We start from the raw sequence: 144,179 nt of genomic DNA on the forward strand, positions 1-144,179 counted from the left end.
ACAGCACCAGAACCAAGATCACTACATAAATACAGCACCAGAACCAAGATCACTACATAAATACAGCACCAGAATCATGTTCACTACATAAATACAGTACCAGAACCATGTTCACTACATAAATACAGTACCAGAACCAAGATCACTACATAAATACAGCACCAGAACCATGTTCAGTACATAAATACAGCACCAGAACCAAGATCACTACATAAATACAGTACCAGAACCATGTCCACTACATAAATACAGTACCAGAACCATGTCCACTACATAAATACAGCACCAGAATCATGTTCACTACATAAATACAGCACCATAACCAAGAGCACTACACAAATACAGCACCAGAACAAAAATCACGACATAAATACAACACTGGAATGAGGATGGGCAAGGGAAAAATGAGAGAGAGGGATAAGTGGAAAAGGGAGACGGGGTTAAAAAAGAAAGAGGGGTACAAAAAGAGAGGGACAGATGAGAGAGGCAACTGAGGGAGGAGAGAGAAAGGTAGACACAGGAGTAGACAGGAAGAGAGGGAAAGAATGAGGGAAGGAGAGAGTCTAAAGGTGGAAAGAGGTAGAGTGAAGGGGAAAGATAAAGGGCTAGCTGGTGTCAAGGGGAGAGCAAATGGACGAGAGGGAAATAGTGAGATAGGGAAGACGAGGGGGAAGGGGTTGAAAGGGAAAAGGGAGAAAAAGATAGACATAGGGAGAAGGGAATACATGGTAGAGGAGAGGGGGCATGGGGAGCAGTCTGTGAGAGAGGGCTATGGAGAACAATCTGTGTGAGCCATGGATGCTTCTGCAGCACTGTGTGAGAGAAGGGTGGCCATGGAGAACAGTCTGTGGAATAGAGGGGGCCATGGGAAGCAGTTTTCATTCAAGATAAATTTACGGTAGTAGTTGGTGAACCCCAAAAATCGCATAAGCACTTTCAGATTTTCAGGTGGATCCCAGTCCAACACAGCACAGACTTTTTCCGGATCCATACGAAAACCCGAAGATGAGAGTAGGTAACCCAGGAACCGCAAATACACACTTCTCCATCTTAGCATACAATTTATTCTCCCTTAGGATCTGTAAGACCTTGCTCATGTGATCCTGATGCTTCTCTATGTCGGGGGAATAAATTAAAATATCATCCAGCCTACCAGATGATGAAAGATGTCATTGATGAAATGTTGAAAAACAGCAGGAGCATTGGTCAACCCAAAAGGCATGACCAAGTTCTCAAAATGACCTTCAGGGGTATTAAAGGCCATCTTCCATTCGTCCCCCTCCTTGACCCTTACCAGATTATATGCCCCCCTCAAATTAGAGAACACCTTGGCACCTACAATCTGATTGAGCAAATCTGGGATCAAAGGAAGGGGATAGGGATCACGGACAGTAATGCGATTAAGCTCACGAAAATCCAGACATGGCCTAAGAGTTCCGTCCTTTCTCTTAACAAAGAAAAACCCTGCAGCAACTGGGGATTTGGATTATCTAATATGTCCCTTAGCCAAACTCTCGGTGATAAACTCTCGCATGGCTGCTCTTTCGTGTTCAGAAAGATTATAGAAACGAGATTTGGGCAATCTAGCTCCGGGAATAAGGTTGACGGGGCAATCATACTCTCGATGTGGGAGTAACTCCTGGTCTCCACTTTCAGAGAATACATCAGCAAAATCAAAAATAAAGGAAGGTGCAGCTTTAGTGGTTACAACAGAAAGCGATGTGCTAATAAGACAGTTGTCTATGCAATAATCACTCTAATCAAGAATCTGTCTCGCTTGCCAATCAATGGTAGGATTATGTTTACTTAACCATGGTAAACCTAGCACCACCGGAGCAGACAGACCCTCCAGCACAAAACACAAGATGGATTCTTGATGAAAATCACCCACCTTTAAACGGATGTCCTGCACAATTTGTGATAAACATTTTTGAGCGAGTGGAGCAGAATCAATTGCAAACACCGAAATATTTTTGTCTAATACATTTGTTGTCAAACCTTGCATACGAACAAACTGATCATCAACTAGGTTAACCCCTGCCCCACTGTCAATAAACCCCTCAATTCCCACAGTTTTGGAGTCTAGCGCCACCTCAGCCGACAGGAGAAATCGGGTACTGCCAGTAAATGAAAAAAGTAAGTTTTCTGGCTCCCCACCAAAAACATATTTTTTTTTTGTTTTCACCTTGACGCTGAACGTACGGACATACAGTGCCTTGCAAAAGTATTAACCCCCTTGACTTTTTCGTATTTTGTTACATTACAGCCTTAAGTTCAATGTTTTGTTAATCTGAATCTTATGTGATGGATCAGAACCCAATAGTCTAAGCTGGTGAAGTGAAATGAGAAAAATATATAAATAAAACTATTGTTTAGAAATACAAAACAGAAAATTGGCATGTGCGTATCTATTCACCCCCTTTGTTAGGAAGCCCATAAAAAGCTATGGGTGCAACCAATTACCTTCAGAAGTCACATAATTAGTGAAATGATGTCCACCTGTGTGCAATCTAAGTGTCACATGATCTGTTATTACATATACATGCCTTTTTTGAAAGGCCCCAGAGGCTGTAACACCTAAGCAAGAGGCATCACTAACCAAACACTGCCATGAAGACCAAGGAGCTCTCCAAACAAGTAAGGGGCAATGCTGTTGAGAAGTACAAGTGAGGGTTAGGTTATAAAAAAATATCCAAATCTTTGATGATCCCCAGGAGCACCATCAAATCTATCATAACCAAATGAAAAGAACATGGCACAACAGCAAACCTGCCAAGAGATGGCCACCCACCAAAAATCACGGACCGGGCAAGGAGGGCATTAATCAGAGAGGCAGCACAGAGACCTAAGGTAACCCTGGAGGAGCTGCAGAGTTCCACAGCAGAGACTGGAGTATCTGTACATAGGACGACAATAAGCCATACGCTCCATAGAGTTGGGCTTCATGGCAGAGTGGCCAGAAGAAAGCCATTACTTTCAGCAAAAAACAAAAAGGCACGTTGTGAGTTTGTGGAAAGGCATGTGGGAGACTCCCAAAATGTATGGAGGAAGGTGCTCTGGTCTGATGAGACTAAAATTGAACTTTTTGGCCATCAAAGAAAACGCTATGTCTGGTGCAATCCCAACACATCACATCACCCAAAGAACACCATCCCCACAGTAAAACATGGTGGTGGCAGCATCATGCTGTGGGGATATTTTTCAGCAGCCGGGACTGGGAAACTGGTCAGAGTTGAGGGACAGATGGATGGTGCTAAATACAGGGATATTCTTGAGCAAAACCTGTACCATTCTGTGCGTGATTTGAGGCTAGGACAGAGGTCCACCTTCCAGCAGGACAATGACCCCAAACACACTGCTAAAGCAACACTTGAGTGGTTTAAGGGGAAACATGTAAATGTGTTGGAATGGCCTAGTCAAAGCCCAGATTTCAATCCAATAGAAAATCTGTGGTCAGTCTTAAAGATTGCTGTTCACAAGCGCAAATCATCTAATTTGAAGGAGCTGGAGCAGTTTTGCAAGGAGGAATGGGCAAAAATCCCAGTGGTAAGATGTGGCAAGCTCATAGAGACTTATCCAAAGCGACTTGGAGCTGTAATTGCCGCAAAACGTGGCTCTACAAAATATTGACTTTAGGGGGGTGAATAGTTATGCACATTTCTGTCTTTTTCTGTCCTATTTGTTGTTTGCTTCACAATAATAAAAAAAAAAACATCTTCAAAGTTGTGGGCATGTTCTGTAAATTAAATGATGCAAATCCTCAAACAATCCATGTTAATTCCAGTTTGTGAGGCACCAAAATACGATAAAAGTCAAGGGGCTTGACTACTTTTGCAAGGCACTCTATATTCACAAAATATCCCTTCTTTCCACAACAAAAACAGACTCCCTTCATATGTCCAAAGCTCTTGCCAGCAGTTCCAGGAGTAGCTCCTCCTAACTGCATAGACTCGTCACAAGGCGTAACCACAGGTGTCTCTCCACCATAAGTGTCAAAGGAAGCCGCCACATTATTCGACAGTACTTCCTCAGGGTGAGGAACCCTAGATCTCTCTCTAGGCGTCTATCAAGACGTACAGCAAGAGACATAGCTGCTTCCAATGACTCAGGATTTTCATGAAAGGCCAACGCGTCCTTCAGCCTCTCAGATAGCCCCTGACAGAATTGGCTACGGAGAGCAGGATCATTCCACTCCGTATCCGTAGACCATCTCCTTAATTCAGAGCAATAGGTCTCCGCGGAGCGCTCTCCCTGCCATAAACCATGTAATTTGGTCTCGGCTCTAAAAAATTCATCTACCGACTGGAGGGACTGTGATCCGGTCGGCAGAGAAAAAGCCCAAGACTGGGCGTCACCTTTAAGCAATGAAATGATCATACCCACACGTTGACTCTCATCCCCAGAAGAGTACGGATGCAGCTTATGGTACAATTTACATGACTCCCTGAACTGAAGGAAATTGTCGCTACACCCAGAAAATCTGTCCGGGAGGGCAACCTTAGGTTCAAGGCAGGCCTGGTACCCACCACCGGAACCAGCTGCCTGTGGTCTCTGAATCTGTAAGACGGTCGCGCGAAGGTCAGCTACCTCCAAAGACAGACCCTGCAGCTGTCCGACCAGAGCAGACATAGGATCCATAGCTGCACTGATCCAAACAAAATTGTGTTTTTTTGGCGGTTGGTATTGTCACGAATACAGGGGAGGGGAGGGACACAGAACCAGGCCTCAAGGCTAGGGAGAGGGAAAAGGTCACCTCCTAGGAAGCCTCTAAACCTGGCCCTGACTCCTGTCAGTATGTATAGAACCTGAAGGTGGGAAAATACATAAGCCGTAACCTAGACCCTAGGAGCCCTGAAATGCCCTAGGTAGTGGCAGGGAAGGAGACTACTGGTTCCTTCCCAGGTGAACGAACCAGCGTCTCCCTGAGGCCTAGTAAAAACAAGCACAGGGGAACAACCAAATACAAAGATCAGTACAACTTATCTTATAGAAAATGGATTAGCAGGAACACAGGTAAGGTCCACACATCAACTCTTCCAAAACCAAGCAGAGAATATCAACCGCATGGTATGAAGTGTGAGACCAAACTAAGTAGGGAATGCAGTAATGACCACGGGCTGCACCTGACAAGAGGTGTGGTCATTACCAAACCACAACACTGAGAATCAAGAGACTGTCAGTTAACCTCACATGCAGTCAGTCTCTCCGATCTTCTAACCTCTGTCACAGAAGGTACCGTAACAATACCCCTATTCACGTCCCTAACTGCCAGAGCTACTGTGGCTTTCCGCACAGTGCACAAAAATCAGAGAGGCCTCCCTAGATCCCTGGAAGGGCAACCACTGGGCATGGGTTAAAGTAGGGCTCTCCTCCATGAGAACATGCTGGTGGTTAAGTACAAGGACAAGAGGGACATCCTTGTACGGACCACCATTTACACTAACACCAGCTCCCCTGCTCCTGTACGCGGTACCACTACCACACCGCACGTGCCAGAAGCTGGGAGCAGCACAATTTCCATCAGCAGCATTTTCACCGACTTGAAAAAGGGGTCCACAGTACCCCGAAACGCGTTGTCACGATACCAAAATAATTAAAAAAAACTATTGGTTTGAAACAAACTCTGGTTGTGTTTTGCGCCTATGGTCCACCCTCCACTCGACCCCAGAGTCCAGTGGATACATACTTCATACACTGACCCGGACGGCGGCCACTCCTACTCGCCTCCAGTACAGTTGCACCGAATATTAGGTGCAACAACAACAGGTGAGCACTACCACTCTTCCTGTATTTGGAAGCTTGTTCTGAACCTACTCACCCTATGAGCGCCTTTTTCCTCCTTTGGCCACTTCTTACTACTTTCTGAGCACCTGTCATGTTTCTTGAGGTGCTAGAATGCCAGGATAGTATAAATACCCCCAAAATGACCCCATTTTAGAAAGAAGACACCCCAAAGTATTTGCGGAGGGGCATGGTGAGTTCATGTATGATTTAATTTTTTTTCACAAGTTAGCGGAAAATGACACTTTCTGGGAAAAAATTAAAATAATAAAGTTTCCATTTCTGCTAAATTCTGGTAAAAAAAAATAAAAATACTCCCACGGACTCACTATGCCCCTCAGTGAATACCTTGGGGTGTCTACTTTCCGAAATGGGGTAATTTGTGGGGTGTGGTTACTGTTCTGGCATTTTGGGCGGGGCTAAATTGTGAGCAACCCTGTAAAGCCTAAAGGTACTCGTTGGACTTTCGGCCCCTTTACGCACCTAGGCTGCAAAAAAGTGTCACACATGTGGTATCGCCGTACTCAGGAGAAGTAGGGCAATGTGTTTTGGGGTGTATTTTTACATATACCCATGCTAGGTGAGAGAAATATCTCTGTAAATTGACAACTTTGTATAAAATTTTACATGAACTCGCCATACCCCTCATGAAATACCTTGGGGTGTCTTCTTTCCAAAATGGGGTCACTTGTGGGGTATTTATACTGTCCTGGTATTTTAGGGGCCCTAAAGCGTGAGAAGTAGTTTGGAATCCAAATGCGTAAAAAATGCCCTGTGAAATCCTAAAAGTACTCATTGGAATTTGGGCCCCTTTGCGCACCTAGGCTGCAAATAAGTGTCACACATGTGGTATCGCCGTACTCAGGAGAAGTAGGGCAATGTGTTTTGGGGTATATTTTTACACATACCCATGCTGGGTGAGAGAAATATCTCTGTAAATGACAACTTTTCCCATTTTTTTTATACAAAGTTGTCAATTTACAGAGATATTTCTCTCACCCAGCATGGGTATATGTAAAAAGACACCCCAAAACACATTGCCCTACTTCTCCTGAGTACAGCGATACCACATGTGTGACACTTTTTTGCAGCCAAGATGTGCAAAGGGGCCGAAAGTCCAACGAGTACCTTTTAGGAGGGCATTTTTAGGCATTTGGATTCCAGACTTCTTCTCACGCTTTAGGGCCCCTAAAATGCCAGGGCAGTATAAATACCCCACATGTGCCCCCATTTTGGAAAGAAGACACCCCAAGGTATACCGTGAGGGGCATGGCGAGTTCATAGAAGATTTTTTTTTTGGGCACAAGTTAGCGGAAATAGATTTTTTTTTGTTTTTTCTCACAAAGTCTCCCTTTCTGCTAACTTGTGACAAAAAGTTCAATCTTTCATGGACTCAATATGCCCCTCAGCGAAAACCTTGGGGTGTCTTATTTCCAAAATGGGGTAATTTGTGGGGTGTTTGTACTGCCCTGGCATTTGAGGGTCTCCGCAATCATTACATGTATGGCCAGCATTAGGAGTTTCTGCTATTCTCCTTAGGCCTCATGCACACGACCGTTGTTTGGGTCCGCATCCGAGCCGCTATTTTGGCGGCTCGGATGCGGACCCATTCATTACAATGGGGCCGCAAAAGATGCGGACAGCACTCCGTGTGCTGTCCTCATCCGTGGCTCCGTTCCGCGGCCCCACTAAAAAAATATAACATGTCCTATTCTTGTCCGCGCTTTGCGGACAAGAATAGGCATTTATATTGCCGGCGCCCGTTCTGTTCCGCAAATTGCGGAAGTCAACACGAGCGCCTTCCGTTTTTTGCACATCCGCGGTTTGCGGACTGCAAAAAACGGCACAGTCGTGTGCATGAGGCCTTATATTGAGCATACGGGTAATGAGATTTTTTTTTTCCGTTCAGCCTCTGGGCTGAAAGAAAAAATGAACGGCACAGATTTCTTCATTCGCATCGATCAATGTGGATGAAAAAATCTCAGCCAAAAAATGTGCAAAAAAAAAAGAAGCTGCGATTGCTAATAAAGATCCAAAAAGCTCAAAAGTTATCTTTATAGCGCCGCAGCGATTTTACGGTGTTTTTGCAGTGATCAGAAAAAAAACATTTCTGTCACTGCGGTGGAGCGGACTGAACGCAAGTGTGCGCACAAGATCAGGCCTGATCGGGCAAACACTGCGTTTTTTGTAGAGCCTAAGGTGACCCTAATGTACTGATATACACTCACCTAAAGAATTATTAGGAACACCATACTAATACGGTGTTGGACCCCCTTTTGCCTTCAGAACTGCCTTAATTCTACGTGGCATTGATTCCACAAGGTGCTGATAGCATTCTTTAGAAATGTTGGCCCATATTGATAGGATAGCATCTTGCAGTTGATGGAGATTTGAGGGATGCACATCCAGGGCACGAAGCTCCCGTTCCACCACTCCCAAAGATTCTCTAATGGGTTGAGATCTGGTGACTGTGCGGGCCATTTTAGTACAGTGAACTCATTGTCATGTTCAAGAAACCAATTTGAAATGATTCGAGATTTGTGACATGTTGCATTATCCTGCTGGAAGTAGCCATCAGAGGATGGGTACATGGTGGTCATGAAGGGATGGACATGGTCAGAAACAATGCTCAGGTAGCCCGTGGCATTTTAACGATGCCCAATTGGCACTAAGGGGCCTAAAGAGTACCCAGAAAACATCCCCCACACCATTACACCACCACCACCAGCCTGCACAGTGGTAACAAGGCATGATGGATACATGTTCTCATTTTGTTTACGCCAAATTCGGACTCTACCATTTGAATGTCTCAACAGAAATCAAGACTCATCAGACCAGGCAACATTTTTCCAGTCTTCAACAGTCCAATTTTGGTGAGCTCGTGCAAATTGTAGCCTCTTTTTCCTATTTGTAGTGGAGATGAGTGGTACCCGGTGGGGTCTTCTGCTGTTGTAGCCCATCCGCCTCAAGGTTGTGCGTGTTGTGGCTTCACAAATGCTTTGCTGCATACCTCGGTTGTAACGAGTGGTTATTTCAGTCAACGTTGCTCTTCTATCAGCTTGAATCAGTCGGCCCATTCTCCTCTGACCTCTAGCATCCACAAGGCATTTTTTCCCACAGGACTGCCACATACTGGATATTTTTCCCTTTTCACACCATTCTTTGTAAACCCTAGAAATGGTTGTGCGTGAAAATCCCAGTAACTGAGCAGATTGTGAAATACTCAGACCGGCCCGTCTGGCACCAACAACCATGCCACGCTCAAAATTGCTTAAATCACCTTTCTTTCCCATTCTGACATTCAGTTTGGAGTTCAGGAGATTGTCTTGACCAGGACCACACCTCTAAATGCATTGAAGCAACTGCCATGTGATTGGTTGACTAGATAATTGCATTAATGAGAAATAGAACAGGTGTTCCTAATAATTCTTTAGGTGAGTGTAGATCTTGATCACTTGCAGATACTATAGAGTACTAGTGCTGATTAGCGACAGCGATGACGCTAATCAGCGACTAATCAGTGACTGCGGTGCGGTGGGCTGGGCGCTAACTACCTAACAAGTAGCTAACTAACTGGCGGTGATAAGGGACCGTTAGGCCTCATTCACACTTCCGCAATTTTGCGGACCCATTCATTTCTATGGGGACAGACTTTGTCCCGCTCGGATCCGGAATTGCGGATCTGCACTTCCGGGTCCGCACCTCCGTTCCGCAAAAATATAGAACATGTCCTATTCTTGTCCGCAATTGCGGACAAGAAAAGGCATTTTGTATATAGTTCTGGCAATGTGCGGATCCGTAAAATGCGGAAAGCACATTGCCGGTGTCCGTGTTTTGCGGATCCGTGGATCCACAAAACACATACGGACGTCTTAATGGAGCCTTACAGGGGGGTGATCAATGACAGGGGGGTGATCAGGGAGTTTATATGGGGTGATCAGGGGTTAATAAGGGGTTAATAAGTGACGGGGGGGGGGAGTGTAGTGTAGTGTGGTGCTTGGTGCTACTTACAGAGCTGCCTGTGTCCTCTGGTGGTCGATCCAAGCAAAAGGGACCACCAGAGGACCAGGTAGCAGGTATATCAGACGCTGTTAACAAAACAGTGTCTAATATACCTTTCTGATGTTAAAAAAATCGCATCTACAGCCTGCCAGCGAATGATCGCCGCTGGCAGGCTGTAGATCAACTAGTTTACCTTGCGATCCTGTGAACGCGCGCTCCTGTGAGCGCGCGTTGGTGGTTAAAGGGATTCTGTCACCAGGATTAACGATATAGCGATATTTATAGTTTTTTTTTTAGTTTTTTTTGTCACCTTACATCACAAAAATTGTAATAGCAAGCGATCAAAAAGTCATATGCCCCCATATATACATATTAGGTATTGCTGCGTCCATAAGAATCTGCTCTATAAAAATACCCCCGCAACCCCTCAGATGAACACGGTAAAAAAAAAAAAAAAAAAGTGCCAAAAAAGGTATTTTTTTGTCACCTTACATCACAAAAATTGTAATAGCAAGAGATCAAAAAGTCATATGCCCCCCAAAATAGTGCTAATAAAGCCATCCTCTCATCCCGCAAAAAATGAGCCCCTACCTAAGATAATCGGCTAAAAACAAAAAAATAAATGACTCTTAGACTATGGAGATACTAAAATGTTTTTTTTTGTTTATAAAAAGATATTATAGTGTAAAACATAAATAAATTTAAAAAAGTATACATATTAGGTATCGCCGTGTCTGTAAGTGTCTGCTCTATAAAAATCCCCCCCCCCAACCCCTCAGATGAACACGGTAAAAAAAAAAAACTGTGCCAAAAAAGCAATTTTGGGGAAAATTTTCAATTTTAATCCGTTTTTTTCCAATAACAAAGTAAGGGTCAACAGCCAAACAAAACTTCATATTTATTACCCTCATACTGCAGTTTACATAAACACCCCATATGTGGTCGTAAACTGCTGTAGGACCAAACGGCAGGGCTCAGAAGGAAAGGAACGCCGTATGGTTTCTGGAAGTTTTTTTTTTTTTTTTGGCACCATGTCCCATTTGAAGCCCCCTTGATGCACCCCTAAAGTAAAAACTCCATAAAAGCGACCCCATCTAAGAAACTACACCCCTAAAGGTATCCAAAACTGATTTTACAAATGTTGTTAACCCTTTAGGTGTTCCACAAGAGTTATTGGCAAATGGAGATGAAATTTCAGAATTTCTATTTCTGGTAACCTTGCCTCACAAAAATGTAATATAGATAAACCAAAAATGATATGTACCCTAAAAATAGTCCCAACAAAACTGCCACCTTATCCCGTAGTTTCCAAAATGGGGTCACTTTTATGGAGTTTCTACTCTAGGGGTGCATCAGGGGGGCTTCAAATGGGACATGGTGTAAATAAACCAGTCCAGCAAAATCTGCCTTCCAAAAACCATACGGCGCACCTTTCCCTCTACGCGCTACTGTGTGCCCGTACAGTAGTTTACGGCCACATATGGGGTGTTTCTGCAAACTACAGAATCGGGGCAATAAATATAGCATTTTGTTTGGCTGTTAACCCTTGCTTTGTTACTGGAAAAAATGAATTAAAATGAAATTTGAGAATTAAAATTTTTGGGCAAATTTTCCATCTCCATTTGCCAATAACTCTTGTGCAACACCTAAAGGGTTAACAAAGTTTGTAAAATCAGTTTTGAATACCTTGAGGGGAGTAGTTTCTTAGATGGGGTCACTTTTATGGAGTTTCTACTTTAGGAGTGCTTTAGGGGGGCTTCAAATGGGACATGGTGTAAATAAACCAGTCCAGGAAAATCTGCCTTCCAAAAACCATACGGCGCACCTTTCCCTCTACGCCCTACTGTGTGCCCGTACAGTAGTTTACGGCCACATATGGGGTGTTTCTGCAAACTACAGAATCTGGGCAATAAATGTAGCATTTTTTTAGGATGTTAACCCTTGCTTTGTTATTGGAAAAAATGGATTAAAATGGAAATTTTGCCCAAAAATTTAAATTCTAAAATGTCATCCCCATTTGCCAATAACTCTTGTGCAACACCTAAAGGGTTAACAAAGTTTGTAAAATCAGTTTTGAATACCTTGAGGGGTGTAGTTTCTTAGATGGGGTCATTTTTATGGAGTTTCTACTCTAGGGGTGCATCAGGGGGGCTTCAAATGGGACATGGTGTAAATAAACCAGTCCAGCAAAATCTGCCTTCCAAAAACCATACGGCGCACCTTTCCCTCTACGCCCTACTGTGTGCCCGTACAGTAGTTTACGGCCACATATGGGGTGTTTCTGCAAACTACAGAATCTGGGCAATAAATATAGCATTTTTTTTGGCTGTTAACCCTTGCTTTGTTATTGGAAAAAATGGATTAAAATGGAAATTTTGCCCAAAAATTGAAATTCTAAAATGTCATCCCCATTTGCCAATAACTCTTGTGCAACACCTAAAGGGTTAACAAAGTTTGTAAAATCAGTTTTGAATACCTTGAGGGGTGTAGTTTCTTAGATGGGGTCACTTTTATGGAGTTTCTACTCTAGGAGTGCTTTAGGGGGGCTTCAAATGGGACATGGTGTAAATAAACCAGTCCAGCAAAATCTGCCTTCCAAAAACCATACGGCGCACCTTTCCCTCTACGCCCTACTGTGTGCCCATACAGTAGTTTACGGCCACATATGGGGTGTTTCTGCAAACTACAGAATCGGGGCAATAAATATAGCATTTTGTTTGGCTGTTAACGCTTGCTTTGTTACTGGAAAAAATTGATTCAAATTGAAAATTTGGCAAAAAATCTAAATTCTGAAATTTTATCTCCATTTGCCATTAACTCATGTGGAACACCTTAAGGGTAAACGATGTTTGTAAAATCAGTTTGGAATACCTTGAGGGGAGTAGTTTCTAGAATGGGGTCATTTTTGGGTGGTTTCTATTATATAAGCCTCACAAAGTGACTTCAGACCTGAACTGGTCCCTAAAAATTGGGTTTTTGAAAATTTCAGAAAAATTTGCTTCTAAACTTCTAAGCCTTGTAACATCCCCAAAAAATAAAATATCATTCCCAAAATTATCTAAACATGAATTAGACATATGCGGAATGTAAAGTAATAACTATTTTTGGAGGTATTACTATGTATTATAGAAGTATAGAAATTGAAACTTGGAAATTTGCAATTTTTTACACATTTTTGGTAAATTTGGTATTTTTGGATAAATAAAAATGATTTTTTTTTTACTTCATTTTACCAGTGTCATGAAGTACAATATGTGACGAAAAAATAATCTCAGAATGGCCAGGATAAGTCAAAGCGTTTTAAAGTTATCACCACTTAAAGTGACACTGGTCAGATTTGCAAAAAATGGCCTGGTCCTTAAGGTGAAATAAGGCTGTGTCCTTAAGGAGTTAAGAACATACAATGACATGTATTTTTGAGAAAATTAATAATTAAACACCTACCGTTTGCCATCCTCAACCCTCAATTTCCTCCTCTGTTGACCTTTCTTGGCTGGGATGCATCTCCTCCACAGATGATGACTGAGAAAAGATAAAATAACTAATTAGAATAATGACACAATATTACAGCTGGGATTGCTATCCAACTTTACATATCGTATCATGTCGGCGACGTTGGCGAGGAGAAGAGCTCCTGGCCTCACTTGAAGAAGATATGCCTATAAAAAAATAAATAATAATATTTGAACTTTACATAAGACATCAGACCCACGTAAATATTACTTATTTTCCATTTATGCAAATTCACTGAAAGCGGGCGGGCTGTCTGGCAGGCGGGAGGGCTGTCTGCCAGGCGGGTGTTCTGTCTGCAAGGCTGGTAGACTGTCTACCAGCCGGGTATTTTCTCTCTAAAAAATTTATAAAAGGAGTGGTAGTCATATTCTTGTATGTATGACTACTACTCCTAGCATCCACTATGTACTTATACAACCTGCAGTCCCTATGCAAAAGTACATAGGGACTTCAGGTAGTATAAGTACATAGGGGATGCTTGGAGTAGTAGTCTGAGGTAATACTACTCCTAACATCATCTATGCACTTATAACATACAGCTCCTATGTTTGTACATAGGAGCTGCTTTTATTTTTATCCTTGTACAACATAAAAAAAATAACTTCATACTCACCTTCAATGGCGCGCTGAAGCCTCCCTTGCAGGCTGGAGCAAAGAAGCAAACAGGAAGCTGCGCCGCCAGCTCCTCCTATATCCCGGCGCAGGTGCAGACCAGAAAACCGGATCCGTCAATGCGGCAATTTCTGGAACACTTGGTACCGGTACCGGCATTAATACAGTTCACTGGAAAATAATGCCAGATCCAGTAATCCGGCAAGTGTTCTGGAAATTTTGGCTGGAGAAAAAATGCAGCATGCATTACCGTAAAAGGGACGGAACGGAAGACATCCTGATGCATACTAAATGGATTGCTTTCCATTCAGAATGCATTAGGACAAAACTGATGCATTTTTTTCCGGTATTGAGCCCCTAGGACGAAACTCAATACCGGAAAACTTTAATGCTAGTGTGAAAGTATCCTAAGGGAGTATATAGAACAGGATTACAGCAGCACAGCACAGACCAGTGAGTCTACGTCTGATATACAGAAAGTCTAGTGAAGGTTAGACCTAAGCTAAATTAGCCAATGGACTTCACAAGCACCAGTGACCAGGAGGGACCTAAAAGTACCTGGACACAGCCGGATGATTAATGCGCAAAACTATCCTTTACCACATGCCTCTATGGACATAGTGGACCGTAATTCTTCAGTGAGCATCCTTTCCAAAGAATGGAGCAGAAGACTGATGCCTGCAGTTAGGGAGCCGCCCTATGGATTGCTACTGACCAGTAAGAGATATTATATCCAGTACCTCAGTGCCAAAGTGTGGACCTAGTATAGAAAAGATATAGAAATACGGAAAACTCCTCGACTGACAATTGCCCAAGCCTGCTATAGGGAATACGGCTGAACTAATATTTGGAATATTGCCTTGCCATATACATGAACTGTACAAACTACCTGAAGACAATTGATTTAAGTAAAAGTTCTGTTATTTACTACAATTGACTCCTCATCTTTTCCACCACCAACGGTGCTGGAGTCACGAACAACCGGGGTCCCAGCCTCCAAAGCACCCTACAAACACCTATACCATCAAGGACACCTCGGCTACCATCTGGCTGGTGTGAGGGTTGAGACTCCATGTTGTGCCTTAAACCTTTGTGTGTAGAATCTATGATATAAACTGTGAATTTCTCTGTGTAAGATTACTGTGACTTCAAGGTCGCTCCTAGCCCCTCCAACATTGCCCCTTTGAGGAATTTGTACAGTTATTAGCAGGTTGAGTCCGTGACGAACGCCCACATTTAAGATTAAGGAGACGCTTCTGGCGTATATCCAAGAAATGCTTATTTCAGATGTCTCCCACTTTGGAAATGATCCAGAGAAACGGTATATAATTTCTGCTTACTTTCAATAAAGTTGGAACACTTGATACACAGCACTGCGCCTGTTAGCAGTTTTCTCTGAGTACTCACATAAACTTCTAATTTGGAGTCCACCGCCCATCCGGCATTGGGGTTTTTGCCCATACAGAAACATGGCGCCCGATACGTGGGGCATGACTAAGTCCTTCCTGCTGAGACCCCCGTTGCCTGGACGTGCCACACCGGGACAAACAGATGAAAATCAGCGCTGAGGTAAGAGCTTTTTCTTACAAGTAGTCTGTACTTCCCTGTCTGGCATTTGTCTTGTTCGAGGGTCTTGCAGAGTATAAGGTAACTTTACAGTCGTGCTGTAACGGTCGCGTACACACACACACAGGGGGGAGGGAAGTGACCACTGCGCTCCACCCTCACCCCTGGCCCTGCCTACTTGCCTCGCAAGTCCTAATGACAGGGGACAACTGGACGGCAATCCCTAGCTTGGAATAAGTGCAGGGACGACAGACAAACAACAGAACGTGAACGGACCGAGTCAATACCAGGAAAGCTCCGAAGTACAAATGGAGCAAGCAGAGAATAGTCAGGAGAAGCCGTGGTCATAAATACCAGGAGAGACGTGAAGTACCAAAGGAGTCAGCAGAGGATCGTCAGGAGGAAGCCGGGGTCAGAATACCAGGAGAGCAGCAAAGTACACAAGGAGCAGGCAGAGGATCGTCAGGAATTCAGCTGGAGGTAAGTACGCCAGGAAAGACAAAATCGCAGGTGGAACCTAAATAACAGGCAACCTGTGGCCAGCAGATTGCCTGTTTAAATAGGAAGCCAGACTACACAGCCGAGCGCCGAGTGATCAGCTCGGTGTTCAGCCCTCAAACCATTCGCATGAATGCCGCTCATAGTATTATCAGGAGCGCGGGCGCCGCTGGACGCGCTGATGATGCGCGTGCGCGCTCCGGACATGCCCGCCTCCTAGACGGCGCTGTGACAAGTGCCTAGTTTATGTTTAAGAATCTGCGACCCTGGTAAAGGGCTAGCAGACGAACGCATGAGTGGTGGATGGATTCAAACCAGGATTTTAGCTGGGAATTGCTTGGGATTGTTCTAGGACATGGGTGTCAAACATGCGGCCTGCAATTAATATCTTTGCGGCCCGGCAAAGATATTCATTGCTCTGGTTACGCTTCCATAGCAGGCAGAGCGGACGGCACCAGTAACGTCACTCACTGACGTTGCGCGTCTGCTCCGCCGGCTTCATTCATAAAGTGGGCGGAGCAGGCACTCGACGTCAGTGAGTGACGTTACTGCTGCCGTCCGCTCTGCCTGCTATTGAAGCTTAAGTAAGTGCTTTATTTATAAACGTGAATCCTTATCCTGTTATTAAGTTGAACTAACGCTGCGCTCTCCCATGTTCCCATGTTCCCCTGTATCCCCATAGCACTTACTTAAGCTTCAATAGCAGGCAGAGCGGATGGCAGCAGTAACGTCACTCACTGGCGCCTGCTCCGCCCACTTTATGAATGAAGCAGGCGGAGCAGACGCGCGACGTCAGGGAGTGACGTTACTGGTGCCGTCCGCTCTGCCTGCTATGGAAGCGTGTTCGTAAGTGCTATGGGGATACAGGGGAACATGGGAACATGGGAGAGCGCAGCGTTAGTTCAACTTAATAACAGGATAAGGATTCACGTTTATAAATACTTCGGTGAGCAGAGGGCCGGTGTATTGGGGGACACTGTTATGAGGGGGATCTGTGGATGACATATAGCAGTGTCATCCACAGATCCCCCCCCATAACAGTTCCATCCACAGATCCCCCACCTCATAACAATGCCATCCACAGATCCCCCATAACAGCACCATCCACAGATCCCCCACCCCATAACAATGCCATCCACAGATCCCCCCACCCCATAACAATGCCATCCACAGATCCCCCACCCCATAACAGTGCCATCCACAGATCCCCCATAACAGTGCCATCCACAGATCCCCCATAACAGTGCCATCCACAGATCCCCCATAACAGTGCCATCCACAGATCCCCCATAACAGTGCCATCCACAGATCCCCCATAACAGTGCCATCCACAGATCCCCCATAACAGTGCCATCCACAGATCCCCATAACAGTGCCATCCACAGATCCCCCATAACAGCGCCATCCACAGATCCCCCATAACAGCACCATCCACAGATCCCCCATAACAGTGCCATCCACAGATCCCCCATAACAGTGCCATCCACAGATCCCCCATAACAGCGCCATCCACAGATCCCCCATAACAGTGCCATCCACATTTCCCCCATAACAGTGCCATCCACAGATCCCCCATAACAGTGCCATCCACAGATCCCCATAACAGCGCCATCCACAGATCCCCCATAACAGCGCCATCCACAGATCCCCCATAACAGTGCCATCCACAGATCCCCCATAACAGTGCCATCCACAGATTCCCCATAACAGTGCCATCCACAGATCCCCCATAACAGTGCCATCCACAGGTCCCCCATAACAGTGCCATCCACAGATCCCCCACATGACAGTGCGTCATCCACAGATCCCCCATAATAGTGTCATGCACAGACCACCATTAATTCAAAGCCCACCAAAAGCACAACTTTTGGTTAAAAATATTTTTTTCTTATTTTCCTCCTCAAAAACCTAGGTGCGTCTTATAGTGAAGTTTAATATTTGTATATATATATAGGTCTCACTTGTGTTATTGGGCAACGGGATGTTGGGGGTCAGCAGTCATGAAACAACAATGTTGTTCTATGAAAATGTACGATTTTTTTTTTTTTTTTTTGATGCGGCCCACATAAACTTAAATTTTGTTTTTTTGGCCCATGTTAGCCTTTGAGTTTGACATGCTTGTTCTAGGAGTAACTGTCTCCGTATTTGTCATTGTTTATTGTGTGTGTAGAATGTGGCAGGAAGCTAGGGGAAGGGGCCAGAAGCTCAGAGAGGCTTTGGCTTTAAAGTACCACAGAAGTACAGCTGAGGATAGGGTGGGAAGCTTTAGTGGAGAAAATAGACACCTAGGTTCCCCCTAGTGAACAACTTGTCCTCAGGCACATGAAGAGCAAGATCTGCACCTCCATGGACCAATACCAGTTTGCTTACAGAACACATAGGCAGACATCCCAACCTGCAAAAACTCATTTCAGGGAGGTGCACTTCTCATTTCAGGGAGGTTTTCTTTTTTTTTTTTTCTTGAACTTTTTATTACATTTTCCAAACATATGAAGTATCTGCACACTTTGCTCTATGGTGTGGAGGACCGGGCTCATTACCCTGCCCCAAATTATCATATTTATATATATGATTAAAGCATCCAGGGGGTGTGAATTTAACACTGGGGTAAATAATATAATTAAAATGGAGGGTTAAATGTGTAAATGTATTTTCAAAAAAATACATCTCTCTCAATAGTTCTATAGCTACTGAATGAGACAGAAGAAGGGATGCCTTTAACATATATATCTCCTTGAGAAGCCAATTTGACCCTAAAGGGTTAATTCAACCTGTAATCTAAACTCTGTCCTGTCACTTCTCTTATCTCTCTGCTCTGCTATCTGACTGAGATAAACCTTTCCGGGATATATTGTCTCACATGCGGGTGTCAGGGAGCCGCTATCTAATAGCGGGAGACTCCCTGAACCTCCGGGAGAGTTGAGATCCCTGCATAGGTCAACTGAAGATGCTGTCTTACTTACACTTCACACTGCACTGTCACACCTGGAGCAGAGAGACAGCTATGTGCGGATGCTGTTCATTGATTACAGCTCCGCCTTTAACACCATCCCTCCCAACAAGTTGGCAACGAAACTGAACAACTTGGGTCTCAGCTCACACCTGTGCAACTGGATACTGGATTTTCTTACAAAAAGACCACAAGTCGTACGCATGGGCAAGAACTTTTCTTCATCCTTAACACTAAACACTGGGGTACCGCAAGGCTGTGTGTTGAGCCCTCTCCTTTACTCCCTCTTCACAAATGACTGTAAACCTATTCACAATACCAATACCATTATACAATTTGCAGATGACACGACCGTGATAGGCCTAATCTCCAACAATGATGAAACAGCCTATAGGAAAGAGGTTGAGAACCTAGAGAGATGGAGTAAGAACAACAACCTCATACTCAATACCAAGAAAACAAAGGAGCTAATTCTGGATTTTAGGAAGAAGAAACGAAATGGACACCATCCCATTAGCATTAATGGTGGAAACGTGGAGATAGTTCAAAGTTTCAGATTCTTGGGAGTTCATATTAGTCAGGACCTGTCATGGATAAAAAACACAACAGAAATTACCAAAAAAGGCCTTCAGAGGCTTTTTTTTCTGAGGAGTCTGAAGAAAGCACAACTCCCAAAACAGCTGCTAGTCAATTTTTACAGGTGCACCATAGAATCTGTTATCACATACTGCATTACAGTGTGGTACTCCGGCTGCTCTTCTAAGGACAAGAAGACCCTCAAGCGCATCATCAGAATGGCTGGCAGAATCACTAGTATTCAGGTACCATCACTGGAGGACATCTTCACTGCTCGCTGCAGCAACAGGGCAAAAATTATCTGCGAGGATCCAACTCACCCCGGCCACAGCCTTTTCATTCCCCTACCCTCTTATTTACAAGTTTCTGACCACTTATAAAATGTTTTCAATGTGCTGCCCATTGTGTTGGATTGTCAATGCAACCCAAAGATAAAAGTCTAAGGGGGTCAGATCGGGAGACGTTGGGGGCCATTCAACTGGCCCACGACGACCAATCCACTTCCAGGAAACTGTTCATCTAGGAATGCTCGGACCTGACACCCATAATGTGGTGGTGCACCATCTTGCTGGAAAAACTCAGGGAACATGCCAGCTTCAGTGCATAAAGAGGGAAACACATCATCATGTAGCAATTTCGCATATCCAGTGGCCTTGAGGTTTCCATTGATGAAGAATGACCCCACTATCTTTGTACCCCATATACCACACCATACCATCAATTTTTTTGTTCCAACAGTCTTGGAGGGATCTATCCAATGTGGGTTAGTGTCAGACCAATAGCAGTGGTTTTGTTTGTTAACTTCACCATTCACATAAAAGTTTGCCTCATCACTGAACAAAATCTTCTGCGTAAACTGAGGGTCCTGTTCCAATTTTTGTTTTGCCCATTCGGCAAATTCAGTGCGCCGATCTGGGTCATCCTCGTTGAGATGCTGCAGTAGCTGGAGTTTGTGAGGGTGCCATTTGTGAGTAGCTAATATCCGCCGAAGGGATGTTCGACTAATGCCACTCTCCAGTGACATGCGGCGAGTGCTACGCTATTGGCTCTTGCTGAATGAAGCTAGGACAGCCACTGATGTTTCTTCATTAGAGACAGATTTCATGCGTCCACATTTTGGCAAATCCAACACTGAACCAGTTTCACGAAACTTAGCAAGCAGTTTGCTAAATGTAGCATGGGAGATGGGTGGTCTCGTAGGGTGTCTTGCATTGAAATCTGCTGCAATGACCCGGTTACTGCGTTCACCAGACATCAACACAATTTCTATCCGCTCCTCACGTGTTAACCTCGGCGACATATCAATGGCTGTAAACAAAGAGAAACTTGTAAATAACTCATGAAAGAATAAAGTTACGTTAAAACCAAGCACACCATTGTTTTTCGTGTGAAATTCCCAATAAGTTTGATGTGTTACATGACCCTCTTGGATTCCAAATGGCCGACTTTAAAATGGCCGCCATGGTCACCACCCATCTTGAAAAGTTTCCCCCCTCACATATACTAATGTGCCACAAACAGGAAGTTAATATCACCAACTATTCCCATTTTATTAAGGTGTATCCATATAAATGGCCCACCCTGTATATATTATACTCATAAGCACTTCCTACTTTGCTCTTGCTATATATATATATATATATATATATATGCTGTGAACTGTGAATAGTAATGCTTTCTAGTGCAATGTTTGTTTTTGTTTTTTCTAGTGTAATGCTTTAGTTTAAATGTCAGTTCTTATTCCTCTGTCCATTGCTCCAAACAACATTTCATTGTATTGTACATTGTATTACATTGTATTGTACAGTGACAATAAAGGCATCTTATCTTATCTAGTAAGGACAGATTCAGGAATAGACAATGGGTAACCAGAACAGCGTCCCCAAAGATTATGAGACAGCTAAACAACTGGTAGAAAAGAGAGATGGCAAAGATGGGTTAAAGAAAGTTGACAAAGTGTTGGAAAAAGCAGGTATGAAGCATGGAAACCTTGATTTAGAGGTTTGGGAAAGATTCAAGCACACCCACAATGGGTGGATTAAGGATCATGCATGTGAAGATGTAATTAGCATCTTGATTAAGGTAGCAAGAGAGATAGAAACCGAAGGTTGGAAGCCACAAGTTTTTAGGGGAAAGTTGTACTACAAACCCCCTGAAGAGGAAACTGAAAAGGTTAAATCTGGAGGTCCACCACCATATAATCCTCCAAGGGTACATGCCTCTCCCACGGCCCCTGCATAGGAACTGGAGGGATGGGTATGCAGAACCTGCGGGAATAAGAATCCAGATTGGACTGAAACCTGCAGAGCGTGTGATGCCCCTAGATACCGTACTGGATTATATCCAGTACTATTTAGAACAGGGATGATACCACAGGTCCCTCAGGCGCCTGCCGCTGCTAATGGAGCTGGTGGTGGAGATGGCCAAGACGGGCAACAAGCAGCACAACCTCCTCAGGCCCCCCATTACTTTCAACAACACCTCATACAGTATGTTCCATGGAGTCCTAAGAACCAACTGGGACTATTGTCGAGGATACCTGACCCACTGACGCGACCCATGCCCACATCCAGAATGTTACAACAGATACAGGCCACTTACAGAGCAACATGGGCAGACTTAAATGACTTGGTAGCCCTGAAGTTAGGGGAAGCACAGTAAAACCCGGTTAAGAATACCCTAGAGGGCAACAGAGTAAAAATTGACCCAAATGTGGCCTGGAGGGATTGAGAGAAGACAGAACAGTCAGGAACAGAGTACTGCAGGACTTTTGACAGATGGGCCAGGACAAAGGAAGATGAGAGTTCACAGAGCCTGAAGGACGTAGTGCAAGAGGCTAAAGAAGATGTAATCTCCTTTGAGTCAAGACTAAGAACTGTCTGGACTGACATGGGGTGGGATGCCGCGGGGCAAATGGGAGAAAAACTTCTCACGTCTGCCTTCATGGAAAGATTGAGACCAGCTTTACAGGCTAAACTTAAAGCCTGTAAACCTGAATGGAGGGTGACACCACTACCTCAACTTGTTGCTGCTACCAAGGGTCTGGAATAGGACATGTCTAGCTCCAAACCTGCCAAAGTAAACATGGTCCAAGGCCAACAGAGACCATGGTCAGGCCTGCAGGGACAAGGAAGGCAGGGGAGGAATGACTTTAAATGTTACAACTGTGGAAAGCCAGGACACATTAGGAGAAACTGCCGTGGCCCTCCCCAGAAACAGGAAGATCAACAGAATCAGGGGACCCCAAATACCACCCCTGCTGATTCACAATAGGGGGCCGGCAACCCTGTGTCCTTATCTGCCATGAGTATAACTAAACAAGGGTGTCAAATTCAAATACCAGTACAAGTGGGGAATAAACAAGTTTCTTTCTTGGTGGACACGGGGGTAGCCAAAACAGTGATAACTCCAAAACATGTTAAATCATGGCAGATGAGTGGAGATTATGTAGATTTTACAGGGGAGACAATTTTTGTTCAAGAAACAGTGCCGTTAAAATTGAGAACTAAAGATAGCACAGTTGTAACACAATTGTTAGTTAAAGAAAATATCCCCTATAATTTGTTGGGCACTGATGTGTTGCAAGCCCTAGGGGCACATATACATTTCAATGAGGACGGTACCATGCGGGTAGATATAGGAGCCTCGGTTGAGGTTCTGTGTCAAGTTATGGCTTTGTACCGAGAGCCCAAGACAGGATGCCAGTTACATTACAAGGATTGTGAGGAGTTACAGGTGGTCCCGAACAAGTTGTGGGCATCCACAAAGTTGGACACTGGGAAATGTAATGTTACCCCTTTCATGGTTCATCTCAAACCAGGTTGCCAACCACCCTGTGTTAAGCAGTACCCCTTGAGCCATGCCCAAGAGCAGTCAGTAGCCTTACAGGTGAAGCAATATGAGAGAATGGGGGTCTTAGTAAGGACCAGTTCACCAGCGAACACACCCCTGTTCTCAGTTAAGAAGAAGCCAGTAAAAGGATAACCAGTAACATACAGGATGGTTCATGATCTTAGGGAGGTCAATAAAGTCATGGTGCTGCAGACTCCCATTGTACCAAACCCGCACACTTTGTTGTCCCAGGTGCTACCAACTGCCACACATTTCACTGTAATAGACCTAGCAAATGCATTTTTCAATGTTCCCCTACATGTTGATTGTCAATATTTGTTTGCGTTCACATTTAAAGGTAATCAGTATGCCTGGACAGTTTTACCCATGGGAACACAGAATTCGCCTACTATGTATACGCAAGCCCTTCAGTCAGTTTTATCTGGTTGGTCAATCCCCGATGATGTTGTATTACTTCAATATGTTGATGATCTACTCATATGTGCAGAAAACTGAAAAAGCTGCAGGGAAGCCACGCTGTCATTGCTGATATTGTTTGCAGAAAGTGGTTGCAAAGCCTCCCGAGACAAACTGCAATACTGCCAGTCAAGAGTTACATTTCTGGGACATTGTCTCTCAGAGGGTGCAAGGCACCTTAGGCTAGTTTCACACTTGCGGCAGGACGGATCCGACATGCTGTTCACCATGTCGGACCCGTCCTGCGGCTATTTCGCCGTGCCCCCGGGCCGCCGCTCCGTCCCCGTGCGGAGTCGTGCACGGCGAAAGCCGCCGGACTAAAAAACCTGACATGCAGTAATTTTAGTCCGGCGGCTTTCGCCGTGCACCGCCGTGCTGCGCCGGAACTCCGCCCCCGTCCCCATTATAGTCAATGGGGACGAAGCGGCGGCCCGGGGGCATGGCGAAATAGCCGCAGGACGGATCCGACATGGTGAACAGCATGTCGGATCCGTCCTGCTGCAAGTGTGAAAGTACCCTTACTGAGGAGAGAAAACAAGCAGTGAAGGACATAAAACTCCCTCAGGGCCAAAACCCCTCAGGATGTTTTGGGGTCTGGTCTCATACTGCAAACCCTGTATACGGCATGCATCCATGCTTATGCAGCCTTTGTACGATTGCCTGTCATCAGAACCTTTTTGTCTGATGGAACAGGCAATCGAGTCCTTTTTCACTCTGAAACTGGCAATATTGTCTGCACTGGCATTAGGAATCCCAGACTATGATCAACTGTTTAATCTGTTTTGTTCAGAACACCAGGGACACACAGGGTTGGCGCTTCCATATAGGCAAGGGGGGCAATTGCCCCCGGGCCCCCAAGTCCTCAGGGGCCCCCAAGCCCACCACCCGACACTGGCCGGTCCCAAACCTTTTATTGTGTGAGGCCTCGTGCTGGTCGAGGCCTCGCTCTGGCTCCGGGAAGGGGGCCCGCGGTGGCGGCAGGTCACAGGGAGATGAATGCTTCCATTGTGGAAGCGTTCATCTCCATAGTCCTCAGGACAGCGATACAGATGCATGTGCTGTGGGACAGGGAAGGGAGAGGCGTCTCCCTTCCATGTTCCTTTGATAGGCTGCGGGCCTTGCTACTGAAGCCTATCAGAGGCCGGTGCAGGTGGCGCAATGACATTGCGCCGCCTGAGCCGTACAGAGCGGGACACAGGCCGGAAGAGGCCTGCATTGCATTGCTGTGTGATGGAGGTACAGTGGGGGAAATAATTATTTGACCCCTCACTGATTTTGTAAGTTTGTCCAATGACAAAGAAATTAAAAGTCTCAGAACAGTATCATTTCAATGGTAGGTTTATTGTAACAGTGGCAGATAGCACATCAAAAGGAAAATCGAAAAAATAACTTTAAATAAAAGATAGCAACTGATTTGCATTTCATTGAGTGAAATAAGTATTTGAACCCCTACCAACCATTAAGAGTTCTGGCTCCCACAGAGTGGTTAGACACTTCTACTCAATTAGTCACCCTCATTAAGGACACCTGTCTTAACTAGTCACCTGTATAAAAGACACCTGTCCACAGAATCAATCAATCAAGCAGACTCCAAACTCTCCAACATGGGAAAGACCAAAGAGCTGTCCAAGGATGTCAGAGACAAAATTGTAGACCTGCACAAGGCTGGAATGGGCTACAAAACCATTAGCAAGAAGCTGGGAGAGAAGGTGACAACTGTTGGTGCGATTGTTCGAAAATGGAAGGAGCACAAAATGACCATCAATCGACCTCGCTCTGGGGCTCCACGCAAGATCTCACCTCGTGGGGTGTCAATGGTTCTGAGAAAGGTGAAAAAGCATCCTAGAACTACACGGGAGGAGTTAGTTAATGACCTCAAATTAGCAGGGACCACAGTCACCAAGAAAACCATTGGAAACACATTACACCGCAATGGATTAAAATCCTGCAGGGCTCGCAAGGTCCCCCTGCTCAGGAAGGCACATGTGCAGGCCCGTCTGAAGTTTGCCAATGAACACCTGAATGATTCAGAGAGTGACTGGGAGAAGGTGCTGTGGTCTGATGAGACCAAAATAGAGCTCTTTGGCATTAACTCAACTCGCTGTGTTTGGAGGAAGAAAAATGCTGCCTATGACCCCCAAAACACCGTCCCCACCGTCAAGCATGGGGGTGGAAACATTTTGCTTTGGGGGTGTTTTTCTGCTAAGGGCACAGGACAACTTATTTGCATAAACGGGAAAATGGACGGAGCCATGTATCGTGAAATCCTGAGCGACAACCTCCTTCCCTCTGCCAGGAAACTGAAAATGGGTCGTGGATGGGTGTTCCAGCACGACAATGACCCAAAACATACAGCAAAGGCAACAAAGGAGTGGCTCAAGAAGAAGCACATTAAGGTCATGGAGTGGCCTAGTCAGTCTCCGGACCTTAATCCAATCGAAAACCTATGGAGGGAGCTCAAGCTCAGAGTTGCACAGAGACAGCCTCGAAACCTTAGGGATTTAGAGATGATCTGCAAAGAGGAGTGGACCAACATTCCTCCTAAAATGTGCGCAAACTTGGTCATCAATTACAAGAAACGTTTGACCTCTGTGCTTGCAAACAAGGGTTTTTCCACCAAGTATTAAGTCTTTTTTTGTTAGAGGGTTCAAATATTTATTTCACTCAATGAAATGCAAATCAGTTGCTATCTTTTATTTAAAGTTATTTTTTCGATTTTCCTTTTGATGTGCTATCTGCCACTGTTACAATAAACCTACCATTGAAATGATACTGTTCTGAGACTTTTCATTTCTTTGTCATTGGACAAACTTACAAAATCAGTGAGGGGTCAAATAATTATTTCCCCCACTGTAAGTATAAGTGTTTTTTTTTTTTTTTTAATACCGGACTTTTACTGCCACATGGAGAGAGCGGGAGGCACTTGATACTGGCACATGGGGCTGGGGGGGGGGGGGGTTTGGCACTTGATATTGGCAGATGGGGGAGCGGAAGGCACTTGATACTGGCATATGGGGGTGGGGGGGTTTGGCACTTGATACTGGCACATGGGGGGGTGGCACTTGATACTGGCACATCGGGGGGAGGCACTTGATACTGGCACATGGGGGGGAATAGAGGCACTTGTTACTGGCACATAGGGGGATTTGGCACTTGTTACTGGCACATGGGGGGTTTGGCACTTGTTACTGACACATGGGGGACATGGAGAGGTACTTGTTACTGGCACATGGGGGGTGGAAGAGAGGCACTTGATACTGGCACATTATCATGGGATACTATGGGGGTTTCTACTGAGGCCACAAAGAAGGGGTATTTTATATGGGGGGCTCTGTGTGGTACTAGTTTTATCAGGGGTATTATCTGTTTCTGCAGTATAGTATTGGGGAGCACAGTATTGGGGGTAGTAGGATGATTTGTCCAGAAGATGGGAGGATGATGGAAAAGTAGTAAACTGCAGAGACGGAAAATGGCAACAAAATGGTGGTATGGTCTGAAGATCTGAAAGGAGAAGACGAGGACAGAGAACATCTACATCAAAGGAGACGTCACTGGATGTAAGAGGTATGGGGCGCTGTATTTCTGTAGTGATGGGGGGAGGGCGTAAAGTCAGGTAGAGTCGTGTGGGGGGGGAGCCCTTATTGTTTTTCGCCCCAGGGCCTCATTTCACCTAGAACCGGCCCTGGGGACACAGCACAGCAGTATTAACCCAGAAACATGGAGATAGGCAGAGACCAGTAGCATACTTCTCTGCCAGACTAGATCCTGTGTCCCAAGGAGCTCCCTTATGTGTAAGAGCTGTGGCGGCTGCCCAGCTCATGGTGGAAAAAGCATCTGAGATAGTCCTCGACTACCCCCTAGTGGTACAAACCCCACATGACATCCAGGGTATTCTCAGTCAGGTTCAGCCAAAACACATTTCTATGATAACATTACCTTTAGAAGGTGTAAAACTCTGAATCCTGCTACATTGTTACCCATCACAGATTCAGGAATGGGGGAGGGAGGTACAGGTCCATTACTTACAGAGTTAATGGAAACAGAAGATCATGATTGCGAGAATTAGATGCAACAAGAGACCTCTGGTTTTTCACATGTTCATGAGAAGCCTCTTGATAGCCCTGATTTTGAATATTTTGCAGATGGAAGCAGATTTATGGGACAGGATGGCCGGTTCCACAATGGATATGCGGTGGTCACACAGCACCAGGTAGTACTTGCCAAACCACTCCCTCCTCACATGTCAGCACAGGAGGCTGACCTGAAGGCACTCACTGAAGCGTGTAAAATGGCTAAGGACAAGAAGGCGATCATCTACACGGATTCCAGGTATGCCTTTGGTATTGCACATGATTATGGACCAATTTGGCGGGCCAGAGACTTTTTGACATCAGCAGACCAGCCCATTAAGAATAAAGATCTGTGCTTGAACTCATGAACTCTTTGTTGCTACCTGAAGAAGTGGCTATTATAAAAGTGAAAGCCCATACCAGACAAAGTACTGATGAGGCAAAAGGAAACGATAGGGCTGACAAAGCTGCTAAACAAGCTGTCCTCAAGCCCAGAGACACTGAGACACTGTACCGGTGAATGTCTTTGAGCCTCAGGAGATGTCTGTGGAGGTTTTGGTAAAACTGTCTGCTCAGGCAGATGAAGAGGGAAAAAGAATCTTGGACTAAGAGAGAGGTGCTACTCTAAATGAGCAAGGACTATGGGAGGTTCAAGGTAAGATCTGCCTACCCAGAGCCCTGTATCCGATAATGGCCCAAGAAGCCTATGGGGTGACGCATCAGGCAAAAGGTCCTATGATCAACACTGTGGCCAAAAGGTGGATCGCTCCAGGGTTCTCCACCATGGCAAGTAACTTTGTACAAAGTTGCATGATTTGTGCTTTGAATAATCCAGGGCAAGTGGTGAAGACTCCAAGCAAGCACACACCTAGGCCATTTTACCCGTTCCAGAGACTGCAGATAGACTATATATAACTGCCTAAAGTAGGAATATATATGAGTTTGCTCTTGTGTGTGTTGATCTCTTTTCAGGGTGGCCGGAAGCTTATCCCGTGTCTAAGGCAAATGCAAAGAATACTGCAAAGAAACTGGTCAGTGAACTGATATGCAGGTATGGTGCTTCAGAAGTTATTGAGTCAGATAGAGGCTCCCACTTTACAGGTGAAGTGATGAGAGAGATTATGCAAGCCTTAGGGGTGACCCAAGCCTTCCATACGGCGTACCACCCACAAAGCAGCGGCCGTGCCAAACGATTGAACGGGACAATAAAACTGAAAATTCAGAAAGCCATGCAGGAAACAGGTAGACCATGGAGAGAGTGTTTGCCTCTAGCTTTATATTCCATAAGAACCACTCCAAACAAGAAGACAGGGTTGTCCCCGTTTGAGGTATTGTTTGGCAGTGCCCCAAGACTAGAATTGTATTTTCCCCAACTGCAGTTACAGACCCATAGTATGGTCAGCTATATGAAGGCCGTTACTGAAAGACTAGATCACACTCATAAACAAGTGTTTTCTTCCATTCCAGATCCCGATTCAGTAGAGGGTACACACATTCTTGAACCTGGAGATTTGGTGGTGATAAAGAGGCACGTGAGAAAAACCCTTGAGCCCAGATTTGATGGTCCCTTCCAAGTTTTGCTGAAAACCGCAACCTCTGTGAAAGTGGAAGGAAAGACTAACTGGATTCACGCATCACATTGTAAGAAAGTGCCTAACCCTAAGGATAAGGATTCTTGTACTGCTAACCCTGGCCCTGAACATTCACACTCTGTATGTGAACCTGAAAAGTGACTGGGACAATGCCCTTATTAGGCATCATCAGGTCATGCTAAGGAATATGACAAATGCGGACAATTACAAGAACTGTTGGATCTGCACTCACGGTCCTGTAAGTTCAAAGACTATGCCTTATCTGGCCATTCTAGTACCATGGTCAGAATTTACTAACACGAACTGCAGAGACTTCTTATCGATTAGGAGGCCAGGAGATGATAGGCTTAACTTCAATTCTACAGCAGTCCATTTACCTATCGCAGGGTGGGTTGAGGCCCCCTGGTGGCAAGACAATATCACTGTCCAGGAAAATAAGACTGTTCGAGTATGGGACTTTGATGGGCAAAAGTGGGACAGAAAGAGAGTGTTGAGGTTTCATTTGGGAAACTTTGACTTTCCAGTGCTGGTCTCCTTTGCCCTAGCTAAAGGATATGAACAAAGTGATGTCCCCATGATAACAGGAGTACAGATGACCCTTCATAATACATCATGGGAACCTCATAATACGTTTAAACATGCAATAAAGGATAGTGAAGATTGTAAGAACAACACTGGGGCTGTAATCACCCCCGAGACCAATGATAGTTACTCCTGTGGTTTGGGAGGAGAGATAGGTAGCAGCAATGAAGATGGTCAAATATGGTGTTTGTACAATGAAAGTGTAGCGGTCACTGCGGCTGCCTATATTATCCTCTAACCATACTCTTCCTGGTAATCTTTATTTTGCCTGCGGAGTGGAAGCATATAAGTGGATTCCACCTGGAGCTTCTGGAACCTGTACTCTTGTCCGGTTGACTCCAGCCACATTTATGCTGTCACATGATAAGCTTAACATAAATGCTGTGCCTAAACATACATTATATAGAAGAGCTGCAGACAACAATCCCAGACCTAATGGAAAACCTCATGTAGTGGAGATGAGTATTTCAAACAAGATTTTTAGTGCTCTGTTTATTTACCCAATGTTAATGCAGATGTGGAATATCTCTACTAGGTGGAACTCTCTAGAATGAGCCAGGGTTGGAGCTAAAAATCCACACCTCAGCTTCCCTAGGGGCTGTGACAGAGTTGATTAACTCCGTCACTCCCATACATTACCATACTGGGGATACAAAGCATAAAACTACATAACATCAATGAAAAAAACAATTTGCAAGTACCCCCTGCTACACAGGCACTGTTAGAGATAACTAAGAATTTTTTGTAAGATGGTGACAGAAGGGGACAATGTAAATTCTTTATATATTTCTTTTTATTTAATTTTAGAGAAAATACTCTGTCTATATATTAAATGGGTAATACCCTGAACCAAAAAAAAACTAAATATCTGATCTGAAGTAAGGCATATCATTATTTTAACTATAATAATAAAAAGACAAAAACGCTGCTCTCCAGTGTAAGGCCTCATGCACTTTGACCATATTTTTGGACTGTGTTTGATCCCCTTTTTTTGCGGTTTGAAAGCAGAACCATTCATTTTTATGGGACCGCAAAAAACGAAGACAGCACATGGATGTCATCTGTATGTTGTCCACATCTGTGTGTCCATCCCTCAAATTATAGAACATGTCCTATTCTTACCTTACAAGAATAGGCATTTCCACAATGGGAGCCGCGGAAATTGTTGCATGCACAAGGCCGGTATCTGTATTTTGTGGATTCTTGGTTTGTTGACTGCAGAATACATACAGTTGTGTGCATGGGGCCTAATTTTCACCCCTTTTCTCTTATACCCACCTATCTGGAGGATTTGTCTCTTTACTTTGTGTGGGCTGACAGCAGCTCTTCCCGTGTGACTCTCAAGCACCTGCATCTCTCACGAGTGCATTGCATTGCAGCAGGGCCGGTGCAACCATATATGCGAACTAGGCGTTCTCCTAGGGCGCCGACCTGCTGGGGGCACCCGGGTGGGCTCCCCCTAACTGGGGCTGCAGCCCTGGGCGAGCGGCTCTTGAGCCGCCCCCAGCGCCGTTACAGGGGGGCCAGGAGGTGGAGGTCCTTCTTAAATATGGCAGAGCGGGCATCTGCTTACCCTGATGGCAGGTCCCTGCTCTGCCAGTAATTACCGGAGGAGAGGAGGCGGGCGGCAAGGGAGGCTGTTCTAGCAGCTCCCCACTCCTCCCTCGCGCGCCCTCTGTGATGCCGGAATATGACGTCATCCGGCTCCGGCATACTAAACGGCACGCTGGAGGACTGAGGAGCTGCACCACACTGGACCCCAGGGAGGTGAGTGTTTAAGTGTTTGACTGAGTGAGTGTCTGCCTGTGTATTTATGTCAGTGAGTGAGTGTATGTATGTCTGTCTTTCTGTCAGTAAATGTATGTGTGTCTGTCATTGAGTGTCTGTGTGTGTATGTCAGTGAGTGTTGATGTCTGTCGGTCAGTAAGTGTCTGTGTGTTTGTCAGTGAGTATATGTGTGTGTTTGTCTGCCAGTGAGTGAGTGTCTGTCAGTGAGTTTCTGTGTGTGTGTGTGTGTTTCAGTGGGTAGGTGTTTGTCTGCCAGTGAGTGAGTGTCTGTCAGTGAGTTTCTGTGTGTGTGTGTGTGTTTCAGTGGGTAGGTGTATGTCTGCCAGTGAGTGAGTGTCTGTCAGTGAGTTTCTGTGTGTGTGTGTTTCAGTGGGTAGGTGTATGTCTGTCAGTGAGTGAGTGTCTGTCAGTGAGTTTCTGTGTGTGTGTGTTTCAGTGGGTAGGTGTATGTCTGTCAGTGAGTGAGTGTCTGTCAGTGAGTTTCTGTGTGTGTGTGTGTGTGTGTGTGTGTGTGTTTCAGTGGGTAGGTGTATGTCTGTCAGTGAGTGTCTGTCAGTGAGTGAGTGTGTGTCTGTCTGTCAGTGAGTGTATGTGTTTATGTCAGTGAGTATGTCTGTCAGTGAGTTTCTGTGTACGTCATTCAGTGAGTGTCTGAGTGCGTGTCTGTCTGTCAGTGTGTGTGTGTGTTTGTCAGTGAGTGAGTGACATGAGGGGGCGGCAAAATGGATCTTTGCCTAGGGCGGCAAAAATCCTTGCACCAGCCCTGCATTGCAGAGAGAGAGATAGCATTATTATTTCTAAGAGTTTAGAAGTAGAGACTAGAGATGAGCGAACTTCTGTTTTAAGTTCGGCGTCTAAAGTTCGGCTTCCGGTTAGCGGAGGATCCCGATATGGATTCCGAATTCCGTTGTGGTCCGTGGTAGCGGAATCAATAATGGCCATTATTGATTCCGCAACCACGGACCACAATGGAATTCGGAATCCATATCGGGATCCTCCGCTAACCGGAAGCCGAACTTAAAACAGAAGTTCGCTCAACACTAATTATCAGGGCGACTCAGGGCCAAAGGTATTCTGGTATAAGCCGTCCTACCATCCAGGTCCGCTCATACGGTCAGGAGTTAGGGTGAGGATTAGGGATGCAATAGGAGGTGACCTGATTCCGGCGTCCTGGCCTAGCAGCTACCCTTTATCTCCTGACATTGTACTGTGGGGGTTTTCCCCACTCCCCACCGTGACAGCCTCATCCACACGACCGTTTTTCGGGTCCCCATCCGAGCCGCAAAAACATTCACTTCAATAGGGCCGCAAAAGATGCGGACAGCACTCCGTGTGCTGTCCGCATCCTTTGCTCCGTTCCGTGGCCCCGCAAAAAAAACATAGCATGTCCTATTCTTGTCCGTTTTGGACCGCAAAAAATGGAACGGTCGTGTGCATGTAGCCTTATTCATACAGTCAGTGTTTGGTCAGTGATTTCCATCATTTTGAGCCAAAACCAATTGCGGGTCCAAAACACAGAACAGGTGCAGATCTTTCCCTTCTACCTTATGTCTGTGTAGGATCCACTCCTGGTTTTGGCTCACAATCGCTGATGGAAAACACGGTCTGTGTGAATGAAGCCTTAATGTGGGAGAAGGTGGATCAGAATTTTGGCCACAGGATCAACAGCAGGGGGCGCTAACAGAGGGGAAATATTGTAATAAAACTACAGAGACAGAGACAGCAGGAATCCTAGACAGCTTACAGCTTTTCTACAAATTAGGGCTCATGCACACAAACGTATTTTCTTTCTGCTTCCGTTCCGTTTTTTTGCGGACCGTATGCAGAACCATTCTGTAGAAAATACAGAAGTTAGGCCTCATGCACACAAACGTGTTTTGTTTCCATGTCCGTTCTGTTTTTTTTGCGAACAGGATGCAGACCCATTCATTTCAATGGGTCCGCAAAAAATGCAGACAGCACACCGTGTGCTATCCGCATCCGTATGTCTGTTCCGTAGCCCCGCAAAAAAAATATAACATGTCCTATTCTTGTCCGTTTTAGGCATTGTTACAATGGATCCGCAAAAAAAAAAATGGATGGTGGCATACGGATGGCATCCGTTTTTTTTTTTGCGGATCCGCAATTTGCGGACCACAAAACACATACGGTCGTGTGCATGTAGCCTTACTGTTTGTCCGCATGGCCATTCCGCAAAAAAAGTAGTGCATGTCCTATTATTGTCCGCAAATCACGGTCTGAGGCCCCATTCAAGTCAATAGGTCCGCAAAAAATACGGAACACATCCGTATGTCATCTGTATTTCCTCCGTATTTTGCGGATCCATACTGTAGAAATGCTGTGCCCAGCCCATATTGCTCATGTGTTTGGTGATTAATAAGTTACTGTTTCTGTATACGATCCGCAAAAAACGGATCAAATACAGAAACCATACGGATATGTCTTGTGGAATAATGGAACAGAAGAGGGCTTAAATCAGAGAAAAAAAACTCAGATACGGAACAACGGATCAGTGAAAAACGGACCGCAAAACAGCAACGGTCGTGTGCATGAGCCCTGAGGCGGATTACAGACTTGCAATGCAGATCCAGTATACCGGACACAGGCTGATAACAAGTGGTGTAACAGGTTTGTCACATATGGCTGGTGCACACCCCTCCCTTGCAGGGTTTGTAAAAGCTGACGTAGAACAAACAGTGCAGGCAATGTGGATCAGGCTCAGGAAGCTGCAGCTTATGGATGACTGTCTTACCGTACTCTGGCCTAATGAATCTTACCGCTTGATGTATCAAAGCTCTGCCAATCATGAATAGTAACCATACAGAGAGTGACTGGCAAGGACTAGTCAGCGAGGTGAGTCCCTAGGGCTACTTCTAGACACTGGTTATTGATACTGAATAATACCTTTCCACATATGGCTGGTTTTATGGTTTTATTATGTGGCATACTGTATCTACAGAGCGGTATTTAACTCTTCGAGCTGGCATTGTTTGGGCCACCGTACTGCAATCGTACAGGGTGCATCAGCCACTACCGCTGCCAATAACTTGACAACCAAGGCCGCTATGTAAAATTAGATTATTTTATATGTGTATGTTGGTATTATTTGAGCACTGTGTGGTGGTACTATTTTGCCACACTATTACTAAGGCACTGTATGGTATAGTATTTTTTCTGTGTATGTTGGGCGATATGGTGCAGCTCGTACAAGAGGGTGAAAAGATTTGTGAAGTACAAGGAGCCAGCAGAGTCAGGGGTGTTCCTGTGTGCGTCAAGACGGGAGAGGAGCAGAGCAGAGTGTGCTGCAGAGCACTGGAGAGAACCCGAAGTGTAGCTGAGAAATAGTGAGGGACTGGTGGAGGTCTTCCCGTCTGTTTGCAGCATACCCCAGAGAAGTAGAACCACATGCAGGACTGGTGGCGGCCCTCTGGTCTGTATATTGTGTACCCCAGAGAAGTGAGATTCAGAAACAGGTGGCCAATCTGTCTTAAAATGTGGTAGGATGTTTTAGCAATATTCCCTTCCACAGCAGCAAAGCCTTTCTGCCTTAGTGTACTTTCACACTAGCGTTTTTCTTTTCCGGTATTGAGTTCCGTCACAGGGGCTCAATATCGGAAACAAACTGATCAGTTTTATCCTAATGCATTCTGAATGGAGAGCAATCATTCAGGATGCATCAGTTCAGTCCCTTTTACGTTTTTTGGCCGGAGAAAATACCGCAGCATGCTGTATTTTTCTCTCCGGCCAAAAATTCTGAACACTTGCTGGAATGCCGGATCCGGAATTAATTTCCATTGAAATGTATTAGTGCCGGATCCGGCATTAAAATTGCCGCGTTGACAGATCCGTTCTTCCAGTCCGCGCATCCGCAGACCTTTAAATCTGTGAAAAAAATAAATACCGGTTCCGTTTTTCCGGATGACACCGAAGAGACGGATCTGGAATTTCAATGCATTTGTCAAACGGATCCGCATCCAGATTCATCTGACAAATGCCATCCATTTGCGTCCGGATTGCCAGATCCAGCAGGCAGTTCCGGCGACGGAACTGCCTGCCGGAATCCTCTGCCGCAAGTGTGAAAGTACCCTTAAAGGGGTTGTCCGCTTTTTACTATTGATGATTGCCGATTAGCTGTTTGAAGAGAAGGCAGCACTCATACAAGCGCTGCCTCCTCTGCTTTGTTTACCTGCTCGCCGCAGCAATTGGTGTCCCCATTCACTTCTATGAGAACCGTTACATAGAAGTGAATAGGGAGGCCATACTTGTAATTACACTGCTCACCACTGCAATTGCTGCGGTAAACAGAGCAGAGGAGGTAGTGCTGGTATGAGCGCTGCCATCTCCTCAAACAGCTGATCGGCGGGGGTGCCAGGTGTTGGATGCCCGCTGATCTAATATTGATGACCACATTTTTAACTATAACTTAGTATGGTATCTTAAATGGGTTGTCTCACTTCAGCAAACAGCATTTATCATGTAGAGAAAGTTAAAGGGGTTATCTAACACCTAAAATGACCAGTCACCTCATACAGGTTACACTTACCCTGCTCCCTGGCATCCGCAATGCCCCTGGTGCCTGCACGGCCGCCACTGCATCTCTCGCGCGGCTCAAAACATCCGGTGATGGGGGTGGGGGGCAGCCAATAGCAGGCCGCTGCGGTAACGAGCCTCCCTAGCGTCACTCGTGATACTAGGGAGGCTCGTCCCTGTCATGGCCTGCTTTGTCTATATAATACATGCTATTTGCTGAAGCGAGAGAACCCCTTTAAGTGTATGTACATAACAAATTACAACATATTTAACTCAATACACATTGCATTAACTTTGTCAATGGTAATTAACACTTTGCAGTAGTACGGGAAGTCAGACATCGGGTATAACCCCGTTTAGCTGACCTCCTGTTATATAAGGGGACAGATTATATAAGGGGACAGATATATAAGGGGACAGAATTGTGGCTGCAGCTCTGGACTACAGTTGCAAGAAAAAGTATGTGAACCCTTAGGAATTATATGGATTTCTGCACAAATTGTCATAAAATGTGGTCTGATCTTCATCTAAGTCACAACAATAGACAATCACAGTCTGCTTAAACTAATAACACACAAAGAATTAAATGTTACCATGTTTTTATTGAACACACCATGTAAACAGTCACAGTGCAGGTGGAAAAAGAATGTGAACCCTTAGACTAATGACATCTCCAAGAGCTAATTGGAGTGAGGTGTCAGCCAACTGGAGTCCAATCAATGAGATGAGATTGGAGGTGTTGGTTACAGCTGCCCTGCCCTATAAAAAACACACACCAGTTCTGGGTTTGCTTTTCACAAGAAGCATTGCCTGATGTGAATGATGCCTCGCACAAAAGAGCTCTCAGAAGACCTACGATTAAGAATTGTTGACTTGCATAAAGCTGGAAAGGGTTATAAAAGTATCTCCAAAAGCCTTTCTGTTCATCAGTCCACGGTAAGACAAATTATCTATAAATGGAGAAAGTTCAGCACTGCTGCTACTCTCCCTAGGAGTGGCCATCCTGTAAAGATGACTGCAGGAGCACAGCGCAGACTGCTCAATGAGGTGAAGAAGAATCCTAGAGTGTCAGCTAAAGACTTACAAAAGTCTCTGGCATATGCTAACATCCCTGGTAGCGAATCTACGATACGTAAAACACTAAACAAGAATGGATTTCATGGGAGGACACCACAGAGGAAACCACTGCTGTCCAAAAAAAACATTGCTGCACGTTTACAGTTTGCACAAGAGCACCTGGATGTTCCACAGCAGTACTGGCAAAATATTCTGTGGACAGATGAAACCAAAGTTGAGTTGTTTGGAAGAAACACACAACGCTATGTGTGGAGAAAAAGAGGCACAGCACACCAACATCAAAACCTCATCCCAACTGAGAAGCATGGTGGTGGGGGCACCATGGTTTTGGGCTGCTTTGCTGCGTCAGGGCCTGGACGGATTGCTACCATCAAAGGAAAAATGAATTCCCAAGTTTATCAAGACATTTTGCAGGAGAACTTAAGGCCATCTGTCCACCAGCTGAAGCTCAACAGAAGATGGGTGTTGCAACAGGACAAAGACCCAAAGCATAGAAGTAAATCAACAACAGAATGGCTTAAACAGAAGAAAATACGCCTTCTGGAGTGGCCCGGTCAGAGTCCTGACCTCAACCCGATTGAGATGCTGTGGCATGACCTCAAGAAAGCGATTCACACCAAACATTCCAAGAATATTGCTGAACTGAAACAGTTCTGTAAAGAGGAATGGTCAAAAATTGCTCCTGACCATTGTGCACGTCTGATCTGCAACTACAGGAAACGTTTGGTTGAAGTTATTGCTGCCAAAGGAGGCTCAACCAGTTATTAAATCCAAGGGTTCACATACTTTTTCCACCTGCACTGTGAATGTTTACATGGTGTGTTCAATAAAAACATGGTAACATTTAATTCTTTGTGTGTTATTAGTTTAAGCAGACTGTGATTGTCTATTGTTGTGACTTAGATGAAGATCAGATCACATTTTATGACCAATTTGTGCAGAAATCCATAATATTCCAAAGGGTTCACATACTTTTTCTTGCAACTGTATATCATACAGGCTGTAGGTGATAACCAGCACAGGATAAATATACAGGATGAAGACATAGGACTTTATCCTGACATATGCAACTATATTGAATACCTCCAGGGGCGTAACTATAGGGGAAGCGGCTGCTTTGGGGCCCTGACCCAGAAGGGGCCCATCCTGTAGGAGGAGGACTAAAAGATTTTGTCAGGGCCCCCTCAACAGTATTACACAATGAAATTATATACAGTAACAGTATAGACAGTAGGGAGGTTACTTGCTGGTAGCCGCCGCATCCTCCTTTCAAAAAAACACCCCCTCCTCCTGTTGATTGACAGGGCCAGTGATCGCTCTCGTCCTCTGGCTAGCCCTGTCTGTGTTCTAAATCTTGCGCTTGCGCCGTACCGGTCTTCAGTCGGTGCAGGCGCACTGAGAGGAGGACGCTCGCTTGGCCGCTCCTTCCTCAGTGCGCCGGGTGTAGATGTGACGTCATTGGCGCAGGCGCATTGATCAGCAAAGACCGCCTTTCTTTTTAGACAGTTTTTTTCTAAATGTGGATCGCAACATAATGCCAGGTATGAAAGTGGCATAGCTTAAAGGGGTTTTCTGGGATTCTGATGTTGATGACCTAACCTCAGGATAGGTCAACAATATCAGCTTGGTGGGGGTCCGACACCTGGGACCCCTGCCGATCAGCTGTTTGAGGAGGTTGTGGCGCTCCACTGAGAGCTGTGGCCTCCTCACAGCTTACCATGCAGAGCGCCATCCATTGCAAAGCGGTTGTGCTTGGTATTGCAGCTCAGTCACATTCACTTAAGGGGGTTGTCTGGGTTCAGAGCTGAACCTGGACATATCCTCATTTTCACCCTGACAGGCCCTCTGATATAAGCATTTCATGCTCCCATGCTCCCATGCTCTCCCTTGCCCTGCGCTGTATATTTATTACACTGCTAGGTGGAGGCTTCTGCCTAGCAGTGTTCCCGGTGACATCACACGATGAGCACACGTTTTACAGGCTGGGGCAGCACTAAAGCCCAGGGCTGGGACAAGGTCCACCACCAACAGAGGCTGAGCTGCCCAATGCTCAGGGGGGCTGCCTGGGTGAAAATGGGGATATATCCGGGTTCAGCTCTGAACCAGTACAACCCCTTTAAACGTGACTGAGCTGCACTTAGGCTAGGTGACCAATGAACGCCATGTCACTGGCCTAGGACGAGGGTGCAGCGCTCACTGGAGCACCGCGTTCTCTTCAAACGGCTGATCGGCGGTGGTCCCAGGTATCAGACCCTTACAATATGGGCATGCCAACAATAAAGCATTTCTGGGACAGGGTCCAAATCTTTGTTGCAAAGGTGAAAACCACCTACAGTTCAATTACTAGACTGTTCTCCCCACCCAGGGGTGAGTGGGCTATTACTGCATGGAACCCGGTGTGCACTAGCAGCAGGCAGCATACAGCACTGCACATCACGTCCGTACATTATGGCGCACATACTATATGGCAGCCCAGGACTACAGGAGCCAGATGCCGGTGACGTCACTGGGAGACGAGGGAATCCTCCCTGACCGGGAATAGCCCTGGCTCCCCTCTCTGATTGGCTGCCCGCGCAGCTCCAACCCTGACTGTGAACGTCTGCCAGTGTGCACTGCGCATGCGCCGTCCCCGGGAGCTGAGGCTGAGGTTGTAGGGGACTGCAGGGAGCTGGAGCAGCCCGGGAGCATGATGAGGAGCGGAGGTGGGGGAGACACAGAGGATGGCCGGGACTGGGAGGTGAGGATGGTGCCTGCTCTCCTCCGTGCTGCACTAGAGTTTACATACACTGAGGCAGGAGTGACAGGGGGGGCTTGGCATAGACTTCGTGCCATGAAACCTTAGGCCCAGGTTATGCAGGTGCTATGGCAGTGCAGTCTATAGATCATGTCCTGTAGATGGGCACAGACAATGCAAGCCCCAGAGTCCATCACGTTGCCGGTCACATAAATACTGTGCCTTAGTGAAGGCGTAGGCGTAGCGCCACATTTACACAGACTCAATAGGGCGCTATTCACATAATGGTTATACATTGCTATACCCGCACACATACTGGCAAAAGACTGTCCTTTAGGTACGCATTTACAGGTTTAGATCTGGAAAAGTATGCGTAAAGGTGTAGCGGAAGCCATTGGCCGATGGATGTACCTGTGGAGGCCTTAATATGCCCACATGTGGTGTGAACAGAGCCTTGTGGGACTTACACTAAACTGAATTGGGCAGTTCTGACAAATGTGGGGGCGGCCCCCTCCAGGTAGTAGTGTCAGACTGTTCTATATATAAAGGGGTCATGACCTCTGTGCCGGATCCATATGATGGATGCTGACGGACCCTTATTGACTGGTAAAGGGATCGGTTCCTGTTTTCTGGTCTGTAATTCCTCTGCAGACTGTCATCAGCGATACCCGAATGCCTGACAGAAAGCCCACACCATGACCAGAACCTTATATAAAGCATGGACAAGTTATTCTCGGAGATAAGCAGAGCCAGATGTGTCTGGCAACTGCTTATCCCCTCTCGGACCTGCATTAGACCTATGTGCAACCCTTAGGGTACTTTCACACTAGCGTTTTTCTTTTTTCGGCACTGAGTTCCGTCAAAAGTGCTCAATGCCGGAAAAGAGCTGATCAGGTATATCCCCATGCATTCTGAATGGAGAGTAATCCGTTCAGGATGCATCAGGACGTCTTCAGTTCAGTCATTTTGACTGATCAGGACGGAGATAATACTGCAGCATGCTACGGTTTTATCTCCGGTGAAAAAATCTGAAGACTTGCCTGAATTTTTTTCCATAGGAATGTATTCTTGCATTCAAAATACCGGAATGTCGGATCCGTCCGCAAAAAAGGTGAAAAAAAAAAATGCCGGATCAGTTTTTGCCGGATGACACCGGAAAGACGGATCCGGCATTTCAATGCATTTTTCTGACCGATCAGGATCCTGATCAGTCTGCCATCAGTTGGGATACATATTTTTTTTTGCTTCCGATATGTGGAACCATTCACTTTAATGGGGCTGCAAAAAATGGGAATGACTCCGTGTGCGTTCCGTGTCCATATGTTTGCATGTCTGTTCCTAAATTTGCGGACTGCAAAACAACAATGGTCGGGCGCATGAGCCTGAAGTGTAAGATCAGAGACACACAAGTGAGTTCAATGCGATAAAGCGTGTGTCGGTGAGAGGTCCCGTTCTAACCTCGGCTCCTCTGACAGGATCGCAGAGCATTATACTGAGTTATAATGCTGTGTAACCCATTACAGTCCTGAAATCTATTGTGTCTCACTGACATAATGCTGTCAGTGTAATACCATAGATTTCAGGACTCTGAACAGGGCCCCCGTTCTTGTGATCATTGGGGGTCCCAGCGGTAGGACCCCCACCGATCTCATTATGCCCAATCTTGTGGATAGGGGATAAATTGATGTAACTGGAGCACACCTTTAAAGGGATTCTGTCACCAGGATTTACCTTACAGAGATCTTCATATGTGCCCATCAGTCTCCCTGTTTTGTAGTAAATGATCCCACTCTTACTGCTCTGTGTGTCCAAAAAAAGAAACCATTTAAAATTGCATTAACGACAAGAAGTGACCGGATGGGTCGTTACTATATGATCAATGGGGGTCTGACAGCCCCCCCAGCTGATGAGCCGTTCTGCAGGAGCTTTGGCGCCGGGACTACTCTGCTGCTTTAATTTTCCAGTGGACGTAGCTGGTTTCTGCAGGGTGCTTCCATTCACTTTACTGGGAGAAACGCTGCAGTATCCAGTTCTGTCCCCATTGCAGCATGGCGGACTGGAGGGGATGCAGGTTGTTGGACCCCCACTAATCGAGGTCCTGTACTGAAGATAGACCATCACTTATAAAGGGTTGGACAAGGTTAATATGGGGCTGCTGGTATAGATGGAAGTGATGAAGAGGGAGGGCAGAGCTGTTGTTGGTGGCCAGAAGTGCCCCATGTTCATGAACCCTCCCGATGACTGACTCAGGGGCGGCAGATACGTCCTAGGCATTTTATGGGTCTGAAAACTGCTTGATATAAAATAGTTTTTGTTCTTCTTTTCTCTAGTTCCTTGTATGCAAAAGGAAGCTTGAAAGCAAAAAAGAAGCGTTGCTGATCCTCTCCAAAGAGCTGGACACATGTCAGCAAGAAAGGGACCAGTACAAGCTGATGGCCAACCAGCTGCGTGAGAGGCACCAGGCGCTGAAGAAGAAGTACCGGGAATTAATTGTATGTATGAGCGTTATTCAGTGTATGTGCATGTATAACTGCAGGCATGTGGGGCAGTAATAATACTAGTAATGCTGCTGAGCCGTGAGTCAGGCACAATTTACCCGCTCATGACCAGATACATTTTTATGCGGGTTCAAAGCAATACATTTTTTTTTTACTCGGCTATTTTGAAACCTGTAATAAAGAAAAGCTCACACAGATATATAGTAGGTAAATCACCGGCCTCAATCGGAATTTATAGAAAGGTGAATGTCTCTATGGTAAAGATGAATGCCTTAAAACTTAAAGGGTTTTTTCCAGACTTTAAAGGGAACCTGTCACCGGGATTTTGTGTATAGAGCTGAGGACATGGACTGCTAGATGGCCGCTAGCACATCCTCAATATCCAGTCCCCATAGCTCTGTGTGCTTTTATTGTGTAAAAAACCTGATTTGATACATATGCAAATGACCCTGAGATGAGTCCTGTATGTGAGATGAGTCGGGGACATGACTCATCTCAGGTTAATTTGCATATGTATCAAATCGTTTTTTTTTTGCACAATAAAAGCACACAGAGCTATGGGGACTGGGTATTGCGGATGTGCTAGCAGCCATCTAGCAACCCATGTCCTCAGCTCTATACACAAAATCCCGGTGACAGGTTCCCTGTAATACTGATGACTTCTCCTCTGGATAGGTCATCAGTATCTGATTAGTATCTGAATTCAACCAAACCAGTTATCCCTCTATAGATGTGCACAACAGCATGTAGAACAATATCAATAAGAGGGTACAAGGCAGTACCAAATCACCCAACAACAAGTAAACCAAAAGAACAGGATGGTCCTACTGCCTCCTGTCGCAGGGTGTCAGTATGATGTCCCCTGGGTCCGGAACAGGTTCCTTATGATGATGTAAAAAGGAGAATGTCACTAACCAGGGATGGTAACTGTCCCTGTTGATGCCCTAATATGGGGGGGTACTGCGCTGGCACTAAGGACCTAACCACAGGACGACCCGGTCCAGAACCTGACCCTATACTGGTAGCCCTATTGCTCCATCCCTACAGGCATGTTTCGCCAGTGCTCATCGGGGGCATTGTGCAGCTAAGTGGGCATACAACTTAGACCTAGACACAGAGATGTAATCTCCCAGGTTATCCACAACAACAGGAGGGTTAATTTGATAATTACTCCTCCTAGGGCTCAGCTAGGTGCTGCTGATCCAGGTCAGTATATGTACCAACTAGCCTAGATGTTAAGGGGTTAGAGTAGGTGCGGTTCAGCGCTCCCGCTCTCCCACAAAAGCAGGGTGGGTGTTGGCAGTTTTTAGCCACAGACGCTCGCCTCTCACGTGCAGGTTTAAATCAACCTGCTGCAGTCCACTTTCCTTACCCGGAGATGTCCTATGACGTCATTGTGTCCGATCTCGTGATACTTCCGGTGCAAGTTGGGCTGGTCATTGCAAGAAGATGGGGGACACTTCTCCAGCAGTGAACAATGTGCAATAGGTAAATCCGCACAGAGGGATCAAGAGAAGGCGTTTGTCACGCCCTGCCCAGTGGGTGTTCTGAGACGAACTGTCAGAGTTGCTGCACGTGACTCGATCTGACAGTTTGTTTTGTTTTGGGTTTGAACAGAATCCCACCTCCTATCAGGTGTGATTCGTTTGGTCATTGGGGAGTCTATTTATTCCTCCCTCTCCCTATAGCCTTTGCGGGTTATAGTTCTTCCTTGTTTGAGCTCTGGAAGTTTTGGTGGATTGTCTGCTCCAACTCATCTATAGATAAGTTATTTTCCCTTTTTCCTTCTTTGTCTGTTTTTCTAGGCCCCTAGAGTGACGCTAGCTCCTTCGGTGGTTGAAGGAGCTGGTAGGCTCTTTCCCTTTTCCCTACTGCTGAGGGTTTGGTCCAGTGTGTTACAGCTTTAGGTACGTGGGCATGTGCATATCTACCATCAAGATATGCACATGGGCATAGCAGCGTAGGGAAAGTGTTTTAGAGATTGCTAGGAGGTGACCCCTTTGTTCCCTAGCCCATTTTTATATAGGGCTAGGAGCCGCGGTGTGGGCTAGTAGTGGCGTTTTTATTTTGTATTTGTTTTACATACTGTGCCTGCTTAAGATCATACAAAAACTTTTGAGGGACATTGTAACATTACATAATATTTATTATTGCTAATTTACAGCTTCTTCACATGTCCTGCAGAGCTAATATGGGTCTGCTAAGACCCAGGAGCTCCTGTGATTACCCGGCATCTGACAGTCACATGATTGCTGGGATGGGAGGAGAAAGCTTCTTCACCACTTTCTGAACTGTACTGTATATACTGTGATCAGTGAGCACTGTTTGTAGAGTGGTCAGGGACGGTAACAAACTGTCCCTGCCTTTTCTATAGGGAGTTGGCTGACAGCTGGCTACCTGCAGCTGCAAGATCTCTGTGTAGCTGCAGATCTACACGTCGATCTGCGGATGACTTAAAACCTAGTTAAAGGAAGTCTGTCAGACTAATATAGTCTGAAATCTGCCTTCTGTCTCATTAGAGTCAAAGGCTCCATAGTGTGCTTTATACTGCAGAACTACCTCGTCATATGGGTTCTCTGTCTAAATTTAAAAAGTTTGTTCAGTAGTCACACAATGATGACCTATCCTCGAGATAGGTCATCAATATCTGATTGGTGGGCGGTCAGACTCCCGTCACCTCCGCTGATTAGCTTTTGGAAGGGTCCATGGCGCCCAGTTCAGCGTTGCTTCCTCTTCTTGTGCCTGTCGCGTCCATCAGTCACAAGGCCACGCTGCAGCTCAATTCCTTTCAAGTGAATAGGAATGAGCTGCAATACCAAGCATGGCCACTATAAAATGGGTGGCACTTTGCCTGGTATACAATGAAGAGGCCAAGTCGAGAGCCATGGACTTTCAAACAGCTGATTGATGGCAATGCCAGAAGTCATACCCACCCTGATCTGGTATTTTTTTTTAAACTATCCTGAGGATAGGACATCAATATTTGAGTCTTGGACAACCCGTTTAAACTTTCTGGGAAGTCAGTTCCTATACAGTAGTGCTGATTTCCATTACAAGAAGCATAGCATATGTATAAACTACAAGCATCTAAATCACCAGAGGGGTAAAAGATCATTAAGTAACTCCCACACACGGGCGGCAAATCTAGCCAAAAATAAAATTAAAAGACAAATACCTTTGTGACATTTCTTTTTCCAAATGTAATGACGAAATAAAAAATAAAATGAAAATCACTCAATTTGCAATTTAAATTTTCACTCAGGCATGGGTAATTTGTAACAAAAATAAAATGAAAAAAGCTTTTTGTTATTTCATTTTCATTACCATACTGGTATTTCATGTTCAGATCTGAAATAAAAAAGCTGAAGGGGAAAAGAAAACTCTAACTATGCAGGGGCTTTGCTATTTCTTCATGAACTGTGTAATAAGTGTCAAATGAAAGGGGTTCTCCGCTTTTCCTATATTGATAACATTTAGCTTTTCCTTTTCTGCTGTCATATGCTACAGAGGTGACAATGCAAAGTGACAGTTTAAGATTCCAAATGGGGTGAAAGTGCAAAAAAAAAGCAATTCCACCACAGTTTTAAGTTTATTTTTATTTTATTTACGACATTTGATATGCGATAAAACTGACCAGTTACTATTATTCTACAGGCCAGTACGAATCCGGCGATACCTTATATGTATAATTTTTCTTGCTTTTTGATAGTGATAAAAAAGTGGGAAAAAAACCTATTTTTTTTTTGTCACCATATTTTGACCCCTATAACTTTTTTTGTAATTATGTGTACGGAGCTGTATGGGGGCTTATTTTTTGCGGGGGTGATGTGAACTTTTCAATGATAACATTCTGGGGTGTGTATGACTTTTTGATCACTTTTTATTTATTTTTTTGTAGAAAATGAAGCGACCAAAAACGGCGAATCTGCCATTTTGACGCTTTTTTCCATTTAGCGGTTTGCCGTATGGGGAATATATTTTTATATTTTTATACTATGGGTGTTTTCGCACATCACGTCACCCATGATGTGTATACCGTATTTCTCGCCCATATTCATTGGGGGACACAGAGAACGTGGGTATAGCTATGACCTCTAGGAGGCGTTGACACTAGATAAAGCTGTTAGCTCCTCCCCTGGCAGCTATACCCCCTCCAGCGTGGAGAGAGAGCTTCAATAGGAGGCAAGACCTCCCTGCTCTGCAGGGATCTCCTGAAGATTTTTTTCATTATAGTTTATTTTTTTCCTTCTTTTTCAGATGGGACAACAGTGGTCGCCTCGCCTGCCTGTTCTCCCGGGGTCGATTTGCCCCAGTGCCGGTCACCCGCACTGCTGCCTCCCCCACAGAAGACAAGGTGGACCAGGGCAGCCTCGCTCCCCTGCATCCCGCCAGCCAAGGGGTCACCTAGGTCCGCCAAAGAGAAGACCCGCCCGCCATACCAGACTCTTGCCACTCCGGTGCCAGCTGCTGATGAGGTGACCCTGCTGGAGAAGGTGACCTTATGGGCCCACTTAGGGAGGGTGAAAAGAAGAGGAAGAAGACAGGTGAGTACACAGGACTAGGTGAGTATGTTAGCCCTCTCCCTCCCTCCCTATTTTGCAAGCATCGGGCTCTCTGCTTCCCCCTCCCTCCATTATCTCTGAGGCAGTATTCCTAGCCCTGGACTTTGGTGGATTCCCTCCCCTCTGTGCCGACACAGTAAGTGCCCAGCATCGCCGGCACTGGCAGAGTAGCGGCACTGTTGTTCCGTTTACTCTGTGGTTGTTTCTGAGGGGGCGGCCACGGGCGCATAGGGGGTTAATGGCCCTTTCTCGGAGTCACTGTTAGGCATAGTGGGTGGCCGTGCACACCGCTGTGCTCTGTATTATTTGTTGGGGCGGCGGCTTAGGTCCGGCGCGAACTCTTCCCGCCTTACTTCCCCCCTCCCCCAGTAGCCTCAGAGCCCCGCCCCTGTTTTTTTTTTTGTCTGGGCCTTCCCAATTACCCTCCGGGGTAATTTGGTTGATGAATCACTATCTGCGAAATCCATGCGCATTCCAATGGTGGATCTCCGGACTTCCCAATCTCTCTCCGGTGTCGTTTGGTTGATAAACACAGCCTGCGCTATCCGGTGAGTGATCCTCTAGAAGTTCCCATTCCACCCCTGGGTAGTTTGGTTGATAACTCCCACCGGCGAGCCTGCGACTGCCATGGCTAGACTCTGAGAGGTAAGGCTACACACAGCGGGATATTCCTCCTCTGTCTCCTCCACACCCCCACCCTTCCTCCCTAGCGTCAATGGCGTCCGAGGTAGACAGCAATACTTGTCTTATGCATTACCCCTTCGTTATGCGGGGTATTTGCACTACTGCTGGATGCAGTACTCCCTGGGATATTACTTCCGTTTGTTCCTTCTCTGGCTCAGGGTTCACGGCCACTCCGCAAATCTTGGTAGCTCACACGTTACTTCTTCCCCTCATCTACGTTGATGCAGGGTATTGGTTCTGTGGGTTTTTCTTCCAGTCATGTTCCGGACCGACTGTTGGGCTGTGACGTTTTCCATATTCCTCCTCCTACAGGTGAATCCTACCTGTTGGTCCTGGGTGTGCTACCCGTTTCTACAACTACCTCTCTTGAGACTTAACTAGTGACTGCCATGTCAGTCCAGTGTAGTCATGCCTTTTCATGGCACATTCCATGGCTAGACTACGAGACTCACCACGCCAGGCTGAGCGGGGGTGCTGTCACGACGGTTGATGGAGTTTCGTTCCTGAACCGGCACACCCCTTCTATTCTTCCTCCTCGAGGCAGGAGTTTTATTCCCTCTTCTTGGTCTGTTCGATATTTCCGTCGATCAGTGTTGCTACGCCGTCAATACACGGTCGCTGACGGAACTCCACCGCCGGTGATTCTCACATCGTCTCTACTTTCACCTATCCAATGTGTTTATTCCTTGGCTTGCGGTTGGACATGCCTCATTCAGGCGTTCCTTTCTCGTGGTTTATTGCCAGCTTCTCAGTCTCCCCACAAGCCTCTTCGGCTCGGGGGACATTGGTGGACGACTTACCGTTTCCGTGGAGCGCTTCCCTTTAGCAGGGGTGGATCCTGAAGTCCTGGGTTTTTGGTTGGCCATTAGTTCCTTACTGGGTCAGGTTCGGCGCTGTGTATCCTTTCCAGTGTCCTCTGTCTCACCCAGGGCCCATAATATCTTCCTTCAGGGAATGGCACAGACGGTTCCCCCATAACGTCCTCCTTTATCGCCTTGGGATCTGACCTTAGTCCTTTCAGCGCTCCGGAATTTTCCCCTTGAACCCTTGCGGGAGATGTCTCTCTGGATGCTTTCCTGGAAGGTGTTTTTTTCTTGTGGCTATCACATCCATCAGATGGGTGTCCGGGTTGGGGCGCTCTCTTACAGAGCAGCTCCTGGTTCGGACAGGGATAAGCGGTTCCCCGGCCTGTTCATTCCTTTCTCCCGACTGTGGTCTCTACTTTCCATTTCGATGAAGAATCTGTCCTTCCATCACTGTGTCCCTCCCCTTCACACCCTAGGGAAAGGGAGTTTGGTCATTTGGATGTTGTCAGGGCTCTGACGATTTATTGGCCAGCCTCTGTTTCCTTCCGGCGTATGGTCTCTCCTTTTTTATCATCCCGGAGGGTCCTCGCAAGGCATTGGCGGCCTCCAGGGTGGCAATTGCACGTCTGCATTTGATTAAGCATACTGCACCTGGGGCAGGGTTCCGCCCTTCGGTGTCGAGGCTGATTCCACCAGAGCAGTGGGCGCTCTTGGGCTCGGAGGATTCAAGGTTCGGCCGCGCAGTTGTGCAGGGCGGCTACTGTCCTCCTTACGCACATTCACTAAATGTTGCCAGGTGCATACTTATGCATTGGCGGGCGCCGCCTTTGGGCTGCATGGTCTTGCAGGCGGCAGTTCTTAGTTGCCTGCAGGGATGCTTGTTCCATGGGTCTGTGGTTTTTCCCTCCTTGTGGACTGCTCTCGGTCGTCCCACGGTCTCTGTGTCTCCCAATGAATACGGGCGAGAAAACTAGATTTTTGTAAAACTTACCAGTAAAATCTTTTTCTCGCTCTTCATTGGGGGACACAGCACCCACCCAGTATTGTTGTTCGGCCACAGTTGTGGCTGTTGCTGGTGAGAGCCAACAAAAGAACCAAACCAATAACCCCCAAAAAGATGAAAAAGCGCACATATAAAATATATGTAATTTATTGAGACATAATCAAATAACAAGAAATATATGACATAAGGCACAAGGGTAGAGGAGGGAGGGAGACCTCATGTAACGGGGTCATGTACAACCTCCCTCACAGAAACCCAACTGACAGGGAAAAGGGTCACAGCCCTGGGTATAGAGCAGCATAGATATGTGATAACTGTGTGTGTATATATATATATATATATATATATATATATACAAGGTAAGTATGATCGCACATAGCAGACTTGCCCACCCTAGGTAACTGGGATGGCCGCATAGGAAAATGCAGGTAGCCAAATAACTAAGAGTAAAGGCAGGGCATGTGTGCTAAATGCAAGCAGTAACATCAAAGTAACGAGTTAACCAAGCATGGGCCCGAGCTGTGTTGGGTGCCACCCCGCTGTGAACATGCTTCCCCTCTTCCTTGGCTGGGGGGAAACGCAGGACGATGACGATACGCCTCCCACAGATTACCCATGATATGCTGGACCCAGAGCCTGCGACCGGAGCTGCGCCTCGACTCCCGTTTCGCCTCTCCAGGCGCAGCTCCGGTCGCAGGCTCTCATTACTATTTGTTTGACAGGTTAGTAATAGCTGTTTTTTAGCTAAATAAGCCCACAGATGACATTTATAAGCCCACATTAGGAATCGTGAAGACGCCCTGAACATCAGCATATGTTTACCCTTTAAGACATTGTTTTCCCCAGGCAAGTTGGTCAGCAAATCAATAAGGTAGAATTTCAGCATGGTATCGTAGCTTACTAATCCTTTTTAGAGGGTTAGAGGCCGTTTCTACAGGATGCAGGCTGGAACGAGCCTATTGTTAGGGCTGACGTCATGTAATCAGCAGCTGTGTGAGTGCCAGCTCCCGTCTCTCCACAGCCGCTCTCGTAGGAAAACACAATACACTTCTGATTTTCAAGTTTAGTCTTCAGAACACAATTTGTGCAGTCTGGATCTGGGAAGAGGATAATTATTCCGCTCAAGGAAACAGTGACAATAGAAAGTGGCAGGGGACGATGGCAAAATGCGAAAGAGGGATGCTGGAATTAAGAAAGTGTGCGTATGTAGGGGCAGGGTGGCGTCCATTAACACACTTGAGATTTCAAGTCATGGGCTTATAAACCCTATTTTAAAATAAAACTTTTATTACAGAAATGAAATCAAGCTGCATTAGCTCAGTGTGTACATGCACCAAATCGTCACTTCTGCTGAAGCCAGGCAATACTACAGCAGCCATCTTGGACCTAGCCAGTCACCCTGGTTGATGCCTAGTAGTCCCTAGGTGTCCCTGGTCTATGGGGGACAAAGGAAAGAAGTGGTATAGCCATATGCAGCGAGAAAATCTGCAGTGGATCTGCTGATAATCGATCATGACAAAGCTTGCAGATTTTGCTGCAGTTTTTTGTGTGGAAACACTGGGTCTGCCTCCTATTACACCCTCTGCCTCCTATTACACGTCTGCCTCCTATTACACCCTTTACGTCCTATTACACCCTCTGCCTCCTATTACACCAAGGGGCAAACTGACCGGTCGGGCACTTCGGACATGGTCCGAGGGCCCGGCCGGGATGGGGGCCCGCCGCATGGGTTATGCTGGCCTGGTAATGGTGGTAATGGCAGCGGGGCCCGGTGCACTCACTGTATTCTATCGCACCGGGCCCCGCTCACTGTAATACTAATTTTCATATGTGAACAAGAAGAGAAATCCTCTGCGATCCTCTCCCTCTCTGTACTCACAAACTCAGTAGCAGGCAGGCCGGGGCGGCAGCGCAACTCGCGCGCCAACGTCACGCGCCTGCTCCGCCTGCTTCATTCATAAAGTGGGAGGAGCAGGCGCGTGATGTCAGTGAGTTGCGCTGACGCCCGGACTGCCTGCTACTGAGTTTGTGAGTACAGAGAGGGAGAGGACCGCAGAGGATTTCTCTTCTTGTTCACATATGAAAATTAGTATTACAGTGAGCGGGGCCCGGTGTGATAGAATACAGTGAGTGCACCGGGCCCCGCTGCCATTTCAACACCAGATGCCGGCCCCCAGACCCTGTATTGGGGGTCATTCACTCACAGGGACACTGTTATGGGGGGATCTGTGGATGACACATATATAGCATAAGGTGCTATATATGTGTCACCCACAGTGCCATCCACAGAGCCCCCACAACAGTGCCATCCACAGAGCCCCCACAACAGTGCCATCCACAGAGCCCCCACAACAGTGCCACCCACAGAGCCCCCACAACAGTGCCACCCACAGAGCCCCCACAACAGTGCCACCCACAGAGCCCCCACAACAGTGCCACCCACAGAGCCCCCACAACAGTGCCACCCACAGAGCCCCCACAACAGTGCCACCCACAGAGCCCCCACAACAGTGCCACCCACAGAGCCCCCACAACAGTGCCACCCACAGAGCCCCCACAACAGTGCCACCCACAGAGCCCCCACAACAGTGCCACCCACAGAGCCCCCACAACAGTGCCACCCACAGAGCCCCCACAACAGTGCCACCGACAGAGCCCCCACAACAGTGCCACCCACAGACCACCATTAGTTCAAAACCCACCAAAAGCACACCTTTTGGTTCAAAATATTTTTTTATTTGGCTATTCCCCACCCCTCTTGTAATTGTTCCGCTACTTGTGGGCTGCGCGGGCATGAGTTCAGCCACTTCGGTGCGCAATCCCATCCTGCAACACGTGATGCCGCGAGACCCGCCGCTGTAGGTCCTGGGTCTCGCAGGATCACGCGCCGAAGTGACTGAACTCATGCCCACGTAGCCCGCAAGTAGCAGATTAGTGGAACAAGTACAAGGTGGAGGGGACTGTTTCTAACAGAGGCTCACTAATGGACGCTGAGATTAGATCACCCCATACGAAAGCATTGAATCAATGCTTTCCTATGGGGAAAAATCTGACCCTGGAGGTCATCATGCAGAGTGTGAGGACGTCCAGCGTCAGATACCAGACCAAAGGTCTGTTTTACTCCAGGAAGCCCTCAGGTGGCTGCCAGCTTATTGCTGGAATGTAAACAATGCAGTTTCTCTAGAACATTGCAGCTCGATTTGCAAAAGTGACACTGTACCCAGACCACGTCAATGAGCTGAAGTGGTCTGGGTGCCTTTTGTGTCGCTTTAACTTTGAAATCTTATTAAAGATTGTGTAGGGTGTGGCTGGAGGCGGGGCATGGAGGCGGGACAAGGGTGGGGCTTGCAGCAGAACATGGGTGGGGCCTGTAAGGGGGCCCTTGATTTATTTTGCCCGGGGGCCCTGAGGGTTCTCAGTCCGCCCCTGATTACACCCCTGCCTCCTATTACACCCTCTGCCTCCTATTACACCCTCTGCCTCCTATTACACCCTCTTCCTCTTATTACACCCTATGCCTCCTACTACACCCTCTGCCTCCTACTACACCCTCTGCCTCCTACTACACCCTCTGCCTCCTACTACACCCTCTGCCTCCTACTACACCCTCTGCCTCTTAGTACACCCTCTGCCTCTTAGTACACCCTCTGCCTCTTAGTACACCCTCTGCCTCTTAGTACACCCTCTGCCTCCTATTACACCCTCTGCCTCCTATTACACCCTCTGCCTCCTATTACACCCTCTGCCTCCTATTACACCCTCTGCCTCCTATTACACCCTCTGCCTCCTACTACACACTCTGCCTCCTATTACACCCTCTGCCTCCTACTACACCCTCTGCCTCTTAGTACACCCTCTGCCTCTTAGTACACCCTCTGCCTCTTAGTACACCCTCTGCCTCTTAGTACACCCTCTGCCTCGTATTACACCCTCTGCCTCCTACTACACCCTCTGCCTCCTACTACACCCTCTGCCTCCTATTACACCCTCTGCCTCCTACTACACCCTCTGCCTCCTACTACACCCTCTGCCTCCTACTACACCCTCTGCCTCCTACTACACCCTCTGCCTCTTAGTACACCCTCTGCCTCTTAGTACACCCTCTGCCTCTTAGTACACCCTCTGCCTCTTAGTACACCCTCTGCCTCCTATTACACCCTCTGCTTCCTACTACACACTCTGCCTCCTACTACACCCTCTGCCTTTTAGTACACCCTCTGCCTCTTATTACATCCTCTGCATTGCAGAAGGTGAAATCTGTGTCCAATATCCACAAAAATGTAAAAATCCACACGGCATGTCATGTGAGGATTTTACTGCAGACACCATCCGCAGAGCGTGAATGAGTATTTTTTTTAATTGTCCACTTCACGGCTTCCCCGAGCTACAGTTCTGCTGTGGAAAATCCACAGGGTTTACATTACGTGTGACATATACAGTAGTCGGACTTCCTCTATGAATCTCAGAGCAGAGAGTCACTTTCTTGATGCAGCGATGTTTACGTCTGTTATTTGGTAATTTAATACCACGTGAGGTCTCATTATCAGATTCCTATTTCATTAAATTTTCTTATGTTAGATCACCTTTACAGACTTTCCAATCCAAGTTTATTGATCTAGTGAAGATGAAATTCTTCCCACACTGTTTTACACTGCCCAAGTACTATACAGTACGCAAATAATACTGCCATACTGTGTCTGCCTAACAGTGCCCCTGACCACTGCTGCCAATCACTTGTCTCATCAGTCACGCACTGAACTTGTGGTCACCGCTGAGGTCTTCTCTCCTAGGGTGTAAACAGACGTATCACAGGAGCACACGTGTGCTATTATGGCATTTGCTGCCACTTAAATTACTTTTTTAAAGGGGTTATCCCATGATTAATTTAAAATGTGAAAATCAGACATCATTTATTACGTGACAAAGCTAGAACCAGCCATGTACCTCACAGTAATCCATGGATCTCCTCATTCATTGCTCCAATTGCTCTGCTAGATTTATTTCAGGCTGGCAGTTCAGGGATTGTGTCCTTTCTCAAAGGGTGTGTCCTGTCTGCTTCAGCTGGTGGCAGCTGAAGGATGGAACTGAGCATGTGCTTCCGTCTCAGTGAGCAGGACAGAGAAATTAGAAAAAGAGTAAACAGCAGGTGGCGCTATACAGATAGACTTCATTGAATAACTCAGTAGCTGTAATAAATTTGTAATGACATGCAATTAAAAAGTATTCAGATCCTGGCGCTGGTTTGAAAACTGTACAGTATTATTTGTGGGACGACCCCTTTAACTCTTCAACAACTTATTTAAGGATTTTACAAGTGATGGCTTATCCTCAGGATAGGTTATTACTATCGGATCATCCCCGCTGATCGGCTGCTCTAGCGCCCGAACTCCACAGCTCCATTTACTGTGTAGTGGACAGAGCTGGATACTGCATCGCTGCTCCTATTGATGTGAATGGTAACCAGCTCTGTCCACTACACAGTAATGGAGCTGTGGGGCTCTGGCGCCAGAGCTACTGCAGAACAGCTGATCGGTAGGGATGTTGAGTTGTTGGATCCCCACCGATCAGATAGTGCTCCTCAGGATTGACCAACACTTGTAAAATCCACTCCATTGGACCTTATTTTTGGTTATTGATCTGTGCACTTTATATCTAATACGGTAGTTTTACTGGGAACTTGTTTCTTATCTTCCAGGTTATATAGAAGGTGTGAGCTAGAAAATAAACTAGAACATGTTTGTTCAGTGTCAACTTGCGGTCTGGTTTATTTTATTGACGTGGGCTTTGTTCTTTCTCCAAGGCCACCTTCACACTTATTTTTCCCATATTTTGGACAATATTTTGCACCAGTACTCCGAAACCATTAGCCTGTCCAAAAACACAAGAGGTGTAGCTCTTTACATTTTACAGTAGTTTGTGTCGCTCCTGGTTTAGGGGTTGTCCCATCTCAGACGTTGATGGCATATCACTAGAATATGCCACCGATGTCAGGTGCTGGTCCCACCTCTGGGACCCTCACCTATCTCCAGATTGGGCCCCTGAAAGTGAAAGAGAGCGCATTGCGCATGCTAGCGATATGCCACCAACCCCTTTAAAAAGGCTGATGCCAGATACTGAACAAAGTAAGGCTACTTTCACACTAGCGCTTTCAATTCCGCTGACGGATCTCAATAGCGGAAGAAAACACTTCAGTTTTCCCATTCATTCTCAACGGGGACAAAACTAAACGAAATGCACTAAAATGCATTCCGTTCCGTTTGGTTGAGCTCCCATCGCGGACAGAATAACGCTGCAAGCAGCTTTTTTCTCTCCGCGATGTGGTGCGGAGTAAGATGGATCCGTCCTGACACACAATGTAAGTCAATGGGGACGGATCAGTTTTCACTGGCACAATAGAAAACTGATCCGTCCCCCATTGACTTTCAGTGGTGTTCATGACGGATCCGTCATGGCTATAGAAGAAATAATACCACCGGATCCGTTCATGACGGATGCATGCGGTTGTATTATTGTAACGGAAGCGTTTTTGCAGATCGATGACGGATCCGCAAAAAACGCTAATGTGAATAGTGCGAAAGTAGCCTAAGAAAAAAGAAGGGTCTTCTATTTTGAAACATAATAAAATGAGAATATCATACTGGTTGCAAACCATAGGACAGGGATGGCCAACCGGCGGCTCTCCAGCTGTTGCAAAAGTACAACTCCTAGCATGCCCAGACTGTCTACAACTATCAGCCTACAGCAGGGCATGGTGGGAGTTGTAAAACTACAACAGCTGGAGGGCCGCAGGTTGGCCAGCCCTGCCATAGGACTTTGAGAAGTAGTAATATGTAGAGGATACGGTCGACACTGCTGAAGGTGTGGGATTTAATTTGGTGCTGCACTGATCGAATGTGAGTAGTGGTGGTGATCAGCATAAAAAACAAGTAGTATTTGCAACAAAGGAGAGAAAAGAAAAAAGAATGCGGCACTCGCCAAAAAATACTCTTTGCAGCTTTATTCACCTAAAAAGGTCAGCGTCATGCCGGCAAAACACGGGTAGAAGGCTTCAAAAAGTGCAACAAGCGCAAAACGGCTGTTGCCTTCTAGCTGTGTTTTGCCGGCATGACGCTGACCTTTTTATGTGAATAAAGCTGCAAAGAGTATTTTTTTTGTGAGTGTCGCATTCTTTTTTCTTTTCTCTCCTTTGTTGCAAGGACTTTGAGAAGTGCGGTATTCCTTGCCAGAGTTGGGTAGTGCAAATCCTCGATATATATTGTATCACCAAGACGCGGTAAGAAGTCCGGGATAGATTGGTTTGACTTGTACGTATACCTTTAGTTGTTATGTAATTTTAACTATTTATTTTTTTCTTTTTTGTTGTCTTGCTTATAGGATGGAGACCCGTCGCTTCCTCCTGAGAAAAGAAAGCAGGTAGTTACATGATATGTCACTGTCCTGACGTAGGGAGGATGTTACCCTGTAGTTATAGGAGTGTGTACATACTCTCATATTGGGGTAACAGCAGATTTTTGGGGGAAAGTCTGAGGGGACGGCATGTAGTTCTCTCCCTGGTGAAATAACATGGGGGGCAGGCACGGTTTATGGGAAGATTGGATAAGATAGTTTTCAGATAATTTTCGATATGTATGGCCAGCTTGGGATCTTTTTGTTATATACCGTTTTTTTCCCTTTGTAAGACACACAGATTATAAGACACACACTCAAAATTAGAAAAAAATATTTTCTAGGTCCTTTTTGTAGGGAATGTGGTTTACTGAAGTGGAGGGGTCAAGGTCAGTAACTGTAGGGTGTACTGTCGGGTGAGGGTAATAGTTTCGTTCTGTTACCTTTTAGGGCTCATTCAGACGGCCGTATACTGTCCGCCAAAATGCGGATCCGTTTTTTTGTGGATTAGATGCTGTCCCATTCAGTTGTATGGGGCCCTTTTATTCCATTGCACGGCTCAGCAAAAAAATGAAACATGTCCTACACTTGTCAGTGAAAATCAGGACATGGTCCTATTATAGTCTATGGATCAGCAAAAAAAACGGAATACAATCCGTTTTTTTTGCGGACATGCTGAACTATCCGCATTTTTGCGGACCGCATATGGCCGTCTGAATGAGCCCTTACTGTGTCGCCTGCTGACCATTGTAACAGCCAGCGATGGTGCATGTTGTCACCTGTAAATGTGTCTCCTGTCATTGCCTTGTTGTGTCCTGCCATCTTTCTAGTTATGCTAGATTATTTTGAAGTATTTGTCGGCGAAACACACACACAGTTCTAATACTCACACAGCTTTGCTATATACACAGAGCACTGCCATACACAGATACAGCTCTACCTTACATACATACAGCTCTGCTGCATCCGTACATCTCTGCTACACACATATACTCACATACAGCACTGCTACACACACACACTTATCATCTTTAATAAAAACTCACATTTCCCTGCTCTAGTGCCGGCTGTATAGTTCTTCTGTTATGGCTCCTCAAGTTGATGACATCATCAAAGGTCCTTAAGCTGTACTTGGCGTTTTCATTTCCTTTCAGTACAGCACAGGACCCTCCTCCTATGTGCTCTGCTGCTGCTGATCACTCAGATCGGTGTCGGCATGGAGAGAGGGGTGTGTTCCCCTGATGGGGCAAAGCGCTGAATGTGCGCTCTGCCAGATCGTTAAGGAAGCCGCCAGAGGGTCTGGCCATGCTGTATCTCCCTGAATGCCATTTATAAGATGCAGGCACTTTTTAGCAATATTTTTTCTTGCTAAAAAAGTGCGTCTTATAAAGCGAAAAATACGGTATATTGCTCTACAGAGGGGGAACGGACCATTTAATATGAGTAGCATTCACTTCTCTTACGTTGGGTTGAGTAGGAGAACTTTGCCCAGTTGGTGCCCACCCTCCAAGTCAAGTATGCACAGGCCAGTCTTTCCTCATATATGATAATACATGAGCCGTGCCCCTGCATAACTGGACAGATGCGGCCCTTACGTTGATGGCCATGTTAGTTTTCACCCAGTCGATATAACTTGTGTAATTTTAACTTTTCTTTTTCGGTGGGAATCCTTGATTCTGTGTTTTGGCACCAGTCCAAAGATTAACTTTTGGACCTTTGCAGGCAAACCTGGCGCAGCTGCTGGGAGAAGCTCGGGAAAGAAGCAAAAAGCTGGAAGTGGAGATGAAAGAACTGCAGCAGCGGCTGGGAGAAGTCCAGGGGGACAACAAGGTGATGAATTACTGTGTGTTGTCCGTGGGGTACAGCTTTGTGCAGTGGCTGTAGTGCATCTGAAGCTGTCGGTACAATCCCTCGCTATGAAGAGCTAAGCCTCTTTCTACAAATCCGTGTTTTGTTTTATCTACTGAATGGAGCTTAGGACACAGAGGTGAAATGTCATTAGTGCCATATGGGCTTTATTAGGGAGACGGGAAGTCATTGTCCGCTTAGGTTCTATGGGAAGCATCTTAAAAGAAATGTGTCACCAAAAACGTTATCTGCCAGATAAAACCAGATAGTGATACACATTCTGTTTATCTAATCTGTTTTTATTTTCTGATTGCAGATTTTTTTATTCTATTTCTTGAACATAATTATGGGGGCGCCCATCTTGCCTGAGCTGTTACACAGCATTAAAAATGTTGCTTTACGGCAGCCCCATGGCCATAGACACAATGGACAGGAGGGGACCTCATTGACTTCTATGGGAGAGTTTTCTAGGCCTGCTCTGTGACCTGTGCAGAGGTCAGAAAGAAGCTGTGATATCACCTATTGTGAATGGTGGATCCTGTCTTATCTGTACACAGAGGTGATATCATTACAGGCAGGATTCGAGTCACAGATAAGCAGATAACTGCAGTAAAGCGATCTGTACAGACCAAGAAGTGACGCTTACTATTAGCCCCAGTGGCCAGTGCGAAAACTGCAGGATTTTATGATTTTTGTTTAAATATAGACATCGACATGGAAAATTAAAAATAACATCATCAAACATTCTTTAAAAATATGTTAAACCTAAAAATGGGATTTAAAGAATAGGCCATTTTCTGATGACACATTCCCTTTACTATACACACAGGAGATGCTTCATGCTTGTGGCCCCAATAAGAGCTACTCTCCATTGTCATTCCTGAGTAGTAATATAGTAACATAGTACATAAGGCCGAAAAAAGAAATTTGTCCATCCAGTTCGGCCTGTTATCCTGCAAGTTGATCCAGAGGAAGGCAAAAAAAAACCCTGTGAGGTAGAAGCCAAATTTCCCCACTTTAGGGGAATAGAAAATTCCTTCCCGACTCCAATCAGGCAATCAGAATAACTCCCTGGATCAACGACCCCTCTCTAGTAGCAGAAGGACTGTATAAGCTATTACTGCCCATATGTAATCTAGGCTACCTCTAACATTTTATAGATCTAGGGGTCTAACAACTGATGAGCTTTATGGCCGTGTTCACACTCTGAGGATTCTGTCAGACTTTCAGTGTGAATTCGGCACCAGTGTGTGTAGAGCTGTCTTCTAGTACTAATTGTAGGGATGGAGAATATTCAGATAGGTGTTCATTTTGATTTTGTTTATTGAAAAATCTGTGGTAATCCATTTCAATTTTTTTCACATTTCTGCGCTTTATTTTTAACATCCATCATGTTCCAACAGACTTGTACAGATGTAGCAGATGTTACCTTGATCCTTAAAAGGGTTGTCTCACCTGAGACATTGGTGGCCTATGCTATCAGAAAGGGGTTCCCTCTGAGACCGGTCCTATCGCTAGAATGGAGCCCCCAAAGTGAACGAGAGCATACCGGGCATGGGCGGTCACCCCCTATTCATTTCTATGGGACTGCTGAAAATAGCCGATTGCTGGCTCAGCTATTTCCGGCAGTCCCATAGAAGTGAATGGAGCGGTAGCCACGCTTGGGCGGTGCGCTCTCTATGCATTTTCATGGGACCCCGGAAAATAGCAGAGTGCTCAGCTATTTTCAAATCTCCCATAGAAGTAAATGTTGAGCACGTTGCGCAAGTGTGGTGTGCTCCCTTTCGCGGGCCCATTCTGGAGGTAGGTGGGACACACACCTATCTAACACTGATATCCTATGCCACCAATGTCCCAGATGATAAAACACCTTTAACGCATTGAATGCACACAGTTGCGACAAACAAACTTTAAAATGGCACTTAAAGGGGGTTGTCCGTTGTCCCACTACACAAAATAGGGGATAAGTGTCTGATTGATGAGATCCGACTGCTGGGGTCCCTGAACAGAGGCTCGTGTTCCCCCATTTGAATGGAACAGCGAATAGGCGTGCACACTGCCGCTCTATGGGGCTCCTGGAGATAACTGAGCACTTGTACTCTTCTATCTCCGGCAGTCCCATAGAGTCGAATGGAGCAGTGGACACACGTGTGTCCATTCAAACGTGGGAACGTGGATATGTCCATATTGTGATCTGCAATACAGATGTGTAAAATACAGATAGCTTCCATATTCTTCTTACTCCCTTCAATTGAAAGGCTATTCTCGTCCAAAAACCCCAGACAAGAATAGCACCTGCTCTATAATTTACAGAATGGCCACCTAGATCCACAAAAGACGGATGTGTGTATGGCCCTAGAGAAATGAATGGGTCAGTGTGCTATCCGCAAGAAATGCCTATAGCACGCCCCAAAAAAAGCCCACATTTTTTACATTTTTTGTATTTTTCGAAATGTGAACTTGCATTTCTGGACCTGCACTGATTCTTGACTTGTGCCGCAGGTGGAATAGAGTACAACATTCACATACCGTTTCTGTAATTGTGCGCTCCTGTCTGTCCCCAGCTGTTAAGAATGACCATTGCCAAGCAAAGACTCGGAGATGATGAGGTTGGAGTCCGCCATTTTGCGCCGCACGAGCGTGAGGACCTTGTGCTACAGCTGGAGAAAGCCAGAGAGCAGGTAACTTATGATACAAATAATAAGCATTTAGGGGTCATGGTAGAGGAGTTGACCCATCAGCCTGCAAGGATCGGCGTGACTGATGTAGACAATAATTCTCCTGTAGCATCACTGCCAACACCAGCTGACCTCCCTGGCGTTAGTCATTAGGCCATTGACAGCGGGACTGCATTTAGAAGGAGTCCTTTTTCTTTCCAGAAACAGACGTGCCTTTGTTCCTGGCTGTGTCTGATGTTGCAGCTCAGCCGTATTCACTTGAACATTTCTGTGCCAAAATGGATATGCTCCATTTTATGTTATTTTTTTTAATACCTTTTCTTATTAACCTTTTCCCACACTTTGACGGATCAAAGCTTGGAGCAACCTTCCGTAACTCGACTTGCAGTTACATCCCATGGATGTTGCGGGCTCAGAAGCTGTGCCTGTGCCATCGGCGGTGGGTGTCGGCTGTAGTATACACCCTGCTGCAACTGCCAGGATTGGCGCTAAGAGATGAGCGAAAAGATTCTACAGAATCTATTTGTCCAATCAGCAGGGCTTCTTCATTTGCATAAGCCCTGCTGATTGGACAAAATGATTCTAACGGTCATACTGATTAGGCAAAACAATTCTGTAGAATCTTTTCACTCATTTCTAATCCCAACCATTTAACCCCCTAGATGCCGTGGGCATTAGCGACTGACTGCTGCATCTGTGAAGTTTAATAGGAGGGAGGTCCCTCTGTTAACCTATTGGTTCCCCAATCGTCAATAGGTTGTCATGGTACCTAGGGGCCTAACAAAGGCTCACATGTCAGCTATTTGTATTTGCCTAGTAAGCATTTTCTAAGGCAGGCCCTAATAGATTGCTGACAGGCAGTAATACACTGCAATACTGGAGTATTGCAGTGTATGATATGATTGATCAGGCGAGATTATTGAAGAAAAAAAGCTATTAAAATGTAGAGTATTAAGTCAATGAAATCCATTATCCCATTAAAAATGCCCATATAATGAAAAAAACATTTTAAAAAAATTACACATTTTTGGTATTTTTTAACATTGTGTATAATAAAATTAAAATGATATTTATACTACATGATGAAAGTCGTGAAAAAAAAGCAAAATTTTTTTTTTAAATTGATTGTTTGTCCCATGCCAAAAAAAGGCCGAATAAAAAGTGATTGGTATCACAGTTCAGCCCCATTCACTTCAATGGGGCTGAGCTGCGCCAAGGCCATGTCACCAACCTTTGACCATGACATCACATGGCCTAGGCAAAGCTGCGAGAAGGCCACGGCGCTGCTGCTGGTGCTTTCTCAAACAGCTGTTCGTTGGGGGTCCCGGGTGTCAGACCTCCACCAATTAGATACTGATGACCTATCCTGAGGATAAGTCATCAGTTAAAAAATCTCAGAAAACCCCTTTAATACTTCAACTTATCCTGCACAAAACAAGCCCATGTACAGCTCTGTCAACAGAAAAAGAAAAATGTTAGGGTCTTGGAATGTGGTGACAGAATTATTTAAGTGTTTTTGCTGTGCAAAAGTAGTGAAGGTACTGTACAAAGCTTTCACCCAGAGTACAACCCAAAAAACAATGGCAGAATTGTTGTTTGTTTTTTCATCACCCCCAAAAGCTAATAAAAGTCATACAATGCATCATATTTATCCCAGAATGGTGGCAATAAAAATTTGAACTTGTTCTTGAAAAAACAAATATACAAGAAGTCAGCAGAAAAATAAAATGGCTTCGGGATGTGGCATTGAAGAAATGAAAAAAAAAAAATGCTGTATCCTGGCCCTGGAGAGGTTAAATGGATAGTTCAAGTAAAGGGGCTGTACAGGCATTTACTATTGATGACCTATAAATAGTAAAAGCCCGGACAGCCCCTTTAAGTCAAGGCGTGTCCATAATATTCCCTATTAAGGCTTATGTATGTAATAGAAAGGGATCCCCGCTTGGCATCCTTAGTGCGCCATGGCGAGAGCTGCTGCTCTCATTTTGCGACACTCAGACCAACGAGTATTACAGCGGTGACCATTTTACTACTCCTCACAAAATCTTGTGTTGGCAGGGGTCTTGTATGCTGTCATATTAAAGGTATCATTTGTGAATGAGTGGTCTATAAAATATATTGTGTGAACATGAAATACTCGAAATATGAAAATATAAAAAATATTATTCTCTTGACTTTAAAAACTATGCTTGAAGCAAACTAGAAACCTCTTGGCGTTGGTTATTTCGGTGGACTACTTGGCCACTTGATGTCAGTGTTCTGTTGTTGTCTATGGATATTATTATTATTATTGTTATTTTAGTTCCTCTAATTGCAGCATAAGTGTCCTGTTTCGGAGAACATTTGTGGGTGGAAAGCGTAGAAATAAATCATACAGGATTAATGTTTCAGTATTATCTCCTCGTGTTGCGATAAATTGACGAACAGCTGGAGACGTGTGCAATATTGAATGCTCTGTCTGGTCTGCCGCAGTGGTCTCAGACATCTCCGCACAACCAGACTTTTTTTGTTAGTATCCCTACAGAACAGGTGAAACCCTCTTTACTGGCTGAGTACCTCAACATTGAGCTGGTCACATCAGCAATCAGCTGTAATCTGTAGCGGAATCCAGCAGCACGTGTTTCATTTCCCCACAGCACCACCGCAGGGGGAGTGAGGTACTACACAGTGCTCATTGAAATCTATGGTCTGTCTATGTACTGTGCTGCATGTGTTCGGTCCTTCAGAACAAGACGTGCTCTTTGTAGCTCATCCCTGTTCTGGCTAATCAAGAGAGGGTCGTGAAATTCCTTATAAGGTGTTTGAAAATGTGTTTTAGAAAGCTGCCTGCTCTTTTAAAAGTATATTCCTATCTTAGATATTTATGACACCTTCACAGGATATGTCCTAAATGTCTGATATATCGATGTGGGTCTTACATCTAGGACCCAAACCTATGTCCAGAACCGGTCAGAGGACTAGTTCTTCTGTTCCTAGATGGTTTGTAGGACCTCCATTCTGGAGATAGGGGCCCCCAGTGATCAAGAGAATAGATGTTTCCTAAAAGGGTTACAATGGAGGTTGGTCAACTTTTTCCCCCCAGAAGTCACATCAATCGGTTGTGTCTGGTATTGCAGTGAAGCCTTGTTCACTTACAGGGAACCTGTCATATTGAACACGTTGTCTGAGCTGCAGGCAGCCTGTTATAGAGCAGGAGGAGCTGAGCAGATTTATAGTTTTATGGGAAAAGATTAACTTCAATTCCTTCTCATTCTGGGCTTTGAAGTCCAGGAGGCGGTCCTATCAGTGATTGACAGCCTTCACTTTATGACTGTGTATACAGATAGCTGTCACTCTAGCGAACACCTCCTTGACTTCAAAGCCCAGAATGAGCATAAATTTAAAGGGGTTGCATCACAAAAAATATTCTACCATTTTCAAACGAGCACCCAGATCTGAATACTTTTGTAATTGTTTGTAATTAAAAATGTAGCTTAGACACTGAGTTTTTCAATAAAAAGTATCTATAGCGCCACCTGCTGTTTTTTTCTCCTTATTTCTTTGTCCTGCTCACAGAGATGGCCGCACATGCTCAGTTTCATCCTTCAACTGCCTCCTGAGCTGTGATAGGTAGAGCATGGACACGCCCCCTGAGCTGTAGCAGAAAAGACACTCCCCTTGAGCTGTCAGCTTGATATAAATTTAGCAGAGCAATGAATGGGGAGATCTTTGGATCCATGTGAGGTACAGGGCTGGTTCTAGCTGTGTTATAAAGAGGCTGTCATGTACTAAATGATTTATTTTTTACATTAGTCATGGGATAACCCCTTTAGGTGAATAAAATACAGGTTGTACTGAACCTGTTTCTGCAACACTAAATACCAATCTGCTCAGCTCCTCCTGCTCTATAACAAGCTGCCTTTAGCTCAGTTCCTACAGGGCTCTAAAATCTGAGCTCTGATTGGTTGCTATGGACAACTAAGACTGATTTACTATTAGGCAGTTTCATTTGGAGATATTGGAAGGGGCTACTTTTTAGTGGGCCACCCTGTAGCACTCATGATTGAAGGGCTTCAGTCAGATTTGTACCTATGAAACTGGCTGACCTGAAGGTATCTTTGTTGGTCCAATGTTCATATGTGCCAGCATTGCTGAGAAAAATGAAATGGTAAAATATGTAAATGAGCCTATTGGAGCAATGAGGGAGTTGCTGTTGCACCTAGACTCAGTTCTCTTTACAACTACCGCGCCTTCTCCACTTTGATTGACAGGGGCAGGTAGTGTAAATGTCATAACACCTTGCCCTGCTAATCAAAATGGAGAGGGCATGGTAGTTGCAGAGAGAGCAGAGCCTCTAGGTGTAACGGCAACTCCCCCGTTGCTCCTAAAGGATCATTTGCATATATTAAAACATAATTATTCTCAGTAATGCGAGCACACATGAACATGGGACCAACACAGATGCATTCAGCTGTCAAGCGCACATGTAACAGGTCAGCCAGTTTTTATAGGTACAAAACTGCTGACAGATGCCCTTTAAATTGGGTAGGACATAATTATAAGGATGCTTTCACACGTGGCAGGAAATTCTGCGACTGAAAATCAGTTCCATTCATTTGAATAGGGCAGCAAGCATGGAACTGATTTTGAATCTCATCATTTTCTGCCGCGTGTGAAGGCACCCTAATAAATATATATATATTTTCTACTTGAGATGTATCTCCGGTGTAGGCTTTTCCCATTTCCCAGGAATTTAAAGGGCAAACCTATGACAAGTTAGGCCTCAGATCATAATGTAATCTCACAGTAAGGGTCCATTCACACGTCTGCAAAATGGGTCTGTATCCGTTCCGCAATTTTGCGGAACAGGTGCGGACCCATTCATTTTTAATGGGGCCGGAATGTGCTGTCCGCATTTGCGGATCCGCACTTGCGGATCCGCACTTCTGTTCCGCCAAAAAAATAGAACATGTCCTATTCTTGTCTGCAATTGCGAACAAGAAAAGGGTTTTCTATGAGAGTGCCGGCGATGCGCGGTCCGCAAAATGCGGAACGCACATTGCCGGTTTCCGTGTTTTGAGGATCCGCAAAACACTTACCGACGTGTGAATGGACCCTAAAGGCCATGTCCTTTTTCCGTAAGGCTCAATCCATTTCAAAATCTGACAACTGACAATATATTCTCCTGGCATGCCCCAATTTCTTCAGTGACTGACATGTTATTAACCAGTTTTGTACCAGGCTGTTTCATAGCAGAATAATTTCACGTAGCATGTCTTTTACAGATGGAAGGCCTGGAACATGACCTGAGAGGAGCAGTGGACGAACTCGAGGATGTGAAGCAGGAGCGATCGTTCTTCCAAGATAAATCTGAGAGGTTGAACCAAGAGCTTAACCACGTCCTAGGCGGCCATGAGAAGAGGATCATAGACATCGATGCTCTGTGCATGGAGAACAGGTGGGTCAGGTAGAGAGGACTTCCAGAGCGGTCACAGAAAATGCCCAAGCTATAGACAGACACATGTTTATCACAGCAGTGACCAAAAAAAAAAAGCAAACCTCACGCAGTCATAGGGCTGACCATATGCTCGATTAATTTCAGCATATGCTTGGTGGGAGTTTGTGTGTGTGTTCCTTTCAGCAGGTGTGCCGCAGTGAAGGGGTATTCCCATCTATTATGCAAACTCTAGAATATGCTATAACATATGATCCCACCTCTGGAGCTCCCAGGCGCCCGCTGTGCAAGAAATGCAACGCAGCTTCGTTCATGTGAATGGGGTTAATAGCAGGAAAAGCTGTGAAGGAGCTTCAGGGCTCAACCATCAATGCTGCTCCTTCATTCTGAAGATCAGGGGGATGCTGGCATTTGGACCCACTAGTGAGAAACCCCCTTTTAATAAAAAAAAAAAGTCTGTATGTATTTTTTAGCGCTGTCTATACAATAAACTTAGAGCTGTAGAGCAGAGTTGTTGAATGGTGTGGTGGAACATTTGGGATTTTACTTTGAAGGTGAGGACACAATGAAAATAAGTCCTAACGTTCCAAGGAAGGAATGGATAGGGCATACTGTTAGATCCACAGAGGTCTGACCGATGGCACACTGACTGATCATAAGAACAGGGGTCCTGTGTCCACCGTGAATGGAGAAAAACTCTTCTGCTGCATTCAAACTGTATGGGACTACTGGACATAGCTGAGCACTGTACTCCTCTATCTCTGGCAGTTTCATAGAGATGAGTGGAGTGGCAGTGACACAAGACCCCAGTTCTCATGATAGGTGGGCCCCACTGCTCTAACAGTTATGCCCTATCTAGTGGCTAGGGATTAACTTGTTACTAATATTCCCCGTTAGGAGACAGACATCTTCCCCGACTCCTTCATACACACTCAGTTTGGCCCAATGTATATGTGTAGAGTTGAGTGGACACCTAGATGTTCGGGTTCGGCCGAACTTCACAAAAAAGTTCGAGTTCGGGACCCGAACTGAAATCAATGGGGACCCGAACTTTGGAGCACTAAAATGCCTCTAAAAAAAAGTCATGGAAAGGGCTAGATGGCTGCAAAAGGCAGCAAAATGTGGTTAAGAGCATGGCAAGTGCTCTGCAAACAAATGTGGATAGGGAAATGACTTAAAATAACATAAAATACGTAAAAATAAAAAATAATAATCTTGATCTAGGAGGACGAGGTACATTTGGAGTAGGAGGTTGAGGAGGCGGTGGATGTGGCGGTGTAGGTAGAAGCTGCAGTGGAGGAGGAGGAGGTAGCCAACACTGGTTGTTGTTTTTGTTTTTTATTTTATTTTATTTTTTTATTTTTTTTGTTCAAATTTGGATAGACCCCAAAACATTGGGAAATATAAAAAATAAAACAAATAGTGCGCTGCAGTACAACAATGGCTGGGTAATGCATGTCCATTCTGCACAAGGTACAGACAAGTCCTGAGGGATCCAAGCCTGGTTTATTTTATTTTAACGTGAGCTTGTCCACGTTGGCTGTGGACAGGCGGCTGCGCTTGTCTGTGATGACGCCCCCTGCCGTGCTAAACACACGTTCAGATAATACACTGGCTGCAGGGCAGGCCAGCCCCTCCAAGGCGTAAAGGGCAAGCTCAGGCCATGTGCCCAATTTGGAGACCCAGAAGTTGAAGGGGGCAGACTCGTCATTCAGTAAGTGTAGGCGCGTGCACACATACTGCTCCACCATGTTGGTGAAATGCTGCCTCCTGCTAAGACGTTCCATATCAGCTGGTGGTGCTGGTTGTTGTGGCGTGCTGACAAAGCTTTTCCACATGTCGGCCATGCTAACCCTGACTTCTGAGGTGCTGGCGGTGCCCCAGCTGCATTAGCGACCTCTTCCTAGTCCTCTGCCTTCGCCTTGTGCTTCCACTGTGCCCCCGCTGTCAGGTGGGAATGCCACCAGCAGCGCGTCAACCAGCGTGCGCTTGTACTCGCGCATCTTACGATCACGCTCCAGTGACGGAATTAAGGACGGTACGTTGTCCTTGTACCGGGGATCCAGCAGCGTGGCCACCCAGTAATCCGCACAAGTTAGAATGTGGGCAACTCTGCGGTCGTTGCGGAGACACTGCAGCATGTAATCGCTCATGTGTGCAAGGCTGCCCAGAGGCAACGAAAAGCTGTCCTCTGTGGGAGGTGTATCGTCTGTGTCCTCTGTATCCCCCAAGCCACGCAGCAGTGATGGCCATGAGCTGGTCTGGGTGCCACCCTGCTGTGAACATGGTTCCTCCTCCTCCATCTCCTCCTCGTCATCCTCCAGAACTATGCCCTGGCTGGACAATTGTGTACCTTGCGTATGTTGGTGCAGGAGCCCACCCTCAGAGCCACTTGTGAATGACTGGCCTGAGCCCCTTGTAAATGATCCCTCAAATCAAAAGCTCAATCGTAGTGGTGGTACACCACAAGTCCCAGCAAGCCAACAAGCAGCACAGAGAAGCACAGAACCTCTCTGCATGCAGTCACCAGCTAGAATGGCTGCCTGCAGAGAGGTTCAGCCCTTTCCTGTGCTGCTATAGCCCTGCCATTGACTGGAGCATTGTTCCAGCCAATTGCAGCGCTGGCAGGGGCCGCCAAACACTGGAGTCCCCTGCCTGACTTCGGAGGAGACCGATGCTGACTATTTCAGCACTAGTCACCCCCCCCTGACTCGCCCCACAGCTTTCTTCTGCTTCCAGTGCTGCGATGTGCCGGTCTTCATTGACCAACCAATCGCAGTGCTTGTTGCTCCAGGGGTGCGGAAAGACACCATGCTGCCCTTACCCGGCATGGATGCCTGCCGGCAAGAGCAGCCTTGGTTCCCCGATTCCCCTGCGATCCTGCCCCAGCACCCGGCGGACCTTCTCCCGTACATATATGGCGCTGGTCGTTAAGGGGTTAAACCTGATTCTTATCGGTTTGATAGGAGTATTTTTGAGGTCAGGAGATCAGAGCTACACATGAGCCATCACATGACGAGGTTCAAAGAAAACAGCCAGATTTTTACCCCTTGTATCTCAGAAACAGATGAATATTTTGAATAAAATGCAATTGAAAAATTATTTTTAGCACAAAATGAGTAAAAAGCAATCATAAAAAATTGCCCTGAAAGTGCCCATAACCTTTAAAGCAGTTTTCTGGGATATTTATATTGGTAGCCTATCCTCGGGATAGGTCATCAATATGAGATTGGTGGGGGTCTGACTCCCAGCGCCCTTGCTGATCAGCTGTTTGAGGAAGCTGTGGCGCTCACTAGAGCTCCGATGAGTCCTGTGGTCTTACTAAGTGTGGCCTCACGGTTTACCAAGCACAGTGCCATCCTTTTGATAGTGGCCGCGCTTGGTATTGCAGCTCAGCCTCATTCACTTAAATGGGGCTGAGCTGCTCATAGGCCACGTGACTGATGAATATGATGTCACTGGCCTAGGAAGAGGCCGAAGCATTCATGGAGCTCTGAAGCCCCTTCATACAGCTGATCAGCAAGGGTGTCAGGACTCGGATATGGAAAATCCAGAAAACCCCTTTAAAGCTGGGTCTGCTTCTATTTAAAGAGCCTTCATGAGTCTTTCAGTTGCAGTTGTTTGTTTTCTTTTTTCTTTTATCCTCCGTTAGTAGAAGCAACAGAATGTTCTAAATCATTATGGCACTGGAACAGTTGGGCGATAGAAGCACTGCGTAGTAGTGAGCTGATTTAATGGTATTAAATTAACCTTCAGGGACTTCAGATAATACGGTCCCTAAACGGCATCAAATAGCGGAAGTTTAGTTAATGAGAAAGAAACTTCAGAAACAAATGTTGGTCTGAAATCAGAAGGAGAACTTCACAGCCGGTGGGATATTCTGCATCCGTATACATTACATCAGGACAGCTGGTAGTTCTCAGGAGAATTGCACGGAGCTGAGGGAAAGTTTTCATCAAGAATCTTAATGGTTCTTGGACCTGTTTCTCCAATGGTTGATGTTTAAGGAGGTAATTGTCTGAACGTCTATGGCAGTTAGCAGCGCTACGGGATTATAGCGTATGACTTGTGTGTTGGTAAGTTCTCGTCTCATGAGTATTGCCACTGCCCAATGTATGGACTCTAAAGCATCAAGACTTTTTTGGTCAGTCTGGGAATCTGTCCCCAATTTCATAATGCTCTATCAGAGGACAACAGTCACTGGTGACGGAGACCCTAAGCTAAACGTTGGTTGACTTTCTTGAACTGACCCAGTTGTTTTGCCGTAATTTAGGGCTCATGCACACAGCTGTGGCCACACAGACTGCAGGTCCACAGTATACGGGCATCGGCGCTGTGGAGCGGTGGGGTTTCTGTCCGTGCCTCCATGCATGCACTACTTTTTTGCGGTGCGGACCCCATTCAAGTGAATGGGTTCTGCGTCCGCATGCGGCAGCCTTACTGTCGGTGCCCATGCATTGCGGACCGCAGCATGAGCCGTAATGTTGAGCAGCTGCAGCCCAAGCCAAGTGGTGGAGTCTGTTTGATTCACTGCGTGGAATGAAGAGCCTAGAGATCATGTATAGGAGGACTCCCTAGCACACAGTATTGAATGGACTGCAGGGAAGGACATACGGATGTGGACAGCTGACTTCAGCTTTTTTTTTCTTGGTGGACTCCTAGAAATGAATGGGTCCATGTGTGATCCGCAAAAAAATGTGGATCCAAAATACTGTCACGTGCCTGAAGCCTTATGGTCACACCACTCACACTACAGAAATTGCCTGCTTGAACTAGTGCTGATGCTGCTGTAATAACAGGACTTTTTTTGTATCTAGCAAGTTCCTGCTATACACGCACACACGCAGAGATTGTAATTCTCTCTTTTGATTGGATATTCAAGTTACTTTAGGTGGATCGATCAGTTGATTCATCTTCTACAGTATCTTCTTCTCCAGCTAACATCAGCAACAAAAAAGTAAAAGGCTGCAGTAATTAAAGTCCCCTGCTTTTTTTCTCCATTTGGAAATTAATGGGGTTGCATATTTACCCTTTGTGTTCTGTGCCTGCCTGTCAGGAGTGGTCTTTAACCAGCTCTTCTGGGAGAGATAACGGCTAATGCTCAGCTCCATGCTGTTATAAACGCCTGTCTGCTGAATGCATTACTGATGGCTTGAGTGAAAAAATGGGATAAAATGCTGTAATTAAGGATGTCTTCTGGAAAGCAAAAATTGGCAAAATTATCGTGATGTCATGTTGTGACCCCACCTTGCTGTGTGAATGCAGCTGAAGTAGCCATTTCTTCTGCAGTAAACTAGCTTTGTGGATGTGAGTGATGTCCATCATTGAGGGCTACATAAGGACAGCCATGATGAACACAGGTTGTTGGAGAATCCTATTCATTTTCTGAAGTCTGCAGAGAGGCCTCGGGTTGGTTCTCCGTCTCTCGCCTTCTGTGCACGCTGTTATTGTTTTATCATTCTTGTGTTTCCCATCCCACGCCCTAGACCTACGGAATGAGATCCAATCTTATTTTTCTCCAGATATTTACAAGAGAGATTGAAACAACTGCAAGAAGACATTAATCTGCAGAAAAGCAACATTGTCAAATACAAGGTAAAGAAACCATTTTTTTGAAAATGCATTGAGAAATGAAATGTGTTCAAATTGAAAGCAATTGTTTGGATTTCGTGCACTTGATGTCTTGCTTTTGTGTCGGTTTGTGACACAGCATCACATGTCCATACTCTTAGGTGGCAACTCAGGATAAACCCACAGGCAGCGGCTCCAGGGGTTTTATGAAGAAAATATGACTGATATCATATGAGTTTTGTGTGACAAAGGCAGGTTTACAGTATGAACTATGTAAAACAGTCTACAGAATGTCTTTGCTTTATTATTTTAATCATGTTTATTCCATTTTTTTTAAACCTTTTACATTTTCTAACATTTTTATTTACGCTTTCTTTTTTTTTTTTGGCTCACCTAATTATTGTTAGAATTTATGGGGATACCTGCCATCAATTTTAAAGAACCAGAAAACCCTTTAACATGTTTTACCTCAGGGCAACCTTGATGGTCTTTGTTGGGCCCAGGGTCTGTCTTAACATCCGGCACACTATGGGAGGGAGGGCTCGGGCAGAGCGTGTAGACAACCTTTTCTTGATACTGTTAAGTTTCTCCAATCTCTGTCGTGGTTGTAGCGGGTCAGCTGTCATTCAAAATGTACTAAAATACAGGAGCCTTTTTATGTTCTTTTTATACATCTCAGGAGGTGTGTCCTTTCTGCTGCAGCCCTCTCCTTATCACAACAAGGAAGCATATCCTTTCTGCTGTAGATCTGATCTTATCACGGCTCAGAAGTTGTGTCCTTTCTGCTGCAACCCTCTCCTTATCACAACTTAGGAAGCATGTCCTTTCTGCTGTAGATCTTTCCTTATCACGGCTCAGAAGGTGCCTCCTTTCTGCTGCAGCTCTCTCCCTATCGCAGCTCAGGTGGCGCGTTCTTTCAGCTGCAGCTCTCTGCCTATCACAGCTTAGGAGGAATGTCCTTTCTGCTGCAGCTCTCTCCCTGTCAGGGTGTGTTTGTGTCTGCTGCAGCTCTCTCTCTGTCACACTTAGGAGGAATGTCCTTTCTGCTGCAGCTCTCTCCCTGTCACAGCTCAACGGGTGTGTTTTTTCTGCTGTGGCGCTCTCTGTTGCCTGCAGAGGTAGATTGCTCTATATCACTACCTTTGCCTCCTCTTTAGAAGAAGCTTTACAAATGCCGCCCTAGAGGGAGAGCCCTGCTCTAGATAAGAAGGACAGCCGGCAGTCTCCGCACAGGAGAGGGCTTCAAGCTCCTGTGTATGATTCTCCCTCCACCTCTGTGTGAGTCTCCTTACACAGTACGAGCTCTTCTCTCCATAGAGAAGGCATTTTCTGTTCGCCGTCAAGAACATCAGTCATCCCTTCTAAAAGAAGATCCGGCTGATGGCACAAGTGTGACCTTTTCATTCAGCTCAGCTGGTGAACGTGCACATTACTTTACAGAATTAACACCAGGGGGCGCCATTATAATGACGTATATATCACAACTAGAGTTGAGTGAACACCTAGATGTTCGGGGAGTTCGGCCGAACTTTAAAAAAAAGTTCGGGTTCGGGACACGAACTGGATCCGAACTTGGACCCGAAGTCAATGGGGATCCGAACTTCACTTTATTATTTTCCGTTATAACCATGTTAAAAATAATAGTATTAGCTTTTTCAGATCTGAGTTTTCACGATCGTGAAAACTCAGATCCGACAGTATATTCTAACAGAGGCGTTCCCATGGTGATGGGGACGCTTCAAGTTAGAATATACTAAGAACTGTGTACATAACTGCCCCCTGCTGCCTGGCAGCACCCGATCTCTTACAGGGGGCTGAGATCCGCACAATTAACCCCTCAGGTGCCGCACCTGAGGGGTTAATTGTGCGGATCTCAGCCCCCTGTAAGAGATCGGGTGCTGCCAGGCAGCAGGGAGCCGTTATGTCCACAGTTCTCAGTATATTCTAACTTAAAGCGTCCCCATCACTATGGGGAACGCCTCTGTGTTAGAATATACTGTCGGATCTGAGTTTTCACGATCTAACTCAAATCCGATGGTATATTCTAACATAGAGGCGTTCCCATGGTGATGGGGACGCTTCAAGCTAAAATATACCATCGGATTGGAGAAAACTCTGATCCGATGGTATATTAATATTACCCGAACACCGAACCCGAACTTTTACTGAAATGTTCGGGTGCCGAACACCGTAAAGTTCGGTACGAACCCGAACTTTACAGTTCGGGTTCGCTCAACCCTTATCACAACCTGAACATTTTGTACGTTTTTCGTGCTGAATTTTGACACTTTAAAAAAACAAACAAAAAAAAAAAAAAACACTTTAAAAAGCAATGCACACTAAAAGGCCATTTATAAATGTCTTCCTAGGTCTCCTTGTATTACAGGGTTGGTGACATTTAGCAATAGCAGGAATACCGTAATACTTGTCTGCCTTATTCTAGGTTTCCACACACCTTATTGCCAACAAGCAAAACGTGTCTAAAACAGAAATGTAACGTCCCATCTGAGCAATACTACCTTTTTATGTTTGGATAAAGTTACAGAAAGTCCTAAATTTCACAAAGATGCGGCCAATGTGTCATAGCAGTATAACAGCTTCCTTCATTATAAGTGTGATCCTGCGCAGGATATCTCGCCCTGGTTATATCACTGCAGTCATTTCACACTACACCTTCATGTCCTCAGCTCTGCGGGATTGTACTTAATACATAGGGGGCCTCCAGGGACAATACAAGAGGTTTAAAGGGGGTTTCCAAGTACCCAGAGTTATACTCCCTTTGCTAACTGTCTTAAAGTACTGTTTTTTCCCATAGTTTTAGGGTAAGTACTAGTATCCATGTAAGATTCTAGAGTGGTTTAGTGGCAATTTATCTATAATTTTATCTACTCCAAAAGGTCCAAAATCCTTCCTAGGGTCAGAACTCGTAATGATCTCCATTCACCTGCTTCCTTTCATTCAGTGAACTACTTACATGATAAACTTCTATTTGCCTGTAGATGCCACTAGAGGGAGCTCACTGCACCGGGGTAAACACGGCTGCCATGACTCACTGATAAATCAGTACGTGGTGTGCTCCACCTAGTGGTGGCAGAAAGAATTATGATTTAACTCTGTGTTTTTTAAGACTCTACGAAGTTGGACTTTAATTTACCGAAATACATTAGAAGAATGAAATGTAGACTAGAATTGGTACGGGGCATTAAGCGTTATTTTCTAGATGAAACTCTCCTGTCATGGTGGATGTGATGTTCTAGCAGCCAGTTAGATCGCTCCCATTAGTTTCCATCATGTCTTTTTGTTCCTTCTACATGAAGTGACCCTTCGCTTGTATTTCAGAATGCACTGGAGAAGAGGAAGAATTCAAAGTCAAGTAGCAAGTCTAATAGCAGTGCCCTGACTGGGGTGCTGTCTGCCAAGCAAGGTACTGGGCACTAAATACAGATATTTTGTGTCTCGTAAGGGTTATGTTCAGATCCTCTGGAATGTCTTCAATATTTTTGGCTGCTCAGGGTCTGCTTCTGTCTAGCCCTTTAATGTCCCATACACGCTGACTGCCGATTGGTCTGTCATGTGACATCTACACCGCTGAGCAACCGTAAATGGGATTCATTAAAGGGCATCTGTCAGCAGTTTTGTACCTATGACACTGGCTGACCTGTTACATGTGCGCTTGGCAGCTGAAGGCATCTGTGTTGGTCTCATGTTCATATGTGCCCGCATTGCTGAGAGAAATTATGTTTTATTATATGCAAATGAGCCTCTAGGAGCAACGGGGGCGTCGTCATTACACCTAGAGGCTCTGCTCTCTCTGCAACTGCTGAGCCCTCTCCACTTTGATTTACAGCGCCAGGCGTGAAGACATTTAAACTGCCTAGCCCTGTCAAAGCGGAGAGGATGCAGCAGTTGCAGAGAGAGCAGAGCCTCTAGGTGTAATGACTACGCCCCTGTTGCTCCTAGAGGCTTATTTGCATATAACAAAACCATCATTTTTCCCAGCAATAAAGGCACATATGAACATGAGACCAACACAGATGCCTTCATCTGCCAAGTGCACATGTAACTGGTCAGCCAGTGTCATAGGTACAAAACTGCTGACAGATGCCCTTTAAAGGGGTTCTGCAGTTTTTTTAAATTGATGATCTATCCTCTGGATAGATCATCAGCCTCTGACTGGCGGTGGTCCGACACTAGGGACCCCCGCCAATCAGCTGTTTGAGAAGGCAGCGGCGCTCCAGCATATGAGCCCTTATTGTCAGGATCAGTCGGATAGCAGTGATATACCAGAGTACCCCTTTATTTGGTTCATTCAGCTATGTTAGCGACCTATTTCCAGCCTGCATTACTTTCATGGCATTGAGTCGCCGGACGGATTGAACATCTCGCTTTATTATCCGTCACCAGCTACTCCTTTGTTTTGTGCAGTTCAGGAGCTGTTGTCCGAGGGTCAAGGCTGCAGTCTGCCTGCTACTCCACAGTCCATCTCTGATCTCAAGTCGCTGGCCACAGCGCTGCTCGAAACTATTCACGAGAAAAACATGGTGATCCAGCACCAAAGACAGACTAACAAGTAAGTGCACTCTTCCCCCCCGGCCTCCTGTTGACGGTCACTGCCGCTCCCCGTCTGTACGGGAAACCTGGAACAGCATCCAAGATGTTTCATCACACTCTGAGGCCCAGACACTTATTCTGAGAATTTTCCTTCAGACGAGGTTACTCTGCAGGATCCGGAGTACTGTTGGCATATTTGGGCTGCGTGAATCTGTAAGCTAACAAATAAAAATGACAGCTTGTATTTTTCTATTGAATCTGGAAATGTGGTCCCAAAACATAATTTAAAGAGCTATTCATGAAATTGATGAACTATCCTCTGGGTGGGGGAGGTCAGGCTCTCAGCACCCCTGCCGGCAGATAACCTGCGACCATCATAAAAAAAAATCCAGCATATTTCCATTTAATAGGGTGTTGTGTTTACATGTACAGGTTTTTTGATGCAGTTTTTGAAGGCAAAACTAAGAATGGATCCAAAAAGGAGTAGATGTCCTTTATGCTTTTTTGATCCTTTGATGATCCACAACTGATTTTTTGCCTTTACAAACTGCATCAAAATAGTCTGATGACAGCCTTCACATATGAATATACCCGTAGAGCTGGTTGTCCCAAGATTTAGAATTTAGGTGATAAGTGTCCCGTCATTGGGACCCCCAGCCTAGTATGGGACTGCTGGTTGACGAGTTGCTCTACTGCAATGTCTGGCAGTCCCATAGAGATGAATGGAGTGATGTGCTGCTTCATTTATACAGCGGGAAACAGGACCTGCGGTCTCATGATCCTGGGGGTCCCAGCAGTGAGACCCCCGTCGATCAGACAGTTATCACTCATCCCATGCCACAGTGATGGCTAACCTCCGACACTCCAGCTGTGGTGATACTACGACCCCTAGCATGCGCCATTCATTTCTATGGAGTTCTGAGAACAGCCAAGCAAGTGTGCATCTTGGGAGTTGTAGTTTTACCTCAGCTGGAGTGCCGGAGGTTAGCCATCACAGCCATATGCCATAAGTGCATGAAAGGTGGGTCCTTCAGCTGTCAGGAGAACAGCTTTCAATCCCATGATAGACCTCGGCTAAAGGAGCCAGCACAAGCGCTGCCACCTCTCCATTGATTTCAGTGGTAAAATGTCTGCTTTGAATTGGTGAACAGAAACCGACACCTGGCTTAGTAGTGCAGCTTGTGACCACACATCCGATTCTGTCCCTCAATCAAGCACCTCATGTATATCTTCTTTTGAAAACCATTTTGATCTTATAAAATCTGACCGTTTCTTCGCATCCTCCAGGATTTTAGGGAACAGAGTGGCGGAGTTGGAGAAGAAGCTGCGGACGCTGGAGGTGTCTGGATTATGGAGTCTCCCTGGTCAGTACTTTTTCATATTTATTTCATATACTTGCGTTATATAGGTCACAGCAAACATGACCGATGTCGGTGAAAGCCGTGGCTGAGGGGTTCTCTCTTAGAAGGTGTTTGTTATGTACAGTATATGCCTCAGGCCAAGCTTTACACGAAGCACATTGCTATTATTCCAACTGAGAATGTCTGAACATAGCAATAACCTCCCTGGCCAAAAGGCCAAAATGATGCGGTGCTATCGATTTGTGACATTTTTCTTGTCCAGTCATTCTCAATGTTTGACCTGTAGCCATTGTGTTCCCTCTAAGGTGCGCGGCCGCGCATCAATTATTGTGCCCCCGCTCACCACTTTATAATGTCGGCTCCGGGCCGGCCACAGTCATCATGATGATGACTTCTTCATCAATACGTTCAGTGTGCGGCTCAGCGGGGCGCCGCCTCCACATATTGCCGCGCTACTGCTGCCTCCTCCTTCTTTTTCTGACCGGAAGAGGACTGAGCAGCACGCAGCAGCAGGGCAAGGGAACGTGGAGGTGACGCTATCTTATAGCCTGAGGGCGGCTAAAGTGTCAGGGACAGGGGGAGACGCTGCCTGCAAAGTGAAGACATTAAAATCTCCCTGATTGTTCCCATAGATCGGGCGGGAGCAGAGTGCAGGGTAATTGCAGAGCTTCATCTTCCATTTAGTTGAACAGGACACTTCATCTTTTAATGTTTGCAAAGTGAGGAAGGCTTCAGGCTTTCACTGCATGTCTCCCACACAACATTGCCATTCCCTTCATATCCCAGTGCCTCACTCTGCCCTCAGCATGGTATGTAGCTGGAGGGAGAAATCGTGGCCTTACCACTATCTAGGGTACAGTAGGCAATCTCCACAGCACATACCACAGGGCTGTGCAGCACCTTCTTCTTCTGCAATACAGAAGAAGCTGCAGTAAAGAAAAGTCAAAGTTCAAAGGAGACCACAATTTTTATTTATTTATTTATTTTATACACTCATATAGCGCTACTATATTCCGCAGCGATTTACAGACATTAGCATCCAGCTGTCCCAAGTGGAGCTCACAATCTAAGTTCCCCATCAGTATGTTTTTGGAGTGTGAGAAAAACCAGAGAACCAGAAGGAAACCCAGACAAACACAGGAAGAACATACAAACTCAATGCTGATGTTGTCCTTGGTCGGATTCGAACCTAGGAACCCAGCGCTGCAAGGCACTGATCCACCGTGCCGCCCACAATGTTGTCTTTATAGTGTTAAACAAACTATTCACTCAATGAAGGACAAAGGCATATTCCATGTTCACCATCATATAACCAAGTGCAAAATAATAATTGTAACTTATATAATACTGCCTCTATGTACAAGAATATAACTACTATAATACTGCTCCTACGTACAAGAATAGAACTACTATAATACTGCCTCCTACATACAAGAATATAACTACTATAATACTGCTCCTACGTACAAGAATATAACTACTATAATACTGCTCCTACGTACAAGAATAGAACTACTATAATACTGCTCCTATGTACAAGAATATAACTACTATAATACTGCTCCTACGTACAAGAATAGAACTACTATAATACTGCTCCTATGTACAAGAATATAACTACTATAATACTGCTCCTACGTACAAGAATAGAACTACTATAATACTGCTCCTACGTACAAGAATAGAACTACTATAATACTGCTCCTACGTACAAGAATAGAACTACTATAATACTGCCTCCTACATACAAGAATATAACTACTATAATACTGCTCCTACGTACAAGAATATAACTACTATAATACTGCTCCTACGTACAAGAATAGAACTACTATAATACTGCTCCTATGTACAAGAATATAACTACTATAATACTGCTCCTACGTACAAGAATAGAACTACTATAATACTGCTCCTATGTACAAGAATATAACTACTATAATACTGCTCCTACGTACAAGAATAGAACTACTATAATACTGCTCCTACGTACAAGAATAGAACTACTATAATACTGCTCCTACGTACAAGAATAGAACTACTATAATACTGCCTCCTACATACAAGAATATAACTACTATAATACTGCTCCTATGTACAAGAATATAACTACTATAATACTGCCTCCTACATACAAGAATAGAACTACTATAATACTGCTCCTACGTACAAGAATAGAACTACTATAATACTGCCTCCTACATACAAGAATATAACTACTATAATACTGCTCCTATGTACAAGAATATAACTACTATAATACTGCCTCCTACATACAAGAATAGAACTACTATAATACTGCCTCCTACATACAAGAATATAAGTACTATAATACTGCCTCCTATGTACAAGAATATAACTACTATAATACTGCTCCTATGTACAAGAATATAACTACTATAATACTGCCTCCTATGTACAAGAATATAACTACTATAATACTGTTCCTATGTACAAGAATATAACTATTATAATACTGCCTCCTATGTACAAGAATATAACTACTATAATACTGCTTCCTATGTACAAGAATATAACTATTATAATACTGCTCCTATGTACAAGAATATAACTACTATAATACTGCTCCTATGTACAAGAATATAACTACTATAATACTGCTCCTATGTACAAGAATATAACTACTATAATACTGCTCCTATGTACAAGAATATAACTACTATAATACTGCTCCTTCTTGTTTGATTGTCCTATCGCCCACCTTTGACTAAGCATTGCCCATCTCTAAGCCGACCACGCTCAGCAGCGGTCAAGGCTTAGAGGGAACACTGCCTGTAGCCTGTAACAGGGAAGATGCTTCATTATAACGGGATAGGCACATAATAATCCTTTTTCTGTCCTAGTCATTTGTAAGTTAGCTCTCATCCAGGAGCCTCTTTAGTGTCGCCTGTTGGAAGTAGCTAGCCTATATGTCAATGTCCAACGCTTTAACAGACCATAAGGAAAGGACACCCATCTGCAAAACGCTGTTTCAGGGTTTCTGCCTCTCATCTGTGCAGAGCAGGGTTGGCTAGGTGAGAAGACATTGACGTTGCTCTAGTGGGATACTGTTCCTTCTCATGGAGAATTCCAGTTGGTATAGCTTCCAGTGATGGCTAACCTCCGGCACTCCAGCTATGGTGAAACTACGACTCCCAGCATGCTCCATTCATTTCTATGGAGTTAGTTCTGAAAACAGCCAAGCAAGTGTATATCTTGGGAGTCATAGTTTTACCACAACTGGAGGTTAGCCATCACAGGTGGGCTATGCATTTTGCTTGCTGCAAGGCCTGTTAACAGGTTGGACATCCTACATCCAATAGGTGGCACTAAAGAGACACTGATCTTCCTCTGGGATTGGAGATATTTTATATATCCTTGTCCCAGAAGGCATTGCATGGTCTATACGACTCCCTACACCAGGGATGGCCAACCTGAGGCTCTCCAGCTGTTGCAAAACTACAATTCCCAGCATGCCCCGACTTCCTACAGCTATTGGCCTATAGCAGTGCATGGTGGGAGTTGTAGTTTTACAACAACTAGAGCCGCGGATTCGCCATGGCTGCCCTACACCAACTAGTAGCCTCCACAAGGAGAAGCCTAGACCTCCCTAGACTTCAGTCCTAGCAAAACAGAACAGTGGCACACATATCTGTAACTAACCTGCCGCATGCGACCTTTTCCTTATGATTCCCCCAGAGGTTGTCACCCAGTATCTCTAAACTTCTGAATGGTTATTGTCATTCAGAAGTCCAGGAAAGCTGGGTGACAATTTTTGGAGGAGACGCTACGTAGATTCATTTTCCATGTATAATCTTTAATATTGTTGACTAAATTACATGTATCCTGTTTTACTTATGATTCTCTTTTTCCTCCCTTTTCTGCTTCATTGAGGCCTCAGCTACAATGTGTCTGTGGGACTTGGGCGTAGGTTCAATGTTTTGTATATACTTTGTATAATATTAATTGTGTTATCTTACTCACCTTGGTAGAGGCTGGTATCATTAAAGGGGTTGTCCAGTTTCAAAAATTCATGTACCCTATTACTGAATTAAACAGAGGAGGTCTGGTACTCAGGTTCCTCATCTCTTGGCTAGAGTAGAGTGTGGCTACAAAGAGCATCTCTCACTTTGGAGGACCTGTTCTGTCCTCCATTACATTCCTTTGATTTGAATAGGTGCATTGTAATACTTAAATTCCCCTGTGGAGGAGCTGCAGAGAACTTGAAAAGGGGCTCTTCTAATACGTAGAGACTGCTCAAAGCGGACAACAACTCCTTTAAGCTGGCCAAACATATTTGATGACCCTTTTAGCTTATTCCAGCAGCCTCTCGCCTCCATATTGCAGGAACTGGCCATCATATGTGTCCACTATTTGCTTAAAATTTATGACAAACCCTAATAGTGGCCACACACCTAAACGAGTGTTCAGCCGCCAGCTATTCCTCCTGACCCGCCCATACACATGAACACTCGGTTCAGCATTCATGAGTTCTCTTTAGGTAAAGGGGTATGAGTTGCTGGTAGAACAAGGGATTGGGTTTGCTGAAGTTCAACATGCTTGATCCTCCACCGACATCTGCCAAATGAATGTCCACTGAGTATATAATATGTTTGGTTCCTGGGTGAAGGACACAGTTTCTCGTTTTGGGTGAAATGGTGACATATCAATGTAGGATGCCAGGTGGATGCATCCAGTTGTGGTCCAGGTGAAGGTGTAACACACTGGTGAGCTATACTGTATACCAGTATAATATCTGCACATAAAGGTGTGAACACAACTTGATTTGTCCTGCCGCATCCCAAAGCAATGGCAAGTTCCTCCACCAATATGGCAGCATCCTCTGCAAGATTATGGATATTGTCATGTAGCTCTACCTTTACCACCATGTCTTCTTTAATTTGGTTATTCACCATTTCATCAGAGAATAGCGGCTGTTAAAAAATAGAACATGTTCTATTTTTGGACGTTTTGACGGCCAGATGGACCCCATTAAAATCAATTCTTGTTAGGCAGGAGTGCACCCGTCTAATCTAACGGCTGTTAAAAATGGGTACACTACTGCAAAATGGCCTTTTAGGGGTTAAAAAAAAAGCACTTGCCTCTTCCACTTGCACGTGCAGTCACTCCTCTGTTGGTACTAAAGGACCTGCTGAAACACCTGTGCTCAAGCGTGATGACGTCACCACATGATCATGTTGGGAGCGTATGGTGACGTCATCATGCTTGAGCGCAGGTCCTTCAGCATCAAGAAAGGAGGGACTGCCTCTGCGCGCGCAAGTGGATGAGATGAGTGATTACGGGGGGTGTTATTACCGCAGTGATACCTTTATTGGCTAATCAGAAAAAAAAATCATATTGCAACCTGTTAGAGGTCAAAGGTTCCTTCATCAGGCATTTGTAAATTTTCCTTAAGAAGGACCCTTTGTGCTCTCAAAGGTTGCAATATGTTTTTATTTTTTTTCTGATTAGCCAGTAAAGGTGTCACTCCCATAAAACGTTTGTATTTATTAACACAAATGTATTCAACATCACATAGTGTTTTTTTTGTTTTTTCCGTTAACACAGTATTGCGCAATTCTTGCTACATGTTTTTTTTTTTTTAAAAAGCCAATTTCGATGGCTGTTTTTACCGTCCTTTAAAACGGATGCAAAAAGGCCAGACAGACAGAAAATGGATGCAAATCTGGTTAAAAAAATGGCCATAAAAAAACTGACAGTGTGTCCGTTTTTCATGGCCATATATTTTCACTGTCGTGTGAATGTAGCCTAATATGTAATCAACAGGATGATGTACCAGGGTTCCCCACCTCCAGTCCTCAGGGCCCACCTGCCGGTCATGTTTTCAGGGTTTCCTTAGTATTGAGCAGGTGATGTAATTAGTGTCCATGCATCAGGACTCACCACAGGTGTTCATTCTGTGGGATATTCACAAATCCTGAGCGGTAGGTGGGTCCCGAGGACCGGAGTTGAGAAACCCATTGTACATTGTAATACAATACATTGTAAACTTTGAATCCTTGCGGTATAGGAAGAGCAGTGTTTGGAAGTATAACTTTCTGAAGCATGGAATGGGAAGACTCAGGATGGCGATGGCAGCGGCTCCCAATCCATCATTCGTAGGGCCCATACACCTTTTATTTTACTGACACCAATGAAAACTAATCCTTGGGTTACAGCCCAGTCTGTGGGGACAGGAAGGACATTCTTACGTTGCTCAAGGAAAATACAGCAGATGCCAAAAATGATTAAAGAATCTAACTTTCCCAGAGTTGCAGATTTTGGCAGACCTGCGTAGATTTCTTTTTCCAATTAGGGTTCATTGCACTGATGTATAACATTTTGGCTACATTTCTGCACTCTTACCGTATGTGGGTGCTTTTTATCCACTTCTTAAAGGGAATTCTCCAACCCCATGATTTTTTCCCCCCAACAGATTACAATGTTCCAAAAAAAGCACACAAAAAAAAACCACCTAGTAGTACTTACTCTGCTACCTCTGTACTGACACCTCCGTGGTCCCCCCAACGGTCTGTGTTCACCGGGCTCTGGCGATGATGTCAGCACGCGTCATATTAACATGTCATTGCTGGACTTATGTGTGGCTTTGATTTCTGCACCATTGATAACCCATATAGCCAGTGGCGTACATAGAGAAGTAAGGGCCCCATAGCAAGGGACAAACCAGGCCCCCCACACAGGACAGAAGGGTTTCTGCCTAAACCCCTTTCAATAACCATTGGGCCATTTTTTCCACTGCCTCATTTGATAAAGGTTGTTCCTTTAGAGGGATAATCCCAACTGGGCCCCCTCTTGCCCTGGGCTCTATAGCAGTCACATGGTCTGCCGCTATGGTAGTTACGCCCCTGCATATAGCCTTAAAGGGGTTTTCCAGGAATAATGATATTTTATGTAATGCCCACAGCCTGCCTTCTGATAAAGAGGATTCATACTTGCCTGCTCCACAACGCTCCGGTCCTCTGCTGTCTCCATCTTCCAATCCCCGCACTGTTTACACCAGGCTGACCTTTGGCATGGCCACATGCACTGCTCCAGTCAATGACTGGCTTCACCGGTGACATGCTGCTTGTGGCCACATCACGTCATTGACTGGATCAGTGCATGTGACCATGGCCAACTGGAGGGCTGGAATATGGAGACAGCAGAGGACTGGAGCAAGAAAGTACAAATCTTTTCCAGGAAGCAGGCTGCAGGCGTTACATAAAATATAATTCTTATCGGAAACCTCCTTTAAAGGGGTTTAGCTATCTCACACATTTATGGACATTCTTGTGGTACACCCTTCCTTTTCAAAAGACTTAGGTCTCCTGACTCCCTTTTGGCGAGCTTGTGCGGCCGTTCTTATACTGGAGAGCGTAACGTCTAGGAGAATACTGTTTTTAGATTTCTTGCCTCTTTTCAGATAATTTGGGGGCTTTTATCAAACCACAGTTTAAGAGGTAACATTCTTAATATATTAAAACACATTTTGAGATAAGAAGATTAAAGTTTTTTTGGGGGGGTGGGGGGGGCTTTCTAAGAAATGCAGCTTGCTCCTGCCCTGTTGTGTGAAGAACATTTAGTCAGTACTCGCCCATCCGCTGCACTCAGACTGGCTGTGGGCTCTTGCGCTCAGGTCCTGACTGGATGTGTTCCTGAGTCTTTCTGTTCAGCTACATATACAGGCTATACCGCTGACCAGGAAGACTCAGGAACACATTGGTCGGGACCTGAACGGAAGAGCCTGCAGCCAGTCTGAGCGCAGCAGAGACAGGGGCATCAGCAGCGCAACCGGTGGGTAAGTACTGACCAAACTCTCTTCCCACAACCGGGCAGGAGGAAGCCAGATTTTTTTAAAATCCCAGAGAGCCCCTTAAATCATTTTGCATGTCATATATTAGGATAAGTAATACACATCTTAGCTCCTGGTGACTACTCGGCTGTGTTAAGTAACTTTCATTGTCTTTGGTAATTACGTTAATCGCCGCGGGAGTCCGAATAGATGGGTAGAATAGAGTACAACGAATGAAGTCGCCGTTAAGGAAAAAGGCAGGCAGCTCTACTGGGCTTCACATCAAGAAATCTAAAGTGCAGAATGTGTTACATTAATGTTCGGTAGTCTCACCATCCATCATTAAGGCCTGGTCCACACCTGAGCGTTTTACAGCGCGTTCCTAAGCGCTGTAAAACGCTCTACAGGTGAAAACCCATGTTTCCCTATGGGCATGGTTCTCATTTGCGTACGAACGCGCTGTAAAACGCCGTATGCCCAAAGAAGTACAGGAGCTTCTTTGGGGCGTATTGTCGCGCCTAACACCTCTGTTTATCATTGGACGCCTCTGTGGTCAATCGCAAAACCGCGCTGTAAAAACGCACGTAAAATGCGAGTATCAAATACGCTCAAGTGTGAACCAGGCCTAAACCTCCTCAGTTTACCCTGTCAAACGCTCTATAAACAGAGCTTTTGGATAAAGGACATCCACACAGCACAAAGACCATTATATAAGCATAGGTAAAATGCTTATAAAAAGTAATACACCACCCTTCATGTTTTTATTGCCCAGTACAATGAAAGATGGGATATAATGGGGCGTTTTTGACACTGATACAAAACAGAAAAATGTTCTTTATTGTCAAAGTGAAAACAAATCTCTGCAAAGTAATTAACTGGAATAGAACTCGTTTTTTTTACAGTACAAATTAATTTTGAACAATGTTTTATGAAAATCGACTTCGGATGTTTCATCCGAAGTCGGTTCGCACATCCCTATTGATGACCTATCCTGAGCATAGGTTAACAATACTGAAACCCCTTTAATCAATAAAGCAAATTGGGTGCCAGCATTCCTGCAGAATCTGATCTTTTTTGCACCTTCATCAATACACCATGCAACTATTTGGCTTCAGGTGAATGCCTTTCTCAGACTTGAAAAATGCTTCATTTGAAGCCAAAATATTGCATTGATGAAGGTGCAATAAAGATCGTATTCTGCAGAAATGCCCAGTTTGCCTTTTTTTTTAAAGTCTTCTTGATGGGTATGAACTAGTCCTCTGGGGTGGACTGCTGAATGTTACCTGCTAGCTCTAATTTCTAAGTGACTACCTGTGCTGCTCTCATCTCCATCTTCCCCATTAATCAAAAAAGTGCTCCCTAGTTAGGGAAGGTTTGCCCCCGATCCAACCAGCATTCCATTATTTCTCACTTTTGTGATGCTCATTGGTAAAAGGAATTGAGACACATTGAATAGGTTATACAGTGAGGAACAGAAGTATCTGAACACCCTGCGATTTTGCAAGTTCTCCCACTTAGAAATCATGGAGGGGTCTGAAATTCACATTGTAGGTGCATTCCCTCTCTGAGAGACAAAATAAAAAAAATAAAAAAATCAGGAAATCACATTTGTATGATTTTTAGAGAATGTATTTGTCTTGCACTGCTGAACATAAGTATTTGAACACCTGAGAGAATCTGTGTTAATATTTGGTACAGAAGCCTTTGTTTGCAATTACAGAGATCAAACGTTTCCTGTAGATCTTGACCAGGTTTGCACACACTGCAACAGGGATTTTGGCCCACTCCTCCACACAGATCTTCTCTAGATCTGTCAGGTTTTGGGGCTGTCGCTGAGCAACACAGAGTTTCAGCTCCCTCCAAAGATTTTCTATTGGATTTAGGTGTGGAGACTGGCTAGGCCACTCCAGAACCTTGATATGCTTCTTACGGAACCACTACTTGGTTATCCTGGCTTCGGGTCGTTGTCATGTTGGAAGACCCAGCCACCACCCATCTTCAAAGCTCTGACTGAGGGAAGGAGGTTGTTGCTCTAAATCTCAAAATAAATGGCCCCATTCATCCTTTCCTTAATACAGTGCAGTCATCCTGTCCCCTTCGCAGAAAAGCACCCCCAAAGCATGATGTTACCACCTCCGTGCTTCACAGTAGGGATGGTGTTCTTGGGATGCAACTCATCCTTCTTTTTCCTCCAAACACGACGAGTGAAGTTTAGACCAAAAAGTTCTACTTTGGTCTCATATGACCACATAACTTTCTCCCATGCCTCCTCTGGATCATCCAGATGGTCATTGGAAAACTTCAGACGGGCGTGGACATGTGATGACTTGAGCAGGGGAACTTTCTGTGCAATGCATGATCTGAAACCATGACGGCGTAGTGTTCTACCGACAGTGACCTTTGAAACTGTGGTCCTGGCTCTCTTCATGTCATTGACCAGATACTCCCTTGTAGTTCTGGGATGACTCCTCACCTTTCTTATCATCAGTGATACCCCACGAGGTGAGATCTTGCATGGAGCCCCAGTCCGAGGGAGACTGCCAGTCGTCTTTAGCCTATTGCATTTTCTAACAATTGCTCCAACAGTTGATCTATTTTCACCAAGATGCTTGGCAATTGCCCCGTAGCCCTTTCCAGACTTGAGGTCCACAATTTTGTCTCTGGTGTCTTTTGACAGCCTTTGGTGGTCTTGCCCATGGTAGTAGTTGGCGTCTGACTGACTGTGGGGTGGACAGGTGTCTTCAAAGAGCTCAGACAGGTGCTACTAAGTTAGATTAATGAGTGGAGTAGAGGTGGACTTTTTAAAGGCACAGTAACAGGTCTTTGAGAGCCAGAATTCTTGCTGTTTCTCAGGTGTTCAAATACTTATTTTCAGCAGTGCAAGACAAATAAATTCTTAAAAAATCATACAATATGATTTCTTGATTTTTTTTTTTTAATTCTGTCTCTGAGTGGGAATGTACCTACAATGTGAATTTCAGACCCCTCTGTGATTTCTAAGTGGGAGAACTTGCAAAATCGCAGGGTGTTCAAATACTTCTGTTCCTCACTGTACATATGATGGCTAACCTCCGGCACTCCAGCTGTGGTAAAACTACAACTCCAAAGATACACATTTGCTTAGCTATTTTCAGAACTCTATAGAAATGAATGGAGCATGCTGGGAGTCGTAGTTTCACCACAGCTGGAGTGCCGGAGGTTAGCCATCACTGGGTTATACAGATAGCATAATACATGGAATCGGCTACCTAAGGTTGTTCATTGAAAGAAGCCATGTCTTTCTAATTCTGTTCAGACTGAAGAGCATGTTTGGATCACAGTATTAAGGATACACCCATGTTGGTCGGATTTGCTACAGAAAATTTCCAATGAAATCTGCAGGAATATCCAGACCAAATTGTGCCGATTTTGCTGTGGATTTCCCTTTTGTGGGCAAAAAAAACTGTATATTCACCTAGCAATCCTGTGGCGCTCTTGTGGTGATGTTTCCATGGTCCTCAGCTGGTTTCCGTTTCCCAGCGTCCATCAATGATATGTCAACTCATGTCACTGATGAAGCGATCATGTGTCAATGTGACACCTCATCACTGGAGGGCAGGAGACAAAGCATTGCAGAGGACCATGGAGAACAGCAAAATCTTCAAATTAGCTTTTGTTGTGATTTAGTTTATTTTTTATTTTTTTTATTTTTTTTTGAACTTGATGGGAACTCTGCAGGCCAGTTTCCAAGAGGAATTTTCCCACAGCACATTTATGAAGTTTGGGAAATTCACATCCACTTTACTGCTACTGTATTCCTCATGGATTTTCCGTATTTCTATCCACACGGAAAATCAGCAGCTTTTCCAGTATGTCTGGACGTACTCTAAGGCCCCCTTCACACGGGCATCGCGGGTGAGGGCCGGGTGCATTGCGGGAAACCCGCGCGAGTAGGCATGCAATTTCAGTCAGTTTTGTCTGCCATTGCGTTCCGATGTTCAGTTTTTTCCGCGCGAGTGCAATGCCTTTTGCACGCGCATGAGAAAAAACTGAATGTGGTACCCGAACCTGGACTTCTTCACTGAAGTTTGGGTTTGGTGTTCAGTAGATTTTATTATTTTCCATTATGACATGGTTATAATGGAAAATAATAGCATTCTTTAATACAGAATGCAAAGTCCAATGTCAATTGAGGGTTAAACAATAATAACAACTTTACTCACCTCATCTACTTGATTGCGCAGTCGGGATACTCTTCTTTGTTCTTCTTTCAGGACCTGCAAAAGGACCTTTGATGATGTAATCGTGCTCACCACGTGGTGAGCATGGTGACGTCAGCGCAGGTCCTGCTGAATGAAGATAGAAATCACCTGACGTCACCGTGCTCAGATTATGTCATCAAAGGTCCTTTTGCAGGTTTTGAAAGAAGAAGAAAGATGATGCCGGCTGCGCAATCAAGTGGATGAGGTGAGTTAATTTGTTTTATTTTTTAACCCCTCAAGGCACATTTTACTAAGCATTCTGTATTAAGAATGCTATTAGTTTCCCTTATAACCATGGTAAAAGGGAAAATAATACAGTGAATACACTTTAATGGGATCCGGGGTTGCTCATCCCTATAATCTCCTAGCAACCATAGGTTAAAATTGCACCACATCTGCACTTGCTTGCGGATGCTTGCGATTTTCACGCAGCCCCTTTCATTTGTAAGGGGCCTGCGTTGCGTGAAAAATGCAGAATATAGAACGTGCTGCGATTTTCACGCAACGCACAAGTGATGTGTGAAAATCACCGCTCATCTGCACAGCCCCATTGAAGTGAATGGGTCCGGATTCAGTGCGGGTGCAATGCGTTCACCTCACATATTGCACCCGTGCGGAATTCTCGCCCGTGTGAAAGAGGCCTAAGTGATGATGCTAGCTTTGTCACCGTAACCTCTTCATTTATTGGCATCATATGTTCTATTTGAATGGCCATTTATCCATATACCATTATAAAATTCCATCCTGTTTTAAAGATATACTGGTATTGTTGGTTATTTTAGGGTAAATAGCTACTCCTGATCTGAATATGTTTATTATATTCTATCGCTAGGTGGACGGGACACTATCTCATTACATGAGCCAACAATTCCAACCACTCAGAGACCAAAGTCCCCGATGATAGCCTTTACTGACATACCTTGCCACAAACCTCTGACCTATGAAGGTAATGACGAGCAGCAATTGTATTGTTTTGAAACCCATAAGCATTCCTTAAGCTTGGTCCAAGGTGGCTTCTTATACATGAACCTGTGCACATAAAAGGTCTCATGCACACGACTGTATTATTCATCCATGTGTTATCCACATTTTTTTTTTTTGCGGACAGCACATTGACCTGTTTATTTCTGTGCGGTCATGCACATGTCGGTATTTTTTGCGGATTAGTTCTTCTGTTCTGCAAATTACGGAACATGTCCTATTCTGATCTATTTTGTGGACGACAATTCTTCTTTCTATTGATGGGAGTGAGAAAAGTAAGGAATGCACTTGGAAGACATCCGTTGTTTGCAGACTGAAATATGGACAGGGTTGTGTGCACAAGGCCTAAATATTTCTGGGAATCTGGTGATGGGTTGTTTTTAATGGATGTCATTGATTCTTTGTATGTGTAGCACACAGACAGCCTGACGTGGAGAGATGTTCTAGTGATGTGGGCAAGCCAGTGAAAAAGGACTCCAATCAGATACTGGAGAATTCCCAAGATCCACTAGGTAATACTTACGAGAACATGTATCTTCACCCTTTAATACCTCTTCTCTGCTCAGAGAAAAAACATTTGGAGAATGTTGGGGAGCAAATTATTGACCTAGCCGAGGAACTGACACCTGTTGAGTTGGAGGAAAACCACATTATAAGTTCTGGAGAAGGTCACACTATTGCAGAAGATCCACCTCCTCTTGATTCTTTTGAGACTCCATTGTCCAGTCCTGAACCCACCGTAAAACTGGAAGAAGAGCGATCATCATCATCCAGCTTGGATGGAACTCAGGGAACTGTTGATCTTAGCTTGGAGAACAATGAGAATAAACTTGAAAATGGCTTGGACAGAAAAGATAACCAGTCTAAATCTCCTGAACTGGATGAATCCTTAGAGAGTGTCTGCAATTCTGAAATCGTTCAGTCGACAGATCACCATGGATCATGACTGAACCCGTCTGGCTAATAAAGACCTGTGTTGTGTGTTGGCCTGACTTGAAATATTGTACTTATTCATTCTATAATGAATAGTTATGTAGTTTTCCTTATGTCTCCTGTATACATTTCTGATGCTTTTATAGATCTCTGCAGTCATCCATTTTTTTCTCGCATACCATAGTCCATTGTTCTTGCCCATGAGGTGATCACACAGGTTCAGGGCCGGTTACAGGTATTAGAAACACCTCTGTGATTATCTTATCACCTGGAATGTTCTTATTAAATAATAACTGTAAGTAGACATCTTGAAGACCATGAAGGATTGAGATATAGTATATCGGAAAATCATGCAGCTTTCCATTTTATCATGAATACATTTTAATTACTAGAACTATATACTAATATATTATTAGTCATGGGCATAGTCACAGAAGCATGCTTATATTGTGGTTACCAAAGATTAAAAGATCATCCGTCAGCAGACTTGTACCCGTGACACTGGCTGACCTGTTACATGAGCAATTGGCAGCTGAAGACATCTGTGTTGGTCCCATGTTCATATGTGCCCGCATTGCTGAGAAAAATGTTTTACTATATGCAAATGAGCCTCTAGGAGCAACAGGGGCGTCGTCATTACACCTAGAGGCTCTGCTCTCGCTACAACTGCCGCACCCTCTCTACTCTGACAGGGCCAGGCAGTGAGAACATCATAATGCCTGGCCCGGTCAGTCAAAATAAAAAGGACGTGGCAGTTGCAGAGAGAGCAGAGCCTCTAGGTGTAATGGCAACGCCCCCGTTGCTCCTAGAGGCTCATTTGCATATATTAAACCATCATTTTTCTCAGCAATCAGGACACATTTGAACATGGGACCAACACAGATGCCTTCAGCTGCCAAGTGCACATGTAACAGGCCATATATCTTTATTAATTTATTTATTTTTACTGATGCAGCTGCTCGAAACCAGGAACGTCAAGGACATTTCCATGTGTTGTTCCATTGATTTGTATGTGCAGTGACCAAAAAGGACATTCTCTGTGTATGAATGGGATGTCAGATAGCTGTGTGTTTGATCCTCACTTTTTAGTTGCTTTTTTTCATTGACAGATAGGACAGCAAAGGACTATGAGCCCCCCTACAGATATCAACCATATCCCTAATGGGGTTAGACCTTGACTGCAATTTCTCAATTAGGAATTTTCAATCTCTATGAAGGAAGCAGCTTTATTTCAATGTATTTGATGTAAGACGTACATTTTCGTTAAATTATTCATTAATTTATATTACTAGCATGTGTTACGTTGATTTATTTGCCTGTTTTACCACATTGTGATACATGCAGATCTCTTCTATATGTCTGCTGTTCCCTGCCCGATGAGGTAGAGTTTTCCAATATTGGTCATCCCGTCTGTGTTTCTAGATCCTGTAGAATTGCGAAGCACAAAAATCTACTTAGAGGCTTCTGTACAAATGTTAGATATGCTGAAGAGAAATGTAATGCACATCTGTGCACAGGGTGTATTGCTTTATGTTGCTTTGTATACTTAAAGGGGTTGTCCCCTCTGGATATTTATGGCATATTCAGAAGATACCACCTCTGGGACCCGCTCTTATCTCTAGAACCTCTTGACGCACTGCGGTGAATGGAGAGCAGCCTGCGCAAGCTCAGCTTTCTCCATTCACTACAATGGGACTTCCTGAAAATAGCGAAGTAAGCGTGCTTGGCTATTTTCTAAGTTCCATAGCAGTGAATGGAGAGAGACATGCTTGCACAGCCTGTTCTTCAATCACTTAAAGGGGTTGGCCACTCGGATTACTGTTGATTAATGTGTTTGTAAGATGACTGTATGGCACTTACTAATATAGCCTTTGTTTAAATTCTATATTTCATAAGATATGCCTCCTTGTTTGCCAAGTCTTTTGTGCTTTCCTCACAGGAGTCCTGTCCATAAAATGGCTGATGTTGGAGGGTCATGTGACCAGACAAATCACCTCCATGTGATGCCTCCTCCATTCATATACACTGCACTTGCTGTGTTAGGAGTTTAGTGCATTGCTTTTGAATGGAGGAGGCTGAGTGATGTGCCTGGTAACATGTTCCTCCATCAGCAGCCATCTTATGGACAGGACATCTGTGTGGACAGCACAGAAGATCTGCCTAACAAGGGGACATGGCTTATGAAAATGGCAAACGGCACAGAATATCAACAAAGGCTATATTGATAAGTGCCATATAGTCATCTTCCATACACCTTGGTCACAAGTGGCCAACCCCTTTAAGCTTATCATAGTGTCCCGTTCTTGAGACGGGAGCAAGTCCCAGAGGTGGAACATACACTTATCTCTGGATATGGCATAACTTGCCAGATTTTTCTTATTTTACCATGATGATATTGTAAGCTGACCAACATTATTTGAACATGGGCTGGGAAATAAAGAATATGTTTCGGTATGCCTATCTTGTATGAGATTATTTCCCCCTCTGACTTTCTCCACTTTTGGGTAACCATCATGTCACATAAAAAAACACCCTTGCTCTGAAATTTTTGTCATTTGTTGGAACACATGCTGTTGATGCATCTACATTTTTTCAAGGGAAAAATGTCCACTTCCCAACAAAAATAATTGAATTGGTTGTTGTGTTGGGACCAAATCTTTCTCTATGACCTGCCAAGATGTCACAGCTAAAACGCTTGCCCGGGTTCTGGCGACTAAGGTCCGATATCACCACTATTCAGGTGAATGGTTGCGGAGCTGCACTAGCCCGGCATGGCCGCTACATAGGCATTTGCCTCCATCCTCTATTTCCGCCACCAGCAGCTACTGTAAACTCCTGGTCTGTAGGGGTGCCGGGTGTTAGACCCCCACCAATCTGATATAGATGACCTAAGGATAGGTCATCAATCTCTAAAACCCAGACAACCCCATTACAGGTATTGTCTAGTAGGGAAAACGTTTTGCAAATGGAGAGTGGGTTAAATAAATAAAAGAAGTAATACCTCACCATATCGTGCCAATGCTTTCTGGGTCACTGATTATATACATCTTGGTTCCATCTCAACAAACTGAAAATGCCTGCTCAGCCAATATGGCTGCAGCCGTGACCCAGTGGATCAAGCACGAAGTATAGACTTGGGGCTCATGTACACAAACGTATTTTCTTTCTGTGTCCGTTCTGTTTTTTTGCGGACTGTATACGGAACCATTCATTTCATTGGGTTCGCAAAAAAAAAAACGGCCGTGTGCATTCCGTTTCCGTATGTCCGTTCCGCAAAAAAATAGAACATGTCCTATTATTGTCCGCAAAATACAGAATGCACACGGACGTCATCCCTTTTTTTTCCAGATCCATTTTTTGAGGACCGCATGAGGTCATCTGAATGTATCCCAAGTCATTCTTTTCCAACCCACCTGTGGCAAAAAAAACTATCAAAAACTGCCACAAAAACCCTTAACTGGAAGGATTCTGCTGCAGAACAATCACACCTTCCTCTATCGATTATACATAAGTCAGACCACTCTTGTTTAAGTAGTTCAAACAGGAAACTCCTTTATTCATATCCCTTCCATTAAATCAGTACAAGTAGCGAGAACTCTTTCATCCATCAGGTCCTGCCACGTTTCGGAGGTCGCATCCCCCTTCTTCATGCGTAACAAACAGGCTCCTCTCTATCCTTAGGCTAGTTTCAGATAAGCGAGTTCAGTGCAAGAAACATTGTAACATTGAAGAATAGGGGGGATCTTGTCTTTAAAGCACGAGGAAAGGGCAGCACCTGCTGAAACGTTCCGTGACAGGATCTGATGGATTAGACTTCAGCTTGAAAGAGTTCTGACTACATGTCGATGTATTTTATGGAAATGATATAAATAAAGGAGTTTCCTGTTTGGACTAAACGTGAGTGGTCTGACGGATGTAGATAGCCCAGAGGAAGCTGTGGTTCTGATTGTTTTGGACATTGTTCACATGCAGATGTGGTGGAACCATGACACACCTGGGCAGAAAAACATTTAGTATTGGTGCAGCAACACAGCTAAGGGATTTTAGGTTTCTATTGCAGCAAACTCCCAGACATCTAGCAGAAAAAGTCTCACCCCCTTCTATAATCTTACTATTCTTATAGGCTCTTGTGCTGGAAGAGGAAGATTCTTTTTTTCATTTGGATCGCAAATAAAACAGGATCTAGGTGCATAGGAAATATGGGAAACGCTGCTAGTACTTTAGTTGTCTTTTTATTTAATTGCCTCTTTAGATCACCAGGTGAACAGTAACGAGGGCATTGATCATCTTTATGAAGACCAAAATATGTCCATAGCAATAGAAAGAAGTTCTAAAAGCTAAATAGGGCTAAGCAATTATCGGCCATTGAAGAGGACCTGTCACCACAAAATGCAAGTGTATTCTGCAGTCAGCTTTTTATAGAGCAGGAGGAGCTGAGCAGATTGATTATATAGTTTTGTCGGAATAAAAATCAGTATAACTTGTCATTTATATCTTTCCTCTTTCTGACTTTAGTTGTACACAGGGGAGGTGTTATCAGTGATTGATAGCATTCTCTGTGTGTGTGTATACAGAGATGGCTATCAGTCACTGATAGTTGTACATGGGGAGATGTTATCAGTGATTGATAGTATTCTCTGCGTAAGTGTGTATACAGAGATAGCTGTCAGTCACTGATAGCTGTACACAGGGAGGTGTTATTAGTGATTGATATCATTCTCTGTGTAAGTATGTATACAGGGATAGTTGTCAGTCACTGATAGCTGTACACAGGGGTGGTGTTATCAGTGATTGATAGCATTCTGTGTGTATACATAGATAGCTGTCAGTCACTGATAAGACGGCCCCGGTGTACAACTGAGTTTAGAAAGAGCAGAGACTGAAATGTATAAAATTACAGGTTATACTGAATCTTTCCCCAGAAAACTATATAAATCTGCTCTGCTCCTCCTGCTCTATAATATGTTGCCTGCAGATTGCATTGTATTTTGTGGTGACAGGTTCTCTTTAAAGAGGTCTTGTCACCTCTCCTGACATGTCTGTTTTAGTAACTACATAGGTTCTCCGTGTAATAACAATTCTGGATCATCTATGCTTATGAGTCTCAGCTCTGCCATTCCTTTATTATTTCTGCTAGAAGTTTACAAATAAATTGCCAGCAGTCTGCAGTAAAGGTTCTGCTGAGTGTTACCAGTAGTAAGCGTGTCTGACTTTTTCCAAGTAGTGCTGCTGGTATCAGACTGTGCAGGGACACACCCCAATTGGTAACACCCATCTGGGCCTTCATTGCTGACTGCTATTCATTCATAACATCTAGCAGGAATAATAAAAGAACGGCACATCATAGAGTCATAATAATAGATGCTCCAGAAGTATTATAAAGATGGGGAATGCAAATAGTTAATAAAACAGACATGTCAGGAGGGGTGACAGGTCATTTTTAAGAATTGGTTCAGATTTTGGCTTTTCGTACTTTGCTAACACGTCTTGAGACTCTTGGACTCTTTTGGCTTGCGTTCTCTTGAATGTAATTATCCCAAATGCTGCTTGTGGTGGAACCGATAACACAGCAAGCAAGACGTGTGCCGGCATTTCCATTTTCCAGGCTGGCCTGGTTATTGCCTTTACCAAGGTCATCTGCCAACTTGTGGACAACAATTGATCTTCCGATTGCAGAAAACGGTCCAAAGAGCGTAGGTTCAAGATTTGTAAGGTGTTGTTGGATCTTCCCATTTCGGACACGAAAATTACCAAAATCTCCAGGGTGGCCGGGGTGATTTACAGAATGGGGATTGAAATGCCCACCAGTAGAGTCACAGCCATTGCTAAGGTCACCATAGCTATGGATATGAATGGCTCTCATGGTTTGATTGACATCCTCAGGAAATCCATGCAGAGTAAAGACTGCTTCTAACTTGCCATTTGGATAGATTTGCTTAAACAACGCCTTGCCTGTGATTTGGAGCTCGGCTGCATCCAGTTTTGGATTTGGTTGTAAGTTACATATGGCATGGATGGTTCCATCAGAATTGCTCCAAAGTGGAATTCCATTCAGAAGAGTGACCCATAACTCATTCACTTTTTTGGATAGATCCGTTAAATTTTCAGGTTGGCAGGGTTCTTCCACGTCTGCTTTGATCCCAAAGCAAATTGAGATGAAGAATATAACACTCAGGTAAAGAGCACAACGCATGGTTTACTGATGTCTGTAAGAAAGAGGAAATCTCTGGTAAGTTATTTGGTGAAATGTGTTTCTGTAGATCACAGTAAGAAAAGGAATGTCTATCACAAAAAGGATAGCAAATTATATAATGTGTGCCAAAGATCTATCCATCTATTCTATCTATCATATCTGTCTGTCTGTCCATCTCTATATTAATCAACCGTATCTATATAATATATTATATATATATATATATATAAAATTATTTACTATCTCTCTATTATCTATCGATCTCATCTATCCATCTATTTATTTCATATCTTATCTAATATCTATTTATTTATCTATCTCGTATCTGTATGTCAGTCCATCTCTATATCTATCTCATATCTGTCTATCCTCTACATTTGTATTCAGTCTGTGTGTATAGTGCTATATGTTCAATTAATCAATCATCCAATAATCCAGCACTTGTCAAAAACACAAACCTCCTTAGTAATTCAGCATTTTACACGACCAGACAAGTGACTGATCTACAGATATTCTAGTTTATACTGTCAGTAGAAGCCCTCTTTTGTGTTTGGTCAGTGATTTGTATCAGTGATTTTCAGCCAAAAACAGGTGCAGGTTAAAAGGACAGTGTAGATCTTTCCATTCTACCTTATTTATGGAGGTTTTGGTTTACAAATCACTGATGGAAATCACTAAAGTCTGAACTAGGCCTAAAAGATGTTATGTTTTGGGGCATATCCCCCGCATAGAGCAGTACACTGACCTTGTGGAATTTACTATGTATAAATGGAGAATTCTGCATCTTCTGTACATTTCTATTGTTTATTCCTGAATTTTTGAGAAAAGTAGCATGTTACGGAGTCCGTACCTTAAAGGGAGTCTGTCAAGCTCCAAAAAAAAAACGACAGTAAGGCTACTTTCATACCTCCGGACACACGGCATGCAGCAGTTTATGTCCAGCCGGGTCTCCGCTTCTCTGATTACGGATCTCCGCACGACCCTATAGCTAACGGGGCTGGCGGACATTCCATCCTCAACCGGCAGCGCCAGATCTGGAGAATTCCGTCAGGTTGTTCTCTGCCAAAACAGCCTGCCGGAGGTAGAACCGGAGGTGTGAAAGTAGCCTAAGCCGTGTATAGTGTATGTGAGACCGGTTGGGTAATTTTTATCTTCATACTCGCTTGCGTTCCGATGCTGTGCTCCCCCAAACCAGGACTCCACTTTGAGGCCTCTCCATTATGTGCTTCAGCATTAAAGTCCTCTGAATGCATTTTACTTCAGAATAAAAGTGAGTATGAAAATAAAAATTACATAACCGGACTCGGCAGCACTTACGCTCTAGTTTGGAGGGGGTTGGAGCTGACAAAAAACGGACATGGACAAAAAATACGTTCATGTGCATGAGCCCTTAGGCTGAATTCACAACTGTGTTAGCAATTCCATTCTTCTGAGGCGTCATATGAGCACTAAAATGGAATTAAAGCTATGACAGGTCCAGCATATGATGGACATCAACAGAGTCCATCTGATTCCCTTGATTTATAATGGGGTCCATCATTTTACCAGTAAAAATAATGCTGGGTGCTATTTTTCTGACATGACTTAAAGGGCAAAGGCATTTTTTGGAGATCGGGTGACGTACCAGGGCTCTCCATGGAGCTGCTCCTCAGATCAGACTCCCAATGATAATCAGTCCTCAGATCAGACCCCCAGTGTTGATGAGACTGCCAGACTTCCATTGTTTCCCAGACCTTAGATCAGACCCCCATTGTTGATGAGACTGCCAATCAGACTCCCAGTGTGTCTCAGACCTCAGATCAGACAAGGAAAAATCAACTCACCGAACGATGCTGCCACCCAGGAGATCGTCTTCCTGCTGCGTTGTGACCTGATGTTGCACAGCGTGAGGTCAGAGAGTGCACCTACGTCCGCACACTGTGCGCAGGTGACAGAGCCCTCACAGGGAGAGCTGCATTCACTGCTCCCCTGTCCTGTTGTACTAATGAGCGCTTCCATAATGGAAGTGGTCATTCGTATTCACCCCATAAGAAGCACTGACATTGTCCCTCCACTATTGGGGTAAATAAGTGTCTTATAGGGCGAAAAAATTGTACTTTGCACAGGCTCGGACTGGCCCACAGGGGTACAGGTGAATTCCCCGGTGGGCCCCTGGTCTCCCACCACCTGCACAGTTTATTATTATAGACATGATCAGATAACTGAGATGACTTCTAGATATAGAGGAAAGCTACCAGTGTCCTCTTCTCCCCAGGATCTACCTTCTCAAAGTTGCTGCAGGGACCCCCATATTCAATCATCTGGTATTATCTTGCTGCTGTGTGAGCAGGTACGTATGGTGAGCCCCCAAAATACATTTTACTGGTGGGCCCTAGGCACCCCAGTCCGACACTGCGTTTACATATTAGGGCTGACCAACCTGCGGCTCTCCAGCTGTTGTAAAACTACAATTTTCACCATGCCATGCTGTAGGCTGATAGTTGTAGGCTGTCTGGGCATGCTGGGAGTTGTAGTTTTGCTGGAGAGCCGCAGGTTGGCCAGCCCTGGCATATATGTTAGTGCAGTGTATAATCTCCACAGATATGTTTCTACCTTGTCTACTCTCTGGAGTGCTGAATCTGTTAGACATTTAGGGTATAACCTGACTGAGGGGGTGGTGTATAACACAGGAACTTAGACAGCACCAAAGAGAGTGGTATCAGAAAGTCACGGTTTATGTTACTGTCAGTAGCACATTCCGTTTACACGGGAGATAATGTTTTTCACGTGACAGCTGAACGGCAGGTGTTAAACACAAGCTAATGATTGGGAGAACGTTCCTTTCAGCCCGTGTAAAAGGACCTTTGGTAACAACTAGAGATGAGCGAAGTTCATGTTATGAAATTTGCTCACGCCTCGTTTGGTGGTAAAAGCAGAATTGCATTATGGATTCCGTTACCACGGACCATAACGCAATTCTATAACGGAATGCATAACTGAATCTCTTTAGAGGCATTCCGTTATTAATTCCGTCATAATAGAAGTCTATGGCCTGCATAACGGATCCGTCCCGTTTCCATTATGCAGGAAAGGACTCCCCTGCATAGCGGAAACGGGACGGATCCGTTTTGCAGCCCATAGACTTCTATTATGACGGAATGATTAACGGAATGCCGCTAAAGGGATTCCGTTATGCATTCCGTCATAGAATTGCGTTATGGTCCGTGGTAACAGAATCCATAATGCAATTCTGCTTTTACCACCAAATGAAACGTGAGCTAATTTTCAAAATATGAAATTCCCTCATCTCTAGTAACAACACTCCATTCAATGCACTAAATAAGCATGTCCCAATGGGTGGAACCATTCAGAGTGACATTGCAAGCCACAAGTTGTGCACTCCTGGTTTAAAGTGGACCAGTCTCTTCTGACATATCTGTTTTAGTGACTACTTGCATTCCCCATGTAATAACACTTCTGGAACATCTATACTTATCACTCTATGTTGTGCCAATCCTGTAATATTCCTGCTAGAAGTTGTGAATGAATTGGTAACATCCAAAGGTCCATATGGGTGTTACCAGTTGGGGTGGGTTCCTGCACAGTCTGACACTGGCAGTACTTAATGGATACTGTCAGACTGTGTAAAGACACACCCCAAACTGGTAACACCCATCTGAACCTTCACTGCAAACTACTAGCAATTCATTCATTTAGAATTGGTATTACATGGGGGATGCAAGTAGTTACTAAAACAGACATGTCAGGAGAAGTTAGATGTCATCATTCAAAGGAAACCTACTACTGCCCGTCCCGCTATAAAGAATTATAAGTAAAAGATATCCAAGGGTTTTCTATGAAAGTAATGAAGGAAAATGCTTAGATATGTTGGAAAACTTTACTTTTTCCATCAACTACGGGGATATCAATAACCTGTAGTTAAATTATCAAAGGGAGCAGAAATGTTGATGGGGAATAGAATCAGAGTTTCTGGCCCAGTGGAGCGTAAGATGGAAGATTCAGCAGCGAGATGTTCAATAATGAAGTAATAACCGGGGTTACACATGGAGACAGCACCAGCTTTCCCTAAGGCCTGACCACACTGCAGGACTTTCTTACACTACCAGCGGTTTCTATGTATCAGTCTAGTACAGGCTACGCAAGGTCAAGTTGACATAACGTTCAGAACGAGTGCAGCGTTACATGACGGCCAGAGAAATCATTGTATGTGTAATGCATGGTTGGTCATGCAGAGCGGAAGCCATATTTTACAGTATTCTCAGCCCTGGCTAATAAGACACGTGCCAAGTTCCGGCTTCTAGATTGTCCTACGTGGACAGCCTCTTCAAGATGATGTGCTATATTGTCCGCAACATGCTGACTGTACATAGACCGCTTCCGCTGTTTGCGGACCACAAAACAGATACGGTTGTGCGCATGAGGTCTAAAAGTGTAGTATTTTACTAGAAGGCAGGAAGTACAAGTACAGCCATTGCACTTCAAAAATCCAGAATAGGAACATCAAAAGAAGGGGTCTTCTGGAAGCCTCATTTGTTTAGTTCAAAGATCTCCGGAAGAAATTCCCAACTTCTCAATTATTTTATTAATGATTTTATTTCTGTTTTACTTGTTTAAAGAGGACCTTTCACCTGTATAAACTATGTGAACTGAGTATGCTGCCATATAGAGCGGCGCCCGGGGATCTCACTGCACTTACTATTATCCCTGGGCGCCGCTCCGTTCTCCCGTTATAGGCTCCGGTACCTTTGCTTCTTAAGTTATAGTAGGCGGGTCTTCCCTTGTCCTGTGGGCGTCTCCTTCTCCTAGGCTGCAGTGCTGGCCAATCGCAGCGCACAGCTCACAGCCTGGGAGATTTTTTTCTCTATAACGGGAGAACGGAGCGGAGCCCGGGGATAATAGTAAGTGCAGTGAGATCCCCGGGCGCCGCTCTATATGGCAGCATACTCAGTTCACATAGTTTATACAGGTGAAAGGTCCTCTTTAACATCAATAACATGTATAAAATGAGCTCCACATTTCTTATTATAACTTATTGCTTCCTTAGGAGATAAAAACTAAACACACAGGTGGCAATCTTAAAATATAACTGTCGTATTATTATTTTTTTTGGAGTATTGGATTGTGGTGATTAATATCTCCTTGGTGGCCCTATTTCAACTTTTCACTGTGTTTTCAATTACCCCTTAATTCCACAGTTTTGTACTGCCTACTTTTACCTGTGCTTAAAATAGGGTTGCTAGGCATGGTCCGTCTATCTGTTGAAGGATGGAGGACGCAGAAGCAGGCAGCGTGCAAGGTCAGATTACTGACAGCCAGGGACTGTAAGTAAATGATTAAAGCCAGGTCCTCCCCAGCAGCTGATAACAGTGCCTGGGCTGTGTGCACTTCTCCCTGTCCCTGCGCTTGGCAGACGCTCCCTCACTCAGCAGAGCTGGAGAATGCAGAGTTGAAGCAGCGCAGACAAGGGAAGGGAGATCTGCCATCTGCTCAGTGTATAAATGAAAGCAACATGTGGTAAGAGGACCCCTTTGTGCTGCAGGAGATTAACCCTTTAGGGGGGAGGGCTCTGGTTACTGGCACTTTTGGGGGGCTATTGTTACTGGCTAGTGAGGGCAGGCGGGATTAGCCTCAGGGTGAGGGCAGTGGCGGCCATCTTAACTGAATAGTGAAATTGCAGTTTTATGCAGACTGGTTGCTAATGGCTGAATCTTATTAAATATGGGGTAAGTCAGTCTAATAGTAACTGATTCTGGAATATCATGTTATTAGTAGCTACATATATGAAAATTGAAATTAGGGTCTAAGTGTGACAGTTATCCTTTAAAGTGACACATCCCTTTTTTTTTTATTCATTATTCATAAAAAATATTTTTATTTATTTTGCTGTTTTACTTTATCAGTTCAGCAATACTATGCCATTGAAAATTGATAAGCCTAGAAAAAAATTAATTGTACATTTTTTCTATCTTCTCACTACATTGTATGGCGTATTAAATTATGGCACTAGAAAACACAACTTGTCCTGTAAAATATTTTCCCTATTAGCTATGGGTTCCATGGGATGCTAGGGTGGCTTGTTCCCGTCCCCGCCAGCCATTGGCTGCTCCCCTGCGACACCGAGGAGGAGCTGCAGCGGTGGTGTGGGGACCAGGAGCGGTGCAGGGAGCGGGGAACCAGGTAAGTATATTCATTGTAAGGGGCATGGGCATATGGGGGACATTTTTATAGGATTGGATAACCCCTTTAACTTCAGTGATCCCTCAAGATACAATATTTTCAACATACAATGGTCATTTCGGGGGGTGTATATCTCACCCAGAATGCTGAGATAGATAGGACAAAAGAATTCAGGAAAGCTGCAGTTTGCTGAGACACTTTTCTTTAAAGTGTTTTATTGGGTTGAATTTTTTTATGGAATTGTGGGTAAGTTGGTAGTGGGACCTTCCATTCTCTCCCCACTTCAGTACAACACTTTCCCCTAGCCTGAGGCAAACACAGTTCTAACTACTGGGATCATTACTGGGTTAATAAATATAGGCCTAAGAGCCTCATTCAGAATCAGAAGCTTGAAAGATGCATGACCTGTTGGCTGCGTAAAGCCTAATCTGCCATTTAATGCTGAGAGCATAGGTGAGAAAACCCATTGTTTAGTTAGCAGTCTGGATGGATTTTCTCATTGTCTTCCGTCCAGTGGCGTAACTAGAGTTCTATGGGCCCCAGGGCAAAATTTGAATTGGGCCCCCCCTGCGAGCCACCCTTTCCCCCGATTCAGTGTTGCGGCACTAATGTCTGAATTCAGAAAGGGGGGCCCGCACCAGTCATATGAGTGCATGGGGCAGCAGTAAATAATGAGGGGCCAAATGAATGAAATATACACGGAGAGGGGCAAAAAATGAAATATATAGGGCAAAATGAAATATAGTGAGAGAGGGGGCCACTGACAAAACCTTGGCAATAATAACAATGAGCACAGCTGTGTCCCGCCGGCCATATGAGGGCAGGGCACGGCACTGGCAGCAAATCCTTCATCGTATGACCCTACAATGAAATTTCCCGGTGGACCAATGCCCAGGGGGAGCCGAAGGCCTCCTTACATCTGAAGGCTGGGTATATGATCTGGTACTTAAGTATCTGGCCAATGCCTACAGGTGCCCTCTTGAACTCAACTGTACCACCATCCTCAGTACTGTGTTACAGTTGAATACTGTGGCAAGGGTGGCAGTATTTTGTGCTTCACTGGGACATTTAGTTCTGCTGGAAAAGTATTTTGTGCTGCACTATGGTATTGTTGACCCTGCCTACTTCTGTTGCCCCATATTCTGTCAATTTGGACCTTCCTACATTATGGGCCACTTTGGGATTTTTTTTACCAGGGCCACTTCGAGTTCCCAGTCTGCTCTTGGGGCAACTGGCTGTTCACCATAGACACCCATATTTGTCAGCACCAAAAACCTTATGTCTATGTCCAGATGGGATGTATCCTACTAGAGTGGACATGCAATACTAAATCTGTACCCATGTTGTGTACAGTTCTGGGCTCCAGTGAACAAGGCAGACATAGCAGAGCTGGAGAGGGTCCAGAGGAGGGCAACTAAAGTAATAACTGGAATGGGGGAACTACAGTACCCTGAAAGATTATCAAAATTAGGGTTATTCACGTTAGAAAAAAGACGACTGAGGGGAGATCTAATTACTATGTATAAATATATCAGGGGGCAGTACAGAGATCTATCCCATCATCTATTTATCCCCAGGACTGTGACTGTGACGAGGGGACATCCTCTGCGTTTGGAGGAAAGAAGGTTTGTACACAAACATAGAAAAGGATTCTTTACGGTAAGAGCAGTGAGACTATGGAACTCTCTGCCTGAGGAGGTGGTGATGGTGAGTACAATAAAGGAATTCAAGAGGGGCCTGGATGTGTTTCTGGAGCGTAATAATATTACAGGCTATAGCTACTAAAGAGGGGTCGTTGATCCAGGGAGTTATTCTGATTGCCTGATTGGAGTCGGGAAGGAATTTTTTATTCCCCTAAAGTGAGGAAAATTGGCTTCTACCTCACAGGGTTTTTTTTTTGCATTCCTCTGGATCAACTTGCAGGATAACAGGCCGAACTGGATGGACAAATGTCTTTTTTCGGCCTTATGTACTATGTTACTTATGTTACTAACGTGTGATTCAGGAGGTATAGAATGTATATACAGTCAGGTCCATAAATATTGGGACATCAACACAATTATAACATTTTTGGCTCTATACACCACCACAACGGATTTGAAATGAAACGAACAAGATGTGCTTTAATTAAAGACTGTCAGCTTTAATTTGAGGGTGTTTACATCCAAATCAGGTGAACGGTGTAGGAATTACAACAGTTTGCATATGTGCCTCCCACTTGTTAAGGGACCAAAAGTAATGGGACAATTGGCTTCTCAGCTGTTCCATGGCCAGGTGTGTGTTGTTCCCTCATTAGCCCAATTACAATGAGCAGATAAATGGTCCAGAGTTCAATTCAAGTGTGCTATTTGCATTTGGAATCTGTTGCTGTCAACTCTCAAGATAAGATCCAAAGAGCTGTCACTATCAGTGAAGCAAGCCATCATTAGGCTGAAAAAACACAACAAACCCATCAGAGAGATAGAAAAAACATTAGGCGTGGCCAGAACAACTGTTTGGAACATTCTTAAAAAGAAAGAATGCACCGGTGAGCTCAGCAACAACAAAAGACCCGGAAGACCACGGAAAACAACTGTGGTGGATGATCAAAGAATTCTTTCCCTGGTGAAGAAAACACCCTTCACAACAGTTGACCAGATCAAGAACACTCTTCAGGAGGTAGGTGTATGTGTGTCAAAGTCAACAATCAAGAGAAGACTTCACCAGAGTGAATACAGAGGGTTCACCACAAATGTAAACCATTGGTGAGTCTCAAAAACAGGAAGGCCAGATTAGAGTTTGCCAAACGACATCTAAAAAAGCCTTCACAGTTCTGGAACAACATCCTATGGACAGATGAGACTAAGATCAACTTGTACCAGAGTGATGAAAAGAGAAGAGTATGGAGAAGGAAAGGAACTGCTCATGATCCTAAGCATACCACCTCATCAGTGAAGCATGGTGGTGGTAGTGTCATGGTGTGGGCATGTAAGGCTGCCAATGGAACTGGTTCTCTTGAATTCATTGATGACAATGTTATCTGCTCATATTCAGCCAAATGCTTCAGAACTCATTGGACGGCGCTTCACAGTGCAGATAGACAATGACCCAAAGCATACTGCAAAAGCAACCAAAGAGTTTTTTAAGGGAAAGAAGTGGAATGTTATGCAATGGCCTAGTCAATCACCTGACATGAATCCGATTGAGCATTCATTTCACTTGCTGAAGACAAATCTTAAGGGAAAATGCCACAAGAACAAGCAGGAACTGAAGACAATTGCAGTAGAGACCTAGCAGAGCATCACCAGGGATGAAACCCAGCGTCTGGTGATGTCTATGTGTTCCAGACTTCAGGCTGTAATTGACTGCAAAGGATTTGCAAACAAGTATTAAAAAGTGAAAGTTTGATTTATGATTATTATTCTGTCCCCTTACTTTTGGTCCCTTAACAAGTGGGAGACACATATGCAAACTGTTGTAATTCCTACACCGTTCACCTGATTTGGATGTAAATACCCTCAAATTAAAGCTGACAATCTGCAGTTAAAGCGCATCTTGTTTGTTTTATTTCAAATCCATTGTGGTGGTGTATTGTCACGGCGGACAGGATATCAGATAAATAGAAAATTAAACAAACAAGTTTCTAGACGAGAAGCTGGGGATAAAGGTCACCTCCTAACAAATCCCTACCAGCTCTCCCTACACTGCTATGCTCACATTCAGACCCTTAAGGTGGGAATAATGTGTCCTCGTGCCTGGGCTGAAAATACCCTAAACTCCCTAAGATGGTGAAAGGGGGATAGAGGCAGCCTGCTCCCTCAGAACCAGGAGGGACAGGCGTCTCTCTAACAGCCTAGACAGCAAACCACAAAAGAACAGAAACCAACTTATCTTTTCTGAGCAGGAACAGCCGATCCTTCCTTCCTTTCACAGAGCCAGACAGAAGCTATAACCCGCAAGGAACACTGGGAGTGGGTGTGATTTAAACTGAAACCAACGACCCCACCCAGTGCACCTGAAGGGAGGCGGATCTAGCTTGACTCCAAAACAAAAGGCTAGACACATGCTGCTAATCTGGCAGACCTCCGCACATAGCCTGAGCAGGGCATGACAGTACCCCCCCTTCTACGGGTGACCTCCAGACACCCTGGCCCAACCTTATCCGGGTGGGATCTGTGAAAAGCCCTCACCAGTCAGCTGGCACTAACATCCAGAGCTGGAACCCACATCCTTTCCTCAGGGCCGTATCCCCTCCAGTGTACCAGGTACTGAAGGGAACCCCGAAAAACTCTTGAGTCCAGAACCCTGGAGATCTCGAACTCTAAATTTCCATCCACCAGAACAGGAGGAGGAGGCAATGGCGATGGTTCCACCGGTTTCACATATTTTTTCAGTAAAGACCTGTGGAACACAACATGGATCCTCCAAGTCTGCGGAAGATCCAGCCGAAACGCTACTGGATTGACCACCGCAGATATTTTGTACGGTTCAATAAATCTTGGACCCAGTTTTCAAGGCACTCTTAGTTTAATATTTTTAGTAGACAACGACACCAGATCACCCACACACAGGTCCGGACCAGTCATATGTCTCTTGTCAGCCATCTTCTTCAAATTCACTTGGATCCTCCACCAGATAGAAGACAAGGCAGAAGAAAATCTCTCCTCCTCTGGCATCCCAGAGGAACTAGTCCCAGAAAAGGTACCAAACTGAGGATGAAAACCGTATGCGCCAAAAAATGGCGACTTACCCGTGGACTCCTGCCTACGGTTATTCAAAGCAAATTCTGCTAGGGACAAGAATGAGGACCAGTCCTCCTGATTCTCAGCCACAAAGCACCTCAAGTAGGTCTCCAGGTTTTGATTAGTACGCTCTGTCTGCCCATTCGACTGCGGATGAAAAGCCGAAGAGAACGAAAGTTGAATGCCAAGCCGAGAGCAGAACTCCCTCCAAAAACTGGAGACAAACTGTGTGCCCCTATCAGAAACCACATCCGAAGGAATGCCATGCAATTTCACAATATAAACGACTAGCTAACGATATAAAGTGAGCCATTTTACTAAAACGGTCAACAACCACCAAAATTACTGTTTTCCCAGAGGAACTCGGCAGATCCGTAATAAAGTCCACAGACAAGTGTGTCCAAGGACGAGACGGAATAGACAAAGGGAGAAGTGAACCAGCAGGTCGAGTATGAGCAACCTTTGACCGTGCACAGGTTTCACAAGCTGCCACGTAATCCTCAACGCTCTTACGTAACCCGGGCCACCAGAACCTCCGGGACACCAGATCAAAGGTGGACTTACCACCAGGATGTCCAGCAAGGACAGTATCGTGATGTTCCTTGAATACCTTGTATCGCAGTACATCAGGAACAAACAACCTCCCTGGGGGACAAGAACCAGGAGCCCCCTCCTGGGCTCCCAACACCTCCATCTCCAATTCGGGGTACAGAGCGGAGACAACAACCCCATCAGCCAAAATCGGAGCAGGATCCTCTGAATCACATCCCCCAGGAAAGCTGCGAGACAACACATCTGCCTTGACGTTTTTAACCCCCGGACGAAAAGTAACCACAAGATTGAACCTGGTAAAAAACAGTGACCATCTGGCCTGTCTAGGGTTCAGACGCTTGGCAGATTGCAGGTAAGCCAAATTCTTATGATCCGTATAAACTGTAACGGGGTGAGACGCCCCCTCCATTCCTCAAAGGCCAATTTGATGGCCAGCAATTCTCTATCTCCTACATCATATTTCCTCTCGGCGACCGAGAGCTTCTTGGATAAAAAAGCACACGGAACCCATTTGCCAGGAGATGAACCCTGCGACAGCACTGCTCCAACCCCCATCTCTGATGCATCAACCTCCACCACGAATGGCTGAGACACATCAGGCTGCACCAGAATGGGAGCAGACGCAAAACATTCCTTAATAGTCGAAAAGGCCTGCAATGCCTCATCCGACCAGACAGAGACGTCGGCGCCCTTCTTAGTCATATCGGTAAGAGGTCTTACAATGGTAGAATAGTTTGAAATAAATTTTCTATAATAATAAGTAAACCCCAAAAACCGCATCAAAGCTTTCTGATTCTCTGGTCGGTCCCATTCCAGAACCGCCCGGACTTTTTCGGGGTCCATACGAAAACCAGAGTCCGAAAGCAGATATCCCAGAAACGGAAGCTCCTGCACAGAAAACACACATTTCTCCAATTTGGCATATAATTTATTCTCCCGAAGGATCGTCAAAACCTGTCGTGATCCTGATGGGTTTTCAGATCAGGAGAGTAAATTAAAATGTCATACAAGTAAACTACCACGAACCTCCCCACAAAATGATGGAAAATGTCATTGACGAATCTCTGAAATACCGCTGGCGCGTTCGTTAACCCAAAAGGCATAACCAGATTCTCAAAATGACCCTCGTGTGTGTTGAAGGCTGTTTTCCACTCATCCGCTTCCTTGATTCTGATCAGATTGTAGGACCCTCTTAAATCCAACTTGGAGAACACCTTGGCTCCAACAATCTGATCAAAAAGATCGGAGATCAAAGGAAGGGGATACTGATCACGGACCGTAATACGGTTCAATTCCCGGAAATCCAAACAAGGTCTCAGCGATCCATCCTTTTTCTTTACAAAGAATAAACCCACTGCCACTGGCGACTTAGATGGCCTAATATGACCTTTTGCCAAACTCTCGGCAATATACTTCCGCATGACCTCTCTTTCAGGTTGAGAAAGATTGTAAAGCCGAAACTTTGGCAACTTAGCCCCTGGGATGAGATTAACAGGACAATCATAGTCACGATGAGGGGGCAACTCCTGAGCCCCCCCCCCTCCGAAAAGACATCCGCAAAATCTGAGAGATACCGAGGTAGAGCCGTAGTAGACACTCCAGAGATAGATGTGCCAAGACAATTATCCGAACAAAATTCACTCCAACCAATGATCTGTCTTGCTTGCCAATCTATAATTGGGTTATGTTTTGTCAACCACGGTAACCCTAAGACTATAAGAACGGGCAAGTCCTTCATGACAAAACAAGACATAATCTCCACATGTGAATCACCCACCCTTAACATAATACCATGAGCAATATGAGTGAGACTCCTTTGAGAAAGAGGGGAATAATCAATTGTGAAAAATGGAATCTCTCTTTCTAAAGTGCAAGTACTTAGACCCAGATTTTGAAGAAAAAGAAAATCAATAAGGTTTACCCCAGCACCACAGTCAATGAATACTTCAACAACAAAAAATTCTTGAGTCTAGCGCCACCATAGCTGGAAGGAGAAAACGAGTACTACAGGGAGCTTGCATACCTGCTTGCTCCACCACTCTATTCACACTTCCAAGAGTCAGGAAAGTTTTCTTTTCTTTCTCATCAACATGCGGTTTAACAAAAGGACAAGAAAAAATAAAATGACCACTTTTTCCACAGTAATAACATAGTTTATGCAACCTCCTAAAGTCTCTACTAACAGAACGGAAAAATACCTGACCCAGCTGCATGGGTTCCTCCTCTACCCCAGAGTTACATGTAATATCACCCTGGGATGCAGGTGAGACGAAACCACTCACAGAAGGGATCCCTTGCGTGGAGGGAGCCTTACACCCCTCACGAGGGTGTCAAGAGCCACGCCTGACTCCGTTATACCCGGGGTCAGGAAGTCGCAGCGGGTGGCTGCGCGCTCTATGTCTAAAGACAGTGCTGTTTATTAATGGTAGCTTTCTGGGTTTGCCTTGCAATCCTTTTTGGCTCACTCAGGGATCCGTAGCTTCTCCTCCTCAGCTGTTTCTTGTCCAGCAATCCCAACCTCCTTATATTCCCATCTCTCACTTCTCTGGTTGCCAGATATAGAGCTTCCTGCCTGGACTTCTATACTGACCCACTGGAGCTGTGTAGCTGTGTTCCCTGGTTGTTGTTCCAGAACGTTACCCTCCGGATCCCTGTTGGGCCTTGGTGGTCTGCTGTTGTCGCCCACCTGGGATTATATGTTTGTCTGTATTGTCTGTCCTCTCCTTGGTGTTTTCCTCTTAGTGTTAGTGGTGCGGACTAGTGATCCCACCGCCCCGTTCACTACATAGGGCTCATCTTAGGGAAAGCCAGGGTTTAGGCACGTGATCGGCGTACGGGTGAGGAACCTGTCTAGGGACGTCAGGGCAGTCAGGTGCCAGCCGCAAGGTGAGTCAGGGGTCACCATCTTTCCCTCTCCCTTGGACAGGGCCTTCCCATTTCCCTCTCTTTGCGTGACGCCGGTCATTACAACACCTCTCCCTAATGTGTCTATCCAACCGTACTGCCAAAGACATAGCATTCTCCAAAGTATCCGGGTACTCATAAAAGGCAAGGGCATCTTTCAATCTCTCAGATAACCCCTGACAAAACTGACTACGTAAAGCGGGGTCATTCCACTCTGACTCGGTAGCCCATCTCCTAAACTCAACGCAGTAAGCCTCTGCAGTATTTTCACCTTGTAATAAATTACGTAATTTAGATTCCGCCATCGAGACCCGATCTGGGTCATCCTAAATTAATCCCAAGGCTTTAAAAAAATTCTTCCACCGACTGGAGGGCCAGAGAGCCGGGCGGCAGAGAAAAGGCCCAGGATTGCGCGTCCCCTTTAAGCAGAGAAATGATTATACCAACCCTCTGACTTTCATCACCAGACGAAGATGGACGCAGCCGAAAATACAACTTACATGACTCTTTAAAGCGGATAAAGTCATCCACACCCCCTGCAAATCTATCAGGGAGAGCGACTTTAGGCTCCCATAAATTTGACTTGCACCTGATGCCAGAGCATTCTGACACCGTGTGACCGAATTACGCAGATCCGCAACCTCTAGGGATAATCCCTGCATGTGATCAACTAGCGCATCAATTGACTCCATCTCAAAAAACGCTGAGCAATGGCAGCCAAAGTATTGGCGGGTTATAATGTCACGGCGGACAGGATATCAGATAAATAGAAAAATAAACAAACAAGTTTCTAGGCGAGAAGCTGGGGATAAAGGTCACCTCCTAACAAATCCCTATCAGCTCTCCCTACACTGCTATGCCCACATTCAGACCCTTAAGGTGGTAATAATGTGTCCTCGTGCCTGGGCTGAAAATACCCTAAACTCCCTAAGATGGTGAAAGGGGGATAGAGGCAGCCTGCTCCCTCAGAACCAGGAGGGACAGGCGTCTCTCTAACAGCCTAGACAGCAAACCACAAAAGAACAGAAACCAACTTATCTTTTCTGAGCAGGAACAGCCAATCCTTCCTTCCTTGCATACACAGAGCCAGACAGAAGATATAACCCGCAGGGAACACTGGGAGTGGGTGTGATTTAAACTGAAACCAACGACCCCACCCAGTGCACCTGAAGGGAGGCGGATCTAGCTTGACTCCAAAACAAAACAAAAGGCTAGACACGTGCTGCTAATCTGGCAGACCTCCGCACATAGCCTGAGCAGGGCATGACATGTATAGAGCCAAAAATATTAGAATTGTGTTGATGTCCCAATATTTATGGACCTGACTGTATCTGTTAGTGAATGCTTGTGTAAATTTGTAGAACATCCAACCATTTATGAAGCTCAAGGGAAACAAAGGTTCAATGATAACACATAATGGCACCCGCTAAAAAGCTCACCTTCATGGTAGTAATTGGGGGGGGGATTTACTCCACATGTTGGGGGCCAGGGAACAAATCTTTGCTTTTGCCAAAGCAACAAACATTTTATTTGCCCCAAGTAAAGGAAAGCCCAAGAACCCCCAGTTTTCCTTCTATCCTGCCTGTGTAATGTTTAATGCTTCTTCTATAGTTTTGGGCATTTTAATTATAAACCTAGAAGATCAGGATGAACAATAGGTGTCGCACAGATTTGCAAGAGGATATTTTAGTAATAATAAAGCACATTCAACCAAGACAGATAAACGGCTATATACTTGATAATATGCTCCTCTTGCCTTCATTGTGACAGTCACAGATCAACACGTGTGAATGGGACACGGTTACAAAAAAGCTGCTTCAGGAGTGCGAAAATGCAGTCATTTCTAACCAGACAACTATGTCTGCTCCTATTAATACTGAATGACACGTAAAATACCAGCAAAGGTGAATAAATGGTACAAGTCTAGTGGCAGCAGTGTAATAGTAATAAAACGAGATGACACCTCAAGGGCTGCGTCTCCATCTTCCGCCTTTAAGCAACACAACCAGCAAATGTTGTCCTATTGACACAGACTCCACTTCTATATTACTCGTCTTGCGTTGCCAGTTTATTGTAAATAAAGTTTTTTTTAAATGAGCACTGATGTGAACTGCAGATGAGACATCTGAATCGGCAGCCTTATGGGACCCCGCATACATTGACCTATACAGAGGGTTACATGCCCACACCTTGTCCTGGTCTTTAGGACTGGATCAGTGCAGAATATAAAATCAGTGATACAGTCTTAATCTCAGTATCTGAGGAAAGGGATTTAGGGGTCATTATTTCAGAAGACTTAAAGGTAGGCAGACAATGTCATAGAGCAGCAGGAAATGCTAGCAGAATGCTTGGGTGTATAGGTAGAGGCATTACTAGTAGAAAGAGGGAGGTGCTCATGCCGCTCTACAGAGCACTAGTGAGACCTCATTTGGAGTATTGTGCTCAGTACTGGAGACCATATCTCCAGAAGGATATTGATACTTTGGAGAGAGTTCAGAGAAGAACTACTAAACTAGTACATGGATTGCAGGATAAAACTTACCAGGAAAGATTAAAGGACCTTAACATGTATAGCTTGGAAGAAAGACGAGACAGAGGGGATATGATAGAAACTTTTAAATACATAAAGGGAATCAACAAGGTAAAAGAGGAGAGAATATTTAAAAGAAGAAAAACTGCTACAAGAGGACATTGTTTTAAATTAGAGGGGCAAAGGTTTAAAAGTAATATCAGGAAGTATTACTTTACTGAGAGAGTAGTGGATGCATGGAATAGCCTTCCTGCAGAAGTGGTAGCTGCAAATACAGTGAATGAGTTTAAGCATGCATGGGATAGGCATAAGGCCATCCTTCATATAAGATAAGGCCAGGGGCTATCCATAGTACTCAGTATATTGGGCAGACTAGATGGGCCAAATGGTTCTTATCTGCCGACACATTCTATGTTTCTATGTTTCTATGTAGAGTATAAAGAGGTAGAGAGCTGGTATCATCAATGAAGCAGATAGCTCTTTAATGCTACTATCTCTTCTTTTTTTATGAGTGTATGTGATATTTGATCAGTTTTGCTATTCTCACCTGATGTTACCTCTACTACATCTCACATTTGAAGCTGTTACTTACCCGGGGTTGGAGATGTGAAGATGAGAGGAGGCTTCTTGTCTGCGGAGTCTTGGATGTGCTGAGGTTTTGTAACCCTCTGCTGTGGGAGTGGTCACAGTGTCCTCTGTGAGTACTAGTCCGTTACAATTTGCATTCCAGTGGGTTTGATTTTTGGAACTGAGTCATTAACAAGTGGTTATGTAAACCGTACACAACAAATCTGTGCTGCTGCAGTGACTTGGGTGACTTCCAGGGTTGCTTAACAGGCACATGATGTTGTGGATGTAACACAGGCTCTTACTAGACAAGGGGAGAAAAAGTCTGGATAAAATTATAAGTAGTTAACATCTTGAAAACTAATTGTTCAAAAATGAGACAATAAACTTAAAGGGGTTTCCCAGAAGTACAATACTGAGAGGACCTATCCTTATTATAGGTCATCAATATCTGATCGTGGGGGTCCGACACATACAGGGGCGTAGCTATAGGGGGTGCAGAGGTAGCAGTCGCTACCGGGCCCAGGAGCCTGAGGGGCCCAAAGACCCTTGTGCCACATAAGACACTGGCATTATAGGAAGTGCATGCTGGTCAATTTACACCTCTGGCATGAGGGGGTGCCCTTTCAATGTTTGCCTCAGGCAGCAGGAAGGCTCCGTGCTCCCCTGCCCCTTTACAACAAGCACTGAGGGAAGGGGGGCCCAAGCTGAACTCTTGCACTAGGGCCCATGAGCTTTTAGCTACACCCCATAGCAGACCTGTTTGAAGAGGCTGCATCCTCCTCACAGTATACCATGCACAGCACCATCCAGTGGATAGCAGCTGAGCATGGTATTGCAGCTCAGGCTCATTTATTTGAATGGGACTGAGATGGACTTAGGCCAGTGATGGCTAACCTCCAGCACCCCAGCTGTGGTAAAACTACAACTTCCAAGATGCACACTTGCTTAGCTGTTCTCAGAGCTCCATAGAAATGAATGGAGCATGCTGGGAGTTGTAGTTTCCCCAAAGCTGGAGTGCCAGAGGTTAGCCATCACTGATCTAGGCCATGTGACTGATGAACGTGACCTCACTGGCCTAGGAAGACTAGAGCCCCATGGACTCTTCAAACAGTTGATAGGCAGAGTGCCAGGAGTCGGATTGAGGATAGGCCATCAATATTAAACTCCTGGAAGACCCCTTTGAAGGGGTTCTCTGTTTTTGACAATCTCTTCCTGTCAAGGGTCCCTTGATGATAATTTATTGACTACCAATGTCTACCGGCAATCAGCTGTAATCTCTGGGTGGGGAAACCTGTCGGAATGTGTTTAATTTCCCTGCAGTGCCACCACAGGGAAAGTAAAGCATTACATAGTGTCCATTCAACAGTTTGTCATAATGCAGGAGAGGACAGGTCCTCCAAAATGAGAGACACTCTTTGTAGCTGCTCTCTCAGGCCAAGTGATGAGGATCTTGAACAGAGGACTCTCCTATATGGTCTGAGAATTCACTAGGGTGTATATATATGGGTTTTCTGAACTAAACAACAAACTTTTTTTATTGCTTTCACTTCAGATAGAAATGCTGTTTGGTCACTGAATACAAGAATCTGAGAAAGACTTCAATGGGGCTCCTATGCCTGGCCCTGGACCTCCATGGATACTGTGTTCTCATAAGTCTCTATGAGATGTCATAACATTTTTGTGCTCAATGGTGTTGAAGTATTTATTAGCAAGAGCAATAGAATCTCTTGGTGGCTTTTTTGGTGGAAATAGTATGCATTCCAGTTATCTCAATTTAGTGCAGTAGTCTGAGGGCTTATCCACATTGTGTGGTCAAGTTACATTTTGTGAAAACACACAAAGACATGATTTGACTAAACTATTAGAATAAGGCCTTACAAAGGATGCCCCATGAAAAAAGTTCTACATTTTTCAAAGCAGCACCTGGATCTGAAAACTTTTGTAATTGTATGTAATAAAAGATTTTGTATACCCACTTTTATCTCTGTTGCGCCACCTGCTGTTTGTTCTTCTCCTTATCACAATGTCCACCTGGTTGAGGTGGTCACACATGGTCAATTCCATGCTTCAACTGCCACTAGCCATATCTACTTTTAGAAGTAGCCTTGAGCGAATCGAGCTTCAGATCATAGATTGATGAACGTTGATTTTAATGCTGTTTCCATGAAGCTTTAAAATGTATTGGCTCCAAGGAGAAGTCTCGGTATTCCTATCTGCCTATTGAAAAAACATATTGCAATAGTAATCTGAAGTAAGTTCTGGTATCGAGGTACCAGCCAGTACCAAAGCCCACTTCAGATTCCTATTTTTAAATGTTTTAGAATATGCAGATAGAAATACCAAAGTAATTCACCGAAGTCTCGTGCAACTTTGGCCGAGATAAAGTTTTTGGAAAGGAAACATCATTAAAACTGAAGTTTTTGAACGAATCAAGCCTAATTAGAAGTTGTGACAGTTACAGGGAAAAAGCTGCAGCAGAAAGGACATGGTCCCTGAGTTGTGATAGCAAGAGCTGCATCAGAAACAACATGCCCCCTGGAAAAGGACACACCCCTGAGAAAGGGCACACCTATTGAGCTGTTAGCTTGATATAAATCTAACAGAGTAATGAATGGGAAAATCCATGTGAGGTAAAGAGCTGGTTCTAGCTGTGTTAGAAAGAAACTGACATGTGCTGTATGATGTCTGATTTTAATTTTTTTTTACATTTATTATGGGATAACCCCTTCAAGTCTGGCACCCTTAAAGAGAGTTTCGTACCATTAGATCCTATATACTGTGTAGGCCAGATGTCTCCAAATCAAATGTGACTGGATTGTGCTAATAGTAAGTCTATCATAGATATTATCATGACCAATATCAAAAAAATTAGAATTTTTTATTATTGTTATTATTATTATTTACATCCAATTGCAAATAATGAAAATGAATTAACACAATAGAAAATATTGGTGTAAAAAATGCCAAAGAGAGTGAACGATATTTACAAAGGGTCAACCGATCCTAAAGCCGAGTGGTGATGGTATGCGAATGTGAGGTATATGTCTGGCCATTCTTTTTGTATATTTCACTGATTTCTTCTGCACTGTGATGCTCTTGTCCTCCCACTTTGTAGGGAACGACAAGGTAGCAGGAGTGCCATTGTGTAGAACAAATGCTAAAAAGACCTCTTATCCACATTGGCAGGGATCCTAGAGATCAGACCTCCACCGATCAGAAAGTTGTAGCTTATTCTAATGGTATGCAAGGTGGAAAAACGCTATTAAAGTGGTTTTCTGTTACACAAAACAAATTAACACCAGCAATCCACCTCACTGCATTATATAATTCAGATAATAAAGGTATGAGTTCATATTGACTCCAGCATAAATTTGGTCTGTGACCCCACACCCTTTATTTACATCCCAGTGTAAGACTCCTAGGGAGTTTCTGTAGCATCAGGTCTCTGCCTCTCCTTTCCTTCCCATCTGGAACGTCACAGATCCAATCAGGGCACGGCAGCCTCATTAGTATTCACTTCAGTGAATAATAATGAAGCTGTGTTGGATATGGGTTGGGGGAGGAGTACTCTTCTAGCACACAGATATTTACTAAAGAAATTATTAACAGATCTTTACCAGTATTTTAACCCAAGATCTTCTGTACGGCAGGCAGAAGAGTTACCATTACAATACAGACCTGCTTTTTTTGGAAGGGCTGAATTTTATGTTTAAAAAGCTATTTTTTCTGTGGCATAACACTAAATAAATAGTATATTGAAGGAAAAAAATGATGCCACTTATCAATCAACATAAATAATTTGTTCACTATGTTGTACAGCTTAGGCTACTTTCACACTAGCGTTCGGGGCTCCGCTTGTGAGTTCCGTTTGAAGGGGCTCACAAGCGGCCCCGAACGGATCCGTCCAGCCCTAATGCATTCTGAATGGATGCGGATCCGCTCAGAATGCATCAGTCTGGCTCCGTTTGTCCTCCGCTCCGCTCAGCAGGCGGACCCCTGAACGCAGCTTGCAGCGTTCAGGTGTCCGCCTGGCCGTGCGGAGGCAAACGGATCCGTCCAGACTTACAATGTAAAGTCAATGGGGACGGATCCGTTTGAAGTTGACACAGTATGGCTCAATTTTCAAACGGATCCGTCTCCCATTGACTTTCAATGTAAAGTCAAAACGGATCCGTTTGCATTATCATGAACAAAAATGATCATGGTAATGCAAACGGATCCGTTCTGAACGGATCTAAGCGTTTGCATTATAGGTGCGGATCCGTCTGGGCACATACCAGACGGATCCGACCTAAACGCAGGTGTGAAAGTAGCCTTATTAAGATTATAAGGATACCAAATACTGCTTTGTGATATTTTATACTAAGTATGTTACAAAAGCTCAATGGTTTTTGCTTCATTATTTTTTAATAACAATAACTTTACAGAACATTTTCTCTTTCATCATAACAGAAAAAATCTGGAATCTGCCATAACTTTTACTTAAAAAAAATCTTTCACAGATCCCAATGAGATTTGAACCCCAGACCTTCTGTAACAGTAAATAGCTGCTTTACCCACTCCTCCGTAGAAAAGCCTTGCTGTAAAGATGGGATTTTTTATGCCTTACAGCAGTGGTGGCGAATCTATGGCACGGGTGCCAGAGGCGGCACTCAGAACCCTCTCTGTGGGCACCCGTACCCTGAAAAAAGTCTATGGAGTACCAATATGCCTTAGACTTTTCCACCATTCATCAGCGCAGGGCGCACTATGAACAGCACAGGCAGCACTGAATGCAGGCCGGCTATTATAGCTAAATGATAAAGTACATGGAAGATATTCTATATTGGTATTTAGGTTAAATTGCCGTGTCCTTACTGCAGCAGGAAATAGAATTTTTGAAATCTGAAATATTTAAATTATCTGTTAAACAAACTCCAGCTAGGACTGCTGCAATGCCACTGCCACAGAGGACCCCCAGATATGGCAGATGGGTTAATGTAGGTTCTGGAAGACTTAGAGTGGTGGATAGAAGACATGTCCCACAGTCGGTGGTTCTCCATAATTCATTTGCAGCACTCTCAGAATGTAAGGACAACATGGATATGGACTCAAGCACAGAGGGTGAGAAACCATCGACTCCTATGTCTAATGTATGCAACAAAAAAGATAAAGTGAAGTCTCAAAGGAAGCAGCTGTTGCTGGGTGATTCAATCATAAGAAGTGTGGAGCTTAAAGAAAATGGTTTTGTGAGATGTCTCCCTGGGGCTACTGCTAGAAGAGATAGAAGACGTATTATTAATATTGTTAAGCAAGCAAAGCAGGAAGGGGACGTGGATGTTCTTGTCCATCTAGGGACAAATGACCTGGCTTGCAATGAAGTGTCAGAGGTGAAAAAATCTTTTATCACACTTGGTAATGACGTACAGGATTTTGCATCCACCATTTCATTTTCTGAAGTTCTGCCTGTGCATAATGTTCGGAAGGATAGGCAGAGGCGCATAAAGGAGTTCAACATATGGCTTGGTAAATGGTGTCAAGAGCAAGGATTTGGCTTTGTTTCTCATGATAGCTCTACTTGGAATAGAAAGGAACTGTACAAAAAAGATGGTTTGCATCTTTCTCTCAAAGGAACAAATGTACTTAGTGAACAACTCCAAGAATTTGCGGAAGAGTATTTAAACTAGGAAGGGGGGGGCAAAAGAGTGAAAATAAAAGAGTCCAATTGCCCCCCGAAACAATGCCAGAACAGGTCAGAAGCACAGAGGTTAAGAAATGATAAGCTCAGAGTCCTGTCTACAAATGCTCGCAGTTTAGGTAAAAAAATCAATGAACTTGGGTCAATAATGGCATCTGAGAATGTAGATTTAGTGGCTGTTACGGAGACATGGTTTAATGAAAGAAATGACTGGGACATAACCATACCAGGGTACTCTTTATACAGAAGAGACAGAGAAGGCAAGAAAGGAGGAGTGGCCCTGTATGTGAAAGATAGCATTAAATCTAACCTAATACAAGTTGGTGAGGCCAATATAGAGTCAGTTTGGGTTACGTTGCAGTTTGCTAACCATGCAGTAACTCGTGTAGGTGTGATATATAGACCACCTGGTCAAGTTAAAGAACTAGATGATCTACTAGTTGAAGAAATAGCTAAAATGACAATGAAAGGAGAAGTTATCATTATGGGAGATTTCAATCTTCCAGATATAAACTGGAAAACCAAAATAGCAAGTTCTACCAGGAGTACAGATATTCTAAATTCCCTACTGGGGTTATCTCTACAACAAGTGGTTGAGGAGCCAACCCGGAGGGAGGCCATTTTGGATTTGGTATTCACAAATGGGCATTCGGTATATGATGTCATTGTAGGCGAAACCTTGGGATCTAGTGATCACCAGTCAGTGTGGTTTAATATAAGAACTGTGAAAGAGTCCCACCACACAAAAACAAAAGTTTTAGATTTTAGAAAAACAGACTTTTCAAAAATGAAATTAGTCATAAATGAGTCCTTATCAGACTGGAACAGATTACATGGAGTCCAGGAGAAATGGGACTACTTAAAAGGTGCATTATTGAAGGCAACAGAAAATTGCATTAGACTTGTCAGTAAAAGCAAAAAAAGGAAGAGACCACTGTGGTACTCAGCAGAAGTGGCCCAAATCATTAAAAATAAAAAGCTAGCATTTTGTAATTATAAAAAACCCAGAGCAATGAAGATAAGGAAATCTACAAGATTAGGCAGAGAGAGGCCAAGCAAGTTATAAGAACTTCTAAAGCGCAGGCAGAAGAAAAACTAGCTCAGTCTACGAAAAAAGGGGATAAGACATTCTTCAGATATATAAATGAAAAAAGGAAATTAAAACAAGGAATAACTAAATTAAAAACAAAGGACGGAAGGTATGTAGAAGAGAATAAAGAGCTAGCCGACTGCCTTAATGAATACTTCTGTTCAGTTTTTACAAAAGAAAAAGGAGAAGGACCTCCACTAGAAAGGATGACTAATAAATCATTTGATGCATGTATCTTTACAGAGGAAGATGTTCTAAGTTTGCTGTCTAAGGTGAAGACAAATAAGTCACAGGGGCCTGATGAGATACACCCAAAATTATTAAAAGAGCTTAGTGGTGAGCTGGCAAAACCGCTAACAGATTTATTTAACCAATCATTAGTAACAGGAGTCGTCCCGGAAGATTGGAAATTGGCAAATGTCGTGCCCATTCACAAGAAAGGTAGTAGGGAGGAATCGATCAACTATAGACCAGTGAGTCTGACATCAATAGTAGGCAAATTAATGGAAACCCTATTAAAGGATAGGATTGTGGAACATCTAAAATCCCATTGATTGCAAGATGAAAAACAACATGGGTTTACTTCAGGGAGATCATGTCAAACAAATCTTATAGATTTTTTTGACTGGGTGACTAAAATAATAGACGGTGGAGGTGCAGTAGACATCGCATATCTAGATTTTAGTAAGGCTTTTGACACTGTCCCACATAGAAGACTTATCAATAAACTGCAGTCATTGAGCATGAACTCCCATATTGTTGAGTGGATTAGGCAGTGGCTGAGTGACAGACAACAGAGGGTTGTAGTCAATGGAGAACATTCAAAACAAGGTCATGTTACCAGTGGGGTTCCACAGGGATCTGTACTGGGACCAATTTTGTTTAATATCTTCATAAGTGATATTGCAAAAGGCCTCGATGGGAAGGTGTGTCTTTTTGCTGATGACACAAAGATATGTAACAGGGTTGATGTTCCTGGAGGGAAACGCCAAATGGAAAAGGATTTAGGAAAACTAGAAGAATGGTCAGAACTCTGGCAACTGAAATTTAATGTGGATAAGTGCAAGATAATGCACCTGGGGCGTAAAAACCCAAGGGCAGAATATAGAATTTTTGACACAGTCCTGACCTCAGTATCTGAGGAAAGGGATTTAGGAGTAATTATTTCAGAAGACTTAAAGGTGGGAAGACAATGTAATAGGGCAGCACGAAATGCCAGCAGAATGCTTGGATGTATAGGGAGAGGTATAAGCAGTAGAAAGAGTGAAGTGCTTATGCCGCTGTACAGAACACTGGTGAGACCTCACTTGGAGTATTGTGCGCAGTACTGGAGGCCATATCTCCAGAAGGATATAGATACTCTAGAGAGAGTTCAGAGAAGAGCTACTAAACTAGTACATGGATTGCAGGATAAAACTTACCAGGAAAGGTTAAAGGACCTTAACATGTATAGCTTGGAAGAAAGAAGAGACAGAGGGGATATGATAGAAACTTTTAAATACATAAAGGGAATCAACTCGGTAAAGGAGGAGAGCATATTTAAAAGAAGAAAAACTACCACAAGAGGACACAGTTTTAAATTAGAGGGGCAAAGGTTTAAAAGTAATATAAGGAAGTATTACTTTACTGAGAGAGTAGTGGATGCATGGAATAGCCTTCCTGCAGAAGTGGTAGCTGCAAATACAGTGAAGGGGTTTAAGCGTGCATGGGATAGGCATATGGCTATCCTTCATATAAGATAGGGCCAGGGGCTATCCATAGTATTCAGATATATTGGGCAGACTAGATGGGCCAAATGGTTCTTATCTGCCAACACATTCTATGTTTCTATGTTTCTATGTTGGCACTTTGCGATAAATAAGTGGGTTTTGGGTTGCAGTTTGAACACTCAGTATCTAAAAGGTCCACCATCACTTGCCTTATAGTATGACTTTTTTAAAAATTTACTTGTTGCGTCAGTCAGAAGATAGTGGTGTTCATGTGCACATTACAAATTATGAACATATTATTTATCGTGATTAGATAAAAATAGGACATCGATTGCTGGCTTCTGGTTTAGATCTGGGATTTAGATCTGGGATTTTCCAAATATATTAAGGAATTGTTGCTATTTGTGTCGGAACATAATGCTTTTCAGTTTGGGGGACTGCGATGGGGATGCCAGTGGCGCCCACTTTCGCTAACCTGTTTTTGGCAGAATTAGAAGATGACAAGATTTATGATATAAGGAATCCATATGTACAATATATCAAGTTATATTTGAGATACATTGATGACATGTTTGTGGTTCGGCCAGGGTTGGAGGAGGAATTCACCAACTTTTTGACATACTTAAATGATAACAATTGTAATATGTTTTTTACATCACAGTTTGGAGGTAATATTCTACAGTTCCTAGATGTTGAAATAGAGATAAAAGAAGGAGTGATTTATACTAGATAATTTAGGAAGAGCACAGCTACTAACTCCTTATTGACATATGATAGTTACCACCCTGCATACATTAAACAATGCCTACCGTACGGTCAATTCTTACGACTCCGAACATGCACTGAACAAGTTGAATTACAAGCACAGCAACTGAGCTTTTGTCTAAGGCAGAGAGGATATCCCCATAATGTCATACAGGAGTCCTATAAAAGGGCTCGGGGTCAGGATCAATATATGTTACTACAAACTAATAAAAACAAAAAGAAAGAAAAAATATGTACTTTTTCTTTCCAGTTTCGTCCTATGGCGGATGCAATCAAGGCCTCTGTAAAGAGGAATTGGCACATAATAGCAAGTGATCCCCAGCTAAAAGAGGTAGCTAATCAGTGTCCACTGGTTAGTTTTAGACGCAGTATGAACCTGCGACATTTGCTAGTGAAGGGTAGGTTTGAGAGACAGTCTGAACAGGGACCTAACTGGCTAAGGTTACATTCACATTAGCGTTTTTTGCGAATCCGTCATGGATCTGCAAAAACGCTTCCGTTATCCGTCATGAACAAATCCAGTTGTATTAGGTCTTCTATAGCCATGACGGATCCGTCATGAACACCATTGAAAGTCAATGGGGGACGGATCTGTTTTCTATTGTGTCAGAGAAAACGTTTGGCTCTGCTTCGTCAAGCGGACAGCAAGCAGCGTTTTGGTGTCCGCCTCCAGAGCGGAATGGTGACTGAACGGAGGCAAACTGATGCATTCTGAGCGGATCCTTCTCCATTCAGAATGCATTATCAGTTTTGGACCGCTTCTGAGAGCCCATGACGGATCTCAGAAATGGAAGGCCAAAACGCTAGTGTGAAAGTAGCCTAAGACGTATGATATAACTGCCTATTCCTGTCCGCAAAAACGGACAAGAATAGGACAGGTTATATTTTTTTTGCGGACCACGGAACGGAGCAACAGATGCGGACAGCACACTGAAGTGAATGGGTCTGCATCCAAGCCGCAAAAACTGCGGCTCGGATGTGGACCACAACAACGTTCGTGTGCATGAGGCCTAAGACACAGCATCACGTTTACAGGGCAGGGTCCAGGAGAATGAGCAGAACACCGCCCACAGAGGCAATGTTACTCATGATGTTGTGTGTACAGGGAAGAACCTTACAATCCTTGCCGCTACTCGGATGTAGATGTGATGTCATCGGCATAGGGAACCAACACAGTGAGAAATGTCACATGACCACGATGGAGTGCAGGAAATCGGGGCATTACAGATAAACAATCACTATTATTAAGTGATATGTGTTGTTTCCTGTCAATGCTGAAAATTGCAAAACTGGAATACCCCTTTAGCTGCTAGCACTGTGGCCCCTTCATTGTATTGATCTAAAGGCCTGGCAGCTGGACCCCTCTGATCAGTAAGCGATTGCTTGATTGAGCAATTCAACCACAAAGTTCATAGATGTTTCCATAGTAGTTCATTTATGTGTATTTTATGTGTTCTATATTACATTACTATGCTGTTGTATTTGCTGTTTTTACAGACAGAATTGTTTGAGGAACGTCTGTCGCGTAAACTGAAACATCAGATTTGCATCACGTCTGAGTGCAGAGTTCTTCTGTTAGTGCTAATATCCTAGCAATATGTCATTACTTACTTTTGTAGGAGTCCCAGCCAAGTGGACTGAGAAAACCTGGTGCCCATTAGCCACTGATTGGAGAAATGTGCTCTAGAGCAGAGTTCCTCACCACCAGTCCTTAGGAGCCATCTGCCTGTCATGATTTGAGAATTTCCAAGAGAAAGTCCTGATTAATTGACACAAATTATATCACCTGGTCAATGCTAAGGAAATCCTGAAAACATGACCGGCATGTGGGCCCTGAGGACTGAAGTAGGAGAAACTCTGCTCTGGAGATTCAAACTGCATTGTCCTGAACATGTAGACCTTTGGAAGCAATCGGAATGTGTTTACATTAATAGCGCTGATTGATTTTTGTATCTTGATCAGATTTGAAGAGAGATGATGTGACTCATGTGAATAGATATGTATAACTGGAATCATACCAAGTTTTATTTAACAGAAATTACTAAAAACCATATTTAATGGGGTTCTCCGAGACCAGGAACCCCATTTCATGTTCACAGACAGAGTGCAGGGGTATAAAAAAGATTCACCTGTTACTGGCACTCCAATTCTAGTGTCCAGCTCCCTTCTCCTCTGGTTCCAGTCCCTGCTGAACTGAAAGTGTGATATGCCGTCTATGCACATCAATTCTGCTGGCCAACCATCGGTAACGTGTGCAAGCACAGCACTTGATCGCTGCCCCCGCTGAGGCCATTGATTGGAAGTGATGCACATGTAGACTGCACTTTACTTTTCTGGTCTAATGGGGACCAGGAGCACAGAAGGAGGGAGCTCAGCACTGGGATCGGAGTGTGGTGACAGGTGAGTCTCTTTTTTTTAACTCCTGCACCCGGCCTGTAACTTTTAAAAGAAGTTCCTGGTCTCGGAAAACCCCTTTAAATTATATTATGAACACTCCCAGGCCTAATGCAAGTGCTAGAAATAAAATCTGCAAAGTATTACACAAGATGATTGCCTTCAACCCCAAAATTATAGTTACAATTTTGGACATTTGCACGATTAAAGATGAGATTTTTAGAAGTTTTCATAAAATGTGGTGAACTTATCCCAGCTGGCCTTGTTACTGGAACCAATCACACAACAAGCAACACGTATGCCGCTATTCCCAGTTTCCAAACTGGCCTGGTTATTGCCTTTGCCTAAGTCATCAGCCATCTTGTGAACGACAATGGCTTTGCCAAAAACAGAATATGGACCAAAGAATGTAGCTTCAAGGTTTGTCAGATGTTTCTTGATCTTCCCATCTTGCACTTCAAAATTCCCAAAGTCCCCTGGGTGCATAGGATGATTTACGGAAAAGGGGTTGTAATGTGGACCAGTAGACTCACAGCCATTGCTTACATCCCCAAAGCTATGGATATGAATTGCTCTGTTAGATCCATTTGAATTCAAGGGAAATCCTTGTATAGTGAAGTATGCTTCAAGCTTTCCATTGGGATATGTCTGCTTGAGCATGACCAATCCTGTGATTTTGGCTTCACTCGCATTCAGACTTGGATTTGGTTGCAGAGTACATGCCCCATATGTATAGTTGTCTGGATTATTTTGGATGGGAATTCCAACGAGGAATGTGTTCCATATGTCATTCACCTTTTGGAACATGACTGTCAATATTTGTGATTCTTCTGTGGGCAGTGTCCCTGTGCTCCCACCGCAGAAGGCATATATGTATAAGATGAAGGTGGGGTAAAACATGGAGCCCATGACAATTCGATTCCTAAAGAAAAACAAAGACAATTACTCTTCAACTCACTACTAAGTAATACATGTAATAGTGTTGCATGGCAATGTATACTAGTCTTAAACCAGCATACAGTATAATAGTATTATTGCTCCAGGTACAAAAGCAGGATCAATGCAGTTAGAGGCGCCTCTCTTTTCTGTGTTAGGGGTTCTTCCGTCTTGGAAGAAAAGAAACAGAGAACTTATGTGATAGGGTATGTTCACACTTATGTGTTGAGGTGTGGTTTGATGTTAAATAAAGGTGTTTCACCTATAAAAACCTAGGGAAAGCTTAGAGAAAGAAGGCTGCAGCACTACTGCGAGCACCACAATATTCTCAAACAGCTGATCATCGGGGGGTCCCAGTTATCGGACCCCCACCAATCAGATACTGATGACCTATCCACAGAATAGGTCATCAGTATAAAACTCCTGGAAAACCCCTTTAACTGCACCCCAACCACTACATGTGAACATACCCTATCACCAATAGCTCCTGGATGGAAGACGGTGGTTGCACTCTCACGTGGCAGAGGTCCCACAACTGTGCTATATATCATCCTGCCCAACTCACAACCGTACTGGATATTAAGCATCATGGTTAATTAGTAGAAGGTATATTGCTCTAGATCAGGTGCTTCATGCAGTTTTATTGCCCTAGATCAAATGCTAGATCAGGTGTATTGCTCTAGATCAAGCATCTCCTGCAGGTGTAGTGCTCTACATCAGGGGACTCATGCAGGTGTATTACTTTAGATCAGGTGTCTAATGAAGTTGCATTGCTCTAGATCCAGGCATGGGATTCAGACAGTTGCCTCCAGTTCTCCAGATCCGTCGTTAAAATCACAACTGGATCGGAGAACCGTGTTACCGAATGAGTCCCGATCCGGTGCTCTGGCAGCTGCACAGCAGCTGGAGATGTTCACTTCCATTGCTTTGTGCGCCGCTGATAGTTTAGCTGCTAAGTTGGATGGTATGTGTGTGTAGTGTATATATGGTGTATTTATGTATGTGTACCATGTATATGGTGTATTTATGTGTATGTGTGTTGCATATATATGGTGTATGTATATGTAAACATGTGTCGTGACACCGCGTGTCCGCCGTTGAGTAGAGAACCTGTTGTTAAAAACAACCCCTGTCTAAATCAATAGTAAATCCGGTGTCTTGTGCAGATGTTTAGTTCTAGATCAGATTTATTGCTCTAGCTCACGTGTCTCTTAGCTGTATTGCTCTAGATAGGGTGTTTCCTGCACATGTTTGGCCCTATATACATTTTTAGAGCAGATATCTTGTGCAGCTATATAGTTTTAGCTCAGGCGTCTCATGCAGGTGTATTGATGTAGCTCAGATGTTTCATGCATGTTTATTGCCCTAGTGCAAATGTTTCATGCAGGTATATTGCTCTAGCTCAGGTACCTCCTGAAAATGTTTTGATCTAGCTCAGGTGTTTTTCATGCAGGTGTATTGATCTAGCTCAGGTACCTACTGAAAATGTATTGATCTAGCTCAGGTGTTTTTTATGCAGGTGTATTGATCTAGCTCAGGTACCTCCTGAAAATGTATTGAGCTAGCTCAGGTGTTTTTTTTATGGAGGTGTATTGATCTAGCTCAGGTGTTTTTATGCAGGTGTATTTATCTAGCTCATGTGTTTTTATGCAGGTGTATTTATCTAGCTCAGGTGTTGTTTATGTAGGCATATTGATCTGTGTATTGCTCTAGCTCAGGTGTTTCATGCAGTTGAATTGATCTAGCTCAGGTGTTTCATGTAGGTGCATTGCTATAGCTCAGGTGTCCATATAAGTGTATTGCTCTAGACTGGATGTCTCATCCAGTTGTATGGCCTTAGAACAATTGCTAGAGCAGATGTTTTGTGCAGCTGCATAGTTCTAGATTAGGTGTCTTATTGCAGATGTATTACACTAGCTCAGGTTTTTCCATGCAGGTGTACAGTTGCAAAAGTAAGTGAACCCTTTGGAATTTTCTGGATTTCTGCATTGCCTACTAATAGAATGTGATCTGATTGTTATCTAAGTCACAATTATAGACAAACGCAATCTAATTAAACTAATAGAAACAAACAGCTGTGTCCTTCATGTTTTTTTATTGAGCACAATGAATAAACCTCCACAGTGCAGGGAGTAAAAGTAAATGAACACTTGATTGGCAGCAATCACTTCTACTGTATTGTCCTAGATCAGGAATCTCATGCAGGTGTATTGCTCTAAATCAGGTGTTTTATACAGGTGTCTTGTCCTATATCAAGTGTTTTTTTTTGTTTTTTTTTTAAGATGATTTGTCATAGACCAAGTATTTCCAGCAGATATATTATTCTTGATCAAGTGTGTATATTTTTCTTTTTTTCAGAAACATTTGTCAGTGCACAATGGTTGATACTATGTTAGATTGCATTATTACCATATCAAGGCTTAGGTTTCTCTATTGCTCACAAATTACCTCCAATTTCCTTCACACTCATCATACATATAATGTTCTCTCTGTGAGTCTCTAGGTTAGGAATTGTTGCAACTGCTAGCTTTTACTGGAGATGGGCTTGGGTCACAAATTTTGGGCAATGGTTGATAATACCACCTACATCATGACAACTACAATACTCCTCTGTTACCAGTAAAGTATATACTGTATATATGCCTGGTATGTCATTCCAAGCACTTTCTACTTGGACCTGTAGTTCAACCAAGGTGATTGTTGGCTGCTCTGGGAGATCTGTCTTCCTGTCCAATCTCAGACATTCTCAATGAGGGAGTAGAGATGGCCTTGCGGTTCGCCCCGGCGGTCGTTTCACGGCGAACTTTGCGTGTTCACGATTCGCTGAACATGCGAACATATGGAGAAATTTGCGCCCGCCATATTCTTTTACATTATGAAGAACTTTGACCCATGACACATCCATCAGGTGGTACAGGACAGCCAATTGAGACGTTTCAGCACATGGACACACCCCCTACCTTATATATAAACCCGATCTGACCGCCATTTTACATTCAGTGTTTTGCCAGTGTAGGGAGAGGTTGCTGTTTGGAGCAGGGACAGGCTGTTAGGGACACCAAACGCTAGCTAATAGGGCCACAAAAGTCTTTATAAGGACTGGTATAGGTGTACTATCGATAGGTGTGATACACAGAGGGGTGCGATATACTTATAATATACTTTTATAATGAGTCAAAAACACATAGATCTATATAGTGATCACCTGGAAGTCAGGGGCCTAGGGGCTAGGGGCTTACTAGGGCCATTTTTATATAGGGTAAGGTTCCGGACAGGGTCGCTCTTATCAGGGTGGGTGATCTGTGGTTAGGCTATCAGGGCCAGAATAGCACCCCCCTGTAGGGCAATATCAGGGACAGTTCTTTGCCCACCCTGTCCTTCAATACCACATCATCATCATCATCTAGCCCAGGGATGGATGTTTTTTGCTTTCCCTCCGGGATTCATGGATGTGCACTGGAACCCCCTGGATTGTGGTAGGACATATGATTTCTGATTTGGTGCCGCCGAGCACTTGTTACCACATCTATGCTTTTTGCTTAAAGGGGTTCTGCACTTTGTTTTAACTGATGATCTATTCTCTGGACGGCATCAATGGAAGAGTTACAATTCCTTGCTGTACGTGTATACATTGAGAATGGAGAAATCAGGACTGATCTCTTCCAAAAAGTGACCGACAAAAACACATTATTGATTTATGACAGTAATCATCCCCGACGCATGGTTGATTCTTTACCATGGAGCCAATTGTTGCGTGTACGAAGAATAGTATCCGATGATGACAGATTCCTTACCAGAACAGATGAGATGTGCAGGAAGTTTATGAGAAGGGGTTATCCTCGCACCTTACTGCAGAGGACTAGGAGTAAAGTTTTGGCGGTCAATCGTGAAACGGTTTTGAGTGGATCCACACGGACAGGGACTGAGAACAGGATTCCTTTTGTGTCCATCTTCGGTGGCGATAGTGGTGCGATATCTAATATCCTCAGGAAGGATTGGCATATCCTCCATCGAGGAATGCCTGATACGAGGGAATTTGCATCGCCCCGATGATGGCATACAGAAGGAGTGTCTGTATACGGGACAGACTAGTCAAATCCGATGTAGGCGGAGCTAGAACAGAAAAACAGACTTTATTGGCACCTAGGAAAACGGGTAATTTTCCATGTTTATCATGCTGTAACTGCAGTGGGATCATGAAAGGTGATGTATTTACCCATCGATATAGTGGGAAAACCTTCAAGATTAGGGAATACTACACCTGTAGATCCAGAGACGTAGTCTACATGATACAGTGCCCCTGTAGCTACATTTATGTGGGAGAAACCACTATGGAGCTCAGGGAGCGAATAAATAAGCACAAGAGCACCATTAGGAAGGCCATGATAGAAGAACCGGTAGCGAAACACTTCATTGACTGCGGGCACTCCATTAACCAGCTCCGTTTTCATGCAATAGATTCTGTGGAGCCACTGAGGAGGGGAGGTGATGAAAATGAATTACTCAGGAGGAAGGAATTGAAATGGATCCATACTTTGAGATCTCTACAGCCCTATGGGCTTAATTTAGAGTTTAATGTAGCCAGTATTGATTAGGTTGGTGGATGATCCTCATCAGTGTTCTATATAGATAGTGTTTTTATGATATTCTATAGGGGGCTGAGGTCCCACCCATGCTAGGATCCTTTTTTTTTCTTTTTTTTTTTAAATGGTCAGATTTGACTATATCATGCATCACCATTTAATATATCCATGCACACAGACGATACACCTGTTGCCTGGTGCAGTGTAATATGTTCTATACAGCGCCCAATCTGTATGATAATAGTATAAGATGACGGTTATTTACACTGCATTTATGGTTTGAGCAGTATCCACTGTGATACGCTGTGGATATTAAGCATATATGTTGTCCCAGGGTGCTACAGTTGTGGCCATAAATTATGGTTGCTTCATACACGGTCCCTACTCACTGACGCGGCTGCATCCCCTAGGTAACGCGACGCCTAGCTCCATGTCTGCGCGGGCGAGCGGGGCGGAGTCTCTATGATGCTGTGGTCAGCTGTTTCTGACGTCGCTTATTGCGGGACTTCGCTCCGGGGCGCGCGTGTGTGACGTGGAGCGGGGCTAGTCGATACATGGACATGCGCAGTGTGGTTTTAAGGACGCGGACCACAGCTGAAACCATTGCGGATAAGGAGAGGGTAACTACAGGTGATGTGATTAGTATGGGAGTCTGTGTGCAGAGAGGTAATGGGATGGGTGGATGATATGGCTATGTTTGATTGGTTCTGACAATTGTTAGTGTTCCTGGGTGTGGGTTTTCATATGCAACATTGCACAGCCGAAACGTTGCAGATTTTTTGTATGCTGTGAAGCTCTAATAAAGATGGAATGATGGGAGATGCTGCCACCACTGTTTGATTTTCACCTATCCTCTGAATAGATCATCAGCCTCTGATCGGCGGGGGTCCGACACCCGGGACCCCCGCCGATCAGCTGTTTGAGAAGGCAGCGACACTTCAGCAGCGCCGCGGCCTTATCGCTGTTTACAGCTGGCCCAGTGACGTCACGACTAGTATCAACTAGCATGGGCGGGGCTAAGCTCTGTTCACTTAAATGGAGCTTAGCCCCGCCCACGCTAGTTGATACTAGTCGTGACGTCACTGGGCCAATGGTAAACAGTGAGAAGGCCGCGCCGCTGCCTTCTCAAACAGCTGATCGGGTCCTGGGTGTCGGACCCCCGCCGATCAGATGCTGATGATCTATCCAGAGGATAGATCATCAGTTAAAACAAAGTGCAGAACCCCTTTAACTTTAATAATTTAATTTATTTTCATTTTGAGAGATATCTTTTCCATTCACACATCCGCATCTGTTCTGTTCAATGGGGCCATAATGTGCTGTCCGCATTCGCATTTGCGGATCCGCACTTCTGCATATGTGCTTCCGTTTCCCCCAAAAAATAGAACATGTCCTATTCTTGTCCGCAATTGCAGACAAGATTAGGCATTTTCTATTATAGTGCCGGCGATGTGCGGTCCACAAATTGCGGAATGCACATTGCAGGTGTCCGTGTTTTGTGGATCCGCAAAACACTTACGGACGTGTGAATGGACCCTCATAGTAAAATGATTAAAGGTTACGTTTTATCTTCATGTATATTCTAATGGATTGCCTTCCTTGTACAATGTAAGGCTACTTTCACACTAGTGTTCGGGTGTCCGCTTGTGAGCTCCGTTTGAAGGGGCTCACAAGCGGCCCCGAATGCATCCGTCCAGCCCTAATGCTTCTGAGTGGAGGCGGATCCACTGAGAATGCATCCGCCTGCCAGCGCTCAGCCTCCGCTCCGCTCAGTGAGCGGACACCTGAACGCTGCTTGCAGTGTTCGGGTGTCCGCCTGGCCGTGCGGAGGCAAGCGGATCCGTCCAGACTTACAATGTAAGTCAATGGGGACGGATCCGTTTGAAGATGACACAATATGGCTCAATCTTCAAACGGATCCGCCCCCATTGATTTTCAATGTAAAGTCTTGACGGATCCGTTCAGGCTACTTTCACACTTAGAATTTTTTCTAAGTTATAATGCAGATGGATCCGTTCTGAACGGATACAAACGTCTGCATTATAGGAGCGGATCCGTCTGAGCAGACATCAGACGGACCCGCTCCGAACGGTAGTGTGAAAGTAGCCTTATAATATACTTTCTATGTTAGAAAGTATATTATAGTGCATTTGTATTGTGCGGCAGTTGTGTGCGGTTCTGCTGCGATACCGCAGGTATATAGAGGGACAAGCGTTATTGGAACAAATCATTTCTACTGCTGTGATATACCAGTCCCCCCCAAAAAAACTGATAGAAGCGGGGTGTTATATACCAATATACTTTCTTTATAGTGCATTTGGGTACTGTATAGTGCATTTTCGCATGCACGTACGCGAAAAATATATTGCCGAAATTTCGCATTGAAAAAAATAATAAATGGAGATCGCAAATTCGAATAATACATCTGTTATGTCACTGTCCATGTTGTGGGACTATTTGTGCACTTCTGGTAATTATTTCTTGGCTGCAAATATGAGCTGAAGGTTTTTCAGGTTCGCCTGCCATTAAAATAATTTGGACCCTCCGCGAACTTGCGGTTCGCGAACATTTGATTGCGTTCGCACGATCGCGTTCGCGAACCGTCCCGGCAGATGTTCGTCCATCACTATGAGGGAGAGATCTGCCAATTGAACTGGTCAGGGGAGCTGCTGGAGCATGTTCTGTAGTGCTGGTAGTGTGTTGGCAGGCAGTATCTTTGTGGAACGTAACGTCTTCTGAGTCAAAGAAGGGAATAGAATTAGTTCCACAATGTACTGGACATACCAAAGGCTGGTCAATGTTCCCTCCACAAACACCAGATGGGATCGGCTATACTAGCTATTGACACCTGGTGTTGGTTCTGTGTCTCTCCACACTATGCCTGATACCAGTAGTCACCCTCCAGCCCTCCTGCGAACTCTGATGTGGCCATCAATGACAAAAAATAGTGTTCAGTGATAAAAGCAGGTTCTGCCTTGGTACTAATGATGGCCACATCAGAGTCTGCAGGAGGACCTACTGTTATCATGCACAGTGTGGATACACACAGGACCAACACCAGGTGTCATGGTGCTGGATGCTATTAGCTATCATAGTCATTCCTGTCTGGTATTCTGGTGTAACGTTGACCAGCCTTCAGTATGTCCAGGGCAATGTGGAACCAGTCCTACTTAGGAGATGTGGTGTTCCAACAAGATAACGCCCTCCCACACACTGCACACGCTACACAACATGCTCTTCAGGGTATTCAACAGCTCCCCTGGCCAGCTCGGTCATCAGATCTCTCCCCCAGCGAGAATGTCTAGGACTGGATGGGGAAACAAATCTTCCATACGCAGCAGTCAAAAACCACCTTGGCTGAACTAGAAGAACAGGTTTAAACAGCTTGGAATGACATACCACTGGAAGACATCCAGTATCTGTATGAACATGCATGGCTTTTTCCAAGTTGCAGATTCATCCCTTCAGTAAGAAAATGCATCATGTTACATGAAATATATTTTCAAGGAAATTTTCCAAGGAACATGACAACAAGTTTGTTTCAGACGTCTGCAGCATTTAAAAAGACCTTCAATTTAAATACTAAGGGTGACATTTACTATGCTATATGCACCACTGTTGTGGCGCCAAAAAGTTGCGCATTTAGTTTGCGTGCTTTTTTTTGCAGCTTTACTCCCTCCATACCAATGGTAAGAAAAGGGAGTGTAGTGAGGGTGGGAAGAGGGTGGCATAGTAGGCCAGCCACATTTATCTTTTTTCAGCTAGGAGGCCGCCATAGATTTTAAACTGTTACACAGCCAGCAGGAGGATGTGCCAAATCTGTGAGAGGCGTGTACCTCTGCATAAATTTGGTGCTTTTTTCAGAGACACAGTGGGAATCAAGACCAGCAAAGAAAATACCAGTACCAGGTGCAGGATGGGCGCACATGTAAACAATTGTGGCAGCAGTCATGGAGGTGACAGGCGTTGCATCCTCTGCTTCAGCATGTGCATACATATAGTAATGCCATTTAAAGGGAGTCTGTCAATAATTTGACCATGTAAAACTGCTGACAGCACTACAGGGAGTGCAGAATTATTAGGCAAGTTGTATTTTTGAGGATTAATTTTATTATTGAACAACAACCATGTTCTCAATGAACCCAAAAAACTCATTAATATCAAAGCTGAATATTTTTGGAAGTAGTTTTTAGTTTGTTTTTAGTTTTAACTATTTTAGGGGGATATCTGTGTGTGCAGGTGACTATTACTGTGCATAATTATTAGGCAACTTAACAAAAAACAAATATATACCCATTTCAATTATTTATTTTTACCAGTGAAACCAATATAACATCTCAACATTCACAAATATACATTTCTGACATTCAAAAACAAAACAAAAACAAATCAGTGACCAATATAGCCACCTTTCTTTGCAAGGACACTCAAAAGCCTGCCATCCATGGATTCTGTCAGTGTTTTGATCTGTTCACCATCAACATTGCGTGCAGCAGCAACCACAGCCTCCCAGACACTGTTCAGAGAGGTATACTGTTTTCCCTCCTTGTAAATCTCACATTTGATGATGGACCACAGGTTCTCAATGGGGTTCAGATCAGGTGAACAAGGAGGCCATGTCATTAGATTTTCTTCTTTTATACCCTTTCTTGCCAGCCACGCTGTGGAGTACTTGGACGCGTGTGATGGAGCATTGTCCTGCATGAAAATCATGTTTTTCTTGAAGGATGCAGACTTCTTCCTGTACCACTGCTTGAAGAAGGTGTCTTCCAGGAACTGGCAGTAGGACTGGGAGTTGAGCTTGACTCCATCCTCAACCCGAAAAGGCCCCACAAGCTCATCTTTGATGATACCAGCCCAAACCAGTACTCCACCTCCACCTTGCTTGCGTCTGAGTCGGACTGGAGCTCTCTGCCCTTTACCAATCCAGCCACAGGCCCATCCATCTGGCCCATCAAGACTCACTCTCATTTCATCAGTCCATAAAACCTTAGAAAAATCAGTCTTGAGATATTTCTTGGCCCAGTCTTGACGTTTCAGCTTGTGTGTCTTGTTCAGTGGTGGTCGTCTTTCAGCCTTTCTTACCTTGGCCATGTCTCTGAGTATTGCACACCTTGTGCTTTTGGGCACTCCAGTGATGTTGCAGCTCTGAAATATGGCCAAACTGGTGGCAAGTGGCATCTTGGCAGCTGCACGCTTGACTTTTCTCAGTTCATGGGCAGTTATTTTGCGCCTTGGTTTTTCCACACGCTTCTTGCGACCCTGTTGACTATTTTGAATGAAACGCTTGATTGTTCGATGATCACGCTTCAGAAGCTTTGCAATTTTAAGAGTGCTGCATCCCTCTGCAAGATATCTCACTATTTTGGACTTTTCTGAGCCTGTCAAGTCCTTCTTTTGACCCATTTTGCCAAAGGAAAGGAAGTTGCCTAATAATTATGCACACCTAATATAGGGTGTTGATGTCATTAGACCACACCCCTTCTCATTACAGAGATGCACATCACCTAATATGCTTAATTGGTAGTAGGCTTTCGAGCCTATACAGCTTGGAGTAAGACAACATGCATAAAGAGGATGATGTGGTCAAAATACTCATTTGCCTAATAATTCTGCACGCAGTGTAGGTATGGGTTGTGGAGAGCAGGACAAACATATCTTTTGTGGAGATTTTATTATCAGGAGTTGTGAGAATTTTTACTTTTATTCTGCAAGGTTCTGCTCCTGCAAGGTTCTTCCCTGGAGGTGAAGCTTTATTGTTTGACATCCAACCAGGAGATGATTACAGCTGTCACACAGAGGAGAGAGTTGGGGCTGTGAAGCAGCTCAATGCAAAGATCACTTTATGTGAAGCTCCATCGCCTGAGAAGGTGGCAGGAGCAGAACCCGGTAGATTAAAAGTTCATATTCACACAACTCCTGATAATAAAAGCCCCACAAAAGGTATATATGTTCTGCTGTTCCTGGTCACTACCTAGATCTTCCTGCAGTTTTACGTAATAAAAACAACACTCCCTAGTATCAGGTCTGGATATTAATTGATCAAAAACCACTCTTATGCCCTTAGATAGTTTTCAGCTTTTCAATGAGGGGCTCTTGAATATTTTGAAGATTTCTGACTCATTTGAATATGTGGGTATGTTGATATCTCCTAGGATTGAAGATTATTTGCTCATTAATCTGATTCCACTGATAACTAAAACTAGAGCCGAAATTGCGACGTGGCTCAGACTTCTTCTATCTAGAGCCCATGGAATATCCCTTATTAAGATGGTGATTCTAGCCCAGTTCCTGTACATTCTGAGGAACTCACCAATATGTATTGAGGATAAATTCTTTAAACTAACCGAGAGAATTATTAATGATCTAATTTGGGGCAGAAAGCATGTAAGACTTAAAATGGAACATTTTTATAAACCGATAGAAAAGGGAGGGTTGAACCTTTCATACTTTAAGGGTTACTTTATATCCGCACAGTTATGGTTATTTTGTCAATGGCAGGAAAGTCCATTGTGTAGGATCCTGGTGAGAAAATTTTCCTTTGATATCATGTTTACCTTACTGGAATCCAGCTAATTATCTATCATACAAGAGGATTATAGAGAGGCTCGGAAACTGTTTAGTAGGTCCTGTCGTACTATTAGACGCTGGTTGGGAATAAAGGGATCTTTGGGTTGTACGCCCCTTTGGCATAATCATTACTTACAGGTTCTAGAGGAATTGGCAGGGGATTAGTACTGGCAGAAAAATAATATTTTTTATGTTTCACAGGTAGTGAGGATCAGTGATGGTCAGTTCGCAGTGTTCGCCAGCAAACACATGCGGGCTGCCATCTTTAGTAAGGTAGACTCACCCGTCCAGCGATGCACAGGTAAGCCCTTACCTGTGCCTGTACCGGGAGCCGGTCTGAAATCAAATGCAGTCACCGGGAGCAGGCAGTTCTGAGAACAGCCGCCGTGGGCCTCCCCAGCAGCCATTTTCTGCAGTTTTTTTGAAGTTCTGAGAGAGACAGAGAGAGATAGCATTGCTGTCATTGCTGTGCTCTGTGCCTTCACCTGGATCATATTCCTTATCAAATTACATTAGATTAGTTAGTTAACTTATATATATATAATACAGATAGTTGGACATAGTCAGTGTAGGTTATATCCTGATATAGTGTAGCTGATAGGTTCCAGTGCAGGGTGTTAGGCAGTGTGATAGGTTCTGCTGTCCATACATACATGCTACAGACATAGTGCTGTGATGTCACAACAATACTTAGTGCACCAATCAGTAATATCTACTCAGACCTGATAAAATGTGAAGTTGCATGTATTGCGCCAAAAAATATTGGAGATCATGACTGGAGATCACGAATTCTAGCATTTACGAATTTATTGCAAATATTATGAGAAAAATTCGCGAAATATCGCAAAGACGAATATTGCATAAGCCGCTCATCACTAGTCACAAGCTTAAAGAGGACCTTTCACCGATCCTGACATTGTGAACTAAGTATACAGACATGGAGAGCGGCGCCTGGGGATCTCACTGCACTTACTATTATCCCTGGGCGCCGCTCCGTTCTCCCGCTATGCCCTCCGGTATCTTCGGTCACTAAGTTATGGTAGGCGGAGATTCCGGTCACTAAGTTATGGTAGGCGGAGTCTGCCCTTGTTCTGCTCTAGCGCTGGCCAATCGCATTGCAGAGCTCACAGCCTGGGAGAAAAGAAGTGCAGTGAGATCCCCGGGCGCCGCTCTCCATGTCTGTATACTTAGTTCACAATGTCAGGATCGGTGAAAGGTCCTCTTTAAGATTGCTCAATTTTATAAATTACTAGTTAGTTAAAGCACTTTTTAATAACACCTTCTCTCCTGGACAAATAGCTTGGGGAGTCAAATGCTCAATTATACAATTAGATGACTGAGAGAACATATTGTCTAATATGAGACTAGTGTCCCACAAATTTAATTACGTTGTAGTTCAATTTAATATTTTATACAGAACTTATGTTACGCTGCTGTGGCTTAATAAATGTGGGGTAAGGAACACATCCAATTATCCACGGTGTGATTCACCAGGTGCTGATTTCTCGCACATTTTTTGGTATTGCTCAGAATTAAAAGAATATTGGGTTGCAATTGATGACTTTATTACCCAAAAATTGAAGGTCGTGATTCATTTTAGGGTGGAATGCTGGATATTCGGTGTTCTCTTCAAGGTAAACTGTCATAAATACAAAATGACTCTTTTGATAAAGGTAATGTTTTTGGCAAGACTTTTGATTACACGGGTTTGGTTTTGACGGGATGTTCCAAATGTGACCATAATTTGGTTAACAAGATGACAAAATATGAAAAGGTTCTCTATAAACAAAGAAATATAGAGGAAAAATGGATTAGGATATAATGTAAAATTTCCTTGTCCTGACTCCTCATTCAGAGTGACGCACCGCAGCGGGAGGGAAGGTAGGGACGGTATTAAAGGGTGGCTTTAAAAAGGAATAAAAGTAATAATGTCGTAGTTATGAATTTGTATGTAAAATGTTGTTTGATTCTTAATTTAAAAAAATGGAAAATAACACTCCCTCTAAGTAATAGCCTTCCATAAAGGGAATGTCTGTGCGTGCATATCCAACTTAATTGTGCATTCCTATGATTCCTACTTATCAAATATTTAAGGTCAAAATACTTATTTAAAAGTGTAACTAGTTTAAAATTGAAGTTACATCTGAGACTCATATCTGGCAAAAGCCTAATAAGCTGATGTTATCCAGAGGCGGACTGGCCATAGACTCTACCGGGAAATTTCCCATGGGCCGATGACGAGGAGTCCACCCAAGCCCTCGTCATGGACTCCAGCCAGGTACATAAAGATCCGATGCTCTCAGTATTGATTAATGTAGGAGCATCAGGCACTTAAGCTCCTGGCCAGGGGCCGCAAATGCCCTCCTGAATTCAACTGTATTGCCGTCCTCAGGATGATTATACAGTTTCATACTGTGGCACGGACAGCAGCATTTTGTGCTGCACTGTGGAATTTGGTTCTTTTGGGCTGCATTTTAATCTGCATTACAGTATTTCTGTTGTTCCTGCCTACATGTGTTGACCCTGCCTTCTCTCAATTTGGACCCACTTTTTCATGTGGCCACTTTTTATTCCACCTCTGATGTCAACACAACCACATTCATAGAATATAGGCTGCCTAGGTTGATTTTTTACTCCTTGGATCTACTTCTCAGATGAGAGCAGATCTTTGCATTTACTGAAGGTAACATATATATATTTATACACATGCAACTGGAAAATGTATTATATAGAGATTAGCAATTTGCTCAAAATCCGATTCAGGTTTAATTTGGCTGATTGATTTGATTCTACCCAAACTAAAAGTGGTCCAAATGGCCTGAAAATTAGAATATGACACTCTGAGGTCTTAGGACTCATATACTTTTTTTTGTCTCTTACTTTTTTACATTTTTTATCTATCTCCCTCTCTCTCCGAAATTCACCCAAATGCATTCGGCCTCGTGGACCCTGAAGCACACCTATCTTTGGCCACATCTTGCGGATCACAGACCCATCAAAGTCAATAGTTCAGCACCACATTGCGGGGTGCACATGGCCTGTGTCTGTGTTTTGCAGATCTGCGGTCTATGGTCCGCAAAACGGACACGGCCATGTGAATACACTCTAGTAAAGTACCTCCCACTGCACTCAATTGTTTACAACCTTAACTGAGCAGCAGCCACAACGCTTCCCATAGCGCTGGGCGCTACAGGATCAGCCAGACATGTAGCCGCCTACTACACCCTTCCATGGGTGGAAAAACTCTGTCCACTACACCCTCCATCATCCCTGCTGCTTCTTCCTAATGTTTCCTCCCACAAAGCCTCGATATGACAAGCAGTGGGCTCGATCAGCCTATTCCAATATCACATGGGTCTGACATCACAACCATTCAGGTAGGGATTCTGACAGAGGGGATCATCGGAGTCTGATCGTGATGTCATAAGAAATACAGTCTCCACGGAGGGCGCAGTCACGTGACCGCTCTCCAGATCTCCAGAGTGAGACAGAAAAAGTAGTGCAAGTACAGTGGTAAGTTGCAGGGCCTGGCAGGGGAAGCACAGGGAAAGGGGAAAATGTATACCTGGATAACCACTTTAAAGGGTTTCTACCATCAGAATTACTGTTATGTCTGCGATGCGCTAATGTCAGCACTACATAACAGTATGTTTTTTACCTTTCTTCCTGCAGCCGTTCTGATAAAATACACACTTTTACAATATACTAATGAGCTCTAGGTGCTATGTGGGCGTAGATTCAGCACCTAGAGGCTCTGTCTACTCACCCTTTATCCCGCCCTGGTCCCCTGTTCTGCCCACCCCGCTCCTCTTGATTGATGTCACGGTTCGCAGCATCGCTGACCTAATCCCGTGCCTGCACCGTTCACTTCTGTATTCGCGCAGGCGCAGTGAGTGAATGATGCGCTCCTGGTGCGCCGACTACGTCACAGTGAGGAAGCCGGCACCAGAAGTGAACGGCGCAGGCGCAGGATTTCATCAGCAATGCTGCGAACCGTGACATCAATCAAGAGGAGCTGGGCGGGCAGAATGGAGGACCTGGGCAGGATAAAGGGTGAGTAGACGGAGCCTCTAGGTGCTGAATCTACGCCCACATAGTGTAACATCCCAGAGTATGTCACTAAACTCTTTCTCCCTGCTGCATCATGTCAGGTGTATATGTATATTGTCATCTTGTGTGATCTAACAATGCATTTTCCATTATGTGTATTTTCCAGGCCTGTATAATGTATTTGCTGTAATTTCCATGTACACCAGCAGGTGGCAGCAATATGTTCAGCAGACCTTAGCCAGTTTAGTAT

General features: G+C 44.5%; 3 protein-coding genes across 4 annotated transcripts in view; 1 reads left to right on the forward strand and 2 right to left on the reverse strand.

Moving 5' to 3' along the window:
- The first annotated feature begins 34,544 nt into the window (after positions 1 to 34,544).
- On the forward strand, positions 34,545 to 93,357 carry CCDC149 (coiled-coil domain containing 149). Of its 2 annotated transcripts, none has more exons than XM_040419022.1 (12): positions 34,545 to 34,691; positions 42,510 to 42,671; positions 57,107 to 57,145; positions 58,841 to 58,948; positions 61,531 to 61,647; positions 66,909 to 67,081; positions 72,601 to 72,673; positions 75,989 to 76,073; positions 77,075 to 77,219; positions 78,488 to 78,564; positions 91,427 to 91,540; positions 91,989 to 93,357. In XM_040419022.1, the coding sequence occupies exons 1-12, from the start codon at positions 34,644 to 34,646 to the stop codon at positions 92,519 to 92,521; spliced, it is 1,674 nt and encodes a 557-aa protein (XP_040274956.1). In that variant the 5' UTR covers positions 34,545 to 34,643; the 3' UTR covers positions 92,522 to 93,357. The 2 variants fall into 2 exon arrangements, with proteins under 2 accessions (XP_040274956.1, XP_040274955.1); XM_040419021.1 differs by lacking the exon at positions 34,545 to 34,691 and adding an exon at positions 40,080 to 40,182.
- Positions 93,358 to 97,739: 4,382 nt separating this feature from the next.
- On the reverse strand, positions 97,740 to 116,332 carry LOC120990301 (extracellular superoxide dismutase [Cu-Zn]-like). Its single transcript, XM_040419023.1, has 2 exons — positions 116,178 to 116,332; positions 97,740 to 98,714 (listed from the first exon to the last, which is right to left on the reverse strand). Exon 2 carries the CDS (start codon positions 98,699 to 98,701, stop codon positions 97,961 to 97,963), a length of 741 nt encoding a protein of 246 aa, XP_040274957.1. The 5' UTR covers positions 98,702 to 98,714; positions 116,178 to 116,332; the 3' UTR covers positions 97,740 to 97,960.
- Positions 116,333 to 127,393: 11,061 nt separating this feature from the next.
- The window catches only part of LOC120990302 (extracellular superoxide dismutase [Cu-Zn]-like), an 18,849-nt gene continuing 2,063 nt past the window's right edge, over positions 127,394 to 144,179 (reverse strand). The window contains exon 2 of the mRNA XM_040419024.1: positions 127,394 to 128,712. Within this exon, the coding sequence (XP_040274958.1) occupies positions 128,010 to 128,699 (690 nt within the window). The 5' untranslated portion in view covers positions 128,700 to 128,712 and the 3' untranslated portion in view covers positions 127,394 to 128,009. The remainder of the gene's footprint in view (positions 128,713 to 144,179) is intronic.

Source organism: Bufo bufo, chromosome 2 (genome assembly GCF_905171765.1).
Source record: "Bufo bufo chromosome 2, aBufBuf1.1, whole genome shotgun sequence".
Lineage (NCBI taxonomy): Eukaryota > Metazoa > Chordata > Amphibia > Anura > Bufonidae > Bufo > Bufo bufo.

Excerpts from the sequence above, each read along its gene's own strand:
- CCDC149 (XM_040419021.1), top strand. The coding sequence starts at position 40,132 with ATGATGAGGAGCGGAGGTGGGGGAGACACAGAGGATGGCCGGGACTGG. Across the intron at positions 76,074-77,074 it reads GGTGCTGTCTGCCAAGCAAG|TTCAGGAGCTGTTGTCCGAG; the intron begins GTACTGGGCACT and ends TGTTTTGTGCAG. Across the intron at positions 78,565-91,426 it reads TGGATTATGGAGTCTCCCTG|GTGGACGGGACACTATCTCA; the intron begins GTCAGTACTTTT and ends TTCTATCGCTAG.
- LOC120990301 (XM_040419023.1), bottom strand. The coding sequence starts at position 98,701 with ATGCGTTGTGCTCTTTACCTGAGTGTTATATTCTTCATCTCAATTTGC.